The 144,179-nt window shown below is 44.0% G+C and overlaps 2 protein-coding genes and 1 long non-coding RNA gene across 4 annotated transcripts; 2 read left to right on the plus strand and 1 right to left on the minus strand.

The window, feature by feature from the left end:
* Positions 1-2,978: 2,978 nt before the first annotated feature.
* Positions 2,979-4,952, minus strand: LOC141083738 (uncharacterized). The gene is made up of 3 exons (XR_012230814.1): positions 4,511-4,952; positions 4,094-4,250; positions 2,979-3,980 (listed from the first exon to the last, which is right to left on the minus strand). It is a non-coding gene; the product is annotated as an uncharacterized lncRNA (long non-coding RNA).
* Positions 4,953-23,724: 18,772 nt separating this feature from the next.
* On the plus strand, positions 23,725-120,996 carry TDRD15 (tudor domain containing 15). 2 transcript variants are annotated; one of them, XR_012230837.1, is made up of 5 exons: positions 23,725-24,268; positions 49,539-49,595; positions 109,557-115,226; positions 119,271-119,364; positions 120,147-120,996. XR_012230837.1 is itself a non-coding variant. In XM_073568301.1 (4 exons), the coding sequence occupies exon 3, from the start codon at positions 109,562-109,564 to the stop codon at positions 115,193-115,195; it is 5,634 nt and encodes a 1,877-aa protein (XP_073424402.1). In that variant the 5' UTR covers positions 23,727-24,268; positions 49,539-49,595; positions 109,557-109,561; the 3' UTR covers positions 115,196-115,226; positions 120,147-120,996. The 2 variants fall into 2 exon arrangements, 1 of the variants encoding a protein (XP_073424402.1); XM_073568301.1 differs by lacking the exon at positions 119,271-119,364 and having other exon boundaries at positions 23,727-24,268.
* On the plus strand, positions 38,484-42,137 carry LOC141083841 (uncharacterized). The gene is made up of 2 exons (XM_073568300.1): positions 38,484-39,948; positions 40,043-42,137. The coding sequence occupies exons 1-2, from the start codon at positions 39,246-39,248 to the stop codon at positions 41,044-41,046; spliced, it is 1,707 nt and encodes a 568-aa protein (XP_073424401.1). The 5' UTR covers positions 38,484-39,245; the 3' UTR covers positions 41,047-42,137.
* Positions 120,997-144,179: the final 23,183 nt, after the last annotated feature.

Here is a 144,179-nt window from a genome sequence, read left to right on the forward strand (position 1 = left end):
CCACCATATCTGGAATTGTGAAGCACACATGCCGTGCATTGTGGGACTCTTTAGTTGACGAATTTATACCACAGCCCACAACGGAGAGTTGGCTTGAAATTGCTGACAAGTTCCAAAAAATATGTCAGTTTTCTAATTGCTTGGGTGCCGTGGACGGGAAACATATCCGCATCGCCAAACCTGCTGGATCTGGCTCAGAATATTTTAATTACAAGAAATATTTTTCCATTGTCCTCATGGCCATCGTTGACGCCGAATACAAATTTATAGCGGTTGATATTGGGGCCTATGGCCGGTCCAATGATTCCCATGTATTCAAATTGTCAGCAATGGGGCGTGATCTATATGGAAACACCTTCCAATTCCCACCCCCTAGACCGCTGCCTGAAACATCAGGCCCACCAATGCCTTTTGTTTGTGTAGGGGATGAAGCCTTCCAGCTCTCAGAACACTTTTGAAACTGTACTCCAGCAGTGCATAGACACCTACAAAAAGAATTTTTAATTACTGCCTCACACGAGCACGAAGAATGGTGGAGTGCGCTTTTTGTATTCTGACAGTCAAATGGCGTGTTCTATTGACCGCGATCAACCTCAAGACTGAAACTGTGGACGAGGTGATCAAAGCTTGTGTGGTCCTGCACAATTTTGTTATCTGCAAGGAACAGATTTCCATTGAGGACCAAGAAACCACCTTGCATGATTACCAGAACATTACCTATAGAAGTTCTGTGGCAGTTTCCAGAATGAGGGACAAATTTGCAGAATACTTTAATTCACCTGAAGGAAGAATAGACTGGCAGGATGACAGTTTGAAAAATTGCTCTGTTACCTTTTTAACCAAAAGTTATGTACCTTCTGTAACCACAGTATTTTACCCCTTTAAAACCAAAGTTGTGTACCTTGCTGTTACCTACAGGATTTTACCTTTTAACCAAAAGTGGGTACATGGCTGTGTATTTTTCCCCAATATTTTTACCTTTTGGCCAAAGTTGTGTACCTGGTTGTGTATTACCCAAAGTATTTCACCTTTTTACCACAGTTGTGCACTTTGTTGTGGATTACCTAAATACTGTAGGTAATACACAACAATGTACACAACTTTGGGTAAAAGGTGAAATACTTTTGGTAATACACAACCAGGCACACAACTTTGGCCAAAAGGTAAACTTTTTTTACCTTTTACCTAAAGTTATGTACAGTTGTGGCCAAAAGTATTGACACCCCTGCAATTCTGTCAGATAATACTCAGTTTCTTCCTGAAAATGATTGCAAACACAAATTCTTTGGTATTATTATCTTCATTTAATTTATCTTAAATGAAAAAAAACACAAAAAGAATTGTCCTAAAGCCAAATTGGATATAATTCCACACCAAACATAAAAAAGAGGGTGGACAAAAGTATTGGCACTGTTCGAAAAATCATGTGATGCTTCTCTAATTTGTGTAATTAACAGCACCTGTAACTTACCTGTGGCACCTAACAGGTGTTGGCAATAACTAAATCACACTTGCAGCCAGTTGACATGGATTAAAGTTGACTCAACCTCTGTCCTGTGTCCTTGTGTGTACCACATTGAGCATGGAGAAAAGAAGACCAAAGAACTGTCTGAGGACTTGAGAAACCAAATTGTGAGGAAGCATGAGCAATCTCAAGGCTACAAATCCATCTCCAAAGACCTGAATGTTCCTGTGTCTACCGTGCGCAGTGTCGTCAAGAAGTTTAAAGCCCATGGCACTGTGGCTAACCTCCCTAGATGTGGACGGAAAAGAAAAATTGACAAGAGATTTCAACGCAAGATTGTACGGATGTTGGATAAAGAACCTCGACTAACATCCAAACAAGTTCAAGCTGCCCTGCAGTCCGAGGGTACAACAGTGTCAACCTGTACTATCCGTCGGCGTCTGAATGAAAAGGGACTGTATGGTAGGAGACCCAGGAAGACCCCACTTCTTACCCCGAGACATAAAAAAGCCAGGCTGGAGTTTGCCAAAACTTACCTGAAAAACCCTGAAATGTTTTGGAAGAATGTTCTCTGGTCAGATGAGACAAAAGTAGAGCTTTTTGGGCAAAGGCATCAACATAGAGTTTACAGGCGAAAAAAAGTGGCATTCAAAGAAAAGAACACGGTCCCTACAGTCAAACATGGCGGAGGTTCCCTGATGTTTTGGGGTTGCTTTGCTGCCTCTGGCACTGGACTGCTTGACCGTGTGCATGGCATTATGAAGTCAGAAGACTACCAACAAATTCTGCAGCATAATGTAGGGCCCAGTGTGAGAAAGCTGGGTCTCCCTCAGAGGTCATGGGTCTTCCAGCAGGACAATGACCAAAAACACACTTCAAAAAGCACTAGAAAATGGTTTGAGAGAAAGCACTGGAGACTTCTAAGGTGGCCAGCAATGAGTCCAGACCTGAATCCCATAGAACACCTGTGTAGAGATCTAAAAATGGCAGTTTGGAGAAGGCACCCTTCAAATATCAGGGACCTGGAGCAGTTTGCCAAAGAAGAATGGTCTAAAATTCCAGCAGAGCATCGTAAGAAACTCATTGATGGTTACCGGAAGCGGTTGGTCGCAGTTATTTTGGCTAAAGGTTGTGCAACCAAGTATTAGGCTAAGGGTGCCAATACTTTTGTCTGGCCCATTTTTTGTGTTTTGTGTGAAATGATCAATGCTTTGCTTTTTGCTTCATTCTCTTTTGTGGTTTTTCATTTAAGACAAATTAAATGAAGATAATAATACCAAAGAATTTGTGTTTGCAATCATTTTCAGGAAGAAACTGAGTATTATCTGACAGAATTGCAGGGGTGTCAATACTTTTGGCCACAACTGTACCTGTTTGTGGATACCCAATAAATTTTACCCTATTGAACCAAAGTATTTTACCGTTGTGTTAAACATATTTAAACTTATAAATAAATGACAGACAGCTTTTTTAACCAACAAATTGTGTTTTTACTTTCTGAATATTAATAATGTCTTTTTTGATAAAGATTTTTATTAATCAAAACTATGTTTTGCATTTTTAATGCAAAAAAATTATAAATTTACATAGTGTTGGGTGGAGATAATGTTGGCGGGGCTGCCAGTTTGGGACACTTCGACATTGGGAGTGTGGATAGAGGACTGGGATGGTGGTGGGGAAGGATCAGTAGGTAAAAGAGGTGAAGGGGTTGAAAATGAATAAGAACGGGTGTACATGTGGGAGGCAGAAGAGGTGGTGGAGAGAAGGGTTGGGCAGGGACTGGAGGCGCAGAAGATGTTGTTGGGAACTGGGAATGATGTTGATAGGTGGCAGGTTGATGGTACGGGGCAGTTTGCTGGTACTGGGGATGTTGCTGGTACTGGGAGGTTGCTGGTATTGAATAGGAGGGGGAGGAGGGACAGTGGCTGGAGGGAGGGCAGGCGTGGTTGGAGGAGATTGGGAGGTAACCTGCGCTAGAGCAGCGTGGCACGAATACATTACATGCATCTGCTGGTCAGGAGATAGTGTATCTATGCGCTCGACTACAGACCGGAAAAAAATGTGGTTTGGAGTTCTACTTGTATCTGAATGCATGCTTTGCAGAAGTGTTTTGACCTCCAGAATGCTGGTGTTGAGCATATTAAATCCTGCGGCAATTTGCTCAGACAACACTTTAAGACAGTTTTGGAAAGATGCATTCAGATGCAAGAACTTGGGCGCATAGCTCTTTTCCTGACCCCTATGCCACTGCCGCCCAGTACCCACAGGTGTACTAGAGGTGGCAGCGGCAAAAGGGTGGGGTAAAGGGAAAGCTATATCCTCACCAGCAGATTCATGCAATGGAATCGACCACGATACTCCAGCGCTAGTGGATGGGACAGAGGGATCAGATGTGAGGGAAGGCTGGGAATTTGCAGATGGGCCAGGGCAGTCGAAGTGTCCCTAGGTGGCGGACTCCTGAGGGATTGCCCCAGAAGGGTCCAACTGTGGAGGCTCCCGAGTGCTGCTCACGGTGCTGTGGAATAAAGAGAAAAAACTACAATTAATACATTGATATTGCACGGCCCTGGTTAAAACACAAAAATTTGTTAGACGTTAACATTTTTTAATGGGGTGTGTAATATTTACCTTCTGGTTACCATTGTTGCCTAGAGGAACGACAGGGCGTGCGCATACTTGTACTTGCTCCTGCGTCCTCCAGATCCACACGGGTCTCGCATTTCTTTGTTGAACTCCTTCTTGAAGCGATCCCTGATAGGGGAGAGAATTGTGAACCGGTGGCAGTCTGAAAAGAGAAAGCACAAATTGGTTAGTATACAACATCAGAGTTTCCCAAACCCCAGTCCTCAAGTCCCCCACGGGTCATGTTTACAGGATTTCTATAGTGTTGCACTGGTGAGAGAATCACTGATGCCTTGATGATACTTCCACCATCTGCGCAATGCAAAGGAAATCCTGAAAACATGACCCGTGGGGGCCACGAGGACTGAAGTTTGTGAAACACTGCTTTACATCCAGCAACATAACTGACCTGTGTATACTTACGCGTTTGAATCTTGGCTCGAGCATCAAGGTACTCCCAGTGGTACACAAGTTGTGCACAGATTTCCTCCCAGAGCTTACGGGTCACTATTAGATCGGCATGGCGGCGGTCCCCCATGTTCCACAGCGGCTCCCTTTCTCGGATCAGATCGATGAGGAGGTCAATGTCCAGCCCCCCCTCCTCACCGTCTGAGTCAGAAGCACGCTGTGAAGCCTGTTAAAGAAAAAAAAAAGAAAAAAACATTAGACGCAAAACAAGCCAAAAAAATTAAATAAAACAAAAACATTATAAGAAAAATACAAAAGAAAAAAAAAAATGTTTACAAACAAAAATGTTTTTAAAAGAAAAAAAATAGAAAAAAAAGGAGAAGACAAAACAAAACTAAAAAGGTACTTACACGATGGAGACCGCCGTGTTGCTCATGCCGACTACCCTGTGAAGCGCTTCGAGGACCTCTTGAACGAGCACCCGATTCAGAAGGCTATAATAAATAAAAAAATAAAATAAATAAAATTTGTGATTGGATGTAGGCATATGTGCTGTGTGCAGTGTGATATCTGCAATGATCTCTTGTTATGTGTTGTCTGCAGTGTGATGTCTCTACTAAATTGTTTTCAATGTGTTGTGTGTACTGTGATGTTGTATTTCTGCGATGGATGGCCGACTTCCATTGTTGAAAAAAGCCGGCGTTTCTGGCTTTTTCGCCGGAGACAAAAAACGTTACTGTTGCCGTTGTTTCCAGACGCCGGAATGCAAAGTTTAGCCGGATCCGGCAAGAAACGGACGAAATGCAAGGCCATGCGGCGCGATCCGGTGCTAATACAAGTCAATGGTAAAAAAAACGGATCCGGCGTTACATTTCACCAGTTCCGGTTTTTTATAAAATAGCCGGATCGCGCCTGACGGCAAAAACCTGATGTGTGAAAGTAGCCTTCACAGAACACTGTTTGGATACACTGATGACTGATTCAGCTCAGCCAACTTTCCTCATGTAAGCCAGGCCAGCTTTATAAGGCTATGATACCATCCATGTACACATACTCTGGAAAGAGGGCTTAATCTTTAGGCTATGTGCACATGTTGCGGATTTTTAGCGGTTTTGCCACTTTTTTTGCCGCGAAAAGGCAGTGTAAACGCTAAAAATGTGCAACCCATTGAATTCAATAGCATTCCGTACATGCTGTGCTAATGCTGCATATGTTTCCGCAGCGGAATTGCATTGCGGAAAAATATGCAGCATGGTTATTCTTTTTGCGGAATCGCGGTGATTACGCACACATAGGAATCCATTGTTTCGCTTACTTTCCGCATGTCGCTATGCCCACGCATGCGCAAAGTAAGCGGAAAATGTGCGGATGGTACCCAGGGTCTGGAGAAGAGGAGACTCTCCTCCAGGTCCTGTGTACCATATCCCTGTTAAAAAAAGAATTAAAAAAAAAAATTATGATATTCTCACCTTCCGGCGTCCCCTGCAGCCTTCCCGCCTTTCAGCCACGCACCCGGCAACTTCCGGTCACAGTGATGCATTGCGACAATGACCTGTGATGACGTAGAGGTCTCGTGTGATGCTGCGTCATCTGGGGTCATTGTCGCAAGGCATCACTGGGAACGGGACTTAACGGGAGCATAGCTGAAGCCTGGGGACGCAGCGAGGGATGCCGGAAGGTGAGAATATCACAATTTTTTTTAATTATTATTTTTAACATTATATCTTTTCCTACTGATGCTGCATAGGCAGCCTCAATAGTAAAAAGTTGGTCACACTTGTCAAACACTATGTTTGATGAGTGTGACCAACCTGCCAGTTTTCCAAGCGATGCTACAGATAGTTTGGAAAACGCTAGCATTCTGCAAGCTAATTATGCTTGCAAAACGCTATTTTTTTGCGGGAATTCCACATGTGGAATTCCCGCGGCAGGGAATTGTGGAATTGCCGCGGAAAAGTCAGCGAAAAATCCGCACATGTGCATATAGCCTCAGTGTTAGGCTAGGGCTACATGGTGACTTTGGCCATAACACAAGTCACATGGCCAAAGGTAGCTACATCAACGTACTGTGACCGTGATAAGCAGGCTGTAAAGTTGTGACCTGTTGGATTTTTAGCCGCTTGTCGCTCCACCTTGTGGGTTACAATGGAACCACATTTTCCTGCATTACGGTGCAACGCAGCACCGGCATGGAGAAATTATTGACTGTGTTGAAGCCAAAGCCATCTGTGGCCCTAGTCTTAAAAGTTTGGAAAGTGTATTACTAGAGTTGAGGAAAAAAAAAAAAAGAACTGTAGGACCCTTGTCCAGGTAACACAATTAGGCCTTATTCAGACATCCATGAGAAAAATATATGTTCTGTGTTTCTTAAGGATAGAACATGTACCCATTATAGTATATGGGATTGTTCACATCCGTGTTTTTTTTGCAGACAGTGTATACCCAAAATGATCACAAAGATACGTCAATTTTTCATCCTAGCCACAAATCAAAATTACCAATGCAAGTCTATGATGAGGTCCTTCCAGCCCAGCTAATCCAAAGAAGAGACGGGAGATATGAAGATACAAAGACCACCTCCCATACAGCGGTCACAGATTACCGACCTGAACAATGGGCTGGAGTCTTGCAAACTTATCCTCCCATTTCTAAACATAAAAGAGAGAGGCTCTGAAATGTATTTTTTTCATATATAAAAATCTCTGATGAAATTCAGATCCAAAACTGACGAACTACTGAAGTAAGAATGAAGCCTTAGCCCATGGTTGCCAGACCAGAGACTCATGGACTTCTCCCTCTCTGTTATCATTCTCTACTATCTGATTAGTAGACCCTATGACCCTAATATGCCAGAAGGTAGAAGAAGGCTCACAGGGTTCTGGTCTGTTGGTCCAGGACCACCGACAGTGGCCTGACCAGAGTCCTGTATATTTTTTTGTTCAACTTTAATTCTTATTTATTTATTTTACGCATTTATATAGGGCCATTAATTACACAGCACTTTACAGACATTATTGGCACTGTTCCTGATGGGGCTCACAATCTAGAATCCCTAGAATCAGCATGTCTTTGGAATGCGGGAGAAAACCGGAGAACACCCACGTAAAGACGGGGAGAACACACAAACTCATTGCAGCTGTTGTCCTTGGGGGGGGGGATTTGAACCCAGGACCCCAGCGCTGCAAGGCTGAAGTGCTAAGCACTGAGCCACTGTGCTAGGTGTTAACGTATTAAATATGTTTATCACATATCCACAGGATAAGTGATAGTACTGTATATGATTGAGAAAAATTCCGACTTATGTGACCCCCCAGAGATCCTAAAAATGGGTAGCCAAAGGTAATTTGTGTGCATGCTCCATTTCCATTAATTTCTATAAGACTGATGGCGTGGCTATCTTTGTAACTCTCTTAGAAAGGCCAGAGTCATACTACCGTATAATATGGATGAGTGCTAGGCGATTAAAAAAAAAAAAAAAAAAAATCTCATAGCACTTGTCTCAATGTTAATCTATGGGGCAGCTCCCATCATCCGTTTTTTTCTTGCACGTTTTATACATGCGAGAGAAATCGCAGCATGCTGCGATGTTCGCGTATCTCGGCTGAGAATCGCCAATGCAAGTCTATGGGAGCAAGAAAACTATGGATTACACATGGACCAGACGTGTGACTTGTGAGAAATACGCACCAGTGTCCTTTAACAAAAGCCGGCAATCATTTTGCGATACAGTAAAATTACACTGACATGTTTAATAAATATAGATATATACACACACACACACACATTATATATATATATACACACACACACATATATATTATATTATATATATATTTATATTTCCTAGAGTTCTACATAGCAGAATAGCCACTAAATCAATTGCCGGCTTCTGTAAAATCATTACAAAACCCGACATGAAATGACACATGGTTTATATACAGTAAACCATTTCATTTCATTTAGTTTTTTATGTGTCTTTGACTAATAATTAGATTAGGTTGTGTGTAAAAGTTTGGACATGTAGGTGTTAAATTAACGGGTAAATTAGTTGAAAAAAATTGCCTGGGCTCACGCGGTAATTTCTCCACCAAAGAGGAAAGCCAGTGAATGAGCGCACATATTAATAGCCTAGAGAGGGACCATTGTTTTTGGGCCCTCCCGGCTAAAAAAAAATATGCCCCCCCAGCCACCCCAGAAAAGACGCATCTTTAAGATGCGCCTTTTCTGGCACTTAGCCACTTTATTCCCATTGCCTTTAGCGGTGGCTCATGGGTTAATAATAATGGGTTAATGTTACCTTGCTATTGAAAGGTGAAATTAAGCCGGGTTAATAAAGGAGAGGTGTCAATAAGACACCTATTCATTATTAATCCTATAGTAGTAAAGGGTTAAAAAAGACACATTAATTAAAAATTCTTTTAATTAAATAATCACACAAAGTTTTTGACCAAATTTATTATTCTGCTAATCCAACAGAATCCCTTGTTGTCCTGTAAAAAAAACAACATCTATACCGCTCCGCAGTTCAGTAAGGTCCCCCGCTGCAATCCATCACAATGGGTTAACTGGTTTACAACTAATGCTACCAGCCCCGCTGTAAACCACTGCAGAATGAATGAAATCCTGTCTGCGCAGGCGCCCCTGCTGACCGGAGATGAACTAATAAGCATGGGAAAGTTTCTGAACTTTTTCCCATGCTCCTGCGTTCACCTCAGGTCAGCCGGGGACTCCGCGCAGCCTCACTGACTACCGCTGATGTCACTGAAGCTGCCGGAGTCCCAGGCTGACTGGAGGTGAACTGACAGTGGTTTACAGTGGGGCCGGTAGCATTAGCAGAGAGGTATGGAATTGTTGTTTTTTTATTTTTTTATTCTTTTTACAAGACAACATGGGATTCTGTTGGATTAGTAGAAAAATAACATATTTTTTTAGCCGGGGGGGGACAATGGTCCCTCTCTAGGCTATTAATATCTGCCCTCACTCACTAGCCTTTCCTCTCTGGTGGTGAAAATACCGCGGGCGCCCACAAAGTCTTTTTCAACAAATTTACCCGTTAATTTAACACCTACTTGTCCAAAATTTCACACACATACCCTAATGTAATTATTCGTCAAAGACATAAAAAACTAAATGATATGAAATGGTTTACTGTATGTAAACCATGTGTCATTTCATGTAATGATTTTACAGAAGCCAGCAATTGATTTAGCGGCTATTATGCCATGTAGAACTCTATGAAATATAAATATATATTGTAGGGATTTGCTCTGGTAGGCAATGGCAGGGCTGCAGTAATGAGGCAACACACAGGGTTAGAATCCAACTTCAGAGGTTTAATGTCATTTTAAAACAGCAGGTTAACAGAAAGTAATGAAAAAACACAAATATACTCCAGCTTGGAAAACCACTGGTCCCAGACTCACCCTTGCATGGGACGGGCTTAACTAAGCAGCTGCCAGGTCAGCGGCGTCCGCCAGGTGCCATTCCCCGGGTTGTTTGGAGTCTTGCTGCTATAGCTCTGCAGCACGGGCACTCCAGCAAACAAATTCAGGCTCACTTCAGCCAAGTTCCTGTATCTTCCACACATTCACCATGTGCCAAATACCAACCTCCATTACATAGCCCATAATCCCTCCCACAGGCGAGGTAGACATCACATGGGCTGATCACGTGACCATGACATCATCGCAGGTCCTTGTCTGTAGGGAAAATCCCGGCCAAACTTTAACCTGCTGGGAGAAATGTATCTCCCATCCAGCAAAACACCCTTTGCTGTAACACAATATATATATATATATACATATATATGTGTGTGTGTGTCAATGACATGTGTATGTATATACTGTATATATACAGTGGGGAAAAAAAGTATTTAGTCAGTCAGCACTAGTGCAAGTTCCACCACTTAAAAAGATGAGAGGCGTCTGTAATTTACATCATAGGTAGACCTCAACTATGGGAGACAAACTGAGAAAAAAAAATCCAGAAAATCACATTGTCTGTTTTTTTTTCATTTTATTTGCATATTATGGTGGAAAATAAGTATTTGGTCAGAAACAAGCAATCAAGATTTCTGGCTCTCACAGACCTGTAACTTCTTCTTTAAGAGTCTCCTCTTTCCTCCACTCATTACCTGTAGTAATGGCACCTGTTTAAACTTGTTATCAGTATAAAAAGACACCTGTGCACACCCTCAAACAGTCTGACTCCAAACTCCACTATGGTGAAGACCAAAGAGCTGTCAAAGGACACCAGAAACAAAATTGTAGCCCTGCACCAGGCTGGGAAGACTGAATCTGCAATAGCCAACCAGCTTGGAGTGAAGAAATCAACTGTGGGAGCAATAATTAGAAAATGGAAGACATACAAGACCACTGATAATCTCCCTCGATCTGGTGCTCCACGCAAAATCCCACCCCGTGGGGTCAGAATGATCACAAGAACTGTGAGCAAAAATCCCAGAACCACGCGGGGGGACCTAGTGAATGAACTGCAGAGAGCTGGGACCAATGTAACAAGGCCTACCATAAGTAACACACTACGCCACCATGGATTCAGATCCTGCAGTGCCAGACGTGTCCCACTGCTTAAGCCTGTACATGTCCGGGCCCGTCTGAAGTTTGCTAGAGAGCATTTGGATGATCCAGAGGAGTTTTGGGAGAATGTCCTATGGTCTGATGAAACCAAACTGGAACTGTTTGGTAGAAACACAACTTGTCGTGTTTGGAGGAAAAAGTATACTGAGTTGCATCCATCAAACACCATACCTACTGTAAAGCATGGTGGTGGAAACATCATGCTTTGGGGCTGTTTCTCTGCAAAGGGGCCAGGACGACTGATCCGGGTACATGAAAGAATGAATGGGGCCATGTATTGTGAGATTTTGAGTGCAAACCTCCTTCCATCAGCAAGGGCATTGAAGATGAAACGTGGCTGGGTCTTTCAACATGACAATGATCCAAAGCACACCGCCAGGGCAACGAAGGAGTGGCTTCGTAAGAAGCATTTCAAGGTCCTGGAGTGGCCTAGCCAGTCTCCAGATCTCAACCCTATAGAAAACCTTTGGAGGGAGTTGAAAGTCCGTGTTGCCAAGCGAAAAGCCAAAAACATCACTGCTCTAGAGGAGATCTGCATGGAGGAATGGGCCAACATACCAACAACAGTGTGTGGCAACCTTGTGAAGACTTATAGAAAACGTTTGACCTCTGTCATTGCCAACAAAGGATATATCACAAAGTATTGAGATGAAATTTTGTTTCTGACCAAATACTTATTTTCCACCATAATATGCAAATAAAATGAAAAAAAACCAGACAATGTGATTTTCTGGATTTTTTTTTCTCAGTTTGTCTCCCATAGTTGAGGTCTACCTATGATGTAAATTACAGACGCCTCTCATCTTTTTAAGTGGTGGAACTTGCACTATTGCTGACTAAATACTTTTTTTCCCCACTGTATGTATTCTATGTGTCTGTATCTATTCTTTCGTTTGTGTTTGACCCTGTCATTGGGATCCATTATATATGTCCATTTTGCAAGTCGGCGAGGGAATCTCGCCATACAGATGTCACACGGATGCTTAGATGCGAGAAAATCGCATCACCATCACCGCATTTAAAACAGATTACATACGGATCAACATACGGAAAACAGATGTTCGATTATCGCATTACAAAATCGGACCAATTTTTTACACATTGCGTCTGACTCCAGCCAAAAGAACAGAGCAGCAGTTGAGCATGTCAACCGCCACTCCATTCCCAAAGGAGACAATGGGGCCCCTAATTGGGACTGTTGGAGGTCTCAGCAATTGAATCCAGAGTTTGCACATTTTGGTCCAGTTAATACAGTTACATTTTACAGCCCGTAATTCCTGTCCTGATCTGAACCTACGGCCTAATATGCATAACTGGCTAGAAGGTTGGGTCTGGGGGACCATGGTCCATATACAGACTGCAAAATATGTCAATGTGACCTTGGCCTTCCTCTAGGACATCACTTCTGCACACACTCCCTTCTATGACATCACTGCTCCACATATCCCCCATATGTGACATCACTGCTCTGTACACATCCCCCATCTGTGACATCACTGTTCCGCACATATCCCCCATCTGTGACATCACTGCTCCACATATCCCCCATCTGTGGCATCACTGCTCTTTACACATCCCCCATATGTGACATCACTGCTCCGCACACAGCAGCCATCTGTGACATCACTGCTCCGTACACATCCCCCATTTGTGACATCACTGCTCCGCACACATCCCCCATGACATCACTGCTCCACATATAACCATCCGTGACATTACTGCTTCGCACACATCCCCCATCTGTGATATCACTGCTCAGCACACATCCTCCATCTGTGACATCATTGCTCCCCACACATCCCCCATCTGTGACATCACTGCTCAGCACACATCCTCGTCTGTGACATCACTGCTCAGCACACATCCCCATCTGTGAAATCACTGCTCTGCACACATCCCCCATCTGTTACACCACTGCTCCGTACACATCCCCCATGTGACATCACTGCTCCGCATACATCCCCGTGACATCCATGCGCCGCACACAGCACCCATCTGTGACATCACTGCTCTGTAGACATCTCCCATATGTGACATCACTGCTCTGCACACAGCACCCATCTGTGAAATCACTGCTCCGAACACATCCCCCATCTGTGACATCACCGCTCCGCACATATCCCCATATGTGACGTCACCACTCCGCACACATCCCCCATCTGTGTCATCACCGCTCCGCACACATCCCCCATCTGTGTCATCACCGCTCCGCATACATCCCCATCTGTCATCACAGCTCCGCACACATCCCCATCTGTGACATCACCGCTCCGCACACATCCCCATCTGTCATCACAGCTCCGCACACATCCCCATCTGTGACATCACCGCTCCGCACACATCCCCATCTGTGTCATCACCGCTCCGCACACATCCCCATCTCTGACATCACTGTTCCGCACACATCCCCATCTGTGACATCACTGCTCCACACACATTCATCTCCTGTGACATCACCGCTCCGCACACATCCCCATCTGTGACATCACTGCTCCGCACACATCCCCCATCTGTAACATCACTGCTCCGCACACATCCCCATCTGTGTCATCACTGCTCCACACACATCCCCATCTCTGACATCACTGCTCCGCACACATCCCCATCTGTGACATCACTGCTCCGCACACATCCCCCATCTGTAACATCACTGCTCCGCACACTTCCCCATCTGTGTCATCACCGCTCCACACACATCCATCTGTGACATCACCGCTCCGCACACATCCCCATCTGTGACATCAACGCTCCGCACACGGCCATCTGTGACATCACCGCTCCGCACACATCCCCCATCTGTGTCATCACCGCTCCTCACATATCCCCCATCTGTGACATCACTGCTCTGCACACATCCCCATCTGTGACATCACTGCTCCGCACACATCCCCTATCTCTGACATCACTGCTCCGCACACATCCCCATCTGTGACATCACTGCTCCGCACACATTCCCATCTGTGACATCACTGCTCTGCACACATCCTCCATCTCTGACATCACTGCTCCGCACACATCCCCATCTGTGACATCACTGCTCCGCACACATCCCCATCTGTGACATCACTTCTCTGCACACATCCACCTCCTGTGACATCACCGCTCCGCACACATCCCCCATCTCTGACATCACCGCTCCGCACACATCCATCTGTGACATCACTGCTCCGCACACATCCCCATCTGTGATATCACTGCTCCGCACACATCCCCATCTGTGCCATCACTGCTCCGCACACATCCCCCATCTCTGACATCACTGCTCCGCACACATCCCCATCTGTGCCATCACCACTCCGCACACATCCCCCATCTCTGACATCACCGCTCCGCACACATCCCCCATCTGTGTCATCACTGCTCCGCACACATCCCCCATCTGTGTCATCACCGCTCCGCACACATCCCCCCATCTGTGTCATCACTGCTCCGCACACATCCCCCATCTGTGTCATCACCGCTCCGCACACATCCCCCCATCTGTGTCACCGCTCTGCACACATCCCTATCTGTCATCACTGCTCCGCACACACATCCCCCATCTCTGACATCACCGCTCCGCACACACATCCCCCATCTCTGACATCACCGCTCCGCACACATCTCCCATCTGTGACATCTCCGCTCTGCACACATCCCCATCTGTGACATCACTTCTCCGCACACATCCCCATCTGTGACATCACCCCTCCGCACACATCCCCATCTCTGACATCACCGCTCCGCACACATACCCCATCTGTGTCATCACCGCTCCTCACATCCCCATCTGTGACATCACCGCTCCGCACACATACCCATCTGTGACATCACCGCTCCGCACACATCCCCATCTGTGACATCACCGCTCCGCACACATCCCCATCTGTGACATCACCGCTCCGCACACATCCCCATCTGTGTCATCACCGCTCCGTGCACACATCCCCTATCTGTGACGTCACTTCTCCGCACACATCCCCATCTGTGACGTCACTGCTCCGCACACATCCCCATCTGTGACCATCCCGATCTGTGACATCACCGCTCCGCACACATCCCATCTGTGACATCACCGCTCCGCACACATCCCCATCGGTGACATCACCGCTCCGCACACATCCCCATCTGTGACATCACCGCTCCGCACACATCCCCGTCTGTGTCATCACCGCTGCGCACACATCCCCTATCTGTGACATCACTGCTCCGCACACATCCCCCATCTGTGACATCACTGCTCTGCACACATCCCCATCTGTGTCATCACTGCTGCGCACACATCCCCATCTGTGTCATCACCGCTGCGCACACATCCCCTGTGACATCACTGCTCCGCACACATCCCCCATCTGTGACATCACTGCTCCGCACACATCCCCCATCTGTAACATCACTGCTCCGCACACATCCCCATCTGTGTCATCACTGCTCCGCACACATCCCCATCTGTGACATCACCGCTCCGCACACATCCCCATCTCTGCTCCGCACACATCCCCATCTGTGACATCACTGCTCCGCACACATCCCCATCTGTGACATCACCGCTCCGCACACATCCCCATCTCTGCTCCGCACTCATCCCCCATCTGTAACATCACCGCTCCGCACACATCCCCATCTGTGTCATCACCGCTCCGCGCACACATCCCCTATCTGTGACGTCACTTCTCCGCACACATCCCCATCTGTGACGTCACTGCTCCGCACACATCCCCATCTGTGACCATCCCCATCTGTGACATCACCGCTCCGCACACATCCCATCTGTGACATCACCGCTCCGCACACATCCCCATCTGTGACATCACCGCTCCGCACACATCATCTGTGACATCACCGCTCCGCACACATCCCCGTCTGTGACATCACTGCTCCGCACACATCCCCCATCTGTAACATCACTGCTCCGCACACATCCCCATCTGTGTCATCACTGCTCCGCACACATCCCCATCTGTGACATCACCGCTCCGCACACATCCCCATCTCTGCTCCGCACACATCCCCATCTGTGACATCACTGCTCCGCACACATCCCCATCTGTGACATCACTGCTCCGCACACATCCCCATCTGTGACATCACCGCTCCGCACACATCCCCATCTCTGCTCCGCACTCATCCCCCATCTGTAACATCACCGCTCCGCACACATCCCCATCTGTGTCATCACCGCTCCGCGCACACATCCCCTATCTGTGACGTCACTTCTCCGCACACATCCCCATCTGTGACGTCACTGCTCCGCACACATCCCCATCTGTGACCATCCCCATCTGTGACATCACCGCTCCGCACACATCCCATCTGTGACATCACCGCTCCGCACACATCCCCATCTGTGACATCACCGCTCCGCACACATCATCTGTGACATCACCGCTCCGCACACATCCCCGTCTGTGTCATCACCGCTGCGCACACATCCCCTATCTGTGACATCACTGCTCCGCACACATCCCCCATCTGTGACATCACTGCTCTGCACACATCCCCATCTGTGTCATCACCGCTGCGCACACATCCCCATCTGTGTCATCACCGCTGCGCACACATCCCCTGTGACATCACTGCTCCGCACACATCCCCCATCTGTGACATTACTGCTCTGCACACATCCCCATCTGTGACATCACTGCTCCGCACACATCCCCATCTGTGACATCACTGCTCCGCACACATCCCCATCTCTGCTCCGCACACATCCCCATCTGTGACATCACTGCTCCGCACACATCCCCATCTCTGCTCCGCACACATCCCCATCTGTGACATCACTGCTCCGCACACATCCCCATCTCTGCTCCGCACACATCCCCATCTGTGACATCACTGCTCCGCACACATCCCCATCTGTGACATCACTGCTGTCGGGATCCCTCAGATATCTCTTTCATCTGAAGGACCGATGTTCTTGGGTGTAAGGCACCATATGTCTCTAATTGATTGCTCCGTCGAGAAGAATAACACAGACGCAAGCTGTATAATACAACTCGGGATGCCTGCCAAGACGCCTCTGGCTTATCAGTTAGGCTTCCATCTTTTATAGCAAAGAATTTAGACATTTACAGTCATGCGCAGTATAAAATGATTTCACAACTTGTTTTCTACAAAGAAAGTCATATAGGCTAAAAAAACAGGAGTATTTGACCTTGGTTCACAAGGGAGATGTCTGAGACATCTCCTCGAAGAAAAGATAAAGTTCAGCAGAATTCATTTAACTCATTCAGTTCTTATCATTCCCCCCTTTGACATCTTCATTTTCCACAATCTGGAACACTGGATCCTGCAACAACAGCGGATAGTGGCTCGTTCACCAGGTACTATCCCAGGCCGACGGGTTGCCCAAGGGAGACAGGTCTTCTACCTTCTCCATCCCCCAGATACTGAAGCCACGTCCATCATTGCAAGAGTACGCTCCTTCATGCCAGAAATGAGATGTCAATCTAGGACTCAAAGGAATAATAGTTAAATTCTTGTTGTTTACAGTCAAACTTCCTTATCTATTTCTGCATCTTTTCTTGCATACAGAGATACACCAAAAAACAAGTTTCAGTAGCACATATATTATAAGGAGACAAACGGCAATACGTAATAAACTTAGTATAATCCCAGCTATCCAGGATCCAATACCCTTAAACCAATTAGCTGGATTAAGAAAGGAGAAAGTGTCTGACCACCAACCATCTTTAGTAAGATCATTGTCTTTATCATACTGATCTCTAAGTCTCAGGACTTCAGAAGGAGACAAGCCTGTGTTTCTATTTGGAGTGTGTCTGACTGAAAAGAGTGCAAGAGGCAAGCACTCCACCCAGCTCTTTCCTGTGTCTGCCATGGCCTTTTGAATTTTCAGTTTGTGTCCCATTTAGTCTTTCCACTTTCCCACTACCTTGTGGCCTATATGGTGTATGAAATGTTTGCTGTACACCCGGGGCCTGCATGACTTCCCTCTTTATTTCTCCCGTGAAGTGTGCACCCCTATCTGTTTCTGTGGTTTCTGGGACACCATACCTGCAGATCAGTTCTTTCATCAGTTTGTCTGTAGTCATTTTATCATTTGCACGTTTTACCGGATAGGCTTCCGGCCAACCAGAGAAGAGATCTACACATACTAGTATATTTGCATACACTCCTACCTTGGTAGCTGTATGTCGTCAATCTGCCGTCTCTGAAACGGGTAGAGAGGCCTAGGTGTCGCTTTCTTAGGGACTTTTACTGTTTTACCTGGGTTGTGCTGTGCACAGATGAGGCATGATTGTACAAGTTTCGCGGCTGCGTAACTGAAGCCAGGAGCGATCCAGAAGGCATCTACCATGGCACACATGTGACTTTTTGAGGTGTGATTGGGGCCATGTGCTGCTTGCGCCATGATTGGGAACAGGGACTTTGGTGGGCACATTTTATCCTTATTCTCCCATACTCCATTTGAGTTCAGCTCAGCTCCCAGTCTCCCCCGGTGTACCTTCTCTGTTTGGGCAGCTTTATGCTGGAGGGATTTCAGGACATCTAGACCCAATGTGGCTGGAATACGCTGACTCCCCGCCACCGTCCACTGCTCTCTCTAGGCCGCCTTGTGCTATTTTAGCAGCCTCGTTCGCCCTTCTATTGCCCTCTACCTCCACGGAGTCACCTTTGTGTGTGCTTTTACCTTGACAATGCCAACCTGGACTGGTAACATCAATGCCTCCATCAATTGTTTCACCAGTTCTGCATTTTTAATGGGCTTCGAATCTGTGAAAATATTAGCGACTTTACCTGCAGCGGCTCTACACGCCTCAGTGAGTGCCTTCAACTCTGCCTCCTGCGCCGACATGTGAGGAGAGAGTGGTTCCGCTCGGATTACCTCATGTGGATACTACTGCATATCCAGTGTAGAATCGTCCATCCTGGTGGTATCTGGGGCCATCTACAAAAAAGAAACTCAAAGTCTGCATTAGGAACAGGTTTTTCATGAATGTGTGCAAACCCAACTGTCTCCTGACTCATCAGTTCTATGCAGACATGTTTATGCGTCATGTCAAAGTATCCTTCCTCACTCACTAATATGGTCACCAATTCCCGCTTTTCTGAATCCACAGGCAGGAGGGTGGCTGGATTCAAAACGTTACATCTTTTGAGGAGTGACATACTCAGGAATTAGTAGAGCACACTCAAGTCGGAGCTGTCTGGCCATAGACAGATGTTTTGGTTGAACTTGTAGGAGTATGGCAGGATGTCATGTGGGGAATAGATTGTCAAAAGAAACGTCAGTGTGATCTCACATGCCTTCCCTATTACGTCTCCACTTTTTTCCTTGTGCTCCAGCATACATGACAGGTCGTTTTATTGTCCTTGTTTGCTCAATTTCTTTAGCTACCTTAAGGAGGTCTTTCGGATCTACATATCTCCATTCAGGTCTGACTGTCTGTACTGCGTCTCGTAAGTCTTTGTTCATACCGTCAATGAATGCATTCACCAGTATTCTAACATCAAGTGGGTTTATGCAAATGTACCCCATGTCTGCCCATTTCAGCTGTAACCGTCCAAAGTACATCTCTACACTCTCTCCTTTTTGCTGTGTCACATTAGTCAGGAGTACAGACTGCTCTGATTGTTCCACTGCAGCCCATTGTCTTAGTGACTCACAGTACGTCTCCCCAGATCATGCAGATTTATCATCCATGCCCCAAGCCTGATCCTTTGTCACATCTGTGTGTCTTAATTATATGATCTAGTGCGTCACCTGCCTTTAAACTCACCAACCTCTCTAGGTCTGCCCAGGTACACTTATATGTCTGCTGTACTTCCTTTATGTGTCTGTAAAACGGGAATGGTTGGTCTTCAGGGTCAGGCAGCTGCTTCAGCAAAGCTAGCTGGTCAGAGGGGCTCCAGGGATAATACACCTGTATCTTTCTTATTCTAGTCACACTTCTAGGTCCTGATGGGGTTGGTCGTCTGATGTCTACTGTCAGCTTACTCCTCAAGGGCCAATGTCCCCACTACCCACACTATTATGTCAGCTTCTTATGATCTTGTCTGGATAGGATTTAGTGCAATTCTCTTAGGTCAGTAGCACAGGTCACACAAGTAGCTATTCAGTCTGGGTTTGTCTGAGTCTGACCACAGTGTTTACAAGTCCATCTGTTTTGTCTGGGTCTCTGGTTACACTTTGTCAATCAAACATTCATAATACACCTTCCATACTGCTGCACATTCTCAAGCATCATTTATTCACTTGCTATTTTCTTCCCTTGTCTGTGCCTTTTTGTACATCCAAACATTCACACTCTGGTATTTTTGCCTTTTTCAATATTTGTCCCACTTGTTTTACTGCTTCCTTCCTTCTCTGTCTTTTGTAATTTGACACAATTTGCTATACAAATCAATCACACAACTAGAAGCAGGTTCAAACACATTAATGACCAAGCAATCTCTTACAATGACCAAACAATCACTTACAATTCCCTTCTAAATTAGGCACCATATCTTACTTTTAACTTCCAATCTTCAATTAAGTACTGTTGCTTTAAAATGCACAAATCTTTCAGCGCGTACCTTACGGATAGAATTACAGAGAATTTTGAGCACAGCTCACACTCAGCAGAGATAAGAGCGAAGGGAGAAGAAAAACTGCGCAGCGCCATCCTTCCTCCCTCCCGTCAGAATGCAGCATCGTCCTTCACAGAATTCTGTAGTTCTTTAGACTTATCAAAATCAATTTCTACAAAGAAACTCAAAATCACGGGATTTCACTGTGAGGGCAGATAACTGTATAATGAGATTAACCATGCCTTGCCCTTTTTCTGGCCAAATGCATTCAGGAAACTTTACAATGTAATGCCACATATAACACGAACTATATCATTACTCAATTCATTCAGTCTCAGATGTAGATTTGAAATATCTATAACGCATCTGTCCGGGATTCCACCACAACTAGAAAGGTCACAAATCTCTTGACACAAAAATGATGTGTGATGATTCATTCATACGTGCTCATTCACTGATTTTTTTTTTTTTTTTACTCAATTACTCATCTCTCATCTTATTCAGAGGTTCTCATAGACATATATACAAGGATTCACACAGCCTGACTATCTTGCACTTTGGATTTGATTAATACTTTTTCCAGGTTCTTTGCTGCACTACTTCCATATCTATCCTCAATTATATCACATAACCGGTCTCCTTCTTCGAGTGTCTTTCCCTGATTGTTCCCCATTTTATCTTTTATTCTTATCCTGTTTTTCTTGTTTCTTTCCTGTTAATCCTCTCTTCCTTAGGTGGTGTATTGGGTAAGCTCAAGACTAGGCTCTACTATACCTCGTTACCTTCTTCCTAAGGTGCCAACAGGTTAAACGGGGTGTCTGTTCCTCCTTGTACTACGTGTCTCGTGTACTTATATGCTAGGTAGCATCCGAACAGTAACACTCCCACAACACACAGGATTATAAACAAAGTATCCATTTATCGGGGTTCTTCAGTCATATCCTGTCACAGGCTCATTTCGTGGTCCTGTGCTCATTCGGTCACACTCTTATCTGTCACAAGGTTTATTCGTAAAGGGTGTTGATTTAAGCTTAGGCGGTGACCTCCCCGAAAGGACGCTGTCACATAAACCAGTTAGGCAATATCACCACTCTTTGAACGAATACCTACTGTGCAGCTTATTTTTCTACTTTCCACAACCTTTCAAATCAAAGTAGCCATTCAACAACCTCCCTGATTCCTAACACGGAATCTTCTATTGTGGAGAACTTGTCCGTCGGGGCTTTGCAGCATGAACTGTTCACCCAGCCTTATATTCCGTAATGTCAGACCTCTCCCATTTCGATTTGCATCAGCTCTTTTTCTAAAAATAGCTGTGCACAGACAGAACCTACAGTAACCTCTCATTCGAGCAGAAATTACATATACGTGTCACACCCGATTTCCTCAGAGTTCTTATATGGACCTGATCTTACGGCCCCCTCCTCTACTAGATTCCCCTTTATACGGACCTTAGTTATAATGATAGATTATGAAGAGCAGAGAAGACAAAAATTGATCTCTTACCTGGCCAGGTGTTTAGGTCTGCTGTTCACAATTTCATCAGTAACTGGAGTGGTCTGTAGATCGGGTAGTCTTGGAGAGGTGCCTATATCAGGTCCCTGTTTCGGGTGCCAGGAAACTGTCGGGATCCCTCAGATATCTCTTTCATCTGAAGGACCGATGTTCTTGGGTGTAAGGCACCATATGTCTCTAATTGATTGCTTCGTCGAGAAGAATAACACAGACGCAAGCTGTATAATACAACTCGGGATGCCTGCCAAGACGCCTCTGGCTTATCAGTTAGGCTTCCATCTTTTATAGCAAAGAATTTAGACATTTACAGTCATGCGCAGTATAAAATGATTTCACAACTTGTTTTCTACAAAGAAAGTCATATAGGCTAAAAAAACAGGAGTATTTGACCTTGGTTCACAAGGGAGATGTCTGAGACATCTCCTTGAAGAAAAGATAAAGTTCAGCAGAATTCATTTAACTCATTCAGTTCTTATCACTGCTCCGCACACATCCCCATCTGTGACATCACCGCTCCGCACACATCCCCATCTCTGCTCCGCACACATCCCCCATCTGTAACATCACCGCTCCGCACACATCCCCATCTGTGAAATCACTGCTCCGCACACATCCCCATCTGTGACATCACCGCTCCGCACACATCCCCATCTCTGCTCCGCACACATCCCCCATCTGTAACATCACCGCTCCGCACACATCCCCCATCTGTAACATCACCGCTCCGCACACATCCCCCATCTGTGACATCACCGCTCCGCACACATCCCCATCTCTGCTCCGCACACATCCCCCATCTGTAACATCACCGCTCCGCACACATCCCCATCTGTGAAATCACTGCTCCACACACATCCCCATCTGTGACATCACCGCTCAGCACACATCCCCATCTCTGCTCCGCACACATCCCCCATCTGTAACATCACCGCTCCGCACACATCCCCATCTGTGACATCACTGCTCCGCACACATCCCCATCTGTGACATCACCGCTCCGCACACATCCCCATCTCTGCTCCGCACACATCCCCCATCTGTAACATCACCGCTCCGCACACATCCCCCATCTGTAACATCACCGCTCCGCACACATCCCCCATCTGTGACATCACTGCTCCGCACACATCCCCATCTCTGCTCCGCACACATCCCCCATCTGTAACATCACCGCTCCGCACACATCCCCCATCTGTAACATCACCGCTCCGCACACATCCCCCATCTGTGACATCACCGCTCCGCACACATCCCCCATCTGTAACATCACCGCTCCGCACACATCCCCATCTGTGAAATCACTGCTCCGCACACATCCCCATCTGTGACATCACCGCTCCGCACACATCCCCATCTCTGCTCCGCACACATCCCCCATCTGTAACATCACCGCTCCGCACACATCCCCATCTGTGACATCACTGCTCCGCACACATCCCCATCTGTGACATCACCGCTCCGCACACATCCCCATCTCTGCTCCGCACACATCCCCCATCTGTAACATCACCGCTCCGCACACATCCCCCATCTGTAACATCACCGCTCCGCACACATCCCCCATCTGTGACATCACTGCTCCGCACACATCCCCCATCTGTGACATCACTGCTCCGCACACATCCCCATCTGTGACATCACTGCTCCGCACACATCCCTATCTGTGACATCACTGCTCAGCACACATTCCTGATAGAATTCTGTGTCATTAGCGCCCCCCAGTGGGCAGTGACCTCACGTGTTGTCTCATCACTGGGGATCTCTGACCTCCTAAAATCCTGTTTTGTTGTGGTTCAAATTTAAAGCAAATTTCTCTAATGACAATAAAGACTTTATATTAATAACAGCAAATATTTCCCCCTTATGGAGCTGAACTCCCCCAATAACTCCGCTTCGTCACTCCCGCCGCCTGTTCCTGCACACATGAGAGAAGAGAAACTGGCGCCATTTTACCTCAGACAACATCACGTCACCCATAGGCCTGCGCCGGTGAACCTTACGCTGATTGGCTGCACGTGCACCACGTGGCCGCACGTCTCGTCAGGTGACTCGGCTCCTGCGTTCAGCCCGCTGGGGCTTGTTGTGACGTCATATTTGGCGCGCAGACCGGCGGTGTCTGAGGGTGAAGAGCTTCCTGTTAGGAGAGGCGGTGAGTTCTTCGGGTTCTGGCCGCTATTCTCGGTCCTGTGTCTGCGGCTCCTCTCCATCATAGTGGTCACTTTGTTGCACGTTATAAGGAAGCATCGCTCAGCTCTGGCCTCTAGTCTTATGCGAGACCTCGTTGTTGCTTTTGCGTCCAATCACAATGCAGTTTTCATTTCTTCTAGTAGTCTTTCAGAATGAAAGGTGCGCTCTGATTGGTTGCAAGCTGAACAGCGATTTTTAGTGCTTGTTATTCATACTAATAACTGCAGGATGCGGCATCAGCTTTGGACGCCATGTTTGTTTCCATAACAGCGGGGACTTTAAAGGGGTGGTCCAAAGAAAAATTAATTTTCCTCCTAAAAGTCTGGATGACTTCATCAGGAAATACTGCATTAATCAAACGCGTTGAATAAACCGCCCTCCTTTCTGTGAAACGCTTTGGACCTTCGATTATTGGGCAGCGCGGACTATATCCACATTATCCCTTTCGTCTGTCTCAGCGTTGGGGCAGTCTGTCTCCACTGAATGCAGTTTTTACCTGTGATTTGTACATTTTGGTGATCAATGATCGCTCCTGAAAGAGAGAGAAGCCGATTTCTCCGATCAGATATATGACAAGGTTTCTTACTTTCACGATTGATTTATAAAAGCTGAAGGCGACGGTTGCTGTGTATCCCCTCGCCGACATCCGCCGTACTAGTCTGTAGCAGGTGTAAGGCGTGGGCTTACAGGGTGATGTAATGGCCGTGTGTCGCTCGCAACCATGAACCTGTTAAATGCCACTGACAGCTGCGATAACCGCACACCACCAGCATGACAGCAATGTTTTAATGGCTTTAAAATGGGGCCGGCTGGTCACTTCTGATAGCCACCCCATCTGCGACATCTTATAGGAAATTTTTTTTTTTTTTGGTCACCACACTACCCTAAAAAAAAATATAATACTCCATCACGATGTCTTATGTAAGGCCTCTTTCACACTTCAGTTTTTTGCATCAGTCAAAATCCGCCAAAAGGACGGATGCTGGATCCGTTTTAGAACTGATGACAACGGATGCCACCCATCCGTTTTTTTTGACGGATCCGCAAAATGAAGAATTTTAAAGGAATCGCAGCCTGGAAAAGGAGAGAGAGAGAGAGAAAAAGAGAGAGAAAGAGAGAAAGAAAATGAGAATTTTTTTTGGTCCGGCACCCAGAAAGAATTTCGGGTTAAATGAGTGTCTGGAGGATCCGCCAGAGAAAAAAACGTTGCAAGCTCAGTTTTGAATTCTTTGAGGATGGTGACGGACAGCAACTTTTGGCGGATCCTCAAAAAAAAACGGATGCTACGGACAGCAATCCGTCACAATCCGCCAATAATGGAAGTCAATGGGGGAAAAAAACGGATCCTCAAAAAAAAATTGAGGATCCGTTTTTTTCAAAACCTGGCGGATTGTGACTGATTGTAAAAAACTGAAGTGTGAAAGAGGCCTAACCCAAAATGAAAACTAAAGTACAGTGTGCAATAAAAATAGGGAAAATGTTGCAACAATTTTAATAACTGTAAGCTGGAAAGCCGCAGATACATGGCAGCACACGGACGTTTTCTAGCATTTCCTAGACGTTTCGATTAAGCTGCACGCAGACGATGGTAAATACCGAGATCCTGTATGACAGGACTCTCAGGCTCTGTGCCCACATTGCAGAAATGCTGCAGAAATGTCCACAGCATTTCCGCAACTCCCCGCCGCGGGTAAAAACGCATGCGGTTTCCCGCAAAACATGCTTTTTGCAAGCGTTTTTAGCTTGCAGAATGCTTGCGCTTTTCCAAGCATCGCTTGGAATGTGATTGACAGGTTGGTCACACATGTCAAGCATCGTGTTTGACAAGTGTGACCAACTTACTATTGATGCTGCCTATGCAGCATCAATAGTAAAAGATAAAATGTTGAAAATAATTTAAAAAAAAATAGGGATATACTCACCTTTTGTCGGCCCCCGAAGTCCTCCCAGTCGTCATTGTTGCTGGCGGCAAGTTCCATTCCCAGGGATACCTTGCGACAATGACCTCTCATCCCTGGGAACAGAAGATGCTGGCAGCGTGGCTGAGAGGCGGGAGGATTCCGGGGGGCCGACAGAAGGTAAGTATATCCCTATTTTTTACAGGGATAATGTACCCAGGGCCTGGAGGAAAGTCTCTTCTCCTCCAGACCCTGGTTACCATCCACACATGAAGCACTCACTTTACGCATGGTGGGCATTGCTACATGCATAAAGTGAGCGTTTCAATGCAATCCTATTGCAGCGGAATCGCCACAATTCCGCAGAAATAATGGACATGCTGCGGATTTTACCGCTATGCGATTCCGCAGTGGGAAAATCCGTAGCATTGACACAGCAACTGCGGAATCCCATAGGATTGCATGGGGATGCGGTTTTTAAGCGTTTCCACTTTCCACGGCCACAAAAACGCGGTGGAAACACTAAAAAAAAACCAACGTGGGCACACAGCCTTACTGTCTACTGTGAATGTGATAAATACCAGCTGTTAAATGTACAGTATCTGAAGAAAGCCTGAGCAGCCATATTTGTATCTTTGCTATTGTGGTTTGAGGTCGCTTCTTAGATTTATATACATTTTTATCCAGGTCACTAATGTACAGCGGCGCAGCCTAAGGATATATGCCTGAACCTTTACATTGTGACATGGCAATTACTCATGGACTATTTTAACCAAAGCAGGTGCTGCCTCGCTCGTGATTCATTGAGATTTACCAATAAATAGAAATGTTGTTGTGCTGCTTTTTTGTTGTTGTTTTTTTTTTTTTTTTTCCCAGAGTAATTCTCCTGAATGTCAAGCCCTTCTCCGAGTGCAGTAAATTATAAACGCTCTCTTAGAGACATTAAGTGCTTTTGAAACAATGAGATGTTTTTTGTTTTTTTTTGCTAATGACTCTTGGTATACTTGCATCGAATCTGCTTCTTCAGATCAAGAATAATGGATTGTATTCTGCAAACCCAAAATACAAAAGTTTTTCAAAACCAATTCTGGCCTAAGTTAACATGTAGTTTTTATTGTTTTTTTTTTTTTTTTTTGGTTGTGCAACTGATCCTCTGTTAGCCCCTATCTACCCCGTGCCATATGTATCTGTTGCAGACAAGTAGGCCTTAAAGGGAACCGGTCACCACTTTTTCACAATGTAAACAAAAGCCACCACTTTTAATCCCTTAGGCCTGTTTCACACATCAGTTTTTTTTTTGTCAGTTAAAATCCGCTAAATGGCGGACAATGGATCCGTTCCTGTACTGACCACAATGTTTGGAACCGGATCGTTGTTTTAACCCCTTTCTGCCATTAGACGTACTATCCCGTCCATGTGCCTTGGGACTTAATTCCCAAGGATGGGATAGTACGTCTAATGCGATCAGCGGCGCCCATGTGGTGAGCGCCGCTGATCGCGGCCGGGTGTCAGCGGCCGGGTGTCAGCTGATTATCACAACTGACACCCAGCACAATGTGTCAGCCCGACACGTTAACCCCTTGTACACCACGATCAAACACGATCGCGGTGTACCGGGGGTTAAAGGGAAGCATCGGCAGGGAGGGGGCTCCCTCCGTGCTTCCCTGAGCCCCCCACGGCAGCGCAGTGTGCAGCGCTGCTGCGGGGGACTCCTTCCCTATAGGCCTCCGCATCCAAGATGGCGACGGTGGCCTGTAGGGAGCTGACCTCCTCACTGTCTGCAAAGCGCAGGCATGAGGAAGTCTGCCTGTGACAGATTGCTGATCTGTCACAGTGATCTGTAATGTGACAGATCAGCGATCTGTCACAGGACAGTGATGTCCCACCTGGGACTATGTAATAAAGTTAAAAAAAAAAAAAAAAGTGTAAAAATAATTTTAAAAAAATCTGTAAATAAATTAGTAAAAAAAAAAATATTTATATTCCCCAATTCATTTTTTTGAAAATAATAATAAAAAAAAAACAATAAAAGTACACATATTTGGTATCGCCACGTCCGTAACGACCCGCCCTATAAAACTTTCCCATTAATTAACCCCTTTAGCGAACCCCTTAAAAAATAAAAAAATAAGCAAAAAATAATGATTTATTATCATACCACCGAACAAAAAGTGCAATAACGCGCGATCAAAAAGACGCATATAAATATCCATGGTACCGCTGAAAACGTCATCTTGTCCCGCAAAAAACGAGCCGCCATACAGCATCATCAGCGAAAAAATAAGTTATAGCTCGCAGAATAAAGCGATGCAAAAATAATTATTTTTTATATAAAATTGTTTTCATTGCAAAAAACCGACAAAACATAAACAAACGACCTAAATGAGGTATCGCTGTAACCATACTGACCCAAAGAATAAAACCGCTTTATCAATTTTACCGCACGCGGAATGGTGTAAACGCACCCCGCCCAAAAGAAATTCATGAAACGCTGGTTTTTGTTAATTCTGCGTCCCAAAAATCGGAATAAAAATCGATCAAAAAATGTCACGTGCCCGAACATGATACCAATAAAAACGTCAACTCGTCCCGCAAAGAATAAGACCTCACATGACTCGGTGGGTCAAAATACGGAAAAATTATAGCTCTCAGTATGTGGTGATGCAAAAACTATTTTTACAATAAAAAGCGTCTTTTAGCGTGCGACAGCCGCCAAACATAAAAACCGCCATAAATAGTAAATCAACCCCCCGTTATCACCCCCTTAGTTAGGGAAAAATAATAAAATATAAAAAAAAAAGTATTTTTTACCCTTCGCCACGACAGCACCCACTGGAGGTTTCGGATCCATTTGGAACAGGAAATCCTACAGGAAAGATAAAAGGGGCGGTCCGCCTTTCCTCCTCAGTTTTGGTTTCCTGTTCCAAACGGAGCCACGATATCCTTCAGGAAGAATACCTGGGCCATGCATGCCGCCTGTGCAGTCTCCATGGGAACGGCAGGGGCTGCGGTCCGGAGGTAGCGTCGGGGGAGATTCTGTTAGACGGCTCCCCCCTCGTCTGGTGAATGGAGGGTGATGACGGGGTCCGGGGCGGGCCGCCCCGTCTCACCCAGGAGCGCGCCGGTAGGCACCAGGATGCACCGCTGCGGTAAGAGTGCCTGTGGCGCAGAAGAAGGCGGTGGCGGTGCATGGAGAGCGGGGGCCGCACATAAAAGCGGCGCAGTAGCCGGCCGGCGCAGAGTCTCCTGACCCCCCGGAAGTAATGGTTGAACTTCCGGGGCGGGATGGCTGAGAGCTCGTCAGCGCATGCGCGCGGTGATCCCAGGGAGGAGGAGCGACTTCGGGTGGGGCGGCAGAAAAAAAAAAGGGAAACTATTTAAACAGCGCTGCAGCTGAGCGGCGATGCAGCAATGTCGTCCCCAACGGAAGCGCAAGCTCCAGCTGGGGATTCTGCAGGAGGTAGCTCCACCAGGGACCGCAACACCAGAATGGACACCGGCCGCAGGAATGAAGCAGGAGAATCAAGGCCTAGGACGGGATCTCAGCCATCTGATCCGGTAATATAAGGCTTCACTGGGTGAGTGTGCAAAGTATATACTCTGCCTACTAAGCTGACCTCTCCTCCCCCCCCCCCCCCCCCCTGCCTTGGTGTCCCCTTCTAGACAAAGAAAAAGGATAAATCTAAGCATAAAGAATGTGCGTTATGCTCTGGACCTCTCCCTGACTCCTACCCTAAGAAGCTCTGTAAGCAGTGCACCAGAGAGACAAAGCAGGGGGCCGCATTGTCGACAAAAGACATTAGAGCTATAATCAGGGAGGAGATACCGGCTATTAACCGCGCCAAAACTCCCTCAGAGACTGGCAGCAAAAAACAGATAACCCTCAGCTCAGAGTCAGAGGAAGAAGGGGGGTTAATCTCTGACTCCTCACTCACATCCTCGTCGTCATCAGACATGGAGGGACGGTCATGTTTCACCCTGGATAGTGTGGACAACCTAGTTAAATCGGTGAGAAGCACTATGGGGTGTGAGGAACCAAGGGGTGCCCAAACCGCACAAGAGATAATGTTTGCGGAATTGGCGGAAAAGAAGAGAGCGTTCCCGGTAATACCGGCAATTAAGGCCCTAATAAAAAGGGAATGGGAAAAACACGACCAAAGAAGTTTTCTCCCATCAGCCTCAAAAAGAAAGTATCCATTTAGCGATGAGGAGCTATTAAAATGGACCAAAGTGCCAAAAGTGGATGCCGTTATATCCTCTACCTCGAAACAATCTGCTATTCCAGTAGAGGACGCAGGCTTGTTGGCAGACCCGTTAGACTGCAAAGCAGAATCATCATTGAAGAGGTCTTGGGAATCTACCACAGATATTTTTAAGCCAGCGGTAGCCAGCACATGCACCACTAGATCTATGCTCGTGTGGTTGGACCAGCTGGATCAACAAATCGAGCAAAAGGTGTCCAGAGAAAAATTACGGGCCGCTATCCCATTAATCAGAGGGGCAGCTGCCTTTATGGCTGATGCTTCGGCGGACACTCTGCGGCTGGCAGCAAGATCAGCAGCTCTTGTGAACAACGCCAGACGCGTGTTGTGGATGAAGAGCTGGAAGGGGGACGCGCAATCAAAGGCTAAGATTTGTGCAACCCCATGCGAGGGTGAGTTTCTCTTCGGGAAAGAGTTAGCATACTCGCCAAAGCAAAGGAGAGGAAGTCGGCCCTCCCTGACCCTTCTATCCCTTTCTATAGGAGAACCTTTAAGAGGCGACCGTTTGGAAGGAGGAGGCAAACGGAAAGATCAAATAGATGGGCCGCAAAAGAAGAGAAACAAAAGGGTACCATGTTCAGGGGTCCAACATTCCGAAGTGAAAATAGAAATTAAGAAATCAGACCCACCTGTAGGGGGTAGATTACGTTTCTTTTATTCAAAATGGGAACAAATATCCTCAAACCCATGGATCTTGGGTATTATTAAAGAAGGAATGAAAATAGAATTCCTTCAAGACCCTTATGATTTCTTTATCCTAACCCGCCTTAACTCTATAGCCCAACAAAGGGCCCTCGAGGAAGAAATTCGGAGCCTACTATGCAAGGGGGTTTTAGTGGAGGTCCCAGAGGGACAGGAAGGTAGAGGCTTCTACTCTCCTTTATTTTTAATTTCCAAACCAGATGGTACGTTTAGAACAATTATTAATTTAAGGAAGCTTAATACGTTTATAAAAAATTATAAGTTTAAGATGGAATCAATCAGATCCGCCATAAAGCTTCTCTTTCCAAACTGTGTGATGGCGGGGATTGGCTTAAAAGATGCTTACTATCATCTTCCTATCCATAATAGATACCAAAAATATCTAAGGGTCGCAGTGGTGTTCGAAGGCAAGGTCCGTCATTTTCAATACACAGCCATGCCTTTCGGCCTCTACAGCGCCAAGAATCTTGACCAAGGTGATGGCAGAGGTGATGGCCTATCTTCGTCAAAAAGATACTTTAATCGTACCTTACTTAGACGACTTCCTAATAATCGGGAACTCGGATACCCAATGTACCGAACGAGTGGCTGATGCAATCTCATCTTTGCAGGACCTAGGCTGGATCATCAATATACAGAAGTCCAGGCTCATTCCGCAATCCCTCCAGATGTTTTTAGGGTTCCAATTGAACTCCATAACCCATAAATGTCTACTTCCTCAGGTAAAGATTGCACTAACAAAAGAGAAAGTAGAGGCAGCCATAGATAGACCACGCATGTCTCTGAGAGGGGCAATGTCGCTATTGGGGTCGCTAGATTCCTGTGCCCCTGCAGTCCGGTGGGCCCATTATCATGTCCGCACACTTCAGCATCAGATCCTCCAGGAGGAGAGGCGACATGGTGGTCACCTCGAGAGCAAGATAACCCTAACTCAGGAGGTCTTGACTTCTCTAGAATGGTGGTTAGATGATGACCATCTATCCTCAGGAGTCCCATGGGTTATAGTACCATCTTGTATCCTAACCACCGACGCTAGCCCCCAAGGCTGGGGAGCCCATATGGGGAATAGCTTTTGTCAAGGAAGATGGAATAGAGAGGAAAGAGAATACTCGTCTAATTTAAAAGAACTGACAGCAGTATACTATGCTCTACATAATTTCCTTCCACAGCTCCAACAGAAACATGTCAGGATCCTGTTGGACAACACCACCACAGTGGCCTACATAAACAGACAAGGAGGTACTCGATCAGAGACTCTGATGTCTTCTGCGGCAAGAATCTTAAGCTTAGCCCAAAGCTATATGTTGTCCCTCTCGGCTCTTCATATCAGAGGAGAGAACAACCAAGAAGCAGATTTCTTAAGCCGACACACACTTCGGCAAGGGGAGTGGTGCCTCAGTCGCCAAATCTTCCAGGACATAGTAGCTCTATGGGGGCATCCTCAAGTGGACCTCTTTGCCACAAGGGAGAACAGACAGACAAAGACCTTTGCTTCCCTGTCTCCAGCAGATCACCCAGACATACTGGATGCCCTCCAGGCCTCATGGAAGTTCAAGCTGGCATACGCCTTCCCTCCATTGATTCTCCTACCACAAGTGATTCGGAGAATCAGAGATGACAAGGCGAGAGTAATCCTGATAGCACCATTCTGGCCCAAGAGACCGTGGTTCTCGTGGCTACGAATTATGTCAGTGACAGATCCTTGGGTTCTCCCCTCAAATCCCAACCTACTCTCCCAAGGCCCTTTCTTCCACCCTCAAGTGGACAACTTACACTTGACGGCGTGGAACTTGAAAGGCACCTATTAAGATCAAGAGGCTTTTCGGAATCATTAATTACTACGCTCCTACAGAGCAGGAAGCAGTCCACGACCCAAATTTATAAAAGAATATGGAAGAAATTCCTACAGTTTCATACAGCATCTCATACAGCAGAAGTCCCAATAGTTCCTATCTTGGAATTCCTACAAAAAGGGAAGGAGTTGGGCTTGGCAGTAAACACACTGAAAGTACAGGTGTCTGCGTTGGGGGCGCTGTATGGCCATAATATAGCAGGCAATAAGTGGATATCACAATTCATTACAGTGTGTGAAACAATAACTCCGGTTCACATACCTACAATCCCTACATGGGACTTAAACCTGTTGTTAGACGCCCTGACAGAAGAACCTTTTGAGCCGATAGATATGATTTTCCTTAAATATTTATCATTTAAGACGGCCCTCTTGGTAGCACTGACATCCGCTAGGAGAGTGGGTGATATCCAGGCCCTGTCCATAGATCCACCCTTTTTACAGGTATACCAAGATAGATTAATATTAAAGCCAGACCCCTCATACCTGCCTAAGGTATCAACAAAGTACCATAGGTCTCAGGAGATACTCCTCCCAACCTTCTTTGAAGATCCCTCCACTCCGGAAGAGCAGAAATTCCACACTTTGGACGTCAGAAGAACTGTCCTAAAGTATATTGAAAGGTCCGAGAGCTGGAGGCAGTGTAGGGCTCTGTTCATTTCTTTTCAGGACTGTAAAAAAGGGTATGGAGTCACAAAGAGCACCATTTCCCGATGGATCAGGGATGCCATTCGTTTAGCCTACTCTACAAAAAATGAAGATCCTCCGGAAGGCATCAGAGCACATTCCACCAGAGCAATGGCGGCCTCCTGGGCGGAGAGGGGAGACGTTCCAATTGAAACCATATGTAAGGCGGCAATTTGATCATCCCCTTCTACCTTCTATAGACACTATAGACTTGACCTTTCGTCTACTTCTGACCTAAGCTTTGGCGGGACTGTCCTTAGCACGGTGGTCCCACCCAGGTGATGGTCTCTGGAATCTCTCCAGTGGGTGCTGTCGTGGCGAAGGGTAAAAAGCCGGATTACTTACCGGTAATGCTCTTTTAATGAGTCCACGACAGCACCCGCTCACTTCCCTCCCTGCTAGAAATATCAATATTAAAAGTATATCGGCTAAAGTTGGATAAGTAAAGTTACAAATACAAGACATTGCCTAATCCTTGGCGGTCCTCCTGGTACTCTGAAATGCAAAACTGAGGAGGAAAGGCGGACCGCCCCTATTATCTTTCCTGTAGGGTTTCCTGTTCCAAATGGGGCGGATCCGATACCTCCAGTGGGTCCTGTCGTGGACTCATTAAAAGAGCATTACCGGTAAGTAATCCGGCTTATTTCCATTTTCCCGTTAGGGTTAGGGCTAGGGTTAGGGGTGTGTTGGGGTTAGGGTTGGAGTTAGAATTGGGGGTTTCCACTGTTTGGGCACATCAGGGGCTCTCCAAATGCAACATGGCGTCTGATCTCAATTCCAGCCAATTCTGCGTTGAAAAAGTCAAATGGTGCTCCTTCCCTTCCAAGCTCTGCCATGCGCCCAAACAGTGTTTTACCTCCACATATAGGATGTCAGCCTACTCAGGACAAATTGCAAAACAACTTTTGGGGTCCAATTTCTCCTGTTACCCTTAGGAAAATAAAAAATTGGGGCAAAAATATCATTTTTGTGGAAAAAAATGATTTATTTTTTTTTTTTATTTTCATGCCCAGGCGTTATAAACTTCTGTGAAGCACTTGGGGGTTCAAAGTGCTCACCACACATCTAGATAAGTTCCGTGGGGGGTCTAGTTTCCAAAATAGGGTCACTTGTGGGGAGTTTCAATAGTTTAGGTACATCAGGGGCTCTCCAGACGCACATGACACCCGCAGACCAATCCATCAAAGTCTGCATTCCAAAACGTCACTACTTCCCTTCCGAGCCCCGACGTGTGCCCATATAGTTCTTTTCTCCCACATATGAGGTATCAGCGTACTCAGGACAAATTGGACAACAACTTTTGGGGTCCAATTTTGCCTGTTACCCTTGGGAAAATAAAAAAATTGGAGACTAATTGATCATGTTTGGGGAAAAAAATGATTTTTTTATTTTCACGCCCGGGCGTTATAAACTTCTGTGAAGCACTGGGGGGTTCAAAGTGCTCACCACACATCTAGATAAGTTCCTTAGGTGGTCTAGTTTCCAAAATGGTGTCATTTGTGGGGGGTTTCTACTGTTTTGGTACATCAGGGGCTTTCCAAACGCGACATGGTGTCCTATCTCAATTCCAGCCAAAAACGTCAAATGGCGCTGCTTCCCTTCCGAGCTCTGCCATGCGCCCAAATAGTGGTTTACCCCCACATGTGGGGTATCGGCGCACTCAGGACAAATTGCACAATATCTTTTAGGGTCCTGTTACCCTTGGAAAAAGAAGAATTGAGGGTGAAAAGATCATTTTTGTGAAAAAAATATGATTTTTTAATTGTATGGCTGTATGTTATAAACTTCTGTGAAGCCCTTGGGGGTTCAAAGTTCTCACCACACATCTAGATAAGTTCCTTGGGGGATCTAGTTTCCAAAATAGGGTCACTTGGGGGGGTTTCCACGGTTTAGGTACATCAGGGGCTCTACAAACGCAACATGGCGTCCGATCTGAATTCCAGCCAATTTTACATTGAAAAAGTCAAACGGCGCTCCTTCCCTGCTGAAGTCTGCCATGCGCCGAAACAGTGGTCCCCCCCCACATATCAGGTATCGCCGTACTCAGGACAAATTGCACAATAACTTTTGCAGTCCAATTTCTCCTGTTACCCTTGGTAAATTAAAAAAAAATTGAACCTGAAGTATTTTTTTAGTGAAAAAAAGTTAAATGTTCATTTTTTTTTTTTTAAATATTCAAAAAATTCCTGTGACGCACCTAAAGGGTTAATAAACTTCTTGAATGTGGTTTTGAGCACCTTAAGGGGTGCAGTTTTTAGAATGGTGTCACTTTTGGGTATTTTCTATCATATAGACCCCTCAAAGTGGCTTCAAATGTGATGTGGTCCTAAAAATAAAATGGTGTTGTAAAAATGAGAAATCGCTGGTCAACTTTTAACCCTTATAACTTCCTAACAAAAAAAAATTTTGGTTCCAAAATTGTGCTGATGTAAAGTAAACATGTGGGAAATGTTACTTATTCAGTTTTTTGTGTGCTATATCTCTGTGATTTAAGGGCATAAAAATTCAAAGTTGGAAAATTGCGACATTTTCGCCAAATTTCCGTTTTTTTCACAAATAAACGCAAGTTATTTGAATGAAATTTTACCACTAACATGAAGTACAATATGTCACGAGAAAACAATGTCAGAATCACCGGGATCCATGGAAGCGTTCCAGTTATTACCTCATAAAGGGACAGTGGTCAGAATTGTAAAAATTGGCCTGGTCATTAACGTGCAAACCACCCTTGGGGCTTAAGGGGTTAATGACATATTTTACTTCATGTTAGTGGTAAAAGTGATATATGACTAGTTGTTTATTTATGAAAAATCGTTATGGCGAAAATTTTGCAATTTTCAAAATTTAAATTTTTATGCCCTTAAATCAGAGATGTGTCACACAAATTTCTTAATAAATAACATTTCCCACATATCTACATCAGAACAATTTTGGAAACAACTTTTTTTTTTTTGTTAGGAAGTTATAAGCGGTAAAAGTTGACCAGCGATTTCTCATTTACAACAAAATTTACAAAACCATTTTTTAGGGACCACATCATATATAGTCATTTTGAGGGGTGTACATGATAGAAAATACCAAAAAGTGGACCCCTCAAGGTGCTCAAAACCACCTTCAAGAAGTTTATTAACACTTTATGTGCTTCACAGGATCTGAAGCAATGTGGAAGGAAAAAATTAACATTTACCTTTTTTTTTTTTGCAAAAAAATTAACTTCAGAACCAATTTTTTTTTCACAAGTGTTAAAAGAGAAAATGAACCACCGAATGTGTTGTACAATTTCTCCTGAATACGCCGATACCCCATATTTGTTGGTGAATCACTTTTTGGGCACACGGCAGAGCTCGCAAGGGAAGGAGCGCGGTTTGTCTTTTTCAATGCAGAATTGGCTGGAATTGAGATCGGAGACATGTTGCGTTTGGAGAGCCCCTGATGTACCTAAACAGTGGAAACCCCCCACAAGTGACCCCATTTTGGAAACTAGACCCCTTAAGGAACTTATCTAAATGTGTGGTGAGCACTTTGAACCCCCAAGTGCTTCACAGAAGTTTATAACGCAGAGCAGTGAAAATTAAAAAAATTGTTTTTTTCGTCAAAAATGATTTTTTAGCCTGCTAATTATTTATTTTCACAAGGTTTACATGAGAAATTGATCCACAAAAGTTGTTGTGCAATTTGTCCTGAGTACACAGATACCACATACCACTGTTTGAGCGCATGGGAGAGCTCGGAAGGGAAGGAGCGCCATTTTGGAATGTAGACTTTGATGGAATGTCCTGCGGGCGTCATGTTGAGTTTGCAGAGCCCCTGATGTGCCTAAACAGTAGAAACCCCCCACAAGTGACCCCATTTTGGAAACTAGGCCCCCCAGGGAGCTTATTTAGATGTGTGGTGAGCACTTTGAACCCCCAAGTGCTTCACAGAAGTTTATAACGTAGAGCCATGAAAATAAAAAATCATTTTTTTTCCACAAAAATGATCTTTTCGCCCCCAAATTTTTATTTTTACAAGGGTAACAGGAGAAATTAGTTAAGTTGGTGTGCAATTTGGCCTGAGTAGGCTGATGCCCCATATGTTGGGGTAAACCACTGTTTGGGCACATGTCCGGGCTCAGAAGGGAGGGAGCACCATTTGACTTTTTGAACGCAACATTGGCTGGAATCAATGGTGGCACCATATCACATTTGGAGACCCCCTGATGTGCCTAAATAGTGGAAACCCCTCAATTCTAGCTCCAACCGTAATCCCAACCCTAATCCTAACCCTAATTCCAACCTTAACCCTAATGGAAAAAAGAAAATAAATATATTTTCTTTTTTACCCTTCGCCACGACAGCACCCACTGTATCGGATCCGCCCCATTTGGAACAGGAAACCCTACAGGAAAGATAAAAGGGGCGGTCCGCCTTTCCTCCTCAGTTTTGGTTTCCTGTTCCAAACGGAGCCACGATATCCTTCAGGAAAAGATTACCTGGGCCAGGCATGCCGCCTGTGCAGTCTCCTTGGGAACGGCAGGGGCTGCGGTCCAGAGGCAGCGTCGGGGGAGATTCCGTTAGACGGCTCCCCCCTCGTCTGGTGAGCGAAGGGTGATGACGGGGTCCGGGGATGGCCGCCCCGTCTCACCCAGGAGAGCGCCGGCAGGCACCGGGACGCACCGCTGCTGGGAGCGATAAGAGCGCCAGTGGCGCAGGAGAAAAAAAAAAAAAAAGGGGAGTATGGAGGTCTCCTTTTGAATGGAGGCGCCAGCGGCGGTGGCGGTGCATGGAGAAGGGGACCGCGTGGAGAGCGGGGGCCGCGCGGTAAAGCGGCGCGGTAGCCGGCCGGCGCACAGTCTCCTGACCCCCCCCGGAAGTAATGGTTGAACTTCCGGGGCGGGATGGCTGAGAGAGCGTCGGGCACGCGCGCGGTGATCCCTGGGAGGAGGAGCCACTTCCGGGGGGACGGCAGAAGAAAAAAAAAAAAAAAAAGAGGAGCAGGTTATTTAAACAGCGGCGCAGCTGAGCGGCGATGCAGCAATGTCGTCCCCAACGGAAGCACACGCTCCAGCGGGGGATTCTGCAGGAGGTAGCTCCACCAGGGACCGCAACACCGGCCGCAGGAATGAAGCAGGAGAATCAAGGCCTAGGACGCCTCAGCCATCTGATCCGGTAATATAAGGCTTCACTGGGTGAGTGTGCAAAGTATATACTCTGCCTACTAAGCTGACCTCTCCTACCCCCCCCCCCCCGCCTTGGTGTCCCCTTCTAGACCAAGAAAAAGGATAAATCCAAGCATAAAGAATGTGCGCTATGCTCGGAACCTCTCCCTGACTCCTACCCTAAGAAGCTCTGTAAACAGTGCACCAAAGAGACAAAGCAAGGGACCGCATTGTCGACAAAGGACATTAGAGCTATAATCAGGGAGGAGATACAGGCTATTAACCGCGCCAAAACTCCCTCAGAGACTGGCAGCAAGAAGCAGTTAACCCTCAGCTCAGAGTCAGAAGAAGAAGGGGGGTTAATCTCTGACTCCTCACTAACATCCTCGTCATCATCAGACATGGAGGGACAGTCATGTTTCCCCCTAGATAGTGTGGACAACCTAGTCAAGTCGGTGAGAAGCACTATGGGGTGTGAGGAACCAAGGGGTGCCCAAACCGCACAGGACATAATGTTTGCGGGATTGGCTGAAAAGAAAAGGAGAGCGTTCCCGGTAATACCGGCAATTAAGGCCCTAATAAAGAGGGAATGGGAAAAAAATGACCAAAGAAGTTTTCTCCCATCAGCCTCAAAAAGAAAGTATCCTTTCAGCGATGAGGAGCTATTAAAATGGACCAAAGTGCCAAAAGTGGATGCCGTTATATCCTCTACTTCGAGACAATCGACTATTCCAGTAGAGGACGCAGGCTTGTTGGCAGACCCGTTAGACCGCAAGGCGGAATCATCATTGAAGAGGTCTTGGGAGTCTACCACGGGTATATTTAAGCCAGCGGTAGCCACCACATGCACCACTAGATCCATGCTCGTGTGGTTGGACCAGCTGGATCAACAAATTGAGCAAAAGGTGTCCAGAGAAAAATTAAGGGCCGCTATCCCATTGATAAGGGGGGCAGCTGCCTTTATGGCTGATGCGTCGGCAGACACTCTACGGCTGGCAGCAAGATCAGCAGCTCTAGTGAACAACGCCAGAAGGGCGTTGTGGATGAAGAGCTGGAAGGGGGACACGCAATCAAAGGCTAAGATCTGTGCAACCCCGTGTGAGGGTGAGTTTCTCTTCGGGAAAGCCCTAGACGAGATACTCGCCAAAGCAAAGGAAAGGAAGAAGGCGTTCCTTGACTCTTCTATCCCTTTCTATAGGAGAACCTTTAAGAGGCGACCGTTTGGAAGAAGGAGGCAAACGGAAAGACCAAATAGATGGGCCACAAAAGAAGAGAAACAAAAGGGTACCATGTTCAGGGGTCCAACGTTCCGAAGGGAAAATAGAAATTAAAAAATCATTCCCACCTGTAGGGGGTAGATTACGGTTCTTTTATCCAAAATGGGAACAAATATCCTCAAACCCATGGATCTTGAGTATTATTAAAGAAGGAATGAAAATAGAATTCCTTCAAAATCCTTATGATTTCTTTGTCCTAACCCGCCTTAACTCTATGACCCAACAAAAGGCCCTCGAAGAAGAGATTCGGAGCCTACTATGCAAAGGGGTTTTAGTAGAGGTCCCAGAGGGACAGGAAGGTAGAGGCTTCTACTCTCCCTTATTTTTAATTTCCAAACCAGATGGTACATTTAGAACAATTATTAATTTAAGGAAGCTTAATACGTTTATTAAAAATTATAAGTTTAAGATGGAATCAATCAGATCCACCATAAAGCTTCTCTTTCCAAATTGTGTGATGGCGGGGATTGACTTAAAAGATGCTTATTATCATCTTCCTATCCATAATAGATACCAAAAATATCTAAGGGTCGCAGTGGTATTCGATGGCAAGGTCCGTCATTTTCAATACACAGCCATGCCTTTCGGCCTCTCAACAGCACCAAGAATCTTCACCAAGGTGATGGCAGAGGTGATGGCCTATGTTCGTCAAAAAGATACTTTAATCGTACCTTACTTAGACGACTTCCTAATAATCGGGAACTCAGATACCCAATGTACCGAAAGAGTGGCTGATGCAATCTCGTCTTTACAGGACCTAGGCTGGATCATCAATATACAGAAGTCCAGGCTCGTTCCGCAATCCCTCCAGATGTTTTTGGGGTTCCAATTGAACTCCATAACCCAGAAATGTCTACTTCCGCAGGTAAAGATTGCACTAACAAAAGAAAAAGTAGAGGCAGCCATAGACCACGCATGTCTCTGAGAGGGGCAATGTCGCTATTGGGGTCGCTAGATTCCTGTGCCCCTGCAGTCTGGTGGGCCCATTATCATGTCCGCACACTCCAGCATCAGATCCTCCAGGAGGAGAGGCGACATGGTGGTCACCTCGAGAGCAAGATAACTCTAACGCAGGAGGTCTTGACTTCTCTGGAATGGTGGTTAGAGGATGACCATCTATCCTCGGGAGTCCCATGGGTCATAGTACCATCTAGTATACTAACCACCGACGCTAGCCCCCAAGGCTGGGGAGCCCATATGGGGAATAGCTTTTGTCAAGGAAGATGGAATAGAGAGGAAAGAGAATACTCGTCTAATTTAAAAGAACTGACAGCAGTATACTATGCTCTACATTATTTCCTTCCACAGCTCCAACAGAAACATGTCAGGATCCTGTCGGACAACACCACCACAGTGGCCTACATAAACAGACAAGGAGGTACTCGATCAGAGACTCTGATGTCTTCTGCGGCAAGAATCTTAGACTTAGCCGAAAGCAATTTGTTGTCCCTCTCAGCTCTTCATATCAGAGGAGAGGACAATCAAGAAGCAGATTTCTTAAGCCGACACACACTTCGGCAAGGAGAGTGGTGCCTCAATCACCAGATCTTCCAGAACATAGTGGCTCTATGGGGGCATCCTCAAGTGGACCTCTTTGCCACAAGGGAAAACAGACCAACAAAGACCTTTGCTTCCCTGTCTCCAGCAGATCACCCAGACATACTGGATGCCCTCCACGCCCCATGGAGATTCAAGCTGGCATACGCCTTCCCTCCATTGATTCTCCTGCCACAAGTGATTCAGAAAATCAGAGAGGAAAAGGCGAGAGTAATCCTGATAGCACCATTCTGGCCCAAGAAACCGTGGTTCTCGTGGCTACGAATTATGTCAGTGACAGATCCTTGGGTTCTCCCCTCAAACCCCAACCTAATCTCCCAAGGCCCTTTTTTCCACCCTCAAGTGGACAACCTACACTTGACGGCGTGGAACTTGAAAGGCACCTATTAAGATCAAGAGGGTTTTCGCAATCATTAATTACTACGCTCCTGCAGAGCAGGAAGCAGTCCACAACCCAAATTTATAAAAGAATATGGAAGAAATTCCTAGAGTTTCATACAGCATCTCATGCAGCAGAAGTCCCGATAGTCCCTATCTTAGAGTTCCTACAAAAGGGAAAGGAAATCGGGCTTGTCAGTAAACACACAAAGTACAGGTGTCTGCGTTGGGGGCGCTGTATGGCCATAATATAGCAGGGAATAAGTGGGTATCACGATTCATTACGGCATGTGAAAGAATAACTCCGGTTCACATACCCACAATCCCTACATGGGACTTAAACTTGGTGTTAGACGCCCTTACAGAAGAACCTTTTGAACCGATAGATACGATATCCCTTAAATATTTATCATTTAAGACGGCCCTCTTGGTAGCACTGACATCAGCTAGGAGAGTGGGTGATATCCAGGCCCTGTCCATAGATCCACCCTTTTTGCAGGTATATTGGGATAGATTAATATTAAAGCCAGACCCCTCATACCTGCCTAAGGTATCAACAAGGTACCATAGGTCTCAGGAGATACTCCTCCCAACCTTCTTTGAAGATCCCTCCACTCCAGAAGAACAGAAATTCCACACTTTGGACGTCAGAAGAACTGTCCTAAAGTATATTGAAAGGTCCGAGAGCTGGAGGCAGTGTAGGGCTCTCTTCATTTCTTTTCAGGGCCGGAAAAAAGGGTATGGAGTCACAAAGAGCACCATTTCCCGATGGATCAGGGATGCCATTCGTTTAGCCTACTCTGCAAAAAATGAAGAACCTCCGGGAAACATCAGAGCACATTCCACCAGAGCAATGGCGGCTTCCTGGGCGGAGAGGGGAGACGTTCCAATTGAAACCATATGTAAGGCGGCAATTTGGTCATCCCCTTCTACCTTCTATAGACACTATAGACTTGAACTTTCGTCTACCTCTGACCTAAGCTTTGGCAGGACTGTCCTTGGCACGGTGGTCCCACCCAGGTGATGGTCTCTGGAATCTCTCCAGTGGGTGCTGTCGTGGCGAAGGGTAAAAAGCCGGATTACTTACCGGTAATGCTCTTTTAATGAGTCCACGACAGCACCCGCTCACTTCCCTCCCTGCTACAAATATCAATGTTAAAAGTATATCTGCTAAAGTTGGATAAGTAAAGATATAAGTACAAGACATTGCCTAATCCTTGGCGGTCCTCCTGGTACTCTTGAAATGCAAAACTGAGGAGGAAAGGCGGACCGCCCCTATTATCTTTCCTGTAGGGTTTCCTGTTCCAAATGGGGCGGATCCGATACCTCCAGTGGGTGCTGTCGTGGACTCATTAAAGGAGCATTACCGGTAAGTAATCCGGCTTATTTCATTATTTCCCTAAATAAGGGGGTGATAGTGGGGGGGTTATTTACTATTTTTTTAATTTTGATCACTGTGATAGGGTTTATCATGGTGATCAAAAGGTACCTGTAATGAACGAATGGAATCTGCCGGCCAGGAGATTCGGGGGCGCACTGCGCATGCGCCCATCATTTTCTTCCTGGACCAAGATGGAGGCAGGAGGGTCCGAGGACCACCGGGAGGTACTGGGGGGGGGGGGGGGGATCGAGGACCCTATTTCTCTCTCCTCTGATATGCGATCACATCAGAGGAAAGAGAAAGTGAGAGCATAATCGCAGCTTTTTTTTTTTTTTTTTTTTTGTGGTCGCCCTTATACGGTTGATAAAGGCGATCGCAAAAGCGGGGGTCGGTAAAAACCGACCCGAATCATGTTCTCTGGGGTCTCGGCTACCCCTGGCAGCCGAGACCCCGGAGGAAATTTGACTCTGGGGGGGCACTATATACTTTTTTCCACAGTGCCGTTAATTAATGGCGTTATGGTTTAAGTACCCTTAACTACCGTCGTTAACCCCTTCATGACCAAGCCTATTTTGACCTTAATGACCAAGCCTATTTTGACCTTAATGACCAGGCCATTTTTTGCAATTCTGACCAGTGTCCCTTTATGAGGTAATAACTCAGGAACGCTTCAACGGATCCTAGCGATTCTGAGATTGTTTTTTTGTGACATATTGGGCTTCATGTTAGTGGTAAATTTAGGTCGATAATTTTTGCGTTTATTTGTGAAAAAATCAGAAATTTGGCGAAAATTTCGCAATTTTCAAATTTTGAATTTTTATTCCGTTAAACCAGAAAGTTATGTGACACAAAATAGTTGCTAAATAACATTTCCCACATGTCTACTTTACATCATCAGCACAATTTTGGAAACAAAATATTTTTTTGTTAGGAAGTTATAAGGGTTAAAAGTTGACCAGCGATTTCTCATTTTTACAAGAAAATTTACAAAACCTTTTTTTTTTAGGGACCACCTCACATTTGAAGTCACTTTGATGGGTCTATATGGCAGAAAATACCCAAATGTGACACCATTCTAAAAACTGCACCCCTCAAGCTACTCAAAACTACATTCAAGAAGATTATTAACCCTTCAGGTGTTTCACAGGAGCTAAAGCAACGTGGAAAGAAAAAATGGACATTTTAGTTTTTCCAACAAAAATTTTCTTTTAGCATCAATTTTTTCATTTTCACATGGGCAACAGGATAAAATGGATCCTAAAATTTGTTGAGCAATTTCTCCTGAGTACACCGATACCTCATATGTGGTCATAAACCTCTGTTTGGGCGTACGGCAGGGTCCGGAAGGGAAGGAGCACCAATTGACTTTTTGAATGGAAAATTAGCTCCAATCGTTATCGGACACCATGTCGCGTTTGGAGAGCCCCTGTGCACCTAAACATTGGAGCTCCTCCACAAGTGACCCCATTTTGGAAACTAGACTCTTTATGGAACTTATCTAGATGTGTGGTGAGCACTTTGAACCCCCAAGTGCTTCACAAAAGTTTATAACACAGCAGTGAAAAAAAAATTTTTTTTTTTTCTCAAAAATGATTTTTTAGCATGCTATTTTTAATTTTCACAAGGCTAACAGGAGAAATTGTACCACAAAAGTTGTTGTCCAGTTTGTCCTGAGTACGCTGGTACCCCATATGTGGGGGGGAACCACTGTTTGGGCGCAGGGCAGGGCTCAGAAGGGAAGGAGCGCCATTTGACTTTTTGAAATGCAAATTACTTCTAATCGTTATCGGACACCATGTCATGTTTGGAGAGCCCCTGTGTACCTAAACATTGGAGGTCCCCCACAAATGACCCCATTTTGGAATCTGGACCCCCTAAGGAACTTATCTAGATGCATAGTGAGCACTTTGAACCCCCAAGTGCTTCACAGAAGTTTATAACGCAGAGCCGTGAAAATAAATAATTTTTTTAAAATGATTTTAGCCAGCAATTTTTTTTTTTTCACAAGGGTACCAAGATAAATTGGACCCCAAAAGTTGTTGTCCAGTTTGTCCTGAGTACGCTGGTACCCCATATATCGGGGGGAACCATTGTTTGGGCACACGTAAGGGCTCGGAATGGAAGTAGTGACGTTTTGAAATGCAGACTTTGATGTAATGGTCTGCAGTTGTCGTTACGTTTGCAGAGCCCCTGATGTGCCTAAACAGTACAAAACCCCCACAAGTGACCCCATTTTGGAAACTAGATCCCCCTAGGAACTTATCTAGATGCCTGGTGAGCACTTTGAACCCCCACGTGCTTCACAGAAGTTTATAACGCAGAGATGTGAAAATAAAAAAAAATAAAAAAAAAAATTTCCACAAAAATAATTTTTTTAGCCCCCAATTTTTTATTTTCCCAAGGGTACCAGAAGAAATTAGACCCCCAAAGTTGTTGTGCAATTTTTCCTGAGTACGCTGATACCCCATATGTTGGGGTAAACCACTTTTGGGCACACGTCGGGGCTTGGAAGGAAGGGAGCACCGTTTGACTTTTTGAATGCAAAATTGGCTGGAATCAATGGTCGCACCATGTCGCGTTTGGAGACCCGGTGATGTGCCTAAACAGTGGAAACCACTCAATTCTAATCTCAACCCTAACCACAGCCCTCACCCCAACACATCCCTAACGCTAATCCCAACCCTCACCATAACCCTCTTTCCAACCCTAACCCTCTTTCCAACCCTAACCCTAATATAAAAATAATTTCTTTATTTTATTAGTTGTTCCTGCCTATGGGGGTGATAAACGGGGGGTTTATTTACTTTTCATTCTATTTTGATCACTGTGAGAGTTTCACAGGATCAAAATGAATGAAAGGAAATTGCAGCCAGCGGGGCACTGCGCATGCGCCTGCCATTTTCCAATATGGCGACGCCCATGGTCCGGGACCGCAGGACACCGGGAGCCATAGCGGCACTCGGTGAGTACCGGAGGGGGGGCGGGGGGAGCGGAGGGAAGGCGGGGGGCAGATGACAGCGGCGGCGCATTGCCGCTGTCATTCAGTGGCGGGGGGCAGATCGCCCCCGTTAACCGGTGGGGGGGGGGGTGTCGGATCGGTGTCACCAGCCATGTCCGATCCTACAGCAGCGTCTGACATGGCTGGATTGTAATATTTAATCAATTTTCATTGATGAAATATTACTATCGCTCTGATTGGCTGTTTCACTTTTAACAGCCAATCAGAGCGATCGTAGCCACGTGGGGGCGAAGCCACGTGGTGAAGTACAAAGCTCCCTGTATCAGCGGGTCGGGTGACCTTTCAGGGACCTAGATCAGCCGACCCGCATGGGGGGCTTTAAAGTCTTGACGCCACATAAGCATCACTGGTCAGATTGGTATCAGTTTTCATGACGCCTATGTGGCATCATTGGTCGTGAAGGGGTTAAAAGGTGTATCTGCGATCGTTAAGGGGTTAAAGGAGTCTTTGGGACTTTAACATTGATGACCTAACCTTTGGGATAGGTCATCAATATCTGATCAGTTGGAGTGTGACACAGCCAATCAGCTGCTTTTGGTTTCGGGCAGAATTGCTCGGTTAAAGAGCTGCACAATTCCGTTGACAAAATAGTGGCCACTCCTGGGTGCTACACAACTGTTCCCTATTAAATTCAATAGGTGTTGGATGTGCAGTGTCCAGGCGTGGCCACTATTCTGACAATGGAGCTGTGTGGCTCTTTAACTGAGCAGTTCCTGCTGACACCGGGAACAGCTGATCGACAGGGTGTCCAGGGCTTTGATGTCAGTCTCCATTTTGATGAAGTTGGAGTCGGTATAAAATGGACCGACTCCTAAAATATATTATAAATAGGGTTCAGTAATTCTGTGCAGGATGTGCTGTAAAAAGTTTTCATAATAATTTTCCAGTGTTATAAAATGTCCTATAAATGTCTGTTCTGTTTCTGATCTAAGGATCTCAGCATTTAGTTGAGTTGAATCCGCACTTTATGTACATGCTCAGTAGTGACCAGTGATGTGGAGTCAGGTTTAGGTAATTGAGGAGTCGGTGGCTTGGCTCACCGACTCCACATCCATGAGAGTGTGTCACGCAAACTGATCAGACATTGATGACTTATCCTTCAGACACTTATTCCCCCTGCATATCCTAATAAACAGTTTATAAATCGCCCTCGCTAAAGGCTATTCAGTCTTGCCTGATGGGAATAGCTGTTCTGTGCCTCGTCTACTGGCAGAATCGCAGACCTTCTGCCTTTATTGATATGGATGATACGTCTTGCTTCACGTACGGTAATATGCGCTGGGGCATTACAGGGCTCTGCTCTGTCCTTAGGAAAGTGTTCTGTGCTCTTACTTCACAGGCACAAGATCTGAAACAAACTACAGTTGACTTGGGATACGTCATGCAATCACTCTAGGCAATAGCATTTTTAATCTCTATTTTACATTTTTATGCTGAAAATGTCAAAACAAAATTTTTTTTTTTCTCTGAAAAAATTTCTTCATACAGCCTAATCATCAGAATTGTTCCCTCGTTGCCGGGATGTGTATGTGAAATCGTAAGGCAGTTTTGGCATCAGCTGGGTATTGGGTGCGTACTGGCGTCACCACCTTCTGTAGACTGCATATGTGCTGGTTGGAGCCAAACCTGCCTTGTGATGACGTTTCCCGGACAGAGTGGCCAGACAGTGTGAATCAATCTAAAATGGCCACAACATAAAGCAAATACATGACTTAATTTTCCCCTAAAATGTGACCATGTGTAGTCAGAGCACCGATCCTGTAAAGTACTACCCCCTAATCTGTGTCCTGTTCCTGCAGACGTGCTATTATGCAGGGCTATGGAGTCAGTAAGCCAAACCTCCGACTGCAACTCCTCAATTTCCATGACACCGACTCTGACTCCACCAAAATTGGCTCTGACCCCGTCTCCACAGCCCTGCTATTATGGCCCCACACTGCCTGTAATTGGGACGACAGGCAGGCAAGGAATTCTTGTACACTTAGGGTACGTGCACACGCTGTGGATTGGGGTGCAGATTTGGCCGCGCGGATTTTGTAAAATCCGCAGGTCAAAAGACCTGCAGTTTTACCTGTGGATTGCTCTGCGGTTTTGTCCTGCGGTTTTTCATCTCCACAATGGAGGAGATGGCAAACCGCAGCAGAATCCGCAGAAAGAATTGACATGTCAATTCTTTCTGCGGTTTAGAAACCGCATGAAAACCGCGCGGAAAAATCCGCACAGTCTGCACTGCGGTTTTTAATATCCATATGATATTATGGTACTGTACATCGCAGCAAAAACTTTATAAAAACTTTTTTATAAAAAAAGTTTATAGTTTGTTTTACAATCAGAAAAGTACAGTAATTGCAGTGCTGCCTCTGATGATTTCCTGTTCCAAGGGGGGGCGATGGACACTGCAGGGAGTGAGTGCACCCCCAGCCTCCTGTGCCGTCCTATGTGAAACTCCTCCCAAACATAATGTCAAAGTATGAGTAGCAAAAACACATTTAGGGATCAGCTGGGGGGGAGAAGTATGGTGTTTTGTGTAATAAACAAATGCCCAACAAATCCTTTAACATGTTTCACCCATGAAAACTACATCTTTTACTTAAATGGAACCTGTCACCTGTTTTGGCCGCTATAAGATGCGGCCACTGCCTTTCAGCGCTTATCTACAGCATTCTATAACACTATAGATAAGCCCCCGATCTGATCTGAAAGATGAGAAAAATAAGTTTTATTATACTCACCCGGGGGGGCGGTCCGGTCCGATGAGTGTCGCAGGTCTGGGTCCGGCGCCTCCCATCTACTTGCGACGCCGCCCTCCTGCTTGCTTCATCGCTCCCTAGCATCGTGCTCCTGCGCAGGCGTACTTCTGTGCCCTGCGACACCCATCAGACAGACCGGACCGCCCACCCGGTTGAGTATAATAAAACTTATTTTTCTTATCTTTCGGGTCGGACCAGGGTTTATCCTACAGCATTATAGAATACTATAGATAGGCCTTGAAAGGCGGTGGCCACATCTTATAGCAGCCAAAAGAGGTGAAAGTAATCATATGTGTGCTGTATTAATGGTTTTTCACTATTTGTCTTTCCAGATTACTCTTCGGACTGAGAGACATTGCTGAGAACATAAATGAAGTGAATAAAGAAAGGTAACGACAGAGTATTATACAGATCGTTCCTGTACAGCGCTGTGATGAATCGAGGCAGTTCTCCAGCTCCGCTCTGCCTATTCTTACGTATTTGCTGCCGATTTATGTGTGAAAAATCCACAGCATGATACAGGAAAGATATATATCTTTGTACCGTGTTAGCCAATAGATAGAAAATGATAGATAATGGTAGATACAGCATGATACAGTAACTCCTAAGTAGATGAGATCTCAATAAATCTCACGCTGGAAATCCGCAGGATGTCAGTTATTTGTACCAAATTCATTTTGCATTTCATCCTTTGCAAACGGTTCAGTCTTGCCACAAATTTACAAGCAACTTTTGCTGTAGATTAAGTACTTTGTTTTTATGCTGTCATTTGTTGGGAGCCATAACTTATTTTCTCGTTCGCCTTATTGGGGGACACAGAGACCATGGGTGTATGCTGCTGCCACTAGGAGGCTGACACTATACACAAAAAAAGGTTAGCTCCTCCTCCGCAGTGTACACCCCACCGACCGGCAGGGAATTCCTCAGTTTAGCTTAGTGTCAGTAGGAGGTGGACACGGGTCTTTAATTAGACCCATATCTACCTCGATGTGCGTCGTTCCTTTTCAGGTTTTCCCGGAGGGATACAGTGTGAATGGACACATCTGTACTCCCACAAGGAGTCTGTGAGTACGGCGTGTACTGCCACCCCGTATCCTCCCAGTTCTCCGTAGCAGGACCACCAGCCTTCCAGGCGGACGCCAACACGAAGATGTGTCAGCGATCCAGAGGGTCCTCGTCGCCAGTCTCCCACCCACTCGCCTACCAGAGCCTGTCAGTTGGTTGAGACGCAGACCCTTCATGTACAGGTACTTTCCTCGGGACGGGTAAGTATGGGGACCCTTTGGCCTGCAGCATTCCTCCCCGAGGGCACGTTTGCAGCGTCTTCCCTGGAGCAGGGATGCGGTGGCGCTGCAAACTCCTGCGCCCATCCTGCTCCTACAGCCAGCCCCTTCACCGCCCTCTTCTACCCCGACTCTCCGATCGGGTATTTCAGGGTCCTCTCACTACTAATTTAGGCCCCGGCTTCTGTCGGGCCTACCTTAACGTCGCGGCCACGCCCCCCGCCCCTTTCTTCTAAGCGGGCTTCTCTCCCGCTCGTTCCAGGCCCTCCCACCGCCCTTCTCAGCCTGTTCCTGGCCAGGGGCGGTGCCGGATTCAGCAGGCGCTTGGCTCCGCCCTCCTTCCCCTGGGAGCACGTTTTTCCCGGTTTCATCTCAGGCGGTCGCCATCTTTGCAGCTGCACAGCCGGATATCGCTCCCTGGGCCTGCCAGCCGGATATCACGCTGTCCTGCATCTGCAGAGAGGTGGATACCTTCGTCTCTGGGGTCACCGGACCGTGAGTAGCTCTGCATGTGCAGGCTGACACCCTTCTCTGCACCCTGTCCCCCAACCTTCCGGCACTACCTCAGGTTTCACTATGTCTAACTCCAAATCTGACCGTAACCGCCCTGCGGCTCCCCCCTGCACTCTAGTCAAGTTCTTTGCATGCTCTTCTTGCAATCACAAACTTCCCTCAGGTCAGTCCACTTCCCTCTGCCTGGATTGTAGCAATCCTATTCAACCTGACGCCGCCCAGGAGCCATCTAGGGCCCCAGGCGAGAGTGAACCCCCCCATGCCCGGCTGGGCCTCGTCTCTATCACAGTCAGTGGCAGACCTCACCAGGGTGTCTCAGTCCCTAGTAGCCGTTCTGGATAAGTTACCCCTGGACACCTCTACAGGGTCCAGCAGGCCTCAAGAGGTTCCATCTGAGTCGGCCAGCGTTGGTCGCAAAAGACCCAGGCAGGATCTCCAGCCGGAATCCTCTCCTCGCCCCATGTCACCACATAGTCCTACTCGGCAGCCTCCCTCCTGGGCCTCCTCTCCCGAGTCAGGTGAAGCGCTCTCGGACAGGTCATCTGAGGGGATCTTAGAGCTGGATTCGGACCAGGATGCGAACATGAGGGTTACTGTACAGAACCTCATTGCAGCAATCCATCAGACCTTCGACATTGCTGACCCCCCTGCGAAATCCTCAGATCAGGAAGTTTCATTCAGACGGGAGGAAACACCCTCCAGGGTATTCCCTTTACATTCCGAGTTTGGAAAGATTTTTACCAGGGAAAGAGGAGATCTCGGCGTTCTGTACCCGTTTGCTAAAGAGCTCACGGACAACTGGTCTGCCTCCCCCCTCGGTCGACCCGCCCGTGTCCAGGCTTTCTACTAACACGGTTCTCCCGCTTTCAGGCGTGGCGTCTCTAAAGGATTCTAATGATAGGATTATAGAATCCCTAGCGAAGTCTGCCTTCGAAGTGGCTTCAACGGCGGTATGCCCAATTTTTGCTTCATCTTGGGCAGCAAAGGCCATAGCTACTTGGGCAGAGGATCTTCGTCAGGGCATCCTAGAGAAAGCACAACCAGATCGATTGGCCGATCTCGCCAATCAGATTTCCCATGCGGGGGATTATCTGCTTTCTGCTTCTTTGGATGCCGCATCCTGCGCAGTCCAGGCGTCAAGTAACGTTGTGGCAATCCGACGTACAATTTGGCTCAAGGCCTGGCAGGCAGACCTGTCTTTTAAAAAGTCTCTTACCAATCTGCCTTTTCAGGGAGGGCGCCTCTTTGGATCCCAACTGGACCAGATTATTAAGGACGCCACCGGTGGCACGAGTTCTCTCCTGCCTCAGTCCAAGCCTCGCAGACCTCCACTAAGGCGTCAGTTTCGACCCTTTCGGGCTTTCCGCCGTTTCAATACGGCGGAGAACCCATCCAACCAACAGAGACCGCAGGCGTGCCAAAACAGAAAGTTTCCTTCAGGCTCACTCCTTCCTGACGATCCCACTCTGCCCAGGGCAGACCATCCAGATCCAGATCTGGACGGTCTACATCAGCATGACTATCGTTGGACTCCCGAGGGTCCCTTCCAATTGGGAGGTCGACTTCTCTTCTTCAGGGACGTCTTGCTGGCCTCAGTAGAGGACGCTTGGGTCAGGGAGGTTGTATCGTCAGGATACAAGATAGAGTTCGTCTCTCTTCCACGGGATAGTTTCTTCGAATCCCGTCCTCCAAAAGATCCAGCTTTGGTCCCGGGGTTCTTTACGGCCATCGACTCTCTCCTCAGTTCCGGGGTGATTGTGCCCGAATCGGAGCGGTTTACAAGGTTTTATTCAAACCTATTTGTCGTGCCGAAAAAAGACGGGGCGGTCCGACCCATCTTGGATCTCAAGCTGCTCAACAAGAGAGTCCGTCTTCGCCACTTCCGGATGGAGTCGGTTCGTTCGCTAATCACTTCCATGGAGGAGCAGGAATTCGTGTTCAATAGACATCCAAGATGCCTATCTACATGTTCCCATATTCTCCGGACATCAGAAGTTCCTGCGTTTTGCGGTTCGCCAGGAACATTACCAGTTCGTCGCGCTGCCCTTCGGTCTCGCCACTGCTCCCAGAGTCTTCACGAAGATCATGGCTGCGTTGATGGCCTTGTTGAGGATCAGAGGTCTCGTTCTTTTTCCGTACCTCGACGATATTCTGATCCCTCTTTCCAACAGGCACGCCGAAGTTTGACGATCGTCCTAGACACTCTTTCCAGTTTCGGGTGGATCGTCAACAGGAAAAGTCCTGTCTGGTTCCTACTCAACGTCTTGTGTTTCTGGGCCTCCTGTTCGACACTCGTCGGTCAAGGGTCTTTCTCCCACAAGAGAAGATTCTCTCCCTGCGGCAGGATGTACAATCGCTGCAGGCGACACGATTTCCGTCCCTCCGAACAACCATGAGGGTCCTGGGAAAGATGGTGGCGGCGATAGAGGCAGTTCCCTTTGCCCAATTTCACGCCAGACCTCTCCAACACGCCATTTTGTCGAGTTGGAACAGATCGGCTCTGTCCCTGGATCACCCGGTTCGTCTTTCATGCCGGATCAAGCGGTCACTCAACTGGTGGTTGACGTCACCTCTGATCCTCTTGGGGTGGTCTTTTCTTCCCGTTCACTGGCAGATTGTAACAACGGATGCCAGCCTCCTCGGCTGGAGTGCAGTGTTCCGCCATCACACTGTTCAGGGTCGTTGGTCAACTCAGGAATCTGCTCTGCCGATCAACGTCCTAGAGATACGAGCGATCCATCTGGCTCTCGTCCACTGGGAGAGGCTCCTCAGGGGCCTGCCTGTCCGGATTCAGACAGACAATGCCACAGCGGTGGCATATGTCAACCGCCAAGGAGGGACACGGAGTTTCTCAGCCCTGGCAGAAGTGTCCAAGATCCTTCAGTGGGCAGAGATTTCGGTACCGACAATCTCCGCGGTACACATTCCCGGCGTAGACAACTGGGCCGCCGATTTTCTCAGCCGCGAGGGTCTTGCGGCAGGAGAGTGGTCCCTACATCCGGAGGTATTTCTTCAGCTCTGCAGCCGTTGGGGAACTCCGGACGTCGATCTGCTAGCTTCTCGCCTCAACAGGAAAGTCCCACAGTTTGTATCCAGGGCTCGAGATCTTCTCGCAGTGGGCGCCGACGCTCTGGCCATTCCTTGGTCGCAGTTCGAGCTCCCCTACCTGTTTCCTCCCCTGCCTCTTCTTCCCAAGCTGTTGAAGAAGATCAAAGCAGAAGGAATTCCAGTCATTCTCATCACCCCGAATTGGCCCAGAAGGTCTTGGTTCGCGGACATTGTCACCCTTCTCACGGACGCCCCCTGGAAGCTTCCAGACAGGACAGATCTGCTGTCTCAAGGCCCGATTTGCCACCCCAATTCTCGGCCGCTCAATTTGACGGCGTGGCGGTTGAGACCGAGGTTTTGAAACGAGCAGGATTCTCCGGTCGGGTAATTCATACCATGATTCGAGTCAGGAAGCCATCATCTTCCAAAATTTACTACCGTACTTGGAAGGCCTAATTCACTTGGTGTGAGGCCAATAACATCGCACGCATGTGCTTTTCGCTCCCTTCCGTTCTGGCGTTTCTTCAGGCAGGGCTGGATGCGGGGCTTGCTCTCAGTTCCTTGAAGGGTCAAGTTTCGGCGCTGTCCATTTTGTTTCAGAAGACGTTGGCCTCCCGCCCTCAGGTCAAAACCTTTCTTCAGGGCGTGGCTCACACGGCTCCTCTGTATCGAGCGCCCGTGGATCCATGGGATCTTAATCTGGTTCTTGAGGTTCTGCAAGGTTCTCCTTTTGAACCTCTCAGGGATATTTCCCTTTCTCTCCTTTCTTGGAAGGTAGCCTTTCTGGTGGCCATCACTTCCTTCCGGCGCGTGTCAGAATTGGCGGCTCTTTCTTGCCGCTCTCCTTTCTTGGTACTTCACCAGGACAAGGTGGTTTTGCGGCCTCCGCCCTCTTTTCTTCCGAAGGTGGTGTCCTCCTTTCACCTCAATGAGGATATTGTTCTGCCGTCCTTCTGTCCGAGTCCAACTCACCCTTGGGAGCGGTCCCTGAACAAGCTGGATCTGGTCAGGGCGATGAGAGTCTATCTGTCTAGGACGTCTTCCTTGCGAAAGACAGACTCTCTTTTCATCATTCCAGATGGGGCGCGCATAAAGGTCACCCGGCTTCCAAAGCTACTATTGCTCGCTGGATCAGATCGGCAATTTTGAAGGCCTACCGGGTTAAGCATCGAGTGGCCCCTCCGGGGATCAGAGCGCACTCTACCCGGGCAGTGGGTGCTTCCTGGGCGGTACGCCACAGAGCCTCCACACTGCAGCTTTGCAAAGCTGCAACCTGGTCTTCGGTTCACACGTTTGTGAAATTCTACAAGGTCCACACCTACGCTTCGGCGGACGCCAGCCTAGGTAGAAGGATCCTGCAGGCAGCGGTGGTGGGAAGTTTGTTTCCCACCCCAGGGACTTCTTTGGGACGTCCCATGGTCTCTGTGTGCCCCAATAAGGAGAACGAGAAAACAGGATTTTTGGGTTGCTTACCGTAAAATCTGTTTCTCGGAGCCTTCATTGGGGGACACAGCACCCTCCCATGTTCTACAACTCCTGTTCTTACTTTGGTTGATTGTTTACAGTTGAGTTGTTTGTTCTGTTTTCAATCTATTCTGTTACTTCTCCTACTGCTTTCTCACTAACTGAGGAATTCCCTGCCGGTCGGTGGGGTGTACACTGCGGAGGAGGAGCTAACCTTTTTTTGTGCATAGTGTCAGCCTCCTAGTGGCAGCAGCATACACCCATGGTCTCTGTGTCCCCCAATGAAGGCTCCGAGAAACAGATTTTACGGTAAGCAACCCAAAAATCCTGTTTTTTCAGTCGACATCCATATGAGAGCTTGTATTCTGTGGGGAAAGTTGTAGTAGTGTGAGCGACTAAGGTACAGAAAACTTGGTCAAAGCTGAAGGAAAGATGAATGCAGCATGTTATCAGCAAAAACTGCTGTGCATGGGATGTTTCAACATGACAATAATCCAAAACACAAGCCAAGTCAACCTGTCATTGGCTACAGCAGAACAAAGTGAAGGTTCTGGAGTGGCCATCTCAGTCTCCTGACCTCAATATCATTGTGCCAGTCTGGGTAGATCTCAAGCGTGCAGTTCATGCTCGACAGCCCAGGAATTTACAGGAACTGGAGGCTTTTTGCCAAGGAGAATGGGCAGCTTTACCATCTGAGAAAATAAAGAACCTCATCCACAACAACCACAAAGGACTTTAAGCTGTCATTGATATTAGAGGGGGCAATACACGGTATTAAGAAATGGGGTGTGTAAGCTTTTGATTAGGGTCATTTGGATGTTTTTTGGTTGTCAATATAATTTAACCCCTTCCTGACATATGACGCACTATTCCATCCATCTGCCCTGGGCCTTAATGGACTATGTGCCGGGAGCCAGCTTATTGAACCCCCGGCACACTGCGAGCAAACATTGCAGTGTTCCGGGGGCATAGGGAAGCATCATGCAGGGAGGGGGCTCCCTGCGTACTTCCCTGAGACCCTCGGAACAACGCGATGTGCCCGCTTTGTTCCGAGGGCCTCCTCCCTGCAGGCCCCCGGATCCAAGATGGCCGCGGGGGCCTTCCGGGTCCTCCAGTGCCTGTCAGATCGCTGATCTGACACAGTGCTCTGCAAAGTGTCAGATCAGCGATCTGACACTATACAGTGATGTCCCACACTGGGACAAAGTAATAAAAAAAAAAAAAAAATCATCTGTAAAAATAATTTTTTAAAAATTCATAAATAAAATTCCCTAATTCTATCTTTTTGTAAATAAAAAAAAGTACCCATATTTAGTATTGCCGCGTCTGTAACGACCCGCCCTATAAAACTGTTCCACTAGTTAACCCCTTTAGTGAACCCCTTATAAAAAGGCAAAAAAAATTGCTTTTATCATACCGCCGAACAAAAAGTGCAATAACGCGAAAAATAAAGTTCACAGAATAAAGCGATGCAAAAATGATTATTTTTTATAGAAAATTGTTTTTATTGTATAAAAGAGCCAAACCATAAAAAAGATATCAGTGAGGTATCGCTGTAATCATACTGACCCGAAGACTAAAACTGCCTTATCAATTTTACCACACGCGGAACGGTATAAACGCGCCCCCCCTCGCAAAAAGAAATTCATGAAATGCTGGTTCTTGTTCATTCTGCGTCCCAAAAATCGGAATAAAAAACAATCAAAAAATGTCATGTATGGTATGTATGTATGGTATCAATAAAAACGTCAACTCACCCAGCAAAAAATAAGACCTCACATGACTCTGGGTCAAAATACGGAAAAATTATAATTATAGCTCTCAAAACGTGATGCAAAAACTGTTAGCGTGTGACAGCTGCCAAATTTAAAAACCACAAATAGTAAATCAAACCCCCCTTTATCACCCCCTTAGTTAGGGAAAAATAATAAAATTAAAAAAAATTTTGATTTATTTCCATTTTCCCGCTAGGTTTAGAGTTGGGGTTAGAATTGGGGGGTTTCCACTGTTCAGTCACATCAGGGGTTCTCCAAACGCGACATGGCGTCTGATGTCAATCCCAGCCTATTCTGCATTGAAAAAGTCAAACGGTGCTCCTTCCCTTCCAAGCTCTGCCATGCGACCAAACAGTGGTTTACCCCCACATATGGGGTATCAGCCTACTCAGGACAAATTGCACAACAACGTTTGGGTTCCAATTTCTCCTGTTACCCTTGGGAAAACAATTTTGCTCCCAATTTTTTTATCATTTTTGTGGAAAATTTTTTTTTTTTAATTTTTATGGCTCTACGGTATAAACTTCTGTGAAGCACTTGGGGGTTCAAAGTGCTCACTACACATCTAGATAAGTTTCTTTGGGGGTCAGTTTCCAAAATGGGTCACTTGTGGGGGGGTTTCCACTGTTTAGGCACATCAGGGGCTCTCCAAACGCGACATGACACCCGCAGACCATTTCATCAAAGTCTGCATTCCAAAGCGTCACTACTTCCCTTCCGAGCCCCGGCATGTGCCCATACAGTAGTTTACTCCCACATATGGGGTATCAGCGTACTCAGGACAAATTCGACAACAACTTTTGGGGTTCAATTTCTCCTGTTACCCTTGGGGAAAATACAAAAAAATTGGGGACTAAAAGATGATTTTTGTGTAAAAAAAAAAAAAAAAAAAAAAAAAAAAAAAAATTTTTAACTTTTGCTGCTGTACGTTATAAACTTCTGTGAAGCTCTTGGGGGTTCAACGTTCTCACCACACATTTAGATAAGTTCCTTAGGAGGTCTAGTTTCCAAAATGGGGTCACTTGTGGGGGTTTTTCCCTGTTTAGGCACATCAGGGGCCAACTTTGCTTTGGAAAAAAAAATCAAACGGCTCTCCTTCCCTTCCGAGCTCTGCCATGCTTCAAAACAGTGGTTTCCACCCACATATCAGGTATCAGCATCCTCAGGACAAATTGCACAATAACTTTTGCTGTCCAGTTTCTCCTGTTACCCTTGAGGAAAAAAAAATAACCTTTAAGCAGCAGCATATAGGGCATATTATTCTATGGAGCATCTTATGGGGCCGTTATTAACCTTTGTGCTGCATTATATGGGGTGTATTTTGCATGGAGCATCTTATGGGGCCCATCATGAACTGTATGGAGCATTATATGGGTCATATTTTTGTCTGGAGCATCTTATGGGGCCATCATGAACTATATGGAGCATTATATGGGGCTCCTCATTCCATATGGATATTCAAAAACATTTAACCTACTGATGTCTCAATTAATTTTACTTTTATTGGTATCCATTTTTACTTTTGAAATTTACCAGTAGCTGCTGCATTTTCCACCCTAGGCTTATACACAAGTTAATAAGTTTTCCCAGTTTTTTGTGGCAAAATTGGGGGGGGTGTTATACTCGGGTCGGCTTATACACGAGTATATACGGTATTTATTATATTGACTGCCCACCTCTAGATGTTAAATTAAGACCCAGTTTACATACCTTTTTTGCTTCTCCATCCCCTTTTATTGAATTTCTTGATGTCTTTTGTGATATATTAATTTGTATTTGATGTGCCTTTTTCATATAATAAAAAATTCGCTTTTACACGGGTTTTTGGACTTATACGCTGCATTTTTGTGTATACCATGCTATAGTGAGTGTCCACTTGGGTATTTCCCTGTTTTTTTTTTTGATAGGCAGAGGACCTGATTTTGACATGTATTGAAAATGTATTCTGTTCTTGTCTGTGTATGCTATCATCCACATGAAGCAGGGAGGGAGAACGGCGATCTTAAGAATAGAGGAGGTGCCGAATCAAGATTAGCAAACCCCACTGGACAGAACAGTGGCATAGGTGAGTATAATAAAAGGTCTTTTCCAGGATGTCCCTCCTGACAATACTATCAAGAGATCATACTTCATATCCTTAATAGAGATATGAACACACAAGAGGTTAAATACCCCTGCCTCCACCACCCACCAGGGTTTTTCCTGTCCCTATCAGGGATGCATTGGAGGTGTGCTAGCAGAAGCAGAGGAATTTACCTGTTAGTTGAGCAGGAGCTCCTGACTGCTGGGCGCAGAAGGGTGTGGGGGTCCTCGCATCTGTCCTTCCTCCTGCTGCAAAACCTGGAGGCCTACACTCTGCTGAAAAAGGGGTCCTTCAGCCTGGCCAGTAGAGATGTGGATCTCCTGGATCGCTTCCCTCTCAGGGGGGCTCACACTGTTCATTCCTGCACGCGGCTGGAGTATGTGCTGGAGACACTGGCATCCAGTCTCTAGCCTCTAGTACCTGGCATGCGCCTGGAGCCCCACACCCTCCATTCGGTGCCCGCTGCCTCCTCTCGGTAAGCCTGATAACTTGCTCCATCGCACATTGAGCTTACGACTTATCTGATATGACCAAACGCTCGGTGCGCCCAGCACTATTTCTGCTGCTACTTTCTCTGATTTAACACCTACTGTTCTGGCTTACTTTATTCCTAACAACCATGTGTCATGTCTCTAATTTATTTAAAAAGCAATGGGGCATTTGGGGCTAGCCTCCTTTCTCTGCATTTTCACTGGTATTTGTGTATGGTTACTTAAATATAAACTATGACTTTTAACTATTAATAAATTCTGACTTTTATCTTAAGACGCTATTGGCTCTCTTTTTTTTTTTCTCCTAGGTCAGTAATCAGTCTACCCTATTCGCCCTGAATTTATTCTCCAGATGGTGCTGTCAGGAGGGACATCCTGGAAAGTAGGAATTGGTCCAACCGGTAATTGGTTTTCAAGGACTCCATCTTGACAGCACCCATTACATCCCCTACCTTTAATTTCCTGTCTGCTATGTGAAGGTAATGTATGTAGAAGGAAACTCAATAAAATAGAGTTGTGTAAATTCTGTAGTGGTACTTGGAAAATCACTGTTGGGTGTTGGAGAGAGGGGCCTTTTAACGGCTTTTGTGTTTGTGTCCTTATCAAAGATATGAAGGACGACCTCCTTATGCTGCTGACATGATGCACTCCTGGGAAACTAATTACTGGTAGGACTAATTGCTACTTTATTTGTGTAATGCAGAACACATTGAGGACTTATATACAGCATTCTAGAATGCTGTATATAAGGGAGTACAGGTGCTGGCCCTATTTTAAATGGGAAACTCACTAGGTTTTTCCCATAAAATGTCCCAATAAAAAGTGGTAGTCTGAAGTTGTCGATTTATCTAGATCCAGAAACTGCCCTGACTAAAGTCACCAATGACCTACTAACTGCCAAAGCCCAGCGACACCACTCCTCCTCCTGGACCTGTCCCCTGCCTTTGACACAGTGGAGCATTCCCTGTTACTACAGACTTGGCCCGATCTTGAATCTCATCATGCCTAACAGACCGGACATTCAGCATCTCCCACTCACACACCACCTCCGTGCCCCTTATCAGTTGGTGTCCCACAAGGTTCAGTCCTAGGACCACTGCTCTTCTCCATTTACACCTTCGACCTTGGACAACTTATAGAATCTCACGGCTTGCAGTATCACCTCTATGCTGATGACACACAGATCTACCTCTCTGGACCAGATATCACCTCCCTACTAATCAGAATCCCACAATGTCTGTCTGCTATTTCATCCTTCTTCTCCACTATGCTTCTAAAACTTATATGGACAAAACAGAATTCATCATCTTTTCTCCTTCGCCTCATTGGAGGACACAGACCATGGGTGTTATTCTGCTGCCACTAGGAGGCTGACACTAAGTAGATACAAAAAAGTTAGCTCCTCCTCTGCAGTATACACCCTCCTGCTGGCTCCCAGAGAACCATTTCTTGCTTAGTGTCCGTAGGAAGCACACTAGTCTGGTCTTCAGACCATTTTTTATTTTGATTCTATTTTGTATTTATTTTTACAATTTTTTTTTCCCATGAATTACAGGGGCGATGGATCCTTTCAAGGGTCCAATCTCCCCAAACCAACAGGCGGGAATGTGGAGTGTCGCCTCCACGTACCCCCTCCTGCAACGCGCAAGCCATGCCTGAGCTTTTTTAGGGGCGACAGGTCCCTTCAGGGCACCTGTTATGATTCGGTCACCGAGGAGGATTACGGGAAATTAGCTAAGCAATCAGGAAACCAGAAAGGTTGGCAACTTAGCGGATTGCAGACCCCTAAACCTAACAACACAACTAGCATTAGCCGTGGGACGTGCCTACGATGCCCTAGACGCCTCGGCACAGCCAAAGAGTTAACTAAGCCTAAAGCAAGAAAGGGGAAAGCTAAACTGCCCTGGAGTAGAACCCCCAAAGAAATAGCCCCCAAACATATATTGTCGGTGAGACAAGATGAGGCACAAACGCAGGCAGAAGATAGAGTGAGCAAATGATGGGGCCCAAACTGTCTCGACAGGACAGAATAGATACTGTCTGCAATCATGCAAAAACCCTAAAAAATCCAACACGTCTGATATACAAAAACACTGAGGCCACACGACCTCTCCCCCGCTAGATCAGCATTCTGGTGTGAACTGGAAGCAAAGCAAAATATATTAATATAACAGGGGATTAGCAATACTGAACAGTATGACATAAGCTGTGACATATGAGCGGGGTCCAGCACAAATCCCAGCAGGGAGTAATGCTGAACCCACACAGCAAAGCAGAAAGCATAGAAACGCAAAAACTAGATCAAATGCAAAATATTCCAGCAAACAAATAACTTATCTGAATGATGCAAGACCAAGGAGGGGAAAAAGCAGACTTCACAATGCACAGGAAAACAAACAAATCACCAGCAGCAACTGAAGGAAGCTTGCTCACTTAAATCCTCCCAGTCAGTAACCCCTGAGTTCCAATCATCGTCTTCAGGTGATAGACTTCTGTCAATATGACCAGCTCCACTACCCGCGGCAACCACCAGAGTGAGCCCCGACTCAAGTCAGATCAAGAGAGTTCACAACTGGCATCTTTCTCCCCGCAGCAAACAGGAACACTGAGTGTCGCCTCCATGTACCCCCTTCTGAAGCCAGGTTTACAGCCGGACAATAGCCCTGTCCCATCCTAGGAGATTGAACCCCTTGGATGTACAGAGGCCCTCATGGCGTCCGTGCGGCCCCCACTGAATCGCCACTGACTGAACAGCGACTAAAGGAGGGCGGACGTTCCCTCTCCACCTCCCGGTCAAATGGATGATGGATTGAGCGTTCCCTGCACCGTCCATAATCCAGATGACCTGATGGCGGGAGTTCTCAGTCCAGGTCCTGCGGTGGTCTCCAGACCAGGACGCACACCACAGGTAAGTGTGGCCCCGAAACGCGGTATGGCAGCTGCAGCGGCTCTGGCGGTGGGGTCCAGCACCAGTGGAGGAAGCGCTTTGGCCACGGACCCCCGGGTGCTCTTTGGCCAGCAAAAAAATTTAGGCCCCGGCTTGGGCCTACTTTAACCTTCGTCCGGCTGAGTAGGTACAGTTGTACCTATTCCGTTTTAAAATTGCAATAACTTTTTTTCGAAAAGCCGTAGAGGGCTGAAATTTCGTGACATCTCTGCAGTTTTGGTCCAGAATATATTGGCCAAATTTCAGTAAAATATCTCCACCCCCTTCCGAGATAAGGGGTCGAGATATTTTTGCATCCATAACAAGCTGCATAGGTACAAATGTACCCTCATATATTTTGAATGAAGATAATGCAAGGAAAAAAGAATAATATTTTTTGTTAATGATAATGCTATTTTATTATTAGAAACAAGTAAAAAAACTGTTCATTTACATTATAAAAGAAAATGTAAGAAACTTTTTTTTATTGATTTTCTTCGCAAATAATGCATGTTGTCTTTGCTACAGAGTGTTCATCGCAAATGGGTTTCACACAAACCACACAACACTTTCTAGTCTTACGTTGTTTTCGCCTCAGGTCTCGGCAGACATAGCAACTACCAACAACAGGGGGGGGGTCCACGACTACCATGAGGTATTTGAGGGCCAGCTGCTGCTTGCGATGCTACCAGAATGCATCGTCCAAGCACCATTTCTACTGCACCTCGAAAAAAATGGTTTCTCATCATCATTCGGTTTGTACTACGATCTTCAATTGCAGGCATACACAGCTGATTTGCGAGATCTTTCAGGAACTTTCTTCGTTGATCCTTTGTCCTGAAGCTTGGATTGTGTTCTCTGTAGATGATGTAGGATGCAAACCCAGTGACATCAATCATATTGTAGAAAAATGCCAGAGGCCAACGTAATGTTCGTCGTTTCACAGTGTACTCTCCCAACATTTTATCCATAACATCAACTCCGCCTTTTGTTTTGTTGTAGTATTTTATTATCTCTGGCTTGGCTGCTAGTGTCTCTTCAACTTCTCCCGTCATGTGCATAGATGATAGAAGCACGACTTATTTGTTCTTCTTTGGTACATATGAACAGACTGTTGCATCATGATTGTAGGCAAAATTTGTCGAGTTTACAGGCCTTTCTTTGGCAGGCTGCATGTTGCTAGGTAGGAACCTTTTGTTTTTTCTCACTGTACCAACTAGTGTCATGTTCCAGGAGTTCAATACCTTAGCTAGTTCCATGGTTGTAAAGAAGTTATCGGTGGTGACATTTCTTCCAGAGCCTTTATACGAGCTCACTAGGTCCAATACTGTTCTTTCACCAATGTTTACTTGTCGAGGACCATCAGTTGGTTTCCCAGTGTAGAGCTGACCTTGTAATGGGTAGGCGTTTGACGAGTCACAAGCCCAGAAAATATTTATGCCATATTTAGCTGGTTTTGAAGGTATATACTGGGTAAATTTAGTATGGCCTCTAAATGGAAATAATTGCTCGTCGACGGTGATACAATTATATGGCTTGTAGGCTCTCTTCAGATTTCTGTTCAGCATTGTCCAGATGTCCCGTATTGGTGCAGCTTTATCTGTTTGCACACGTTCTGCACGTGTATTTTCGTTGTCAAATCTGATAAATCTGAGTATCATCTTGAAGCGGTCACGAGACATGGCTGCACGTATGAGGCAGAGCATCAACATTCCACATTTCCTCCATATTCTCTTTGTTGTCTTTGTGCACACCAGCAGCAATCAGTATGCCCAAAAATGCATGGAGTTCAGTTTCAGTAAATTGCTTGAATATTTTTTGTGGTGGCCGTTCAGAAGAATCAGGAAAACGTTGTACCAGTTCGTTGTTGTAAGCATCACAAACTCTCTTGGCCTTTCGATTCGTTTCTCGTAATATGATGTCACACATCTCGGGAGTCATGATTTACTTGAATATCTCTTTTGCTGTATACAGGTTGCTGATTGCTGCAGGGCCACCTCTTTGTCATAGGACATTACGAGATTTTGTTTGTGCATTTGGCAGTGGATCACTACACCATTGAGTTTTATCCTTAGCAGTCCAGATGTCGCCTGCACTTTGAGGCACAGACTCATCCTCAACACTTTCGTCTGAGTCGTATTCTTTTTCCTGCTCTGACCATTTCTTGTTCAAAGTCTGAATCTTCTTCAGTAACATCCACTTGTGGTACATAGTTTTCATCATCAGATGCAACATATGGTTCTTCCTCATGCTCAGAATCAGATTCTTCTAGCATTCGCATTATTTCTATTTCGTCAGACGTAAATCTGTAAATATGAAAAAATGAAAAAAAAAAAAAAAAAATTTCCAAAATACTACACAATACTACATTATTGGCTTTTCACAAAATGATACTAACCTGCAAACACGTTTTCTTGGATTATGGCGGAAACTAGATCCAGCATCACTATCACTCATGACTTGGTAGATGAATTTTGGCTTCGTAATTTAGTTCAGTAACACGTGGCAAGTAGAATGAAACTCTATTCTAAAGTGCTGATAAAGTAAATTATTTCTAGTGATTATTTATAAATGTCATTTATATATTATGTAAACCGTATACGGTTTGAGAATTTTCATTCCATCTTCGACTGTTTTTTCGACCAATAGGAAAATTGTAACAGAGCCACCATCTTTATTTTGTGCTGAATATAAGTAAAACATCGTAAAACACTATGTAGATACTAATTATAATCCATTTTTCGGATAAAAATCATACCTATAGTGATAAGTTTCATACAAAATATATGTAAGCCAAGTCCAGGCTCAAAGACCATTTCTGACTGTTCTGTCCCCACATAAGGCGAATGAAGGTATAACTGGCTGTTAGATGCTGTGAGACTTTCCTACCTTCGTATCCAAGAGCTTGAAGACTTCACAAGCCTAGAAATGTGTATGCTCACAGCAATGAGATGAACAGCAAAATGGCTACTGAGAGGAGGGAGGCAGGAAGAGAAGTAGAAGCCACTCCCAGTTTGAATCAACTTAATTGACAGCAACATAAGTGAGCAGTAACAACACTGGCCAATAGATATCAGCATAACATTTGTAGCTGAATGAACTTTAGTTTCTGAAACCAAGTAAAGGAGAAAGTCTTCCCACAGTGGAGGTATATATGAAGGTACAATTGTACCTCTGCAGCCTGTTAACGTTGTAAAATGATGCAGCCTGACGAAGGTTAAAGAAACTCCGCCCCCTCCGTCCCCTGTTTATGGCGCCGCAAAGGTGCTCCGCCCATCTTTCCGAAGTTTGTGGCGCCAACCCCACTCTTCTGCGCGCGTCTCATTCACTGCGAGACTTCCTCCTTCAACTCTCGGCGGCCATCTTTCTTCGCCAGCCGCATCCAGGGGGAAATAGCGCTGTCTCTGCCTAACAAGTCTCCCACACGGCGAGACTTCCTGAACAACGGTCCCATGGGGCTGAAGCGCAGTCATGCACGGCGACTCCTTGCCAGGACGCGCAGCGGCGGTGAGTGAATCCGGGTAACGTTCCGGCCGGATGCAAATGTAGGCCTATTCACGGAGGCTCAGAGGTTTCACCCACTGGATGATATCACGCCTGGAGCTCCGCCCCCGAAGGAGGGTTTATTCTCACTGCGAGACTTCCGGCCTCTGCAATCCCGGGGGTCATCTTTGTCCACCCGGAGGTTTATCTCTCAAGCTGAAACGCTGAGCAGATCCTGGCGGCGCTTAAAGGGGCACATCGATGAGTGTGGAATCAACTGGTACTTTGCAGCATTAGGTCCTGGGATCAAAATCCCACCATGGATGACTTAGGAACTGCAGCACCCACGGGCATCAGTCCTGGGTAAGTACTCTGACCATGCGCCAGACTCGTCATATAGCCTGATGCAGCTGATATCTCGCAGATGAATGGGCTAAATGATGTGCCGGTCCCCCCTCTCACTCCATGTTGAGGATGACATCAGCCCCATTGGCCTTCCCTACAGAGGATGTGCAATTAACAAGTCAGGGGGCATTCTGTAGTACATTATAGTATCTCCTCTTGCAGGGACTGGGATCCAGACTGCACTCAGCAACCCCAAATGTTCATAGCCTCCCTGAGTGGGCTTCGTGTCGCAGTCCTTGGTGTCATTGACCAAGGTCAGAAACCTCTTGAAGCGAGATATTCCTTTCCTCAGATCCGTGTAATGAGTGGGGGAATCTTCTCCAGTTGACCCCCCCGGTATCTCGTTTGGCGTCAAGTTAGAGAATCCTGCCGTTCGGGGCTGGAAGACCCGACTTCGGCATCCTCGCCCTCTTTGCAATGTGCCGATAGCCAAAACTGTGCTCTCTTGGATAGATACCCTTGGCAGAGAGAGAGAGACCAGTGGGCTCCCCCGGAGACAGTGGAGCTGACAAATCGGGATTACCTTGGCCAGAAATTACTTGGGGCACGCTTCTTTTCATGCAGCCTCTAACGCGATCTCTATCAAGCGATCTCTGTGGCTTGGGCAATGGCGAGCGGACTCTGTGGCCAAAAAGTTCTAGCTTCTCTGCTTTATCAGAGCGGCTGACTATTCTAAGAGAAGCCAACGTCACAGGGGACAAAAAATCTTTCCCCAGCATATAGTCAAATAAGACAACCAGCCGGGGAGAAGCCGGCCAAAATAATCCACAACTAAGGGATCTAGGTCTCATTGATTTTCATTTTAATGACTTGTAGCATTATGCGGTTGACACCAGCAAGGTGGGCGATCACCTACCTTTCTTTCCTCTTGTCTGTTTTTTTTCGTTGTGTACGATAAATGGGTACTGGACCTGGTGCCTCGTGGATATAAAAAACACTTTCCTTCTTGGTCATGAAAGCGAAAGGTAATACTTGAGGCAGAACTCGGCTCTCCAGGACGGAGTCATTCCGTACTGTCTTAACCTCTATGGACAAGGGGAAGTTACTAGCATCCTCGAGGTCTGGGATGCTTATCTTCATACCTCCATCTTTTCCCCTTACTTGAAGCTCCTGTGCTTCGCTGTTAGTGAGGGACACTTCCACCTTAAAGCATATTTAGATGACTTTCCATCTAAGGGTCTGTCCTTCCAAACCTGCACTGAGCGCGTGCGTATCCCTTTGGATGCCCTTTCACGCAGGGGCTGGTTTATATAAAAAAAACAACTTCCCCCATCTCAACTGATATCTTTTTAGAGATGATCCTGGGCGCCTCCCATGGGTCAGTGATTTTCCCTCGAGACAAGATCTGGGCCCTTCAACAAGGAGCTTGGGCACTTTGTTGTCCATCCCCTCATTGCACATGATTCTTCAAGGGGGCTCTGGGGAAGACTGCAACAGCGATGGAAGCGGTTCCTTTTCCCCTCCTACACCACAGTCCTCTGCAGCATGAGTTTCTGGCAGCCTCGGACAGGAGTCAGTTCCCTCTTGACTGGCTATGCCGCTTGCCCTGGCGAGTCAAGCAGGCGCTCAGGTGGTGCACATTGGAGTCTTTCCTCATCCAGGAGAAAACCTTTCCCCGGTCCATTTGCTAGTGCTCACTGCTGATGCCAGCCTTCTCGGTTGGTAGCTATCTTCCATCACCGCTCTGTCCAATGGCGTTGGTTGCCTCGGGACTCTCGTATTTCGATCAGCGTCCTGGAGATCCATGCATTTTGGTTATCCCTATGGCGGTTCCACCATCTCTTGGCAGGTTGCCCATTTAAATCCAATCGGACAAGCCACGGCTAGCGCATATATCAACCTTCAAGATCGTGCCCGCAGCAGAGCGGCCATGCGCGAGGTAGTCCATATTCTCCGAAGAGCAGGTAGGAACCTCTCGGTATTTTCTGCAATCCATATCTCAGGCGTGAAAGATTGGCAGTTTTATTTTCTAGCCGTCAAAGTCTTGCTTTGAGACAGCGACAACTTCATCTGGAGGCCTTTCCACAGATATGTATTTGTTTAAGGACTCCAGTCGAGGTTCTGCTGGCTTCAAGATTGAACGCTAATGTGCACAGGTCTCTCCCTGTCATCAGTTTCGTTTTCCGCCGCCTTTTCTTCCGATGGTCATCATGTTTGGCCACGCTGGGCATGGTGTGCAAATTTGGTGCAGATAGTTGCCGATGTCCCGTGGCGACTACCAAATCATCCAGATCTGCTCTGCCAACCTCCGTTTTATCATGAGAACTCAGGGGCCCTGTGTTTATCGTCCTGGGTGGTGAACCCTGGAAGCCATCTCAAGCTGGGTTCTCTTATCAAGGGTTCCCCACTATGGTTAACGTTGGAACGACTGCATCATCTAGCATCTATCACCACACCTGATAACCTTTTTTTGCATGGTGCAGGTACCACGTATGTCCTCATGTCTTCTCTGTTCCCTTCATTTTGGGAATTTTCTCCAGACTGGTCTGGAATCAGATTTGACTCTCTCTCTCTCTCTCTCTCTCTCTCAAAGGCTAGATCTCGACCTTATCTGCTTTATTCCAGCGCATGATTGCTTCCATTATCTAAGTGGGAGTCTCCCATATGGTTTTCCCTTGTAGAATGCCGTTAGAGGCCTGGGACCTATTAATGGTCCTGGGGGCTTTTCAATAGACGCTTTCCGGGCCGTTGCAGAATGTCTTGTTGCCATTTCTGGCTCGGAAGGTCGTCTTTTCTTGTTGCAGTGATGTCACAAGTCTCAGTGATACCTACTCTGTCCTGTCGAGTTCCTTTCCGGTCTTTCCACCAGGACAAGGTGGTCATCGAATCGCCTCCGTTCTTTGTTGATTCAAGGTGGTGTCGTTTTTTCACCTTAGCGAGGACATTGTCCTTCCCTCTCTTTGTCCAGCATCGGTTCATCAGGTGGAATGAGCTCTTCACATCCTGAATGTCGTGAGGGCTCTCAGAAGTTTAGTCTCGAGGACGGTGCCTTTCAGTAGGTTGGGCACCCTATCCTGGCGTTCTGAGGGTCTCAGGCAGGGTTTAGCCACTTTAGGGCCACCCAAATGTTTTCGCTTGGCCTTTCAGAAGTCCTACCACATCTGAGACAAGCCTATCCCAGCGGGATTAAGGCACACATTACTCGGTCTTTGGGCGCTTGTTTGAGTCATTCGGCATAGGGCGTCCTCAGAACAGGTCTGCAAGGTTGCGACTAGGTACAGCCTACATCCTCAGACTTCGGCACATGCGGCCCTTCGCAGACGTATTCTGCAAGTGGCGGTAGCGCAGCTTTACTCAGTTGGAGATATGGGGGTCAATCTGTTATGTGATTCCCCACCCAGTGACTGCTTTGGGACGTCCCATGGTCTATGTCCCCCAATGAGGCGAAGGAGAATTGGGGAATTTTGTGAGTACTCACAGTAAAATCCTTTTCTCCGAGCCACTCATTGGAGGACACAGCACCCACCCTATTAATCTTTTGGCTTGTGCTTGTTTTTCTGTAATTTGAAGTGTTGTACTCTAATGTGATGTTAATCATCTACTGCTTTTGCACTGAACTGGTTCTCTGGGAGCCAGCAGGAGGATGTATACGGTAGAGGAGGAGCTAACTTTTTTGTATCTACTTAGTGTCAGCCTCCTAGTGGCAGCAGGATAACACTCATGGTCTGTGTCCCCCAATGAGTGGCTTGGAGAAAATGATTTTACTGTGAGTACTCACAAAAATCCCCATTTCACCATCTCATTCGACCACCTCAACGGACTTTTCCATTAATATAAATGGCTGCTCACTCTCCCCAGTCCAACAAGTTCGCTGCCTTGGGGTAATCCTTGACTCTGATCTCTCCTTCAAACCACATCCAAGCCCTTTTCACTTCCTGCCAACTCCAACTCAAAAATATTTCCCGGATCCGCACATTCCTCAACCAAGAATCTGCAAAACCCCTAATCCATGCCCTCATCTCCCACCTTGACTACTGCAACCTCCTGTTTTGTGGCCGCTCTTCTAACACTCTTGCACTCCTCTTATCTATTCTAAACTCTGCTGCCCAACTAATCCACTTATCCCCCCGCTTTTCCCTGACCTCTCCCCCCTTTCAGTCCCTTCAATGTGTCCCCATTACCCAGAGACTCCAGTTCAAAACCCTAACCATGACATACAAAGCAGTCCACAACCTGTGTCCTCCATACATCTGTGACCTAGTCTCCCGGTACTTTTCAGCACACAACCTCCAATCCTCACAAGATCTCCTCTACTCCCCTTTTATCTCCTCTTCCCACAATCACATACAAGCTATCTCCCGTGCATCCTCCCTACTCTGAAACTTTCTACCCCAAAATATCAGACTCTTTCCTACCATGGAAACATTTAAAAGGAAACTGAAGACAAGACCTACCTCTTCCGACAAGCCTACAACCTGCCATAACCACCGATCCACTAAACCGCTGCACAATCAGCTTGACCCTCACCTATTGTATCCTCACCCATCCCTTGTAGATTGTGAGCCCTCCTGGGCAGGGTCCTCGATTCTCCTTTGCCAGTCATGACTTTTATTGTTTAAGATTACTGTACTCATTTTTATTATGACTACCCCTTTTCACATGTAAAGCGCCATGGAAAAAATGGCGCTATAATAATCTACACAATCTGCTATATTCTCATTTTTGCATATAACTAAAGGGAATCTATCACCAGTTTTTGCAAAAAAAGCCTGCATACATTATTACATAGATCTTGGAAATTATGAGGCTGGTATATTTACTTTCAAAATCCATGTCAAAATGGCTGTATAATTCTGATATTAGGATGAGCTATTTTATGAGACCAGCTAAAGAGTCCAATTGAATTCAGTTTCTTCTCACCCGGCCTGACAGCTTCAGCTTCCACTGAGCAGTGTGAGCTCTCGGCAATGAGGAGGAACATAGAGGATCTGTCAAGTAGGCTAGAAGATGCCAAACACAACCTTTATTTTTTCTTATATAGCGCTAACCTATTTCACAGCACTTTACAGTTTGCGCACATTATCATCACTGTTCCCGTCGATAGGGAATTTAGATTATGAGCCACATCAATGTGTTTGGAATGTGGGAGGAAACCGGAGTAGGAGGAGGAAACCTACGCAAAACGGGGAGAACATACAAACTCCTTGCAGATATTGCCCTTGGTGGGATCCGAGCCCAGGACTCCAGCGCTGCAAGGCTGCAGTGCTATCCACTGAGCCACCGTGCTGCCCATAATCTTGATTGGTTTCATTGTCCAAAGTTCATCTAAACAATGGCAGCTGAAATCTTAAGGGTTTCTATATAGTTCACTTCACTGTTTTGTGCTTGTTCTTTATTTCCATACATGAAGAAATTTATTTATCTCTTGTATTTGGCTAGTTATACCTAGAAGAAAAAACTTGCTTGAGTTTGATTGGAATGGGACTGAATTCTACTTGCTTTACCCCATCGCAGACAGACATTTGTGGCAGTTATAGGAATGCTGCACATCCACGGTTCAGTGGTTATTCTTGGTTAATAAGTGATCACTTTGTGAGTTTGTAATAAACATTTCCAGGTACAAACAGAAGTGGATACAGAATGAAACAGATCCATGGGGACGACATTTCAACCCTGACCGTTTTGTCAGCCGCTGGCACTGTACCAGTTTCAGACTGGGGCGATGAACTGGGTGTTATCATTTTTGTTTTTTCTGTGTCTGTTGTGTGGTTAGTTTTGGGGACTGACTAATCATCGTGGGTATTTCTAGGTCACTTTCTTTGTTTATAAACAGAACCTTGATGTTAAAGATTTACTTGGGAAGGATTACCCATTAATTCAGTTTATTCTTTACCGGCCAAAATAATGTCAGAAAAAGACCATCTGCTAATGTGAACAGGAGAAAATCTCTCAACGGATATGTGTCAAAAACCGGAAATGTAAACTCTGCCTGCTGTTTCTTTTTACTTGGGTTATGTTCACACGTCTCTGCTGGTTTTTTTTTGTTTTTTTTCTTAAATAGCACACATCTGTTTTATATACAGATCTGGGGGTCTCCGTCTGTAAGAATTCGAGTGTATTATTTTCATCTGTTTTGCTGCTCAGAATCGACCATTGGATTCTTATGAGGATCCGTAGAAAAGGAATGAAACTCCCCTAACACTTTGGCCACCCCGCTGTGCTCGTCGACCGTTTTTCTTCTTTCCGCAGTCGCGTGTCACATCTCCAAGACTTCAGGCTACGTCAAGGGCCCCACAGGTCCCTGCGTGTCATCAGGTCGTGATCTTATGGACTCTGACCTCTGAGTTATGGGTGCAGTCAGTAGTGCTAGTCTATATTGAAGGAGATGCAGCATGACAGTGGAAAAAATTGGACCGGGTGGTGAGCAGCGAGGCGGTCAGCGATGAGGTGAGTTTTTTTTTTTTCTAATCTTATCAAACTTATTCGGGTTACGAACAAAGCTACAGAACGCATCTAGTTCATAACCTGGGGTCTGCCTGTATGGGACAGATGTGCGATCTTCTGCAACATTCAGCTAAAATAGAGAACTGATCCATCTGCCAGACATTATTGGTTTACAAACACGTGAGAACAAATGTTGCTTCATGTGGTGATTTTTCATCATTATGTGCAAATAATTGCAAAGTACTCGTTGGCAAACATTTTGTGCTATTTTATTTCTTTTGTATTTAGCAAATTGAGGGAATTGTAGAGAAATGAATGTGGAAAATATCCTAAAGATCGACTGGCTCCAGATGCAATTCATGGTCCAGATGAGGTTTTGAGATGGCAGGTTTTTGTTCACATCAGAGCAGTGTTCTGCGGGTTTTGGTGATACAGACGTAAAATTTTATACCACAGTTAGCAGGGCTGTGTAGTCGGAGTCGTGGAGTCGGAGTTAGTTTTGGTCGGAGTCGGTAGAAATGTTCCGACTCCAACTTTAAAAAAAAATGTATTAATATTTCATAATTGAACTTTCATATGAATTTTATAAATGTTACTCAAATATATATGTTCTATCAAACTATGAACAACAGTGATAAGCAGTTCTGCTGGCGATAGAGACATTTCTTACTTCTTGTGTGTCACTGTTCTCCACTGCCCTTATCTAATCTTATACTTGGTTAACCTCATGCTGCCCCAACCCCCCTACTTACAATGTATGAAACTGAAAGTGAAAATGTGTTGCAAATTCTTAGTAGTAAAGCTCCTCCTCTAGACTAGATCATACTAGGTGTGCGTCTTCCAAGCATCTCACAGCTGCCTGCTACTCAGAAGAGGAAGACTGTAAGAAGTATTATCCTTTCAACAAACTTTGCATCAGTTAACTGTGAGTACATGAGGAATAATAACAGTATTACTGACCACTATATCAGTTGTACGACCTGGCAATAATTTTGTACAATTGTTTTTAGGAAAAACAATTGTCATTTGGATTGTGAATGCAGAAATAAAAACCTGAGAATGTCAAAGAAGCATCACATTAAATCAGCTGTATTTGAACATTGCACCATCACTCAAGATAGAAAACATTATGTCTGTCAGTGTATGACAAATGATCCAGACGAAAACAAATGCTGTGAAGCCAAGATGAGTGCATATTCAGGCAAAGATAAAAATGCTCCTACCAGAGCTTCTAATCTAAAGAGACATTTACAGCGCTTTCATCCAGAAGTACTGAAAGCAGTGGATATGAGAGACTGCATCCAAACCAATGAACCAGTGCCCAGCTCTTCCAGCCAAAGGAGCAGAGAACTTTGCAGCCATCAGTTGCAAGATATTTTGTCAGTGACAAAGTTACTGTGACAATGACAGTAGATACATTAAAAAAACAGATCATAGAGCTTGTTGTAAAGGATAGTGTGCCTATTTCATTATTTTCACGACCAGCTTATATGTGTCTGAATGGGGGAAATGGCCCGCAAGCTTGGTGTTTCTCTGGAGAGAGAGTATTAGAAAATTAGTAATCGAAGAAGCTTTTAAACAAAAGGAAGAACTTAAAAAAAAAAACAAAAAAAAACTCAAGGGACGCTTTCTGTTTCTTAAAATGGATGCCTGCACACGTCAGAGTGAACTATTTTGCCATCAATGTCCGATTTGTTTGTGACAAAAATGAAATAGTTACCAAGACATTGGCAGTAAAAGACTCCAAAGCTCATCACACCAGTGAGTTTCTCCAGGTCTTGGTGGAAAAGGTTCTGCAAGACTATGAACTTAAAAAAGAGCAAGTTCTTTCTGTCGTAACTGACAATGCTTCAAATATGATAAGTACTATTAAGCTAATGAATGAGAGTAATGATGGTGACCAGCAGCTAGAAGAACATTCTGGGTCCACAGACACAGAAATGTTTGAAATAGAGGAACACAGTATTGTAACTGAGGAGCAAACTGAAGTTGCTTCAGATGAACAGCAACATGATAGTTTAGATCTTGTTGAAACTGTGTCAATATGTTCTTTCATTCATCACATGCGCTGTGTTGTGCATACGCTACAGCTGGCTATAAGAGACAGTCTGCAAGAAGGACATGCTGCAGCACTGATTGGCAAGGTGAGAAAATTGGCTACTGTTGCCAGAACCCCTAAAGTTGACTCAATTTTGAAGAGACGTTCTGGAAAAGGGGCAATTATTGATCAAGCCACATGATGGGGCAGTACTTACTTAATGATTCAGCGCTTGGTTGAACTGAAAACCTTTCTTGTAGACATGGCTAACCCTCAACTGACGCTAAATGAAAGTCAGTGGAATCAGGTGACTGAGCTGGAAAAATTGCTAGAGCACCCATTTACAGTGACTAAAAAATTACAAGCAGAGGACTTAACTCCAGGTATTTTCTTAAAGGAGTGTAAGAACCTGATGTTTCGCCTGTCCCAAAAAGGAGGGTTAATTGCAAGTGGCATTGCTACATCAATGAAACGGAGAGAGGAGCTACTATTACAAAATAACATTCTTTTGGCAGCTGTTTATGTAGACCCAATGCATCGGATTCTTCTAGACGATCAACAGCTAAGTAAAGGAAAACAAGCTCTGTTTGAAATAGCAGTAAGGATGAAAGGGTTGCAGAACAGTCAGGAGGAACAAGAAGAATTTGGTCGTCCTGCCACATCTTCACCCTCCTCATCAACTGATGAAGAATTTAATTTAGAAAAATATTTGGATCACAAGGACCGTGCAAAGCGTTCCCGCATAGAAGAGTCATCCCCATCAAGGAACACAGCCAGTACATTTCAGCAGAATTTTTCATGTGCACTAAATGAAATTGAGAAATTTGACCGTTCATCAAAAATAACAGTGCAACAAGCGATTCCTCTGTATCCTGACATTGTCAGAGATGTTGCCCGAGTGGTTACTGCTTTGCCACCAACACAAGTTAGTGTAGAGAGGTTGTTCTCTGCTCTCAAAATAATTAGATCAGATTTGAGGGCATCCATGAAGGAGGATCTGACAGAGGCAATACTTTTTCTGAGGACAAATTTATAGATTTCTTATTAACTGCATAAAAGTGTTTATTGCATATTTACTTAGTTTAGAAAAGTTATTTGCTATATTCTAATTGTATTCTAATAAATGTAGTTTTTGCTCTAAGTGGTCTGATTACTTATATGATGGTGAGAAACTGAATAAGCACGATGTTTAATATTTTACAACAGTAAATTTGTTATGAATTGGCCATTTATGAAGGAGCCGGAGCCTGATAAAATCCAGGAGTCGGAGTCGCAACTGTGGCTTACCGACTCCACAGCCCTGACAGTTAGACTATGTGCACACGCTAGCGTTTTTAAACGCTCAGGAAAAGGATCCCCTTCCCAGAAATCGCGCGTCTTTTTCCGCGCGATTTTTGACGCGTTTTTGACGCGTTTTTTGACACGCGATTTCTGGGATCATTGGGGATGGCTAAAAACGCTCAGCAATGCGGAAATTAATGAGCATGCTGCGTTTTTAGCCGCTAAGCGATTCCTGAGCGGTTAAAAACGCATGCTAATTAATTTGATGCATCTTTTAAGCGTTTCTGCAGCGTCTGAGCCGGCTCAAACGCTGCGGAAACGCTTAAAAAAACGCATCGTGTGCACACAGCCTAAGAGGTGTATCCGAAAGTAGAGCAGAATAAAATGACAGATGCTTAGACATAGAATAGAGGATTTCTGTAAATTATTTTTTATACTTGCATCCGCCTGTGCTCTGAGAAAATAAACTCAGTCATTACTTGTCATCCTCTGCTACAGGACTGCATCTGCTCCGCTACTTCTGGTATTGACACAGGGCTGTGGAGTCGGTAAGCCAAACCTGCGACTCCGACTCCTCAATTTCCCTTAGTCCGACTGCCACATATATTGCTTATATTTAAGTGAAAAATGTATTGTAGTACAATGTGAAGATCAGACATTTAATCATTTTTATGATACAATAATCAATATATTTAGATAGAACATAATATATATTTATTGGAATACAACTTTAGAACACAAAAAACTGTAATAAATTGTAAATATGTAATACGCTATGCAATATCGATTACATATATATTGTGTGTGTATGTATATATAAAATGTGTGTGTGTGTGTATGTGTATATATATATATATATATATATATATATACTATGTAAGTGGCAAAAAACGGCTTTCAACAAATACATACTAAATAACATTTGTGCAGTCTATGAATTTGTTCTAAGAAATAGAATTGCCTCCATCAGATCCTCCTTCATAGATGACCTCAAATCTGACCTAATAATTTTAAGGCTAGAGAACAACCTCTCTACACTAACTTGGGTTGGAGGCAAAGCCGTAACCAGACGGCCAACATCTCTAACAATTTCTCCTTCGCCTCATTGGGGGACACAGGTACTGTGGGTGTATGCTACTGCCGCCTGGAGGCTGACATTAAGTGAAAAAAAGAGGTTAGCTCCTCCGCCGTATACACCCTCGCCCCGAATGCGGGCGGAAACCAGTTTTTTTGCTTAGAGGCACACGTCGGTCTGTCTCAAGACTGATTCTTTTTTTATTTTTCTGTTTTTCCCCTTGAAGATAAGACAGGGACGATGGACCCTATTGAAAGGGTCCGATCTCCCCAAACCAACAGCGGGTGAGCACGTGCGAGTGTCCCTCCACGTATCCTCTAGCAACGGGGATTTTTTTCCGGATGTTCCTTTTTTTCACATGAAGATGAGATAGGGGCGACGGATCCTATTTGAAAGGGTCCGATCTCCCCAAACCAGCAACGGGCAAGCACGTGCGAGTGTCCCTCCACGTATCTCCCGCAACGTGGGATATTGTCAGACCACGGAGGTGAGATACGAGCGACGGACCCTATTGAAGGGGTCCGATCTCCCCAAACCAACAACGGGCGAGCACGTGCGAGTGTCCCTCCACGTATCCTCTCCCGCACCGTGGGACATGATGCAGGACTTGGCCCTGTCCACCTTAGGGTATTGAAACTCTAGGATGCACAGAGGCACAAGCGTAGTCCGTGCGGCCCCCACTGCCCCACCAATGCTAAGACTGCGGTGGGGCAAGGTGGCGGACGATTCCTCTCCTCACCCCTTGAAGGGGTTAGATGGAGCTAGGGTGCCCGCACCGTCCTTGTTTCATGGAGGTGGATGGCCAGGGAGGGCTTCTGCAGCGGCGCAGGGCTGGAGCCCTTAGCTTCTCTCGGGCGTCCGGCAGCGGCAGATCCGATTCCGGAGTCCGGAACGCGCTCAGGAGCCCTCCCCTGCGATCGAGCCCAGTGTACCAAGTCCCCTGGAATGGGCGTTATCACTGTCGCAATCTGTGGCGTCACTTAAGGGCCTGTCACACTAAGCGATATCGCTAGCAATATCGCTATAACGTCACTGGTTTTAGTGACGTAGCAGCGATATTGCTAGTGGTATCGCTATGTCTGATAGTTACCTCGGACCGACTCCCCCGCTGATTATCGCTGATTGCGCGAGAACGTCCTGGGCTGTTTCTCGTCATCAGCTTCCTGTGGCGCCGACAAGCGACGCGGGCGGGAGGATGTCAGGATCGCCTCGTCTGACAGGTAAGTAGCGACCCCCGACCGCTGCTATGTCGCTGGTGAGATCTGCCTCTGTGGCAGCTCACTAGCGACCACTTAGCGATGCACCATCGATCCTGACCGCGTCATATCGCTGGTCGGGATCGCTGGTGCATCGCTAAGTGTGACAGTACCTTTATGAGAGCAATCGAGTCCCTTCGGGCCCCAGATAGGGGCAGGGACAGTGGCTCACCTGTCTTGGAGGGGTCCTCTACCTCACAGGAGCCTCCGGCCTGAAGGGGCCGCTCTCACTCCAGGCAGATCCGGGGGAAACGAACGCACACGGTGTCTCCCGGTCCATCTGGTGCCTCAGCATCCGTGAGCTCAGCTTCTCGCTCCCCGTCACCAGCAGTCGATAGCGAGCAAGGCTTGGACTACGACTCAGACGTAACCCTTGACCTGGACACGCCAGGTGGTCAGGAGATGGTTGATCGTCTCATAGAAGCCGTCAACCAGACTCTGGGGATTGAGGATGATTCCACTTTGGCTTTGGGCCATAAGGTGTCATTTAAGCGAGTCAAGCGTCCCCATAGAGAGTTTTGTACTCACCCTGAATTTGAGGACATAGTGCAATGACACAGAGAACGGCCGGACTGGCGGTTCTCGGGCCAGAAGGCACTCAAGGCAAAGTATCCTTTTTCCCCGGATCTCCATAACAAGTGGACGGAATCTCCAACGGTGGATCCCTGTGTCGTGCTTGGCTACAAAAACTCTACTATATGTACCTAGTGGTTCTTCTATTAAGGATCCCACTGATCGTCTCATAGAGAACTTGGCTCGCTCAGTGTTTGAGGCATCAGGATCAGCACTCTCTCCCTCGTTTGCAGCAACGTGAGTAGCCAAGGCCATGGAGTCTTGGTCAGAATCATTGAATAGAGCCTTGCAAGATATAGACCTACCAGCTGAAGTATCACAAATCAGATAGCCATGTCGGGGGACTACTTGATCAATGCATTTTTAGATGCGGCCAACTGTGCAGCAATTGCGTATTTGCGGCCACAATCTCCATTAGGAGAGCTCTATGGTTAAGGACATGGTGGGCCGATTCAGCCTCAAAAAAGTCCTTGACAGCGCTACCATACCAGTGTGGCCGCCTGTTCGGAGACAAGTTAGATCAGCTCATCTACGACTACACAGGAGGCAAGAGCGGTTTCCTTCATCAACAAAAGACCAAACCGTCATTTCTTCACCAGTTTCAGGCACGTTTTCGGGCCTTTCGCAACCCCGGGTGGACTACGGCGGCTAATTCCGCCGCGTCAGGGCGCCCCAACCAGAATAGAGACCGACAGGTCTCATATAGCGCCAACCCATTGGGGAGCATGTGTACTAACCAGTCCAGGTCGAGGGGATCCAGGTCCCAAAGATCTTCAGCCAAATGACTCGGGGCATTTGTCAGGCGGCACCAGCAAGGTAGGCGGCCGCCTACTCTAGTTTCACCACCCCTGGCTCAATGTCGCACACGACACATGTGTGAGAGAGCTGGTGTCCACAGGGTACAAGATAGAATTTATCAGGTACCCCCAAGACGATTTTTTTTTTCTTTCCCGTCTTCCCAAAGTGGATACCCGGGCAAAGGCTCTTCTAGGAGCCATCAATTCGCTCAGCCACAACGGAGTCATCATTCCGGTACCGGAAAACGAGAAGACTTAGGGCTTCTATTCCAATCTGTTTGCAGTCCCCAAAAAGGACGGGGCTGTCGGGCCCGTTTTGGATCTAAAAGCTCCTGAACAAATTTATCATGATCAGACATTTACGGATGGAGTCTCTCCGTTCAGTCATATCGACAATGGGGCAGGGAGACTACTTGGTCTACATTTTCAGTTTGCAGCGCTGCCCTTCGGGCTAGCCACTGCCCCCAGAATGTTCACAAAGGTCATGGCAGTCCCCATGGCTATCCTGCACTCCCGGGGCTTAGTCGTATTCCCCTACTTTGACAACCTCTTGGTCAAGGGCCCTTCAAGGCGGGCATGCGAGGAAAGTGTCAGCTTCACGCTAGATACTCTTGCCCGCTTAGGGTAATTGGTCAATGTGAATAAGTCATCCCTTGTTCCAGCTCAGAGAATTTCCTTTTTAGGGATGACCTTTGACACTTGCCGAGGGCTGGTAATTCTCCCTCGAGACAAGGCCCTAGCCCTTCGGCAGGGATTGTGGGTACTGCGCCTACCAGTCCCTCACACCATCCGTTTATGCATGAGAATTCTAGGAAAAATGGTGGCGGCGATGGAAGCGATCCCCTTAGCGCAGTTCCATCTTAGCCCCCTGCAGCACGCCCTCTTGTCATCCTGGGACAAGAACCCATTCACGCTGGATCATCGGTGCCGGTTGTCCTCTCAGGTCAGACAGTCACTAGAGTGGTGGACGATCATAGAATTGTAGAGTTGGAAGGGACCTCCTGGGCCATCTGGTCCAACCCCCTGCTCAAAGCAGGATTCCCTAAATCATCCCAGTCAGATGTCTGTCCAGCCTCTGTTTGAAGACTTCCATTGAAGGAGAACTCACCACTTCTCGTGGCAGCCTGTTCCACTCATTGATCACTCTAACTGTCAAAAAGTTTTTTATAATATCTAATCTGTGTCCCCTCCCATTCAGTTTCATCCCATTGCTTCTAGTCTTTCCTTGTGCAAATGAGAATAAAGTTGATCCTTCTACAATGTGACAGCCCTTTTAGATATTTGTAGACCGCTATTAAGTTTCCTCTCAGTCTTCTCTTTTGCAAACTAAACATTCCCAAATCCTGCAACCTTTCCTCACAAGACAGGGTTTGCAGACCGGTCACCATTCTGGTCGCTCTTTTCTGAACTTGCTCCAGTTTGTTGATGTCTTTTTTAAAATGTGGTGCCCAAAACTGGACACAATATTCCAGATGAGGTCTGACCAAAGAGGAGTAGAGGGAAATAATGACTTCACGTGATCTAGACTGTATGCTTCTGTTAATACATCCTAGAATTGCATTTGCCTTTTCTGCTGCTGCATCACACTGTTGACTCATATTCAGTCTGTGATCTATTAGTATACCCAAGTCTTTTTCACATGTGCTGCCACTTAGCCCTATTCCTCCCATTCTGTATATGCTTTTTTCATTTTTATTGCCCAGATGTAGTACTTTGCATTTCTCCCTGTTAAAAACCATTCTGTTAGTTGCTGCCCACTTCTCCAGTTTATTTAAATCTTTTTGAATCCTCTCTCTCTCTTCTCTAGTATTAGCTATCCCTCCTAGCTTTGTGTCGTCAGCAAATTTAATCAGTTTACCCTCAATTCCTTCATCTAAATCGTTGATAAAGATGTTGAACAATACAGGGCCCAGGACAGAGCCCTGTGGTACCCCACTTGAAACATTCTTCCAACTGGATGTGCAGCCATTTACGACCACTCTTTGGGTCCGATCACTAAGCCAGTTATGAATCCACCTAACAGTTGCCTTGTCCATTCCATACTTAGTCATTTTTTCAATAAGGATTGTATGAGAGACTTTGTCAAATGCTTTGCTGAAGTCAAGATACACTATATCTACAGCATTTCCTTGATCCACCCAATCAGTGATACCGTGATAGAAGGAAATTAAGTTAGTCTGACATGACTTATTAGTTACAAACCCATGCTGACTCTGTTTAATCACTTCATTCTTATCCAGGTATTGACATACATGTTGTTTAATAATTTGTTCAAAGAGCTTTCCTGGTATAGAAGTCAGACTCACCGGCCTATAGTTGCCTGGGTCCACCTTCTTCCCCTTTTTTGAAGATAGGAACAACATTTGCTCTTCTCCAGTCTTCTGGCACTTCTCCTGTTCTCCAAGAATTTTCAAAGATTATGGAGAGGGGTTCAAAAATATCTTCTGCTATCTCCTTCAGTACTCTGGGGTGTAATTCATCTGGACCTGGAGACTTGAATTCATTTAGGTTAGCTAAGTGTTTCCTCACTATCTTTCTGTTTATAGATATCCTGGATTCTTCTATTCCCTTAATAGGACAGTGAAGAACAGTTGATGTTACATTTCCTTTCTGAGAGAAAACAGATGCAAAATAGGAATTTAAAAGTTCAGCCTTCTCAACATCCTGTCTTACCATTTCATCATTTTCATCCTGTAAAAATCCTATAGCATCTTTGACTTTTCTTTTACTTTTGACATATCCCCAAAATCCTTTATTATTGCTTTTGACATCTCTTGCAAGCCTCAATTCATTTTCAGCTTTAGTTAATCTGATTTGTGCCCTGCAGGTTCTGCAGACAGCATTATATTCTTTAGATATGCCTCCCTCTTTCCATTTTATAAACATTTTTTTCTTCCTTTTTTGCATGTGCTTAAGTTCTGTGTTCATCCATCCTGGTTTCCTTAAATGCTTCCTATTCTTTCCTCTTTTCGGAATTGTTAACAACTGTGCTTTGAGAATTTCATTTTTCAAGATTTCCCATCCTTCCTGGACATTTTTGTCTTTAAGGATATCCAGCCATTGGATCCCTCCAATTCTCTTTCTGAATCCCTGAAAATCTGCCTTTCTGAAATCTAACCTTGACGTCTGAGTCTTCACAGGTCTTCCGCCTCTAGTTATCCAAAATTCTAAAATAGCATGGTCGCTACCTCCTAGGGTCCCAGCCACTTTTACCTCCTCAACCATTTCCTCCCTATTTATAAGGATTAGATCCAAGGTAGCAGTTCCCCTTGTTTTCTCCCCTACCTTTTGGAAGATAAAGTTGTCAGCAAGAGAGGATAAGAATTTCCTTGACCTGTTAGTTTTGCTTGAGAGAGATTCCCAACAAATGTCTGGATAGTTGAAATCTCCCATGACAACTATGTCATATTTTTTGGAGAACTTGGCCATTTGATGCATAAAGAGTTCATCCATATCTTCAGCTTGCACAGGCGGCCTGTAGTAAATGCCTACAATGGTGTCCTTTCCATTGTTCTGTCCTTGTATTCTTACCCAAACAGTTTCCACAGAACTCCCAGTCTCTGAAGCTTCAATCTCTGTGCAGATATACGCGTTTCTAACATACAATGCGACACCTCCTCGTTTATCAAGTCTGTTTCTTGCAAATAAGTTGTATCCTTCTAGTCTTGTATTCCAATCATGTGTATTGTCCCACCAAGTTTCAGTGATTCCAATGACATCATATTTCTTTTCCTGTGTTAGTAGTTCCAATTCTCCTTGTTTGTTGCCCATGCTTTGTGCATTAGTATAGAAACATTTTAGTTTGTGATTTGTTTCTCTTTCTCCAATATTTTTATTAATTAGATTCTTTTGTCTTTGTTCTTCCTTTCCACTTGTAATAGCAGAGTTCTCAATAGCATTTGTCAGGTGTATGGCTTTTTCTGGTCTTTTGCTTCCCTTCCCATGTTGTTCTAGTTTAAAGCTCTCCTTACAAGTGTAGCGAGGCGACTTCCAAATACATGCTTTCCAGTCTTCGTAAGGTGCACCCCATCTCTAGCAAGTAGTCCATCGTATAAGTAATTCACTCCGTGATCCAGAAATCCAAATCGTTGCTGACGGCACCATCGATGTAGCCAGTTGTTCACCTGCAGAATCTTATTCCACCTCCTTGTTCCATGGCCATCCACTGGGAGGATGGAAGAGAAGACCAGCTGCGCTCCCAGTTCTTTCACTTTCTTGCCTAAGTCTTCAAAGTCTCTGCAGATGGTTTCCAGGTCATTTCTTGCGGTGTCATTTGTCCCCACATGTAGTAGCAGGAATGTGTAGTCATCTGTAGGTCTGAAGAGTCCTATCCTGTCAGACACATTTTTAATTTTTGCACCTGGAAGACCGCACATTTCTCGAAGTTATATCCGGTCTGCAGATAGCGGCCTCTGTTCCTCTCAACAGGGAATCCCCCATGGCCACCACTCTCCGTTTCTTCTTCACAACATTTTTCTTTCTTTCTCCATCCAGGAGGACTCTGAAGGCGTACAAGGTTGCTGTTTGTTGGCAAAGTCTTATCCTGATTTTTTTCTTCATCGTTTTCCTGCGTGAGAGCCTGGTACTGGTTTCTGAGCAGTATGGGTGCTGACTGCCTCCTGATCCTCCTGCTTCTCTGGGTCACATGTCTCCATTCCTCTGTTTCTTCAGGTGCACTTCGAATTTCTTCTCTTTCTGTAACATGAAGAGATAATTCTGCTCTGTCCAAGAACTCTTCACCTTCCTTAATGATCTTCAACGTAGCCAACCTCTCTTCGAGATTTTGCAACTTTTCCTCCAACAGGGACACAAGCTTGCATTTGTGGCATGTGAAGTTTGGCTTTTCCACTGGTAAGTCTGTGAACATGTAGCAAGAAATGCAGCTCACCAAATGGCTCCTGGCCTCTTCCATCTTGAGATTCCTTAAAAACGATGAAAGATGAGCCAAAATCAGCGAGCGGTTTTCCGATTTCCTCTTTTCAGCTGCAACGGCCAAAAGCCAGTGGTCGTTGAGCTTGCGGAGACTCTTCACTTATCCCAGAAGGCACTGGGAATATGCAAATGATCTCCTCAAGACTCTTCCCCTGGTTTTCCGATTTCCTCTTTTCAGCTGCAACGGCCAAAACCCAGTGATCGTTGAGCTTGCGGAGACTCTTCACTTATCCCAGAAGGCACTGGGAATATGCAAATGATCTCCTCAAGACTCTTCCTCCCTTTCCCCCAGATCAGTGGCTGGTGGTCACAGCAGACGCCAGCCTCGGCTGGGGAGCAGTTTTTCGCTACCACGTGACCCAGGGACGGTGGTTACCACAGGAGGCACATCTCCCGATGAACTTGTTGGAGATACGGGTGATCCGGCTGACTCTGCAACAGTTTCATCACCTTCTAGCTGGCTGCCCCGTCCGGATTCAGTCGGACAACGCCACGGCGGTAGCTTACATACATCACCAAGGGGGCACCCGCAGCAGGGCAACCATGCGCAAGGTAGGGCACGTGCTTCCCTGGGCTGAGAGGAACTGCTTGGTGATACTGGTGGTCCACATCCCGAGGATTGAGAACTGGGCGGCAGACTTCCTCAGCCGGCAGGGGCTTACGTCCGGGGAATGGTCACTACACCCAGAGGTCTTTCAGCAGTTTTGCCAACGGTGGGGAACACTGGATGTGGATCTGATGGCCTCCAGGGTGAACGCCAAGGTATCCGTATTTGTCGCTCGGTCCCGGGACCCGCAGGCAATCGTCGTGGATGTGCTGGTTCTGCCATGGAATCAGTTTCACCTCCCATACCCATTTCCCCTGCTGCCACTACTTCCGAGGGTCATCAAGAAGATCAAGGCAGAAGGGGTGCCAGTGATTCTGCTGGCCCCAGACTGGCCTCGTAAGGCGTGGTACGCAGATCTAGTGCAGCTGCTCCTCGACGTGCCATGGTGACTGCCAGAGCGCCCAGATCTACTTTCTCAGGGGCCGATCTGCCACCCGAACTCGGGTGCACTGTTTGACGACTTGTCCGTTGAATCTTGGATTCTGACACAGGCGGGGTTTGGGCGCAAAGTGGTTGCTACGATGGTTAGCGCCTGTAAGCCTGCCTCAGCACGAATTTACCACCACACCTGGAAGGTTTTCTTTGCATGATGTCGAGGCAACGGTTTTTCTCCACTGAGATTCTCCATCCCTAATATCTTGGCTTTTTCTCCAGTCTGGCCTAGGCTCAGGCTTGGCCCCCAGTTCTCTCTTGAGACAGATATCCGCTTTATCTGTCCTTTTTCAGTGCAGGATTGCTACCAACTTGCAGGTATAGACTTTCATCCAGGGGTCTCCCACTTGGTACCTCCTTTTAAGGCAACTATGGACGCCTGGGACCTTAACCTGGTCCTAAGTGTTCTGCAGGAAGCTCCATTTGAGCCGCCACAGGATGTCTTTATCATACCTTTCCTGGAAGGTGGTGTTCCTGGTAGCTATAACCTTAATCAGGCGGGTCTCTGAGCTGGTAGCGTTATCTTGCCGAGCCCCGTTTCTGGCTTTTCACAAAGACAAGATGATTCTTAGACCAGCTCCTCCTTTTTTGCCAAAAGTCGTTTCCTCGTTTCACGTTAATGAGGATATTGTCTTGCCCTCTTTATGTCCAGCACCGGTACACCGTGTGGAAAAGGCCCTGCATATGTTAGACCTGGTGAGAGCACTCAGGAGGTACGTGTCACGGACGGCACCCTTTCGTCAGTCAAACGCGCTGTTCGTGCTCCCTGAAGGTCGCAGGAAGGGACTCGCTGCGTCGACATCGACCATAGCCAGATGGATTCGTTTGGGTATTCGGGAGTCCTACCGCATCAGAGGCGTGCCGATTCCAGCAGGGATCAGAGCACACTCTACTCGAGCAGTGGGCGCCTCTTGGGCACCAGGCTTCGACAGAACAGGTTTGCAAGGCAGCAACCTGGTCCAGCCTGCACACGTTTACTAAACGTGTAAGACAGGATGTTGAGAAGGCTGAACTTTTAAATTCCTACTTTGCATCTGTTTCTGTTTCTGTTCTCAGAAAGGAAATGTAACATCAACTGTTCTTCACTGTCCTATTAAGGGAATAAAAGAATCCTGGATATCTATAAACAGAAAGATAGTGAGGAAACACTTAGCTAACCTAAATGAATTCAAGTCTCCAGGTCCAGATGAATTACACCCCAGAGTACTGAAGGAGATAGCAGAAGAAATTTTTGAACACCTCTCCATAATCTTTGAAAATTCTTGGAGAACAGGAGAAGTGCCAGAAGACTGGAGAAGAGCAAATGTTGTTCCTATCTTCAAAAAGGGGAAGAAGGTGGACCCAGGCAACTATAGGCCAGTGAGTCTGACTTCTATACCAGGAAAGCTCTTGAACAAATTATTAAACAACATGTATGTCAATACCTGGATAAGAATGAAGTGATTAAACAGAGTCAGCATGGGTTTGTAACTAATAAGTCATGTCAGACTAACTTAATTTCCTTCTATGATGGAATCACTGATTGGGTGGATCAAGGAAATGCTGTAGATATAGTATATCTTGACTTCAGCAAAGCATTTGACAAAGTATCTCATACAATCCTTATTGAAAAAATGACTAAGTATGGAATGGACAAGGCAACTGTTAGGTGGATTCATAACTGGCTTAGTGATCGGACCCAAAGAGTGGTCGTAAATGGCTGCACATCCAGTTGGAAGAATGTTTCAAGTGGGGTACCACAGGGCTCTGTCCTGGGCCCTGTATTGTTCAACATCTTTATCAACGATTTAGATGAAGGAATTGAGGGTAAACTGATTAAATTTGCTGACGACACAAAGCTAGGAGGGATAGCTAATACTAGAGAAGAGAGAGAGGATTCAAAAAGATATAAATAAACTGGAGAAGTGGGCAGCAACTAACAGAATGGTTTTTAACAGGGAAAAATGCAAAGTACTACATCTGGGCAATAAAAATGAAAAAAGCATATACAGAATGGGAGGAATAGGGCTAAGTGACAGCACATGTGAAAAAGACTTGGGTATACTAATAGATCACAGACAGAATATGAGTCAACAGTGCGATGCAGCAGCAAAAAAGGCAAATGCAATTCTAGGATGTATTAACAGAAGCATACAGTCTAGATCACATGAAGTCATTATTTCCCTCTACTCCTCTTTGGTCAGACCTCATCTGGAATATTGTGTCCAGTTTTGGGCACCACATTTAAAAAAAGACATCAACAAACTGGAGCAAGTTCAGAAAAGCGCGACCAGAATGGTGACCGGTCTGCAAACCCTGTCTTATGAGGAAAGGTTGCAGGATTTGGGAATGTTTAGTTTGCAAAAGAGAAGACTGAGAGGAGACTTAATAGCTGTCTACAAATATCTAAAGGGCTGTCACATTGTAGAAGGATCAGCTTTATTCTCATTTGCACAAGGAAAGACTAGAAGCAATGGGATGAAACTGAATGGGAGGAGACACAGATTAGATATTAGAAAAAACTTTTTGACAGTTAGAGTGATCAATGAGTGGAACAGGCTGCCACGAGAAGTGGTGAGTTCTCCTTCAATGGATGTCTTCAAACAGAGGCTGGACAGACATCTGACTGGGATGATTTAGCGAATCCTGCTTTGAGCAGGGGGTTGGACCAGATGGCCCAGGAGGTCCCTTCCAACTCTACGATTCTATGATTCTCTATGATTCTATGACGCATGTCGTGTTTGGAGAGCCCCTGATGTGACTGATCAGTGGAAACCCCCAAATTCTAACTCCAACCCTAACCCCAACACACCCCTTACCCTAATGGGAAAATGGAAATAAATACATTTTTAGTTTTATTATTTTTCCCTAACTAAAGGGGGGTATGATTTACTATTTATAGCGGGTTTCTATGTTTGGCAGCTGTCACGCTAAAAGACTCTTTTATTGCAAAAAATAGTTTTTGCATCACATTTTGAGAGCTATAATTTTTCCATATCTTTGGCCCACATGTGAGGTCTTTTTTTTTTGCGGGATAAGTTGACATTTTTGTTGGTACCATTTTCGGGCATGTGACATTTTTGAACGCTTTTTACTACAATTTTTGGGAGGCAGAATTAACAGAAAAACAGCATTTCATGAATTTCTTTTCGGGGGGCATTTATACTGTTCCGCGTGTGGTAAAATTGGTAAAGCAGTTTTATTCTTCGGGTCAGTACGATTACAGCGGTACCTCATTTATATTATATTTTGGCGCTTTATACAATAAAAACAATTTTATATCGAAAATAATTATTTTTGCATCGCTTTATTCTGTGAGCTGTAACTAATTTTTTCGCGGATGATGCTGTATGGCAGCTCATTTTTTTGTTGGACAAGATGACGTTTTCAGCGGTACCATGTTTATTTATATCCGTCTTTTTGATCGCGTGTTATTGCACTTTTTGTTCGGCGGTATGATGATAAAGCATTGTTTTTTGCCTTTTTTTTTTTTTTTTAAGGGGTTCACTAAAGGGGAACTAGTGGGACAGTTTTATAGGGCAAGTCGTTATGGACGTGGCAATACTAAATATGTGTGCTTTTGTTGTTGTTTTTAACAAAGCAATGTATGTATTGGGAAATATTATTTATTAAGGAATTTTTTTTTTCTTTAGGATTTTTACAAAAAAAAATTTTACTATTTTTTTTTTTTTATATTTTTTACTTTGTCCCAGGGTGGGACATTACTGTATATTGTCAGATCGCTGATCTGACAGTTTGCACAGCACTCTGTCAGGTCAGCGACCTGACAGGCAGTGTAGTAGGCTTCTCAGCGCCTGCTCTCAGCAGGCACTGAGAACCCACCACCCTGCAGGACCCGGAAGGACCCCGCCGCCATCTTGGATCCGGGGTCCTGCAGGAAGGAGGCCCTCGGAACAACGCAATCACATCCCGCTGCTCTATTAAAACATTCGCTGCAGAATCTCAAAGAGGAATGCTGAGCAAGTAGATATGGTACAAGATTTTACAGTGTATGATAACACACAGCCCAGCCTCACACAATATTCTCAAACTACATTGGGTTATGGTGAGGAACAGGAGGAGGAGGATGAGGCAGAGCAAAAGTTTTTGGTCTGCGCTACTGAGGGGACTCCCAATCCAAGCTTCATGTCTGTCCAGTATGGATGGCCTGAAGAGGAGCGTCGGGAGGAGGAGAGGATGGTTAATGTTCTTCCTGGTGAGGACACTGAACATTTTACTCCCATGTAATGTGTCACAAATGACAGAGTTAATGTCCAGATGCCTTTCCCAAGACCCTTGCGTGAAACACCTTTTGTCCAACATGAAATACTGGTTGTGCACCTTTCTTGACCCATGGTACAAGGAGAAATTTGCTTCTCTCATGTCGGAGGCAGACGAGACATTTTCAGTGCATGTATGCCAGAGGGCCGTTGTGATAGACTTGCTAAAACGATTACCCTATGTGGCATGACGACTAGTCATGTGATTGATGGGCGGTATCTATCGCAGAGGTGGGTGGCCCTGTGATGGAAGCCTGGGCGTGTTTTGCTCAGCAGATCTACTGCTGAGGGTTTTGCTATAGATTGGGAGGCTTCCAGGTGACTTGGAGAGATGGGTGGGTCCAGTCACCTACATACCCACCCAATGGTGTGTGTCTGAATTACTAATGAAGCCTGTGAGGATGTGTATGTTTAAGGACCTGCGGTGATGTCATGATCACGTGACCAATGCATGTGATGTTGCCTCACCTGTGGGTGTGGTTAGAGGCTACCTAATGGAGCCTGTGTGTGGGGCACATGTTGCAGTGCTGGCTAGTCTGAGCCAGAGGAAGGAGGCCTGTGAGACACCTCCGAAGTGGACGGTCTGTTAACCGTGACTGATACGGATCGGGGTCAGTGAGATATCTTGTGGAATACATCTGAAGAAAAGAGGCATCGGGCAACCTGTGTGGCTGACACCAACAGGTAACGGACAGGGATCCGTGGTATGCTGACCGGGGTCAGAAAGACTGTGTTTAGGCTATAGAGCCTGCGTGCTGGACATGGCACAGCCTGTGTGCCCACAGGTCTAAGAGAATAAAGCCCTGTTTATGGTCACTGTTATTTTGTTTTGTCAGATCTAAAGGCTATTTTACTTTGTGTTTGTGCTGCTGGGGCTACGGAGCAATAAACCCAGGTGAACTTTTAAGAAAAATAGTCCTCCTGCATGGTCAACCCGCTAGTGACCACTACGTCACACCTTAGACAACGCTGCTGGCAAAGCTACCAGGTCTTTTTACCCACAAGAATTACAGGGGGGCCACGAACACTAGGTGCAGCTCAGGTGGGGGGAAATGTCCACTAACGGACACATTTTCATGAGACGTCACACCAGCAAGGGCTATCTGTAGGTGTTACTGTGACGAGGAGGGAAAAGTTGACCAAGATGGTGAAGGACTCCTTAAGTGACCATACCAACGTCCTTCCTTATTCTTCAGTGCCCTTTAACTATTGGTTGTCCAAGCTTCACATTTGGCCCAACCTCTCCTGCACCTTGGAGGTGTGGCCATGCCCTGCTGCAAGTGTGTTGTCTGAGCGGGTATTTAGTTTGGCTGGTGCAATCATAATGGATAGGCGCACACGCCTGTCAACCTGAAAATGCAGACAGGCTGATTCTTCTAAAATTGAACAAGGGCTGGATTTCTGGCGACTTTGTAAGCCCTAGGGATGACAGCAACATAGTGTAAAAGCAGGTCAAATGTTTAGATGTCTTAACATCCATCCCTTTACATCCAAACCCATTTTGTTCATGAACTCACCTCCGCTTCCTCCTGCTTCTGCAACAAGTACTTATGGTCATGTATGTATACCCTACATGGCTAGTGTTTTGTACTTTGTGGAAACTTGGCACGTTGTGTAATGGTGAGACTTGTACTCCCTATCAATTCTTTTGCTTACACATTCCAAATGCGGAGTAATGATTATTGCCTCTGCTAAATAGTCTCGTAAGATGATCTGTACCTGGATTGTGCCAGTCGCATAACTGCTAGATAAAGATACGCTCTCTTATAAACCAATACAAAATTATGATTTTTTTTTTTGTCGTCTTGCTGACACACTCCAAATATGGAGTAACGAAGATTATTGCCCCTTCTACATTGTGATATAGGATTATCTCTACCCAGATTGTGCCAGTCGCACAACTGCTAGACAAATATTAGGTATTTTAAGTGGAAAATTGAGAGCTGCAGCTTGTACTTGCAATGATAACACCCAGCTGCCTGCCTTTTACCCTCCCTCCTATTAAATCTCACCCTACTTAAAGGGAACCTGTCAGCAGAATTGTGCATAGTAACCTACAGACAGTGTCAGGTTGGCACCGTTATACTGAATAAAATGATACCTTGGATGATGAAATCCATCTTGTTTCTTAATTTTTATTTTCAGTTTTGTGTTAATGATATGCTAGTGTCCTAAGGCGTGGTTGGTGTATGTGGTGCTCTGATTATACATAATGCAGACTGCTGACAGGTCACTGATCCCTCAATGACCTGCCCCCTAGTTTGCATAATAATTATACTAATGTGTGTATTTGAAAAAAAGCATGTCACTTAGTCAAAATGGTGGCTCCTGCGCCCTTTCTCTTATCGGTTAGTGCTTATTCCTGTGTTTCAAAGAAAAAACATTACAATCAATAGGCGACGTCGGGTCCTCCTGCGCATTAGCATCTATCGCATTCTGATAGATGCTACTGTGCAAGTGCCACCGCCGTCTCCTTGTTGCTGCAGCCAAGAAAATGTACACTACAACAAAAAGGCCATCGGCGCTTGCGCAGTAGCATCTCTCGGTATGAGATAGATGATACTGCTCAAGCACCTCCACTAGCTCCTTGTTGCTGTAGTAAAAATAAATAAATTGCAACAAAATGGCGCCAGAGGTGGCGCATGCGCAAGCAGCGGCGCCATTTTGTTGTCGTGTAGTTTTTTTTCTGCAGCAGCGAGGAGGGCGGCGCTTTCGCAGTACCATCTATTGGAACATGATAGATGCTAAAGCACAGGCGCACCAGTCGGCGACATATTGATGATTTTTTTTTTCTTTGAAACACAGGAAGATAATGGGCACTAACCGATAAGAGAGAGTGCACAGATGCTATTTTGATTAAGTCACATGCTTTTTTTCCAAACATATACATTAGTATATTCATTATGCAAACTAGGTGGCAGGTCAGTGAGAGATCAGTGACTTGTCTGCATTATGAATATCTAATCAGAGCACCACATACTTGAACCCCGCCTTAGGACACGAGCATATCATTAACACAAAATTGAAAATAAAGATTAAGAAACAACAAGATGGATTTCATCAACCAAAGGTATCATTTTATTCAGTATAATGGCGCCGACCTGACTCTGGGTAGGTTACTATGCACAATCCTGCTGACAGGTTCTCTTTAAATCCCCACCTAACAAACAAGTAATCTCGTGACAATCTTCAGCTGTTAAGAGCTTTTTGGAAGAAATAACGCTCGCTATATCCTCCTATCACTCTCCTTAAGCTGTTTCTGGCTGCAATGTTCGCAAGATGGCGCCAGCAGCCTTTAAATAGTCCCTATGACGCTGGCAGGCCATCCAGTCACAGTAATGCCACACCAAAGATGGTGCCAGCATTGCTGTGATTGGCAAGCCAGCCCAGCATGTTCATTGGCTGCAAATAAAGCACCAAACATGCTGGGCAGGTGAGGCGAATACCTAATTACTCGCCGAGTAATGAATAGCCCGATTACTACATTATTCATGCGAGTAATGAATAGTGCCGAATGTATTCTCTCATCACTAGTTTATTTTTTTTTTTTTACCATCAGTGTTTCATCTGTTCCCAAGCTGATCAAACACGGCTACATGTGAAAAACCAATAGCACATGACTTTTGGATATGGGACGGATCCCCACTCCATCTTAAAACAACCATAACTGCAGTAAACCTAGGCACAAGAATAAATACACAAAACACACTATTTTTGGTTGTCAAACTGGCCACAGCTTTATTTAAATCGCAAGATTAAAACAACCACAGTAGGAGTCAGGTGAAGTGCTAGTACATTGGGATTCACAAGTACTGTGATATCCCCAGCTGTCTGACATATAGCACCAGGACAGACAGCCATAAAAGGGGCGGCACGCCCTGGCTTGCCATTCAAGCATAGCCAGTAAACTTTCAGGGCACCAATGACCATATAATCCTCACTCCTGTGCTTAACCACTGTGCCTGCCCCTGTTTGACGTTACCATTACAATGTCCTTGAGGCTGGCCACCAAAGCCGAGCCTGTTCACCACCATGAGGTTTTTACCTCCTCTATTAATTAAAATGAATCCACCTTAACTTGTCCGCAACTTCCACCTGACTCCTAAACCGCCACCAAGAGGCCATTTGACACCGTAAATGGAGTCGACTGCCATCGACCATGCCTAATAAAGTCATCAACCATTTCTACATGATGAGAGAACTGCCTAAAGGTGAAACACGGAGAACCGTGAAAAGCTGCAAAAACCAATACAGAGAAAAGTCCACCAAAAAATTCATTTCAAAGCAATTTATCTTTATTGACAATGTCACAAGTTAAAAAAAGGGAGATTCACATACCAGGAAAAACAGTGCAAACATTGAGCAGGAGAGTAAGTTCAGCCCAAAATGCAAAATGGAAAAAAAAATTTTCTTTATAGTGCGTAGAAACATGCACATCAATTGAATTTTTAAGGAGTATAAAAAAAAGGGCTAGAACAGATCCCAAAGGACAATGGTTAGAGTGTTAAATATACACAAGCTCACAAACCAATATAGGCCTAATTTATGGAAGGACATAATTCATCATATATGATATAATAACAAATTAAATGAGAATTTCTTTATATACCATGGCCAGTCATTGTGTTAGATAGCAGGAGTAAACACAATTGAAAGGAGCTAAACATGAACATATTTACCCAAAGTCCGAGCTGCTGCAATGTACCCCTTGACGCGCGTTTCGGTATCTTCCTCAGAAGGGGTGTGCACATCTGTCATGCCTCAAAAACTATTATGCTGCATGTATTGTAACCAGCTCTAATCACCAATTCACAGGTTTTTGTTTTAGAAACAATCACTATATACAGTAGCTGTGCAGTAATAATTTCTTAAACCCACTTACTACTACTACTGGAAAAGTGAGTATATATAAAGAGAAAGATACTATATATAAGAAGAATATTTAGAATTGAGAGTCCTCGGTGGTTGATACCTTTTAATGGCTAACTGAAAAGATAATAACACATTGCAAGCTTTCGAGACTACTCAGGTCTCTTCATCAGGCTTGACTAATACAGCATCTGAAGAATCACATATTTATACACAAAACAGCACAGAAATAACGCAATAGATAAGACAAGTGATGTGAAGCAGAATTGTCATTATGGTAGAGGGATAAACATAAATGTTGGAACAGTTCATAGATAAGGAGTGTGAAAGTTTGATTGCCCTCTGAATTGGGTCTGGTTCTGTGTACATTACAGAGCTAAAGATGAATATAACCGGGTGCCTCTAGTGGTCACCTACAATCCAAATCTGGAGGTGCTAAGGGGAACTGCACGGAAATTACAACCTTTACTACAAAAAGATGCCCAATTACAATCCATATTTACAGACCCCCCACTGCTATGTTTTAGGCAGCCCCCAAATTTAAGAAGCATCTTTGTCAGAAGCTCCCTGTCCTCCCCAACAGCTGCAGGAACCTTTCCTTGCGACCATAAACAGTGTAAAACCTGTCCATTTATAATGACCACGGACAAGATAAGGATCCCCAACTCGCATCAGGACTACAAGATCCCAGGTACTTTCAGCTGCATCACATCTAATGTGGTGTACCTTATCATTTCAGCTAAATGACACTCAGATCTACCCCTCTGGCCCAGATGTCACGTTTCTGCTGTCCATAATCCCGGAGTGTCTATCAGCCATATCCTCCTTTTTCACCTCTCGCTTCCTAAAACTTAATGTAGACAAAACTGAACTCATTATCTTTTCCCCCATCTCACGTATCTTCCCTACCTGATCTACAGTATCTATTATGGTTACGGCATCACGCTCTCTCCCGAACCTGAAATCCGCTGCCTCGGAGTAACTCTCGACTCTGCCCTGTCCTTCAAACCACACGTCCAAACTCTTGCCACCTCCTGTTGCCTCCAACTCAAAAATATTTCCAGAATCAGTCCCTTCCTCAGCCCTCAATCTACTAAAACTTGTACATGCCCTCATCATCTCCCGCCTTGACTACTGCAACACTCTCCTCTGTGGCCACCCTGCTAACTCTCTTGCACCGCTCCAGTCTGTCCTCAACTCTGCTGCCCGACTAATCCACCTCTCTCCTCGCTACTCCCCGGTCTCTCCCCTCTGCAAATCCCTCCACTTACTCCCAATTCTCCAACGAATCTAGTTCAAACTACTAACACTGACCTACAAAGCCATCCACAACTTATCCCCTCCCTATATCTCTGAACTAATCTCCCAAAATCTTCCCTCACGTAATCTTAGATCCTCCCAAGACCTCCTACTCTCCCCCACAATTATTCGTTCCTCACACAACCGCCTCCAAGATTTCTCCTGAATATCCCCTATCCTCTTGAATTCCATACCTCAACTCGTCCGATTATCCACCACCCTCGGATCCTTCAAACGGAACCTGAAAACCCATATTTTCAGGAAAGCTTACAGCCTGCAATAACCATTCTGCCGCCTCCCCATCGCCCAAGCTGCCGCCTCAAAACCACCAGAGCTGCTGCACCCCCAACCTTCTATCTCTTCCCCACTATCCCATAGAATGCAAGTCCGCAAGGACAGGGTCCTCTCCCCTGTACCAGCCTGTCATTGTAAATTTGTTTACTGTTAACGATATCTTTAACTTTTTTTGTAACCCCCCTTCTCATGTACAGCAACATGGAATTAATGGCGCTATATAAATAAATAATACTGGGAGTCTGTATGTGGAGGAGACTGGGCAAAAACTGAGAACAAGGATGAATTCTCATTGTCACACAATAAGAGAAAAAAGAATGGATCTACCTGGGGCAAAAATGTTTTGTATCCCCGGTCATAGCATGATGGACATTAAATTACTTGTATTAAAAGTAAACTTCCAGTCTCAGAGAGACCGAGGAGTCTGGGAGTATAAATTTGACAACCTTTGACACACTCAGTGCAGGAATGAATGTGTTGCATGGATTTATGTCTTTTTACATCAATTAAGGAATTTGCTCTTCAGACTTTTTGGGGTCATCACACGACACAGAACCAGACCCCATTCAGAGGGCAATAAAACTTTCACACTCCTTATCTATGAACTGTTACAACATTTATGTTTATCCCTCTCCTATAACGACAGTTCTGCTTCACATCACTTGTCTTATCTATTGCGTTATTTCTGTGCTGTTTTGTGTATAAATATGTGATTCTTCAGATGTTGTATTAGTCAAGCCTGATGAAGAGACCTGAGTGGTCTCGAAAGCTTGCAATGTGTTACCATCTTTTCAGTTAGCCATTAAAAGGTATCAACCACTGAGGACTCTCAATTCTAAATATTCTTCTATCTACTGGCTAACACGGTACAAAGATATATCTTTCCTGTATAAATAAGGAGTAAATAAAAGTTATACACAATATAACATCAACATAAAACCGACCCTAAAATAATTTTCATAATATTTGGACATAGTAATTGAAATAAACCTATATCAGAAAAAAAAAATGTGCAAATGCATTATGAATAACTTTGCCACGCCATTGTTGATTGTTTTAATGCACTTGATGACATTCTCTCTTTACTGCTCTAAGGCTGGTTTCACATTTGCGTTTTTTAGCGCTGGAAAAAAACGCATACGTGCGCATGCGTTTTTTCCCCTATATTTAACATGGGTGCGCATACCTGCGCGCTGGCATGCGCACGTATGCGATTTTCATGCGCTGCGTTTTTTTGGGGTGTACGTTGGTATTTTCCAGACGCAGCATGTTGCATTTTTTGGCCCTGCAAAAAAGCGCATGCGCACGTATGCGCACGTTTTGCGCTAAAAATGGCCATTATAGCCTATGGGTGCGCATATGTGCGTATTGGCATGCTTATGTATGCGTTTTTTTGCACATGCGTTTTTTTTGTTAACCATGGAATTTAGGGGTTTGGGTTAGAGTTAGGGTTAGTTAAAGGGGTTTAGGGTTAGGGTCAGGGTTAGGGTTGGGGTCAGGGTTAGGGTTAAGTATGGTTTGGTTAAGGGTTAGGGTCAGGGTTAGGGTTAGAATTAGGGTCAGGGTTAGGTTTAAGTATGGTTTGGTTAAGGGTCAGGGTTAGGGTCAGGGTTAGGGTTAAGTATGGTTTGGTTAAGGGTCAGGGTTAGGGTCAGGGTTAGGGTTAAGTATGGTTTGGTTAAGGGTTAGGGTCAGGGTTAGGGTTAGCGTTAGGGTCAGGGTTAGGGTTAGTTAGGGTTTAGGGTTTGGGTTAGGGTTAAGTATGGTTTGGTTAAGGGTTAGGGTTAGGGTTTAGGGTTTGGGTTAGGGTTAAGTATGGTTTGGTTAAGGGTCAGGGTTAGGGTCAGGGTTAGGGTTAGTTAGGGTTTGGGTTAGGGTTAAGTATGGTTTGGTTAAGGGTTAGGGTCAGGGTTAGGGTTAGTAAAGTCATGGTTTGGGTTAGTGTGAGGGGCCACCTAATGTTGGAAAAAACGCAAACGCGGTAAAAATGCACTAAAAACGCATACAAACGCATAAAAACGCTGCGTTTTTTTCATGCATGCTCATAAAAATGCTTGAAAAAAACGCAGCAGTTGTATGCTTTTGTATGCGTTTTTTCAATGCGTTTTTTTGCGGGAAAAACGCGCTGCAAAAAAAAGCAAGTGTGAAACTAGCCTAACTGGGTCAAAATCATCGGGGAAAACATCTTGCTTGATTACTTCACCCTTATGGCCCCGTCACACTCAGCGACCCTACAGCGATCCCGACAACAAAACGACCTGGTAGGGATCGTTTCTGCGTCGCTATGTGGTCGCTGGTGAGATGCCAAACAGTCAGATCTTCCCAACGACGCAGCAACGACACGGTGACCTTTGTAACTATGTCGGCGGTCGTTGGGACCCTGTAACATAGCTACTCTGACGATTCAGACCTCGATGAGGGATGTACCGTGTGACGCTGTAGTCACACAGGCGTGGATTTGTGGTGCCTTTTCCGCGCCACCTCAGCTCCGTTTGGTGGTCGCTACTGCATCCTGATTGGCGGCCTTGCCTTAAAAGAATGCAATGTAGTAGCGCTTACGTTCTTTGTTCCTGATCGCATGTGGTAGGTGTCCTATGAATTAAGTAAAAATGGAAACGCATTTGAGACCCCAAACGATACCTACTGTCCTATGATCTGCAAACCAGCACGCGGTCAGGAGCAAAGAACGGAAGCGATACTATGTTGCCTTTTAAGGCAAGGCCGCCAATCAGGACGCAGTAGCGACCACCAATCGGAGCTGAGGGGATGCGGAAAAGGCAACGCAAATCCACGGCCGGTTCTGAGTCGCTAACGAGGTCGTTGGTAAGGTGTCAAACATACCGATGCATGCTACCCAGCGGGACCTCAACGATCAAAAAAAGGTCCAGGACATTCCGACACGACCAGCGATCTCACAGCTGGGGCTTGGTCACTGCTACCTGTCAAACGTAGCGAGATCGCTGCTGAGGTCGCTGTTGCGTCCCAAAACTTGTGACTCAGCAGTGATCTTGCTTAGTGTGACGGGAGCTTTAGTCACTCCCCACTGACTCAAGGGCACACAGATTAGGTATACTGTTCAGTTTAATGCACTGCTTTATCCAGAAGACAACCTTAAAACAAACAAGAGTTGGACAATATAATCAGTCAAAATTCGTTCCTCTGCATTCTCAAGTCACATGATCAAAAGAGAGTGTCCTTGAAGCGACAGATTGTATTGAACGACATGCTTTTTTTTTTCCAATTGCAATTTATTTATTTTTTAAGCATGCAAAATATGATTGCCATGACCCCAGGGACTTTACCCTAACAGGGTCCTATAGGCTATAAATGCTTCTGGAGACCAGGGGGCCATACCATAATTGTCACCCTGGATAAATAGGTCACAGCAGCCCTGTTTATTAACATATTTACATTACAAAATGAACATATCAGTATAACACTTACAAATATGGAAGCAAACCAGCTTTTTTGCGCCAACAGCCGCACCTTAGGCCCTCAACCACACCACACTGGTTTGAGGACCCGCCTGCTTATCCCCTCAACCATACTACACCAGTTTGAGGACCCTACTGAATGGAGCTACCAATTAAATTGTCCCGCTGAGACCTCAGCCCAGTAGTGACCCCTTTTATTTCAATTATACTCTGACCACCAAATGAAGCAAAAAGAGGGGAGGGGTAGGTAACTGCCCCACCAAACGGGCCCCCTACTCCTCCCTTCTGCTACCATCACCTGGCACTCCATAGACCCGTTCCCCACCCAAGATGGTTGCCCCTCCACAGAACAACATTAGCTTAACTGATAAAGGAGGAGGGAAATTGAAGGTTCAACCATTTTGAAACTGCAACAAACAGCTCCACCATGCCACTCCCAGCCACACTGCAACTGGCTCAGGGGTACCCAGCAAACTGTTGCCCATACCAACAATTGTCACATTGAGACCTCTCTCAGTACGGACTCGATTTCAGTTTTAAGAACAAACAGCTCCACTGCCACCCCCAGTTCCCAAAAACAAATTGCTTTTAATTCAGTTCCTGAAATGTATATACTGTAAGTGAGGATGAAACACCATGTAAGCCCATATAAGTAATGGTTTACAGCCAAGGAATACAACAGGTTGATACTGGAAGATCTCCCATTATAAAGTCAGATATAGTCCGTGATGGGCAATGTTATGTTACATGCTGCAACAATAAATGAGGAGCCGCCTGCTCCTCTACTAAATCACCAGCTGCACAAAAATAATAAGAAATATAATATGTAGGTCTAGTATAAACTGCCTGCAGCCATAGGTGTATGTGTAGCAGACTGCAAGTTCTGTATCCCAATCAGTCACGCAACGTACATACAATAGACCAGAGACAGGGCTGAAAATTGGGCCCATGATATGTCCTCCAAAGCAAGGTGCAGCATCACACTAGGAGTGCCCACTCAGTGCCCTGTCATGTGCTGAGTAATTGGTGCCCACTCACCGCCGCGCCCTGTGCGGCGTTATAAGTGCCCCTCACCGCCCTGTGCTGAGTTACTCCCCAAATATTTATTTTACATATGATGAAACATTAAAGCTCCAGCTAATTCACTCAGGCATGTGCTATCCACCATCTTAGGTAATCTAAAATAAAAACTTGGTGGGTATACACTGATGCTGTAAAATATGAGGGGGACAATATGCAGAAGCAGGATGGATATATCAGGCAGGACAGCGTGCCATATAAGAGGACTAAAACCTACCATAACTACAGAAAGAAAACTAAGCTGGAAGTCTGGTCCAGATTATATGTATAGGGGAATGTGCTCCTATCATCTGTAATGTGAAGTGATGACCCCAGTATTACTCTCCCTGACAACTGCAGCCATGAGGGAACATGGTGGCTACATGAATTTCTGAGGTAATATTAATCCCATACATGATGTAGGAGCCAGCTCTAATGTGAAGTGATAAACCCCCAGTATTATACTGCAGTGATGTCTGATGTCTTTTCTATTTCATCTGGTGAAAGAAAGAGGTAGACAAATTTACTTCCTCTATATAAACCCCCACCCCCCCTCAGAGAGAGACCAGCCCCCACCATCCTCACAAAAAAAGACAGAGATACCTCACCTAAATAAGTCCCACCCTTCTCACAGTGGCATCCCAGGCTCAAACTCTTGCTTAAAATCTACACCGCTATACACACACACAACTGCAGGAGTTAAAAGATCCGCCCATCCCAAAGTCATGCTCCTCCACCTATTGCTCCGGTGGTTTCTTGAATGCAACATTGACGAATACTTCAAAGTTGTCTGTGCCTTTTTATGTACCTATTCACATGATTTGGGCGGCTTTGATTTGCAATAACTTGGATGTGTCTCTATTTTATTTTGCCTGACCAGCTGTACACAAAACACTTGAATGCACATGTGAATCTCGGATCTATAAATTGGACTTAATCCCATGTGTAGTAAGTATCCAAACTATAGTGTCGGGTCTATGATTTTTTAACAGTTCTCAATCTCTAATTATGTGTTTTTCCCAAGCTCCACACCGGAAGGGCTAGGTATTAGCTGCTGTAGTGTTTCCCCCCACCCTGTCTGCATATCCATCCTCCCTTTGCAGTGTCAGCAGGGGATTTAGAGCGTAGTTTTACTCTGGGAGGATAGGTAGTGCTTTTCAAAGTCAAACTGTTTTATAAGATATATAATACTTAAAGGGAATCTCACCAGGATTTAGCTACATCATCTGAGAGCAATGTGATCTGGGGGCAGAGACCCTGAGTCCAGCACTGGGTCTCTTACTGGGCTGTTTTCAGCAGTTTTGATAAAAAAACACTGCGGATCTAGCAATTTTTAGCGTTTTTGCCGCATTTTTTCGCAGCGAAAACACTGCGTAAACGCTAAAAATCTACAACCCATTGAATTCAATAGCATTCCACACATGCTGTGCTAATGCTGCGTATTTTTCCGTGGCCTAATCGCATCGTGGAAAAATACGCAGCATGCTCCTTCTTTTTGCCGAGTCGCAGGGATTCCGCACACATAGGAATGCATTGATCTGCTTACTTTCCGCGTGTGGCTATTCCCACCATGCTCAAAGAAAGCAGAAAATGTGCAGATGGTACCCAGGGTCTGGAGGAGAGGAGACTCTCCTCCAGGCCATGGGTACCATATCCCTGTTAAAAAAAAAAAAAAAAAAAAAAGAATTAAAATAAAAAATCGTGATATTCTCACCTTCCAGCGTCCCGCGCAGCCTTCCCGCCCGTCAGCCATGCTGCCGGCATCTTACGGTCCCAGTGATGCCTTGCGACAATGACCTGTGATGACATAGCGGTCTCGCGAGACCGCTACGTCATCTGGGGTCATTGTCGCAACGCTTCACTGGGAACGGGACTTGCCGGGAGCATCGCTGAGGACTGGGAACGCTGAAGGGGATGCCGGAAGGGGATGCATAAGCAGCCTCAATAGTAAAAAGTTGGTCACACTTTGTCAAACACTATGTTTGATAAGTGTGACCAACCTGTCAATCAGTTTTCCAAGCGATGCTACAGATCGTTTGGAAAATGCTAGCATTCTGCAAGCTAACTACGCTTGCAAAACGCTTTTTTTTTTGCGAGAATTCCGCATGCGTATTTCCCGCGGCAGGGAGTTGTGGAATTGCCTCGGAAATTTCCGCTGCAATTCCGCACGTGTGCACATAGCCTGAATGTTGAGCTCCATAAAATCCCACCCACACCGATGATTTACAACTTTCTGCTTACACTGTACATAGGTAGAAATCTATGAATCAGTGTTGGAGATGGGGTTGAACTACATGACAGCAGGTTTGCCAGTCTTCTAGGGATAATCTCTGTCTGATAAAACTGTGGAACTATTGCAAGCAGCCCAGCAAGTAGTCCATCTAACCCTGGAATCATGTAGAGGCCTTTATCAGGAAGCGATCATCAGAATTTGACCTATTGGATTAAATCCAGGTTTTGGAATGAAATGGACTCTTTGATTAATGACTCTGGCTTGAAAGAGCCAGAGAAGGGTAGAGATGGAAGGAAAACGAGCAGTTGGGAAGGTGTAGCTTATTTTTTGGCCATGCCAGGGGGGCACCTAACTTAATTTGAACAGTCATTCAGTGATGATAGAATCTCTTTAAATGTGTCTTTTTAACTATTTTTAGCAAAATTTGTGATATGTAAAATTATATTTTTTGCAACAATTATCTCACTGGTTTTACCCATCATGAGATGTTACTTGTGTGGCACCTTGGTAATATGACAGCGTTTTGATTTGTCACTAAGTGACAGGATTGCTTTCTAATTACTGATAGATGTCAGATGGTGTCATGACTTTCCATGCCTTTTTGCACCTTTTTTTCATATGTTCAATGCTTTCCCCTCTGAGATTTCTCATTTTCACACATAAATCAAACCACAAATGCCCATAAATTATTTGCCTAATCTCCGTTCTCCTGAGCAACAAGTGACGTGAGACACAGGTCCCCTTCAACTGACGTCAGTTCCAGTTGCCCAGCATTTATTTTGGCTTTCCTGTGGGGTTTTGGTGGGGTTAAAACAATGAATCGATGGGAGGACGATATCAATGGCCTTCTGAGAGTCCTCCTTCAGTGATTACAACCTGGAGGATTCTTCAGGATGGAGAGGAGTCTTACCCAGGGGATGCCCACCATGCTGGATCACAGTCACTTCTCTATACGTGACCCTGACAAGAAGAAACCCTAAGGGAAGAGTGTTCCCTTATTTCTATGCACGGTGCATCTACTCTTTGCTGTTCATCTGCTGAGCCCAGCTCAAACCCTGGCCCAGTAAATAATCCTGGGGTGTGTGTGCTCCTCATTTTGGGAGTAGGATGTAGTTAGTACTGCAGTCTTTTTCTTTCAGGAGAACAAGGTTCTCACACCAAAAACAGGAGCTAAATCTATGGGTTGTAAATGTGCCATTGGTAATAAGCTCCCATCCTTACATAAAAAACCATTATGTCAGGAGTGTAGAGAAAAGGTTGTGAGTGATGGAAAACACTCTCTAATAGAGTAGTTAAGGAGGATGGTATGTCAGGAAATTCAGACTTCCCTAGCCATCTTCTCCCATTGGGCTTATCTCACACCTCGTGTGAGAAGATTAGTTTAAAGGAGGGTTCAGGCGCAAAAGAAACCCATGCATCATCCTTGAAGATTGGCTGGAGGAAGATAAATTTAAGCCCCTAGACAAAGATTTGATGAAGGGATCAAAAATATTATTTTTCTTCTGAGGATATGGAGGAACTCCTAATAGCAGTAAGGCTAGGTCCACATTGCATTAGGGGCATCCGTTTCACGGATGCATTAACGCAGATGTCATTTTTGACATCTTTTGTGCCCTAGTGCTAACGGTATGCGTTAGCCATACAGGTCTATGCACAGCGAATGCGTCCGTTCGCTGTGTTCTAGACCCGACACATGAAAACGCTGCAGCCTGCGTTCTCGGGTGTGTCACAAAGTAACGCATCATCGCTAACGCATGCCGATATTGGCATGCGCTAGGATGCGTTACTATCATTGCGGACAATGGGCGCGTTAACGCAGCGCCATAACGCAATGTGAACCACCCCTAAGAAATACAATGGAAGTTGAGGAAGAAGAGACGACCCGAACAGTGCAAGATGAAATGTTTGCAAATCCAAATGCCCCCTCCTTCTGAGCCACTGTAAGCGGCCACATGTTTAGCATTATTGTAGTGGATAGAGAGCTCATAACAATTTACAGGCTGCGTGTCGCCAGAATCCCAAGCAAGGAACAATGTATGGGGGGGCTACAATGTATGGGCACTAAACTGTCATTTGCAATTCTCCAAAAGAAAAAGCCTGGCATGGATATTTCAAGAATCATGGCAGCAGTAGGTGAATTCATTGAGAGGTGCAATTTTGACAATGGGGTCACTTTTGGGGTTTTTTCTGCTGTTCTGGCACCTTTGGGCTCTAAAAATGTGTCTTGCAAACTATTCTAGCAAAATCTGTGCTCCAAACAGTGCTCCTTCCTTCTCAGTCCTGATGTGTGGCCGCACAGTAATTTCTGGCATGTGGGGCATCACCACCGCATTCAAGAGAAATTGCGTAATAAAGTATGGGACCCAGTTTCACCTATTAACCATTGGGTACTTGAAAAATTTGCAGCAAACACAATTACATTTTTACCACTAAAATGTCACATTTCCACTCTCAATGTTATAAAATTCTGTGAGTCACCCATGGGTTTAAAATACTCCCTAGTCCTCTAGATAAATTCCTTAGGGTCTGTGCACATGCTGCGGATTCTGCTGCGGTTCCGCAGCGGATTTGGTCGCTGCGGTGTACAGTACCATTATTCCCTATGGGAATAAAAACCCGCATTGCAGATGGTCCGGATTTTTCCGCGCGGTTTTGAAACCGCAGAAAGAATTGACATGTCAATTCTTTCTGCGGATTCCACTGTGGTTTGCCATCTCCTCCATTGTGGAGATGAAAAACCGCAGGGCAAAACCGCAGAGCAATCCGCAGGTAAAACCGCAGGTCTTTTGACCTGCAGATTTACCTGTGGATTTTACAAAATCCGCGCGGCCAAATCCACACCCCATTCCGCAGCGTGTGCACGTAGCCTTAGGCAGTGAAACTTCCAGTATGGGGTCACCTGGGGGGTTTCTGCGATACTGGCACCTAAAGCACTCAGCTAATGGAGCCCATAATCTATTGAAACAAAATCTGTGTTCTAAAAACCAAGTAACGCTCCCTCCTATCTGATACAGTAATTTACAACCACATATGGTGAACAGCCACATTCGGGAGAAATTGCATAACAAATTGTGGGGTCCCCGTTGTGTAAATTTTATAATTTTGCTGCTAAAACAGTATTTTAGTGGAAAATTTTTTTTTTTTTGGTTCTCACATCTAAATGTTAGTTTTGCGAATCACTTGTAGGTTAAAAATGCTCAGTACACACCTAGATAAATTCCTTGAGGAGTCTAGTTTCCAAAATGGGGTCACTTGTGGAGAGGCTCTGCTGTTTTCGCATATCATGGGATCTCCAAATGCGACATGGCATTCACAATCTATTCCAGGCAATTAACACTTTCCTAGCCCTGCCATGTGCCCAAACAGAATTTTTTCCCCACATTTGGGGTAACATTGCAATCGGGAGAAATTGCATATCAGGTTATTGGGTCCGTTTTCTCCTATTAGCCATTGTTAAAATTACAAATTTGGGACTAAAACATTTTGTGAAAAAAAAAAAAATATATTTTCAATATGATAACCTACTGTTATCAAATTCTGTGTAATATTTGTGGGTTCAAAATGCTCACTATACCCCTAGATAAAATCCTTGATGGGGTGTAGTTTCCAAAATGGGGTCACTGGTGTTTTTTTTTTTTTTTTCAATGTTTAGGCATATCAGGTGCTCTCCAAATGCGACATGATGCCCGCAGACCATTCCATCAAAGTCTGCGTTTCAAAACATCACTCCTATCCCTTCTGAGCCCTGCCGTGCACTCAAACCATAGTTTTCCCCCCCATATATGGGGTATCTGTGTACTGAAGAGAAATCACACAACAAATTTTAGGGTCCATTTTCTCCTGTTACCATTGGGCAAAAATTAAAATTTGGGGCTAAAGTAAAATTTTTATAAAACAAAGTTAATTTTTTTTCCTTCCACATTGATAGAGTTCCTGTGAAGCACCTGAAGGGTTAATAAACTTCTTGAATGGTTTTGAGGATGTTCAGGGTTGCAGGTTTTAGAAGGGTGTCACTTTTGGGTATTTTTTTCATATAGGCCCTCCAAAGTCAATTCAAATGTGATGCAGTCCCTAAAAAAAGGCTTTATATGTATTTTTTTTTTTTTTTTCAAAAATGGTGTTGCTGTAAAGTTGACATGTGGGAAATGTTGTTTATTAACTACTTTGCGTGATATAAATCTGTTATCAGGACATAAGAATTAAATGTTTAAAAATTGCGTAATTTTTGACTTTTTCTCAACTTCCAATATTTTACAAGTAAACGCAAGTCATATCGAACAAATTTTACCACAATTATGAAGTACACTATTTCATGAAAAAACAGTTTCAGAATCCCTGGGATACGTTGAAGCGTTCCAGAGCTATTGCCTCATAAAGTGACACTGGTCAGATTTAAAAAAATTTGCTGGGTCATTAAGGTCAAAAGTGGCTCGGTCCTTAAGGAGTTAAACCACTCTAGTGCTGCTTTAGCAGTATGCTTTAGGTCATCATTTGTTGGAAGGTGAACCTCCGTTCCTGTCTCAAATCACTGACACACTGAATCAGGTTTTGCTGAAGAATATCTCTGTATTTCACATTATCCATCTTCCTCTTGACTCGGACCATTATCCGTCTCTGCTGCCCAAAAACATCGCCCACAACGTAATGCTGCCAACTCCATGTTTCACCCTGGGGATGGTGTTTTTGGGGTGATGTGCTGTTAGTTTGGCTCCAAACATGGCATTTACCTTGGTGGCCAAAAAGTTCAATTTCGGTTTCTTCTGTCCACAGCACCTTCCTACATTCATTTGGGGAGTCTCCTACATGTCTTTTGGCAAACTCAAAATGAGCCTTAAAATTTTTGTGTAAGTAGAGGTTTTTTTTCTGCCTACTCTTCCATGAAGGCCAACTCTATGGTGTGTATGGCTATGTGTGGTCATATGGACAGATATTGCAGTCTCTGCTTGTGATCCCTGCAGCTCCTTCAGGGTTACCTTGCACTGACTGCTCTCTGTGCTGCCTCTCTGATTAATACCCTTCTTGCCAGGGCTAAGAGTTTTGGTGGGCGTCCCTCTCTTGACAGGTTTGTTGTGGTACCATGCTCTCTCCATTTGATGATAATGGATTTGATGGTACTTTGAGGGATCATCATGGATTGGGATATTTTTCATAACACAACCCTGAGTTGTACTTCTCAACAACTTTGTCCCTGACTTGTTTGGAGATCTCCTTGGTCTTCATGGTGTTATTTGGTTAGTGGTGCCTCTTGTTAATAGTATTACAGCCTCTGTGGCCTTTTAGAAAAGGTAAAGTGTGTATATACTGACAGATATATGACACTTAGATTGCACACAGGTGGATTTCCTTCCTAAATATTTATACATAGGTTGCAATGTGACAAAATAGGTAAAAAGTCAAGGAGTGAATACTTTTGCAACCCACTGTAGGTCCATGCTGTAGTTTTATAAGTCACCAATATAATGCATATTTTCCAGGTAACATAACCCAAAAAAAGACAGTGCATGCAAATAAATTATACCCTATAAGCTTTGTTTCAAAAGCTTTCTGCAGTACGATGGATGGACTTGCTAATATCCTTCTAGTTTTTTGACAGGTTATTTCACACTACATTTTGCTGTGTTCATTGAAGCTATGCATTGAATGTATTTCCTGAATTTTTTTTTTCGGTCTGAATTTGAGTACTGCAGCGTTTTTGAAAATCTGCAGCATGGCAGTTCTTTTAGCATTTTTGCAGCATGTTTTTCCCCTTGAAAGTAAAGAGAAACTGAAAAAAATAGTTTTAAAAAAAAACAAAACAAAACCATGCATAACATTTGGGCAATGTGAAGTTTTAGGCTGCAAAATATAACGCCTAAACATTGCCACCCTAAATCCGATAGGTGGCAGTGTTTAGGCATTCATTGTATTTAGGCTCCTATTGTGAAAAAAAGTATGCAAATTACATTTTAGTTTATGAAACTGCAAAATGCGGTGAAAAACCATAGTTAAATGTAAAAACAAAAACTATCCTACATTTTTATTAACCATATTTTTTTTTTTTTTTTTTTTACTTTTCAGATGTAATGGACTGTATGTCTTTAACCGAAAGTTGTAACTTGGAAATGGACTTGAAGATCTTAAACATCAGTTTACAGTCTGGAGATGTTCTGATAAAATTACAAGGAACCTATCTATCGGATTCAGAGTTTGACTACCATATCCTACAGAACGAAATACAGCTCGTCACAAAAAATATAGAGGACGTTGATATCTGGCAGTTCTGCTTGGTACAAGATAAACCTTTGGGAACATGGCACAGGGGAAAAATTTTAGATAAAGTCAATCAGAAATCTGAAGTTGCACTAATAGATCAAGGCAATGTCATCAAAGTTCCCTCTTCACAAATTGCTTCTGCTACCGGCGAATTGTTTATTCTCCCCCCTAAAGTGGTCAATGGAATCATTTCTAATTTACTTCCACTTACAGAGAAGTGGCCCCCAAGAGCCGTAAATTATTTTTCATCCTTGATTGGGCAACAGCTTCACGGAAATGTAAAAACCTTCTTGCGCCATCAAGTTATTCTTTTAGAAATTCCAAAAGTCATAAGCCATGCCATCGAACTCCGTTTAGCAAAATATGTTGATTCTGAGACGTTTTGCCTTCTTGTTGAGCTCCAACACAAGTTCCCTGCAAACTCTCACTGCAAACAAATGCCAGACTTACTCCAACAGAAGGAAATCTGTCCTGATGTCACTCCAGACAGCCTGCCCCGTTTCCAAAAGCTACTAGATCATCTAAGACCGAAGTTGTGTACTAATATCATGGAAAAAATAAAAATTTCTGCTGCCATAAGCCCAGATCATTTTTTCTGTCACGTTTTGTCATGGGAGACGGAGTTGAGTACATTGACTACTTCTATGTGCAGTCATTATGCATCTGCTGTAACAGGAACAAGTTCCTCGCTTGATAGTTTTGGGATACTTTGTGCTGCCAAGAGGATAGATGGTTCATGGTATAGAGGAGTTATCCAGAAACTAATCTCGTGTAATGATGTGAAGATTTGGTTTATTGATATTGGTAGTAGTGAAATCATATCAATCACCAATGTGCAGAAGTTGGAATCTGAATTCTTGTCTTTACCCATGATGACGATCCCATGTGCTTTATCTCGGGACAAAGACCATATAGAGAGTGTTAAAAATGTGCAGCTAGCTCTGTTTAAAGAGGCCTTGTTGGGACACGTTGTTATTGGTCACATAAAGGACTACTCTAGTGAAGAGCGTCTATATTACTTATCATTGTACAATGCTGACTTTGAGTTCACCGCAGACTGTCATTTAACAGCTAAGCAAGTTCCATCATTCTTTTTGAACCCTTACACAGCCATTGAAGATCCAGTCATTGAGGAGTGTCAAATCATCTCTGAGCCTGAGACGTCTACATTTATAGAGATGGAATACAACGAAAGTGTTTCTTACAAATCGGTCAAAATGGACGTTGAATCTGTGTACGTAGCATATGTTGAATATGTGATAAACCCCTCAAATTTTTGGATAAGAATTGATGAGAGCCAAAAAAACTTTACTGAGATGATGGCTGGGATTGCTGAAAAGTACAATAAATGTGAACTCATGGAGATGGTATTACAAGATCCTAAACCCGGTCAACTTTGCTGTGCACTTTATGCATTGGATGGACATTATTATCGAGCTGTTGTCACTGAAGTGTACAGTCCACAAATTTCGGTTTATTTTATTGACTTTGGGAATACGGAGACCATTCCTTTCTATGATGTAAAAGAGTTGTTGCCACAGTTCAGCGTTTTGCCTGCATTAGCAATGTGCTGCTCTTTAGCATATGCATATCCATTTGATGATGTGTGGGTAAAGCCTGCAAATGACTTCTTTAAACAAACCGTGAATGGGAAAGCTCTTCTTTGCCATGTTCTTGCAAAACAAAAGTGCAAATATGTAGTGGAAATGCGACTTTCAGAGAGTTCCAACTCTTCAGATATTGTCACCCTTTTGGTGAATTCTGGATTTGCCGAATTCTGGAAAGTGGATTTAAATTCAAACTCAATAAATCTGCACAGTCAGTTCTCAGACGACAACACTCAGCATCAGAAACCTTTAAGAATATTCCTTGGCAAAGGAAAAAGAACTACAAATACTAGAAAACACATCTTCATGGAAGCAGTTGTGTCATTGGATTCTTTGCACTTGCAAATCAAACCAGCGGAGCAAAGGTCTTCATTTTGTAAACCAGCCAATGATTTAGTAACACCTGGGATTTTCAGAATTTGTTTTAAAGAGCCTATATTCAAACCTGGGGCTGTAATGGATGTAAAAGTTTCTCATGTGGACTCGCCAGCTAGTTTCTGGTGTCAAGTGTCGGGCAACGCTTCCAAACTCTCAACCTTAATGGAAGATATGCAAAAAGTCTATAGCTGTTGTGACAGCCTATACCAACATGGACAAGCTGCTTGTATTGCAAAATCCCCCAAAAATGGCAAATATTATCGAGCAGTCATTGTGAAATATGTTTCAGGTCACGAATGTGTGGTTATTTTCATTGACTATGGGAGTACTGAAAAGTTGTTGATTTCTGAGCTTCGTGAGATTAAACCACAGTTTCTTGAAATGGAAGGCCAGGCTTTTCGATGCTCTTTGAGTGACGTGTTTTCACCTCAGTCTGTTCCCCTCGAATGGTCTGCTAATGCGTGTGAAGATTTTAAAAGCCTTGTTCAGTCTTCTGTCGTGATGAAATGCACTATTGTTGCTTTGTTCAGTAGTGGTTCGGAGGATCTGCGTAACGTAGTAAGTTTGGAAACCTCTTTTGGCAATGCAAGCAAAATATTGAACGACAAGGGTCATCTGGTTCTAAGAAAAAACGTTCCGAGTCTCCATTTGCATACATATTTCTACTCCAGTTTTGACCTTGAAGTAGGAAGTAGAGAAGATGTATATGTGAGTTTTATTTATAATACTGGAAGATTTTTCTGCCATCTTTTAAAAAATGAGAAGATCTTAGACTCGTTGATGAAGACCGTAGAAAAGCTAGGTAACAAGCTAAAGCCTGCAACAAAACCTAATGAGCTCTGCATTGTTAAGCATGCCGAAGATCACCAGTTTTATAGGGTATTGTCGTGCCCTGTGAAATCTTCATCTCTGTTCTTGGCTTTTTTTGTCGATTTTGGAGATAGCCATATGGTGAAAAGTAATGAACTGCTTCCTATCCCTGAAGACGCTGTTGATATTTTATTTCAACCAATGCAAGCTATTCCCTGCTATCTGGCTGGCATGAAAGAATCTCATCTCACGATAGAGGCCAAAGCCTGGTTTGAAGAGCAATATTTTGATCAACTTTTAAATGCAGTTGTAGTAGCTAAAAACAATGAAGGACAACTGGAGCTAGAATTATATAGTAAAAATATCTCAATAAACCAAGAAATTAAAAAATTTGGAATTAAATCTGTTGCAAGTAAGGAAAAACTGACTGTTTGTGAAGACTCTAACACTATGAAAAATCAGCATGCATCAGATAGTCATGATCCTTTGCCTATGAGTACACCTCATAAAAAGTCAGATTCGATGCATGTTGCAAAGTCCTTAGACCTACTCAATGACAAGAGTGTTTCTTGCATCCCTAAGCTTGTAAAGTCTGTTGACCTTCCCCTAATATTTATTGCGGCAGATACTACCTGTCTTGTTTATGTTTCCCATGTAGAAAATCCTGCTAGTTTTTTCGTGCAACTTGCCAAACAGGAGGTTGAGATTTTTCAGCTTGTGGAAGAGCTGAATAAAATGTCATTCCAAGTCCTTAATCAAAAAGATCTTCAGAAGGGTCTTGTAGTCGTTGCTCAATATCCAGATGATGAGGCATACTATCGAGCAGAAATTAAAGATATTTTTGAAGACCGGTTCTGTGTTGAGTTTATTGATTATGGTAACCAAGCAATTGTGGATTCTTCCTGTATTTTTACTCTCCCTGAAAAATTCTTAACTATACCCAGGTTAAGCATCCCTGCTTTTCTCACTGGCATTCAAAAGCTTCAGGGCCATACTGAGTGGAGTAACAATGTTACAGAAATGTTTTATGAGAAAGTTAAGCGTGAACCATTCTCTTGCAAGTTTATGTGCAAACATGACCCTCAGTGGGAGGTCAATATAATTTTAGAAGGTCAGTCCCTTTCAGAAACACTCATTCAAGGCTTTCAATGTTCTTCCAACCCACCTGCTATTACCAAGGACTGTCTTCTGAAATCTGATCTCGATTATTTTAATATGTCAAATAAAAGTGTTATAGAGGAAGCCATTGCTGATGAAAGCATTACAATACCTATAACCAAAACATTGAAGCCTGGTTCGGTAGAAAAAGTTAAAAACCTTTTTCTTTCAGAATCTGGAACACTTTTTGTCACCTTGGTAAATTTTCCCGAGGAGTCCAAATTAAGTTCACAAATTGCTGAGACCATCAAGCAGTATGGCAACAGACTTTCCATTAAGGAGATAAAGGAAGGAATGGTTTGTTTGGCAAAATCTGAAAAGATGCAAGTTTGGCTCCGTGCCTCTATTGAAAAACTCATGCCAACTGCAATGAGGATGGTAGTGTCCTTTGTTGACCAAGGTGCAAGTGAAATTCTAAGTGTGCACAATGCCAAAAAACTCACTTTGGAAGCACTTTCAATTCCTAAGCAAGCAATTGTTTGTAAATGGATCGGGACTGAACAAATTGGTCAAAATGTGTTCGCTGCACATTTAGAGTCCATTTTGCAAAAGGAAATTAAGATAATATTTCTTGAATTTTTGGAGTGTACTAATGCATGGAAAGTGGAGATATTAGTTGATGGCCTTCTGTTATTGCAATATCTTCAAGGCGTTCAAAACTTGCCTGTTATAAATCTTGATAAAACAAACTCTCACTCACAGGCCAGTATTTCTTCATCGCAGATTCCAAGGAATCGTCTAAAATCATTAGACGTTTGTCCAGGGTTCATTACTTCATTTAATACCCCCTCTAGTTTTTTTGTACAGCTGATGGACTCTGTTAATATGATGGATACTTTGTCGCAGTTGATGCAAATACAAGATGAGCTTACCCCAATATCTGGGGATTCATTAAAACCAGGATCTTCATGTCTTGTACTGTCATTTGACGAAGAAGAATGGTGTAGGGCAGAAATAATGAGCATTAACATGGATTTTATTTTATTGTATCTACTTGACTATGGAGTTGATAAAATCATTCCATACTCCGACTACAAAGAACTGAAAATCATTCCAACAAAACTTTCTTCCTTCCCAGCACTAACCTACCATTGCTCTTTACATGGCGTGATGCCAGATGCCGGAAACAGTTGGTCCAAAGATGCAATTAACTATTGTATTAGTTTTGTTGAAAACCATGATTTGGTGATTTTGCCTGTTAAAAATCTTGGGAAGAACATTGAGGAAGTATGCTTGTATGGTCAAGGAAGTCTGGCCATAAATTTAATTAATAAAGGTCTTGCTAAAGAGGTTGAGGTCATAGGCAAATCAGAAATTACCGGTATATATAATTTCCCTACGCTTTCCTTACATAATCAGAAGCTAGAAAACATTGGTTACAGAGGTGATTCTCCATGCATCAATACATTGCATTCTTCCAGACTGAATGTACATGAAGAGGATTGTAAGGCTGGATATGCACGTCTTCAAAACTGTGTTCAGGAGCAGTAAGGTGCTGGTCACCTTTCCCCAAATAGTATTTGTAAGTAAAGCAAAAAAAAAAAAGCCTATATTCTATAGTACGCTATTAATTGATTTATTTTTTTCTTAATTTTAAAGCATTTTATTGTTTAAAAGCAGTGTCTTTAAAAAGGGGTGATTATCAGAATAAGCGCCCCCTTCATTTCGCACAGTCACTCATCTAAGCAGTAGATCGTATCTGGTGCAGCAGTAATGTTAATTTCAGTTCTTAATTTTTTTTTTGTCCTGTTGCAATTTATATGGTACTAATTAAGGGATTGTTCAAATCACAATCTTGACAGCCAAAGGTATGCTTGAAGACATTTTTTTTTTTTTTTAAACCTTCCTTCTTATACTTCTACAAAGTAAGAACATGCTCTCTAGCTATTATATCTCTTGTATCCTTCATGACGGAGCCCTTTTTACATTTCTGCGTTTGTTTTTTGCTCCCCTTCTTCCCTGAGCCATAACTTTTTTATTTTTCCGTCAATATGGTTATGTGAGGGCTTGTTTTTTGCGTAACGAGTTGTACTTTTGAACGACATCATTGGTTATTAATATATTTTGTACTGGAAAACAGGAAAAAATAAATCCAAGTGTGGTGAAATTAAAAAAAAAAAAGTGCAATCCCACACTTGATTCTTGTTTTGGCTTTTTTACTACGTTCACTAAATGCTAAAACTGACCCACCATTATGATTCTCCAGGTCATTACGAGTTCGTCGACGCCAAACATGTCTAGGTTCTTTTTTTTTTTTATCGAAGTGGTGAAAGAAAAAATCAAGTAATTTCCTCAGCACAGATCTCAATTTAAACATTGCTTGACTATTTGTTTAAACAGCTCTAATACAAACCTGTGTATCTCTGGTAACAAGCCAGTCCTGATTCTGCCTTCATTTTCTTCATTCAGTCCTCGTTTTCTTGGTAACCTGATTTTTATAACCAAAAAACACAACCCCTAAAATATAACTTTTATTAGTTAATGGTAAAATTACCCATATATCAGGATCAAGGAGCAATAGTAAACCAAACAATCTTAGCCTTAATAGTAAAGATTCTCTAGAGGGGTTGGGATATGGCCTCTCCCTACATTACCCTGCCTTGCCGCAAAGGTTGGCAGTGGCACCCTAGATTCGACACTGTGCCCTCACTCAACATCGGCTCGCCCTTATGACGTTGAAGAGACAAACTTAACAGAAAACAAATAACCAGAAAGGGCTATAGTGCAATTCAGTGGCCTATATATGTTAGAGAGACCATATAGAAATAAATTGGACAATGGTTCTCACTATGGTATACCTTCTATGGCATCCGTCAATTATAAAAACCATATAAGCATATGCTAGACATTGATCGTAGATAAATCTTAATGCTTATATGATCGGGACACACCAATAATAGACCAAGCAAGGAGAACAGACCCATATAGTAGTAGGGTCATCAGCAGTTTAAAACCTTTTTAGCATATAAGGTAATCAGCACAATGCCTTAACAATAGCCATGGGATAATATTGAAGAGAAATAGAGCAATAGTGCATTATCCAGTGTAAGTATACATGTATCAATTAAAAATAATACACTCACCAGATGGAGCTTGTCATAAGCATGGAGGATTCGCTGCTGCAGAAACCACAGATCCACGAGGGACTGGCGTAGAAGATGCAGGATAGGAAAAAAAGTCAGACACCTGGTGGTTTTTTCCTGAGGAAGTTCTGTGATACTTAGAAACATGTCGAATAAAGACCACTGTAATAATAATTGTTCATAGTGATTTGCGGCGCGGATTGTCTGACCACTTTTTTGTCCTTTCCTGCATCTTAATAATAGCCATGGCATATAGAGACATAAATTATAAGGCATAGCATGTAATAATAATCTTAATAATAATCTTTATTTTTATATAGCGCTAACATATTCCACAGCGCTTTACAGTTTGCACACATTATCATGTAAATAAACCATGAAAAAAAACCCTTTGGAATTCAAATTGATAAAGGCAATGCAAAAAATTGATCCATTGGAATCATAATAGTGATAAAAAAATGGCAGTAAATGATAGAATATGTACTCATCCAATGCAGCGATACAAGCCCAACCCGACGTGTTTCTCCCAGGAAGATAGACCAGGGTTCATTAGGGGACAAAAAATGCTGTGGAAAGTTACAACAATAAGGAAAATCCCATAATGACCGCTTAGAGTAAAATGCTGTATCATTTCTGGATCAGGCTACACAGTTGGTTTGTTGTCTCTTGCTCTAGAGATGCATAGGTTTTTCATAGAGCTGTATACCCACATTTTAAATTTAGAACTATTTTGCAAATTGACTTATTTTTTAATTTGGGTCCATTGGTACAATTAAAGACTAAATCGTTTGGAAGGTGTAGATAGCATTTAAAAGGGTTTTCCGGACATTGCGGGAAATCCTAAGTGTCTAATATACACATTCTTACGATTCATTCTGCTGATTGTTCAAGCGGTTGTCATGTGTTTGAGTGGTCACGTGACAACCCCTTGAACTGTCCAAGTTGGAATCCTGACAGTTTTTCTATTACAAACTTTTAAGATTTCCAATATTACCCCAAGCTTTTTGCCGTGCCCAGGAAGTGCCATTTAGAAAGTATCCTGACATACAACATGTACAGTATGTTCACACAGATTATTTGTATTGCAGATTTTGATGTTGACTCTGTGCTAAAATCCGTGTAAAAAAAACCTGCACAGTGTTAAACATTTTAATTAGAAATCCTTGCTGCTGTTTTATGATGTTCAAGTACATTTTTTTTCCGCTAAGGGATAGGTTTAAATGTGAAAAGATGCATACTATAAATATATATATTAGACTTTCATTTGCTGTTGGCATCACTTTATCCCAGTAACTACAAGTTACTTTTTCCTTCCCACTTATGGTTCCTATGTCTGGTTTCACGATTTATCAGAGAATGTAAAAGCAACTCCTGCTATCATTTATATGCACATATATTTTTAGTAGTGGATCTTCAAAAAGTACAATTGAATATTTGTGCCTTAACACGTTTATGGATCTACATAGTCAAAAGTACATGAGAAGCTAATAGTATAGCAGCCATCATAAAGTGGCCACTCAGCTTTTCAGACAAGATAATGCTTACTGAGTTTTGGAAGTCTTGAGACACTCCCCTCTGTTCTTACATTAGCCAGCACTACTTGGGGTATGTGCACATGTTGAGGATTCTGCTGCGGTGTACAGTACCATTAAAGTATGTAAAATGAAAAACGCTGTGCATATGCTGCGGATTTTTCCGTGTAGATTTGCTACAGATTTGAATCCGCAGCATGTCAATTCTATGTGCGGAATCCGCAGCGTTTTTACACCTCCTCCATTATAGAAATCTGCAGGTGTAAAGACGCAGGCGAAATCCGCAGTAAATCACTAAATCCGCAGGTAAAATGCAGGTCACTTTATCTGCAGATTTAGCAAAATCTGTGCGGAAAAATCTGCAGGGTAATCCGCAACGTGTGCACATACCCTTACTCAGGTCGCAGTGTCAAATCAGAAAGCAGGGGAGTGTCTTAGACTTTTTTTAAGCACAAATCTTCATCTTGTTTGGCGAATACAAGATTAACAAATATTATGCATTAAATATTTCTGTTGCTGCAATACTTTCTTAGATAACAGTTTAGGACTTTTAGATCATCAAAAAAAAGGTAAATATAAAGTGAGCTCGCTCCGAAAACCTACTGCGGAGCAATCAAACTTTGGTTGAAATTTTTTACAAATTGATACTTTTCCTTTTACCACCTCATTTCAATCAGATACCTTCAGGCATACAAATAGCTGATTAATACACTGCTTACCTACCTAAGCATAGAGTCTTATGGAAATTACATCTACAGAATGAGAGGAATAGAACTAAACAACAGCATGTATTAAAAAGACTTGGGTATACTAATAGGTTGCAGACTGCACATGAGTCTACAGTGTGATGCAGCAGCAAAAAAAGGCAAACACAGTTCTAGGATGTATAAATAGAAGCATACAGTCTAGATCACATGAAGTCATTATCCCCCTCTACTCCTCTTTGGTCAGGCATCATCTGGAATATTGTGTCCAGTTCTCGGCACCACATTGTAAAAAAGACAATGAAAAACTGGAGCAAGTTCAGAGAAAAGCTACCAGGATGGTGAGCGGACTGTAAAGTATGTTTTATGAGGAACGGTTAAAGGATCTGGGGATGTTTAGTTTCCAAAAAAGACTAAGAGGAAACTTAATAGCAATCTACAAATATCTGAAGGGCTGTCACCGTGTAGAGGGATCACCCTAATTCTCATTAACATGAGAAGCAATAAAATGAAACTGAAAGGGAAAAGATACAGATTAGATGATTAAAAAAAACGTTGACAGTGTGGATGATCAAGGAGTAGAACAGGCTGCCACAAGAGGTGGCGAGTTCTCTTTTAATGGAAGTCTTCAAACAGAGGCTGGACGCACATCTGTCTAAGATGGTTTAGTGAATCCTGCATTGCTTCCAGCTCTTAACTTTCTATGATTCTACCTATCACTGATGGCATCGTTTGGCACACCATCCCTATTTCTCTGCTACCAAAACCATACTGCAGCCATGTAAATAGCATTCTTAAATCTTTCTTAATAATTCCAGAAGATAGTTTGCAAATCTGAGATTCACTTTTTTTCCACTGAATGACATGACACTGATCATGTCACCACCAATCTTGAAAGTGACAAAGGAAAAAAAATAGTTTGCTCTTATTTAGTGAACATACTGTATACATTCATTGTAATGTGTTGAATTGCAATACTATGCCATTAGAAAATAAAATGCTGCTGGGTGTGCCCAAAAATTGTACGTAGAATGTCTTTTCTGTTTTATAAATTTGTTTTCATATGTTCTTATTATAATATATATAATTTTTGTCTGAAAGATTTTTATTGCTTATTTTACAGGGACATCAGGAGCCTGTGTATGAAGCCATCATGCAGTATTAATTTTCTGTTAAGTCTGCTGTGAAGGATGGAGTTAAATATGTGAAAGGATGATCACAAAATGTGTAAAGTTCACACTTATGGTTTCGGTTCCACTTTGTTATTGTATAAAACAGTAGAAAGTTGTTTTACTGTTGAGGAAATGTAGCATTATTTCAACTTACTAATGTACTCATGCAAATTTTTTCTGGGTCCTCCATTCCATTAATTTTCTATTTTCCCACCCAATTTCCCTCTTAAGCAATTTCCATGTTTGTTCTGATGGATGTTCTGTTCATGCTGAGTGTGAAGGAGCTTGGATGTTTGGTTTAGTTTAATAGATAAGCCAAGACCCTCTGTCTTTGAGTCAGCTGTGACTTAAGATGAGACTGACTCAACTGGTAAAGGAGTCTTCCAGGATCAAAAATTAGAAAAAAAAATATATTTCCTAGTTGTGAAATATTTTAATTTGCTCGCATACTTCACATTAACTTAGGCAGTTTTATTTAAGAGCTTTGGATAGGTTATCAATGTTTGATCAGTCGGGGTCCAGCACCCTCGCTGATCAGCTGTTATCAGTGTCGGGTGCCGCCAGACGGAACTACTCGCGGAGTTGGCTGTCTTTTGATAATGACCACCGCAGAGTACTACTCATCAGCCTCCTATTGGTTTGAATAGGAATCACGATAACAGCCGATCAGCTGGGGTGCAATTAAGAGTATTTTTGCTGTGCTGTCTGATTACTAGCATTGTAGGCTTTGCAAGTATATTGAAAATGCAATTGTTCGGTGTTAAATTACTTGTAATAAAACTGATTTTTGTCCCACATAAATGACTTCTCTGATTAATGTGCCATTTTTAGTTTTACTTACTAGAGAATAAGTCTCTGGCCTTAAATAAGTCTAATGCTGCATGCTCACTGTTAAGCCATGTGTTTGGCGTTATATGTATGGCATTTACTCTTAAGGGAGAAAACTTCTGTATGAACCTGATCCGATGGCACATTTTTTTTTATTTTGCACTCCGATTCCTGTAGTCTAAAACCCTACCCATGGAATAATATGTGCATGTCATTTTGACGTTGCTGTGCATTTTGTTCATTTTATTATTTTATTGGTCACTGTTTCCGGCAGTATGTGCCTGAAAAGATCCCCGAGTCTGAGACTTGGTGCAGTGAAGACTCAATGACATGAATACATTGTGCCTGCTTGTGTGGTGCCTTCATCTTCATACCGCACAGACCTGAGCTGCATGCCGGAGGAACGTGATTAGTGTTTTACTTTTAAATGTCAGAACTTGGGGGACCATCATCATACAGAGTGGGGGGAATCATACTGTGCGTAGGGGGAACTATGGAAGCCTACCATGGGGGGTACTTTAGGGGCATTATACAATATGGGTGTCATTTTTCTGGAGGTACTGTGGAGTCATATTGTATACTAGCTGAAGAGCCCGGCGTTGCCCGGGCATAGTAACCAACTGTGGTTAATGATAACAAATAATTATTATATTGCACTTAAAAACTGTGCATCTAATCCTATCCTGTGTGATGCTGACTGCTGAGCTGTGTATCTAATCCTATCCTGTGTGATACTGACCTCTGAGCCGTGTATCTAATCCTATTCTGTGTGATACTGACTGCTCAGCCGTGTATCTAATCCTATCCTGTGTGATACTGTCTGCTGAGCCGTGTATCTAATCCTCTCCTGTGTGATGCTGACTGCTGAGCTGTGTATCTAATCCTATCCTGTGTGATACTGCCTGCTGAGCCATGTCTAATCCTCTCCTGTGTGATACTGTCTGGTGAGCTGTGTATCTAATCCCATCCTGTGTGATACTGACTGCTCAGCCGTGTATCTAATCCTATCCTGTGTGATACTGACTGCTGAGCTGTGTATCTAATCCTATCCTGTGTGATACTGCCTGCTGAGCCATGTCTAATCCTCTCCTGTGTGATACTGACTGCTGAACTGTGTATCTAATCCTATCCTGTGTGATATTGACTGCTGAGCCGTGTATCTAATCCTATCCTGTGTGATACTGGGCTCCCCCTGAAGTCTGTGTCAGAGGGTGGTCTGTGTTGGCACGGTAATAAATTGTGTTATTTCCAGCTTTACAGAAGGACGATAGCACCATAGAAATGATAAGAATAATAGACCTCAGGTACCACAACTGTCTACAAAGAAAACTGTTGCTGATAGCAACCAATCACAGCTCATTTTTCATTTTTTAAACAGCTCTGGGACAGCGTGGCGAGTTTTGAGTGGCGACTTTTGTGTGGTGACTTTTGTGTTTCGACTTTTATGTGGTGAGGTTGGTGTATGTGTGGTGAAATGTGTGCTGAGGGTGGTGTATGTGGTGAAGCACGTGGTAGTGTGTGGCGCATTTTGTGTCTGTTCATATCCCCGTGTGTGGTGAGTATCCCATGTCAGGGCCCCACCTTAGCAACTGTATGGTATATACTGTTTGGCGCCATCGCTCTCATTCTTTAAGTCCCCCTTCTTCACATCTGGCAGCTGTCAATTTGCCTCCAACACTTTTGCTTTCACTTTTTCCCCATTATGTAGATAGGGGCAAAATTGTTTGGTGAATTGGAGCGCGCAGGGTTATAATTTCGCCTCACAACATAGCCTATGACCCTCTCGGAGTCCAGACATGTGACTGCAAAATTTTGTGGCTGTAGCTACGACGGTGCGGATGCCAATCCCGGACATACATACATACATACATACATACATACATACATACATAAATACACACCCAAATTGAGCTTTATATATTAGATGTCGAAGGGGGGGGAATATGTGGTTAAATTCGGGGGCATTTATTGTGGAATATCATACATTGTGTGGGTGGGAGCTTTTTTCGGGAGCATTATCCTTTAATGGCCGTAAGAGGGGTATTGTTATTAAACACTACGGGGCTTCACAATAGGGGGTATAATTGTGTACATTCCACAATACTTGTCCCACTACATGTTTATAAAGGTTGGGTGATATGACCCCTCCTACTCCGATTTTTTTTTTTGGTGGGGGGTGTAAGAGGTTGGGTCAAATTAGAGCTTTTGCTAAGGAAGTCAGTGATTTCTATGTATGCGCCTGCATACTGTAATAATAATACAGCTTATCTAAGAAATATGTTTGCTTCTCTTCCCCCTCCCTGCCTCATGAACTTCACTTAGAAAAACTGAATAAAATCCTCTTGATAAAATCAAGACACTGCAATACCAAAGTTCAGTTTCCCATTGAAGTCCATAGGGGGAGGAGCAGATTAAGAGAAAAATCAAAGGGAGATCCACAGAGATGGTGTTCCAGTATTCTTAACCAAGAGCGAGTCACAGCTACACTGCTCAGTAGTCATATAGTAGCCATAAATTGTGGATTCCTCATGCGCAGGTTTTTTCTGAAGTGCTATAGATCCACTTATGCTTTATGGTAGCTTTACGCTTTCGAAGGCTGAACTCCTTAAAATATCAAAATCGTCTTTTCTCACTCTCTGCTTCTCCCTCCAGTCATGGTTGATTTAACTGCAGGGGTAACTTCACAATTGCATCACATGACTGCTGCCGCTAATTGCTGGATGCTTCGATCATGCTGTAGATGTGACTGTTAACATGATCGCTCCAATGTAAAGAGTAATTGGCAATAGAGGGTGCTGGAGCAGCAGAGAGTAATGTTTCTATTTTTGGGGGTAATAGGCTGGGTGCACACGATTCGGAAGTAGCAGCGGATTCTTCTTGAAAGCTGACGTGGGGTGCGTCTTTCCAGACCACTGGATAGAATGTATTGAACGCAGTGAATCTGCACGGTTCGGTGAACACATGTTGACGGCAGCGCTTTGGATGCAGTGAACATGCGCTATATCCTAAGTGCTGCTACTTCCGGATCATGTGCACCCAGCCTTAAAGTTTAAAGGTGAATAATCCTTTCATGGCTGCACGTGCACTGAGATCTTTGACTAAGAACATTCATTATTGATCAATAGAGAAGGTCAGGTCTTCGGGAAAGACAGATCTCATGGCAGGCCCATTTGCCATGAGAAGGGAGGCTGCTAACTTTGTATTTTGTGACATTATAGGGTAAAAGCAGACAGATTCTTTGTTGTTGTAAGCCCCTCTGTGTCTGCATATTTTGCTAAAATATTTTAGCTGCTTTGACATTTTGCTAACAACGTATGACCACATGGTGGCAGTAAAATTCTGCATCGGAGAATCTTGAACTGCTTCTGGCAAATAAATTAAGAAAAAAGTGAAAAAAAAATATTTATAGAAACTAAATATGCTTTTATCTAATAGAATATTTACACATTAAGCATGAACTACTTCTAAGAAAATCATTGTTTTGTGTCTTCAGATGTGATGGGAATACGAATCGAGCATGTTGCATTGCATTTACACATGTTCACATTTTTTTGTTTTGTTGCATAGACTTTCTATTTTATCTGCACGCTTACACTGGAACTTATATGTTTCCTCTCTACTGAACTGCATACTTCTCGGGGTTTTTGAGTGTTCAATACGGTTCTCAGGACCTGGACTTCTCCACATGTGTGCTTGCAATTTTAAAAGGATAAAAAAAAGTTTATAAAGGGTTTAGTTACTCTTGGTTACAGTTAGGAAATTTGCATAGAAATGTTGGGGTCCCGGCATAGTTTTTGAAGCCTAAAAAAAGGACCATTGCCTTTTCTTAATTGCTCAATGACTTTTAAAGCCTGAAGCGGGGAAAAAAAGCTGAAAAAGAAAGAACATATGCACGGCAAATTGTTTTGCTGTGCATATGTTTATTGTTTTTACAGTTTATTGAGCGTTTTGTTGCTGGCAGAATCCGCCTGAAAAAGACACCATGTGCACATGCCCAAACGAAGCATCGGATGTGCATGCTCACAAAAGCTTCATTCAGTTGAGACTGTTAGCCCCATGTTCTCCAGAGTATTGGTGTTCTCATCAGCTGGAACCCCCACAATCTATTGTGGGCTGGTGATAAATATTTTTGAGATAAGCAACGTAAAGCTATACAGAAATCATTTGGAGATGCACCAGTTTTTCCACTGGGTAATTGCAGCCTGGATTATAATATGGAATACCTTTTTGAGCCTGGTGTAAAGGAAAGTTTCTACATCATACTATAGTATTAATACAAAAATATCCAGACTCATATCATGTACATTGTAGCGGAAAATATCACCTACTCACTACATAAAACTCCATATCTAATGATACACAAAACTAGAGAAACATAGGAGTTTAGAAAAATTACAAAAACATTTTATTGTCACCACAAAAATAGGTAAAAAAGACAAACCTGATAAAAAGATGTGGTATGATAGACACCAAGGTTTTGGATTCCCTTATCACCAGTCTATCCATATCATAAAGGCTGCTTTTGCGAATAAAGAAGTTTCAGGGTGCTTCCTTCAGAGGATCTTTGACCCACTTTGGAGCAAGAAGGTTATAAAGCCAAATAACTGAGTATCTCTGATGTTAAATCAAAGGATATTTTATTGGCTAAGTAAAATGCAACATTTTTTAAAAAACAATGAAAACATTTTTTCTAAAAAAAAAAAAAAAAACCGCGTTTCGGCCGTGTAGGCCTTCATCAGGTGAATAAAAAATGATTTTGTTGTAAGCTATTTATACCCCATTTTCCTTGCTACTGGGTGTGGTTATAATAACTGAGGAACCAATCACTAATTATCAAACTCTTTAGCAGTTAAAATACATATATTTTAACTTCATCCCCAATAAAAGAATGTTGTGCACACACATTAAATAACATCATCCCTCCTTCAGGGTTAAAACAGTATATCTGTAAATTTTAGGCTATCAGACATGTCATTCTACATGTTCCACAAAAAAAAACTTCATATGCCTGATTAAACACCTCACTTCTTTTGGTGCAAGCAGTCAGGCAGTAAACTAGAAGCACTGCAGGTACTAAAGATCATGCAGAACTCGGGGACGCAGGCTGGAATCGTTCAGACTAGCTGCTGTGTCACAACGCACCAGCGATCCTTACTAGGTCGTATCGTCGGGATCGCTGGTGCGTCGTTGAAGAGATCTGCCTGTTTGACATATTACTAGTGATCATTTAGCAACGCACCAGCGATCCCTACCAGGTCGTATTGTTGCTGGGATCGCTGGTGCGTCGCTATGTGAAATGGGACCCTTAGATGGAGTCACAGGAATTTCTCTAATGGTACGTAGAGATAACACATAGGGAAGTGAAAGTAAAGAAGTGAGTACCACACTTTAGCCCTTAAAGATGGGTGTAGACTGTAGTAACTTTAACTAATGAGGTCTATATATAGAGATTAGCTGAGTCTATTATATCATTACAATGTATGTCCAGTTAATGCCTGTATAAAGAGTGACCAGTGATGTAATAAACAGTTCTGTTCTTGTGTTAGTGTGGTACCTCTTTCTCCTTTACGTACTTTGGATTTTGCAATTCAATTTGCAACATTACATGCGGACGATACCTGCATTAGGCAAAACCGTGTATTAAGCAGATTTTAAGTGCTATATAAAGAAATGTATTCAGTGATTGATGACCATCACTCATGCAAATGTGCATAAACGTAAGGAAAAAGTAAAAAAAACCTAAGGAATTCTAAATAAGCTGCGTTTTCTTCTATTCCAAGAAAGCGTCCTCTTGTTATTGCTTAACATATAAATGACATAATTGATAAGCTTTTAATTGGAAAATAGCTTCCCATTAATAAAAGTATAACAATAACTACCATAAACAGTGCGATTTAACATTATATGTGATGACGATTTAAGAAGTTTCACAGAAGGATAACTTAAGTGTTGGGTCGGCATTCAAGGGCAAAGCTTCTATTAAAGCGACATCTTTATTCCAATTTGTTTTCATGCTTCGGTAGTGCCCTAATAAATGATAATGTTTAACGCCTCCGATCTTTTATTCTGCCACAACGCTTGACGCACAAATTACATATTACATACAAATAGAATTAACGTCACACCATGGCAAGGAGGAAATAGATGCATGACACTGCCTTTCATCATTTCCATGCTCCCGGTAATAAACAAGCATAAAAAGAAACGAGTGTTTCCATAAAACAATGTTACTGTTATGTTCCAAATTATTTTTCATTCTTTTCAGTTGGCCTTGATAGATTTCATCTGCTCACGCTCACAATTTCTGTGATGAAATGTCAGAAATAACTGTACATTTTCCATTCTAAATGGTCCACTGTTACAAATTGGTCCCTTGCATTTGATTGGCATCGCTCACTTCGGTAGTTTTAAGTAAAATTCATAAATATAGTCTCCCCCCCCCCCCCCCCCCTTCAATTTCACGTTTTGTTTTTTTGGAATGTGAAATGTTATTTCTATCAAGAATGAGGCACATCAGCACTGGCACCTTGCTTGATGAGTGGCATTGAATGGTTTTTCAAGAATTTTGCTTAGAAAAATGGAAATAACACCCATCTTGAATGAAGTTTTGTATAATGATCTTGGAGATACTTGAGAATAAATAAAATTCTAAACTCTTCCCACAATGACATTAGTGTACATCGTGGAGAATAAAGGAAGTATAACTGGTTAAAAAAATTAAATGTATTATGAGGATAAGAAAATTAATTTTAAAAAGTTGAAAATGGCACATTTTTAAAAAATGACTCATTTTTAGATATTTTGGCACTATGTTTTGTAAACAATGTCTGATTTGGCTAGGAGAGATACCTCTGATACAGTGGCTTGCGAAAGTATTCACTCTGAAATATCACTTATTTTGTTACATTACAACATGTTTAAAGGGAATCTGTCACCTCATTTTTGGCCTATAAGATGCGGCCACTGCCATCAGGGGCTTATCTACAGCATTCTGTAATGCTGTAGATAAGCCCCCAAGTAACCTGAAAGATAAGAAAAACGAGTTAGATTATACTCACCCAGGGGTCCGGTCCGATTGGTGTCGCTGTCCGTCCGGCACCTCCTATCTTCTAGCAATGATGACCTCCTTCTGTCGCTGCTCCTGCGCAGGCGTACTTTATCTGCCTTATTGAGGGCAGAGCAGAGTACTGCGGTGCGCAGGTGTCGGGAAGGTCAGAGAGGTCCGCTGCCTGCGCACTGCGGTACTCTGCTCTGCCCTCAACAGGGCAGATAAAGTACGCCTGCGCAGTAGCCACGGCAGTAGTAAGAAGTTTTTTTTGTCCTATTTGTTGTTTGCTTCGCAATAAAAAGAAAATCAAATGTTCACAGTTGTAGGCATGGTCTTTACCTGAACTGATACATACCCTAAAAAAAAATATTCTAGGTTGTGAGGTAGCATAAGACGAAGAATGCTAAAGGGGAGAATAGTTTTGCAAGCCATTGTAGAGGTCTCGGGAAATATTTCTCCATGTGGAAAGTGTCAAGTTGGCGTAAGAAGGCTTACTGGACATGCATTGCTCTTCTCGGACTTTAAAGGTGCAAACAGTCTCTTTAGAGAGAAGGATTTGAACTCAAGTGCTACCAATTAGGGGTAGAAATTTTAAAAGCTAGTATTGACTCTTTAATGAGCTTTGCCAAATGACTTAGGATAAGAAGCTTAACTAAACACTCCTATTTTAGGCTCATGTTTCAGAATGTTTGCCCATCATCAGCGCAAAGCAGCAGATCTGAGAATTGTTCTCCCTTAGCCAAATCAGATCTCCTGCTTTGCATTGATGAGAGACAAATACCCTGTCTGGTTTGGCTTCTTATCCTAAGTCGTGGCAAGGTTCATTAAAGGGTCAATATTGAATCTTAGGATTGCTATCCCCATTTGGTGGTGATCAAATCCTCTTCCTCTGTGAATAAAATACTTGGGTGGTTAAATTCTCAGAAAATTGCTTGTCCTCTTAAGCTCCCGTTACACAATATCGCTATAACGTCACAGATTTTGTGACGTAGCAGCGATATTGCTAACGATATCGCTATGTCTGTTACCTCCAACCGGCTCCCCCGCTGGTTATTGCTGATTGCGCGAGAAGATCCTGGACCATTTCTCGTCATCCGCTTCCTGCTGGGCTTCCTGTGGCGCTGACGAGCGACGCGTGGACACGGGCGGGAGGACGTCAGAATCGCCGCGTCTGACAGGTAAGTAGCGACCCCCAACCCCTGTGATGTCACTGGTGAGATCTGCCTGTGTGGCAGCTCATTAACGACCAGTTAGCGATGCACCAGCGATCCATATCGTCGGGATCGCTGGTGCATCGCTAAGTGTAACGGTACCCTAAGTCTTAAGTTGACTTTGCACTCTTCAAAAGGAAAAAATGTTACTGCTTTAGCTCCTATCTCAGATGGTGGCACAGTAGAACAGTGTAACTGAAACTGTCAACAACAGTGAAGTCTTTCATAAGAGTTGGATTTCTAGGACAATTTATCAGCAAACTAGAACAATAAGTGGTGTGATCTGTTACTATGCCTGTGCAGGCTAACTTTGGTTGTGAAGTCTAAGGTATCACTTGTTCTTCACTCTTAACCCTAGAGATTTTTGGACTTTTGTCAGTAAAATACCCAGAATGTGGCCCCTATAGTCTGCCAGACGGGGTATTTGTGGCCATAGACGTTTGGATCAGTAACTGTCAGGGTAAGTCGGGTACAAAGAACAAAATCACAGACAGAAAATGCAGTAAATTGACATGTCATTAACCCCTTCACAACATTAAATACAGTAAAAGGTAAAGTTAACCCCCTCACTACATGTTCGGTGCATGTGGGGAATACCTGCACTGAGCCCACATCTTTTCCAGTATATCTCAGGTGATTTCAACAGCTGACATGTGCCTCTAACAGCCGCAGGTGGAATCGTGATCCACCTGTGGCTGCTAACATGTTAAATTACGCTGTCAATCTCTGACAGCGTTATTTAACATGATCGCCTCAAAAACGCATCATTAACCCCGCCCATCGGCGCGCATGTTACATGACCGTGGGTCGCCGATGAGTTGGCATGACACCTCAGGGTCTGCAGGAGAACCCCTGTGGCTGTCATAGGCGGATAGCTATGAGCGCCGCTCAGTGGGCGGTACGCATAGTAAGTGAGCATTTCTGCTACACAGAGCAGAGCTGAAGCCCTGCTGTGTGTAGCACAGGTGATCGGATGATAGTTTAAATCACCCCCCATTCGCCCCGTTCAAAATTAAAGAAAAAAATGCTCATTTTTGGTATCACCGCTGTGTTCAGAATCGCCCGATCTATGAATATATAAAAAGAATCCGACCGGTAAATGGCGTAATGAGAAAAAAGTCAAAACGGCAGAATTACATTTTTTTGGGTCACCGCAGTATTCCATTAAAGTGCTATAATGGGCGATCAAAAGATCGTATCTACACCAAAATTGTATAAATAAAAATGTCTTCTCATCGCACAAAAACTAAGCCCTGCCCCAGAACACAAAAAATGGAGACGCTACAGGTCTCGGAAAATGATGCTATTGTTTTTTTTAACTTTGGATTTTTTTTCACATAAATAAAAAATAACCTTTACATGTTTGGTATCTTCGAACTTGTAATGACCTGGAGAATCCTAATGGCAGGTCAGTTTTAGCATTTGGTAAACAAGGTAAAAGACAACTACAAAAAACTATTGTGGAATTGCACTTTTCTTGCAATTTCACTGCACTTTGATTTTTTTCCAGTATACTATATGACAGGGTTTCCCAACTCCAGTCCTCAAGGCACACCAACAGATCATGTTTTCAGGATTTCCTTAGTATTGCTCAGGTGATAATTGCTTCACCTGTGCAATACAAAGGAAATCCTGAAAACATGATCTGTTGGTGTGCCTTGAGGACTGGAGTTGGGAAACCCTGCTATATGGTATAACCAATGGTGACATTCAAAAGTACAATTCGTCCTGCAAATAACGCCCTCACATGGCCATATTGATGGAAAAATAAAAAAACTGAGAAGGAGCAAAAAACGGAAAAGGGCCCAAGGGTAAAAAAAATCTGGAAAAAAATAAACACAAAGTCAAATCACTTCCCTTTTTACCCATTAAAAATGAAACAAAAAATAAATACACATTTGATATTGCTGCATTTGTAAAAGTCAGATCCATCAATCTATCAAAATGTAAAGTAAACTAATTGGATCGTAATGGTGTAACGAGGAAAAAAATCAAAACAACAAAATTGTTTTTTTTGGCCAATGCAAAATTGCAAAAAAATAAGCGATGAAAACATGGGTATCTACACCAAAATGGTATCAGTAAAAACGTCAGCACAGGGCTCTAACACAGCCCCATCTACCAGAAAATGAAAATGCTAGGGTATTAGAAAATGGCAACAAAAGCAAATTATTTTTTTTGCAAATTACCCCCAAAATTTCACCACTTAAATAAAGACATAACAAACTATACATATTTAGTATCTGCATATTCGTAGTGACCTGGAGAATCAAAATGCCAGGTCAGTTTGACCTTATAGGGACCATGGTAAAGAAGGCTAGGTTCACATTGCGTTTAACCAGCCCGTTCAGCGCATAGCATTGACAGGCTGCTTAAACGGTATAGCATAACGCGATCGCGTTATGCTTTACCCGCTAGCACAGATGATTCATCTGAGTTAGCGGTGACGGAGCCTCAGACGCTGCAGCCTGCGTCCGACGCTCCATCACTGACGGCACGTCATGAACGCATGCCGCTTTACGGAATGCGTCGCGATATGCCCGACAATGGAGGTCTATGGCAGCGTTAACGGACTGCGTTACACCGTGTTATGCCGCGGTGTAACGCAGTCCGTCTAACGGACTGCCAAAACTTAGTGTGACCCCCAACCTTAAAAAACAAAAGCAATTGTGGAATTGCACTTTTCAGTTTCAATGCACTTGGATTTTTTTTGTTTTTCCATTTTCCAGTACATGATGTGTTGGAATGAATGGTGTCATTCAAAAATAGAAGACCTCCTCCAAAAAAACAAGCCTTAATGAACATGTTATGTCTCTTGGAAGAAGGGGAGGAAAAAACGGAAAATCGCCATATCAAGACGGGGTAAGTGGAGTCAAGAAAAAGATCAAGCACATTAAACAATAAAAAAATAAAAAAAAAGCCAGGAACCATTCTAGCAAGGTGAATTACCTACACCTATATGTGGCAATTAGCAGTGGGGTAGCCACAACTGGTGGCCATTAACAGTGGTACAACTAACATTTTTACAGAAAAGGTGAAAATTGAGGCTCAGCGATGGCTTGTCATGGATAACTGACAAACAAGGAGCCAGAAATGTCAAAGACTTGTAAGTAGAGTTGAGCGAATTTTTTAATATTCAGTTCGGATTACGATTATCGGCGAAGATTATTTTAGCAATATTCACCAAACATAGTCGAACGCCATTAGGGTCAATGGGGGTAGAGATGAGCAAATATTTTCCGAAACCAATCATCAAACGTCAGTTTGTCAAGAATAGGGTACCAATATGGCATAGATATGGCAAAATCAGATTCGGCGATCATCTCCGAACATATTTGCTCAACTCGTTATCACAGTTGGTGATTGAGTGACAGATATGAGCTCCATGTGGATGACAAGATAGAACTTTTTTTTCTTATGATACAACCTAACAATAGGAGATGTGCTGAGCTGATGTGAAAATACTTAAAAGAAAATAAATAAAGTTTGAACTGTTATAAATAATTTTAAGGCACTTTATTAAACTAGTAAAATAGCACTCAGAGAGGATGCACATGTGGCAATTGCATATGTGGTGTTACTTTTTATGGAGGAATTTTATGTTGTGTTTTTATTTCCAAATGTGAAGTTATATTACAACCCATAAAGTGAAGAGTAACTAATTTATAAATCACTGCAAGTGCCAAAGTGAATATAAATCAAATCAAATATCTTACAATCTAAGACCACAAAAAGCCCAAAGGAAAAAAAAATATGATATTAGGATAAATGTCATGTTTGTAACCAAAAGTCATTTGTTTATAATTTATATACAAATGCAAAAAAGATAAATGAGGAAAATATCCTATAGTCTTAAAATATGCTTTCTAAGGCATTATCGGAATTTATTAAAATAACATCCGGAAAGGTCAGATTCTTAACGAAATGGCTGGGGATCTAAGGAGAAACAAAGGAAAGAAGAAAATAAATAAGAAAACAATTCATTCTAAGTTAAATTTGAATAGGAATTATAAATCCACCAACAGCAGCTCTTTGGTCGTTTCAGGTAGCAATGAAGATTGCTTTCAACTTGTAAAAAGCCATTTTTTTTACTTATCCGCTGTAGCTGTATACCTTGATTTTCAAAGGTGTATTTTTTTAATGGCACAATATAACATTTATTATTAAAGGGGTTGTTCACTACTAATGTCATGTGAACCCTGCAGCCAGTCAGCGGCAGCTTCACTCACTTCTGGAAGACGTGACAGCTGCTGCTGATCTTTGACTTCCTCCTGACATCGTAGTCCCTCAGTAATATATATGTTGTACAGTGCATGTGTTAAAAAACATACAATCGTCATCATCTTCTGTTTCCAGCATCACTCCGGTCATCTTCACATCATGACCGCTATTCAGACTAGCCAGCTCACCAAGTGTTTTTGTGGATCAGTTGCTACTTCCCCGATAGAAGTCTGAGACTCATATTGACCCATCGAGGACCGTCAAGCCTCCGAGAACATTATACTTCTCATTTTGGAAACCTGTAATAGAATAATCTTTCAAAATACGCATTTCAGAAGCAATTGTAATATGATGAATGATTTTAAAGATTGTCTTCCCTTTCCCAATCCTGTTAATTATGCATTATGTTATTGACTTTTAGGATTGCTACTTCCAATAGGTGGCACTAGAGTCCTCCTCCTCTTCCTCTCTGAAGAGACAGTTTGCATAATTAACATATTTCCCAGAGGAGCATTGCGGCATTAAGTCTCCTCATCTCGACATGCTTAGCATGTCATTCTCCGCAAGGAGAAATGATACTTCTTGGGTATCTTTCCCAAACCTAAAACTTTTGGACATTTACTACCCATGAGAACATGATAGTGCTATTTGACAGGGAGTTTTTCTGTAGGAACCCTCCTAAGCTATCTACATGGTCATGTAGGTCATAGAAATATTAATATAATGCTTCCCTGATACCTGTGATCCGATGTATTAGTCCTGAGAAATCCATGTTTTTTTTTAAATACGTAAATGAGCTGTTGAGATCTGTAGGCCGGTCATAGATGTCCTAGAGAATCTACCTCCGGAACTTATTTTAAATGAAATAGAGCATTACCAATGTGAGACATGTAATGACTGAGTCTGCTTTCCTGATCTACATGTCTCACATTGGTAACGCCCCTTTAATTTAAATTAAGCTCTGAAGACAGATTCTCGGATATCTATGTCCAGCCCATTGATCTTAAGAGCGCTTTTACATATTAAGAAACACATGGCTTCCCTGAGAATAAGATGCATCGTAGATATCAGGGTACCATTTTATTGAACATTTTATGACTCAAATGCCCCATATAGACTGCTTAGGAGAGTTGATTCTACGAACCCTTTACATATCCAGCAATCTCACAATGAGGTTAATCAATGGATAAGACCTTGTATGCGACAAGTTTCCCATATCTTACAACATATTCATGTCTCTGTGGGATTTAAAAAAAGGGTAAAAGAAGTTATAAGAAATGGTCAAAAATTAAAAAGTCCAATGCTAAAAGTTCAACTGGCTCCTCTTTTGTTATAAAAAAAATATAAACAATTTAGAAGAAAACAGAATCCGTATTGAAATGAAAATCACTGGCCGAATTAATTTTAAAAAGTTATTTACGGTGCATAATACTTTAACATTGTCCAGAATTTAAGGTTATTTTTTGTCAATTTGCCTTAGAAAAAAAGAATTAATTGCATGCTGACAGTTGTTATTCCATTGTACAAAATAATCCAATATATATGGGAAGACACATATGGATAAATATGACCTATCGCATACTAAGGCACAAAAAACGTGAGCAAAGCTCCAGAACAAAGCGATGAAAGGTCCACACTTAATATCATAAAATGTAAGTTTATTAATGTTAATAATTACATATATCGAAGAACAGTGGACAGGTAGGGGTACAGGGACAATACAGTGTCATAACCAAAACAAATGGGCACAGCAGCAAAGGGGGCTGGAAATGGAAAGCCGGTCTGATGTGATAATTTAATAATATATACACAAATCCACTATGTCCTCAAATAAAGATGTCTTGCAAATATAGCGCTCACTCACACAATTGTGCAGATTGACCATAGGTGGTGCCACAATAATGGTATAAAGACCAAATATGATATACCTGAGGACAACACCCAGCGGCTTCCAGCATCCAAGCACCCACCCCGACGCGCGTTTCGGAGGGTTAGTCCTTCATCAGGGAGCATCATTTGTTTTGGTTATGACACTGTATTGTCCCTGTACCCCTACCTGTCCACTGTTCTTCGATATATGTAATTATTAACATTAATAAACTTACATTTTATGATATTAAGTGTGGACCTTTCATCGCTTTGTTCTGGAGCTTTGCTCACGTTTTTTGTGCCTTAGGAAAAAAGAGAATAAAAAGCTGTTTATAACCTAAGAGTGCTAATAAAAAGTAAAGCTTGTCCTACAAAAAATCTCTCAGAATTATATTATTCCCCCCAAAAAAAGTATTCTGGCTCTCCGAATATGGCAGTAAACAATACATTTTAGAAGATTACTTTTTTTTTAATTAAAGATGTAAAACAGCAAAAACAATGAATTTTGTATTGTCACAACTACTGTACTGGAGAATATAGCTACTATGTAATTTATACTTTAGAATGAGCTAAATAAAGAAAAACAATCCCCCAAATTAACCCCTTAATGACCAGAGGTATTTCATAGAATCATAGAATCGTAGAGTTGGAAGGGACCTCCTGGGCCATCTGGTCCAACCCCCTGCTCAAAGCAGGATTCGCTAAATCATCCCAGTCAGATGTCTGTCCAGCCTCTGTTTGAAGACTTCCATTGAAGGAGAACTCACCACTTCTCGTGGCAGCCTGTTCCACTCATTGATCACTCTAACTGTCAAAAAGTTTTTTCTAATATCTAATCTGTGTCTCTTCCCATTCAGTTTCATCCCATTGCTTCTAGTCTTTCCTTGTGCAAATGAGAATAAAGTTGATCCTTCTACAATGTGACAGCCCTTTAGATATTTGTAGACAGCTATTAAGTCTCCTCTCAGTCTTCTCATTTGCAAACTAAACATTCCCAAATCCTGCAACCTTTCCTCATAAGACAGGGTTTGCAGACCGGTCACCATTCTGGTCGCTCTTTTCTGAACTTGCTCCAGTTTGTTGATGTCTTTTTTAAAATGTGGTGCCCAAAACTGGACACAATATTCCAGATGAGGTCTGACCAAAGAGGAGTAGAGGGAAATAATGACTTCACGTGATCTAGACTGTATGCTTCTGTTAATACATCCTAGAATTGCATTTGCCTTTTTTGCTGCTGCATCACACTGTTGACTCATATTCAGTCTGTGATCTATTAGTATACCCAAGTCTTTTTCACATGTGCTGTCACTTAGCCCTATTCCTCCCATTCTATATATGCTTTTTTCATTTTTATTGCCCAGATGGAGTACTTTGCATTTCTCCCTGTTAAAAACCATTCTGTTAGTTGCTGCCCACTTCTCCAGTTTATTTAAATCTTTTTGAATCCTCTCTCTCTCTTCTCTAGTATTAGCTATCCCTCCTAGCTTTGTGTCATCAGCAAATTTAATCAGTTTACCCTCAATTCCTTCATCTAAATCGTTGATAAAGATGTTGAACAATACAGGGCCCAGGACAGAGCCCTGTGGTACCCCACTTGAGACATTCTTCCAACTGGATGTGCAGCCATTTACGACCACTCTTTGGGTCCGATCACTAAGCCAGTTATGAATCCACCTAACAGTTGCCTTGTCCATTCCATACTTAGTCATTTTTTCAATAAGGATTGTATGAGAGACTTTGTCAAATGCTTTGCTGAAGTCAAGATATACTATATCTACAGCATTTCCTTGATCCACCCAATCAGTGATACCGTCATAGAAGGAAATTAAGTTAGTCTGACATGACTTATTAGTTAGAATCCCATGCTGACTCTGTTTAATCACTTCATTCTTATCCAGGTATTGACATACATGTTGTTTAATAATTTGTTCAAAGATCTTTCCTGGTATAGAAGTCAGACTCACCGGCCTATAGTTGCCTGGGTCCACCTTCTTCCCCTTTTTTTTGTTTTTACATTCAAATTTTTTGCTCCCCTTCTTCCCAGGGCCATAATTTTATTTTTCGGTCAATATGGTCATGTGAGAACTTATTTTTTTGCCAGATGCGTTGTACTTTTGAATGACACCATTGGTTTTAACAGATCGTGTACTGGAAAGCAGGAAAAAAAAAATCCAAGTGTAATGAAATTGCAAAAAGTGCAATCTGACAGGGTTTTTTTTTGCAATGTTTACTAAATGCTAAAGCTGACTTGTCATTAAGATTCTCCAAGACATTACAAGTTCATAGACACCAAACATGTCTAGGTTCTTTTTTATGTAAGTGGTGAAAAAAAATTCCAAAGTTTGTTAAAAAAAAATTGCACCATTTCCCGATACCCATAGCGTCACCATTTTTCGTGATCTCAGGTTGGGTGATGGTTTATTTTTTGCGTGCCAAGCTGATGTTTTTAATGATAGCATTTTGGTGCAGATATGATCTTTCGATCACCAGTTATTGCATTTTAATGCAATGTTGCGGCGACCAAAAAAACATAATTCAGGCTGTTTAGCGATCGGGTTCATTCTTTTTTTATATTGATAGATTGGTCAATTCTTAACGCGGTGATACCAAATACGTGTATGTTTGATTTTTTTTTTTATTGTTTTACTTTGAATCCAATCGGCTCTGCTACATACAGGCGATGATCAGATCGCCTCTATGTAGCAGAATTGCTCACTTGCTATGAGTGCCAGCCAACAGGGCGGCGCTCAAAGCAATCAGGCAGTTACAACCATAGAGGTCTGCTGGAGACCTCTGGTTGTCATGCCAACCCATCGGTGACCCGCAATCACGTGATGGGGTCACCGATGGGACGGATTTCTGGCACTCTTGCTGGAAGCACGCATTATATGCCACTGTCAGAGATTGACAGAGGCATTTAACAAATTAACAACCCCGGGAGGATCGCAATTCCACCCGCGGCTGTTAAGAGGCACATGTCAGCTGTTCAAAACAGCTGACGTGCCGGAAAAGATGTGGGCTCAGTGCTGGAGCTCACATCAAAGGGAGGGAGTCTGACATTGGCATACTATTACGCCCGATGTCAGAAAGGGGTAAAAGAATTGCTTTCTTTCCCATTTCACGCCACATAAAAAGACTAAAAAATTTTTTTTATAAATTCTATGGTAAATTAATAAATTCAACGTGTACTTATATGTTGATGGAAAATAAAACATTTATGGCTCTTGGAAGTGAAGAATGGATAAGAAATTTAAAAAAAAATGGAAAATTGTTTAGTTAGGAAGTGGTTAATAAAGATTATTACGCTGAAATTAAAATAATGGTTCCTACATATATATAAAAAAGATTGCAATACCTGTGATTTGTAAACACATCCAAACTACTTAGAAATCCAATGCATACAGCTCAAAGCATCATTAGAAAAATCGGCTCGTACAATTAAGCAGCGGGAATTACGTTTTACAAGGTTACATAATAGCAGGGTTCTAATAATACTATTTTTAAGAGCGCGGTTTCCATGCGACTGACTTCTAGTTAAAAGATGTGCCACGTAATTACAGGGAATAAATAGAACTGCAAAAACAGACGTCCCAAACAATATATCCAGAAAATAGTCATGTAAATTTCTATGCAGAAGCATCTCCGCTGCAGCATCGATATAACACACTCAGGAATACCAACCAATAAGAAGCTGTTAATTTCATGGCTAAGATCAGACCGAGTTCTATACATTATATTAAATTTTAATCAAAATCATCGAAAGGATTGAGTACAATAAGTGATGAGGTAATTTCATGATATTGTTATATTCTAGGTACCAAAATGTATAGCTAAAGTAGGGTTGGATTTTTTAAATTGTGTTTGTTTAATCCCTTTACCCCCAAGGGTGGTTTGCACGTTAATAGGATAACAATAGAAATATGCCAGAAGTGAACAGAAGGTGCGACTAACCATTGTGTTTAAATTTACTAAATTTCTTTCTCTTTTCGCCACACTTACTCACACCATGCTGACATATGTGCTTATGATTTTGGCTCTATTACGCCTCACTCTCCTTCACTTTCCACAAACCCCAGCGCCCTCTAACCAAGTAATAATCTCTCCTTCCCCTTGCCTCCTCACCTGACCTCCTCCACTCACCTGATCCTCAACCTCAGATCTCTCCTAATAACACACAAAACAAATCGCCCACTCTTTCTCCCACCTGCTCTGCCTCTCTGCTTCTCACTGCTGGCGACATATCTCCCAACCCTGGACCCCTCAGCTCATACCTACCATTACTACCCCCTTTTATCGCTCGCAACCCAATATAAACACCCAAAATCTTTCCAACCTCAAATCCGTGCCCTTCACCCCCACCATTCTGCTCCCTCTCTCTGGATCATTCTGGAATGCCCGCTCCGTCTGCAATAAGCTCCATGTGATTCACGACCTCTTTACCTCTCGCAATTTGTCCTTCTTTGGCCTCAATGAAACATGGCTGACACCCTCCGACACCGCCTCCCCTGCTGCGCTATGCTACGGTGGCCTCCACTTCACCCACACTCCTCGCCCTGGCATCACACAAGGTGGACGAGTGGGCCTTCTTCCAATTGTACCTTCAACCCAATCCCACTTCTTCCCTCCCTTATCCTCCCCTCTTCTGAAGTCCACTCTGTCTGCACCTACTCTCCTTATGACATCCAAGTGGCTGTCATACTGACCTCCAGGCCTGACCACTGCGTTCATTGACCAATTCTCTACATGGCTCTTTCACTTTCTGCTGACATACCCACCATCATCATGGGTGACTTCAACATCCCCATCGACACCCACCAGTCGGCAGCTTCCAAACTCCTATCCCTTCATCCTTTGGACTTACCCAGTGGACCTCCTCAGCCACCCACACAGATGGACACACATTAGACCTGGTCTTCACCCGTCTCTGCTCCCTATCTAACTTCACAACCTCCCCTCCCCCTCTATCTGACCACCATCTACTCACTCTCATCCCTGTCCTCACCTGTCAACCAAGTCCAGCAACATGCACACCCCCCCTGCAGAAACCTCACACATCTAGACACTCACACACTCTTAATCTATCCAACCTATGAGAATAAAAGTGTTAAACTGCACCTCTTAAATGTCAAAATCTTATAGACAAAGTTCCTGAGGTGCACGTCAAATACCAGGGAGTCCAATCTGGAAAAATTCCATGACAATAAAAAAAGAAGACAGCGCCCCTGACCGTGGTGAAGAAATAAGTCTTACATTTATTCTGCCTCCTGTGGCGACGTTTCGGTCAGGAGACCTTTTTCAAGCACTTTTTTTTTTTTTTTTTTTTTCTATCCTACCTCTGTCCTCCATATCGTCACTCCACGACACAGACACTGCTACTAGTTTCTACAATGCCATTTTTACATCAGTCACTAAAAAGCTTCGGCAAGCATCCAGAATTGCTGAACGGCGCTGGAAGAAAATGCACTCACAAGACGACTTCACTTCACTCAAACAAGCAACACTTGCATTCAAATCAGGTCTCACCTCTACTAAACAGGCCTTCGTTACATCCCTTGTTTCTTCCTTATCCCACAACCCTAAACAGTTGTTCAAAACTACTCCCTCCTCTGCCCACCACTGCCCCCTTCAACCTCCCTAATGTCTGCTGAGGACTTTGCCATGCACTTCAAAAACAAGATAGACCAAACACGGCAAGTCTTTATTATTCAACCACCACAACCACTTTGTATATCAGACCAATGCCCAAACCCCATAACCTCCTTATCCAACATCACTGAAGGGGAGCTTGCTCATCTCTCCAAATCACACCTCACCACTTTTGCACTTGACCCCATCCCACCTCCTCCCCAACCTCGGTACTATCCTTAACCCACCTCTTCAACCTATCACTAACTTCAGTTACCTTCCCTTCTGCTTTCAAAAATGCCACAATCACGCCTATCCTCAAAAAGCCAACACTCGACCAAACCATTATGTCCAGCTATCGCCCAATATCGCTGCTCACATTCGCTTTCAAACTCCTGGAGCAACGCGTCTACACTGAACTGTCCTCTCATCTCATCTCTTTGACAACCTACAATCTGGTTTCTGCCCCCATCACTTCACTGAGACAGCCCTGACCAAAATTACTAATGACCTGCTTGCAGCCAAAGCAAATGGTCAATACTCTATACTCCTGCTTCTAGACCTGTCCTCTGCTTTTGACACAGTTGACCACTGCCTCCTACTATAGATCCTCTCTTCCTTTGGCATCAAAGACCTCACCCTATCCTGGATCTCATACCTCTCCAACCGCACATTCAGTGTCTCACACTCCCACTCTACCTCCTCATCCCACCCTCTCTCTGTTGGAGTCCCCCAAGGCTCTGTTCTAGGACCCCTACTCTTCTCAATCTATACACTTGGCCTAGGGCAGCTCATAAAGTCCCACAGATTCCAGTACTACCTTTATGCCGATGATACTCAGATGTACCTCTCTGGCCCTGACGTCACCTCTGTGCTCTTCAGAATCCCGGAGAGTCTATCAGCCATATCCTCCTTCTCCTCCCGCTTCCTCAAACTGAATGTGGACAAATCTGAACTGATCATCTTTCCCCATCTCACAGATCTTCCTTACTTGACTTATCTGTAACAATTGATGACATCACGCTTTCCCCCGTATCGGAGGTCCGCTGCCTCGGAGTAACCCTTAACTCTGCCCTCTCCTTCAAACCACACATCCAAGCTCTCACCACCTCCTGCCGCCTCCGGCTCAAAAATATTTCCAGAATCTGTCCTTTCCTCAACTCTCACTCTACTAAAATGCTTGTGCATGCCCTCATCATCTCCCGTCTCAACTACTGCAACATCCTTTTCTGTGGCCTCCCTGCTAACACCCTCGCACCTCTCCAGTCCATCCTTAACTCTGCTACCCGACTAATTCATCTCTCTCCTCGCTACTCCTCCGCTTCTCCCCTCTGCAAAACTATTCACTGGCTCCCACTCCCTCAGCGTATCCAATTCAAATTGCTAATACTGACCTACAAGGCCATCTATAACCTGTCTTCTCCATATATCTCTGCACTAATCTCCCGATATCTTCCCTCACGTAATCTCCGATCCTCCCAAGACCTCCTTCTCTCCTCCACACTTATTCGCTCCTCATCCAACTGCCTCCAAGACTTCTCCTGAATAGCCCCCCTCCTCTGGTATTCCCTGCCCCAACACGTCCAGCTATCAACCACACTCGGATCCTTCAGATGGAACCTGCAACCCCATCTCTTCAGGAAAGCCTACAGCCTGCAATGATCCCCGCTGCCTCCTCACCACTACTGGATCTACCGCCTCACCAACACTGGAGCTGCTGCAACCCTCCAACCTACTGCCTCCTTCCCCACCATCCTGTAGGAATGTAAGCCCAAAAGGGCAGGGTCCTCTCTCCCCTCTATATCAGTCTGTGATTGTTAGTTTGTTTACTGTAAGTGATATCTGTAATCTGTATGTAACCCCTTCTCATGTACAGCACCATGGAATCGATGCTATATAAATAATAATAATGACCGGGCCAATTTTTACAATTCTGACCACTGTCTCTTTATGAGGTAATAACTCTGGAACGCTTCAGCGGATCTTGACTATTCTGAAATAGTTTTTTCGTGACATATTGTACTTCATGTGTGGTAAAATTTCTTTGATATAACTTGCGTTTATTTGTGTAAAAAATGAAAATTTGGCGAAAATTCAGAAGATTTTGCAATTTTTAAACTTTTAACTTTTATGCCCTTAAAACAGAGAAATCTGTCACACAAAATAATTAATTAATAATATTTCCCACATGTCTACTTTACATCAGCACAATTTTTGGAACCAAAATTTTTTTGTTAGGAATTTATAAGGGTTGACCAGCGATTTTTACAACAAAATTTACAAAACCATTTTTTTAGGGACCACCTCACATTTGAAGTCACTTTGAGGGGTCTATATGGCAGAAAATACCCAAAAGTAACACCATTCAAAAAACTGAACCCTTCAAGCTGATCAAAACCATATTCAAGAAGTTTATTAACCCTTCAGGTGTTTCACAGGAGCAGAAGCAACTTTGAAGGAAAAAATGAACATTTAACTTTATAGTCACACGGTCACAAAAATTATCTTTTAGTAACAATTTTTTTATTGTCACAAGGGTAAAATGAGAAAATGAACAATTAAAGTTGTGCAATTTCTCCTGAGTATGCCGATACCCCATATGTGGGAGGAAAACCACTGTTTGGGCGCAGGGTAGGTCTCTGAAGGGAAGGAGCGCCGTTTGACTTTTTCAAACTAGAATTGGCTGGAATTGAGATCAGACGCCATGTCACGTTTGGCGAGCCCCTGAGATGCCTAAACAGTGGAAACCCCCCACAAGTGACCCCATTTTGGAAACTAGACCCTCTAAGGAACTTATCTAATTGTGTGGTGAGCACTTTGAACCCCCAACTGTTTCACTAAAGTTTATACCGCCCGGACGTGAAAATAAAAAATCCTATTTTTTGCCCACAAAAAATGATCCTTTAGGCCCCAATTTTTTTTTTCCCAAGGGTAACAGGAGAAATTGAACCCCAAAAGTTGTTGTCCAATTTATCCTGAGTATGCTGGTACCCCATATGTGGGATAAAACTACTGTTTGGGCACAGGTCGGGGCTCAAAAGAGAAGTAGTGATGTTTTAGAATGCAAACTTTGATGGAATGGTCTGCAGGCATCATGTTCCATTTGCAGAGCCCCTGATGTGCCTAAACAGTAAAAAAAAAAAAAAACACAAGTGACCCCATTTTGGAAACTAGACCTCCAA

Source organism: Dendrobates tinctorius, unplaced genomic scaffold, assembly GCF_039654945.1.
Source record: "Dendrobates tinctorius isolate UK_male_01 unplaced genomic scaffold, ASM3965494v1 ptg000021l, whole genome shotgun sequence".
Taxonomy (NCBI): domain Eukaryota; kingdom Metazoa; phylum Chordata; class Amphibia; order Anura; family Dendrobatidae; genus Dendrobates; species Dendrobates tinctorius.

Bases quoted from the DNA above. Each gene is read 5' to 3' on its own strand.
- LOC141083841 (XM_073568300.1), top strand. From the start codon at position 39,246: ATGGAGGGACAGTCATGTTTCCCCCTAGATAGTGTGGACAACCTAGTC. The intron at 39,949-40,042 runs GTGAGTTTCTCT...CCCTTTCTATAG, and splicing joins CTGTGCAACCCCGTGTGAGG to GAGAACCTTTAAGAGGCGAC.
- TDRD15 (XM_073568301.1), top strand. From the start codon at position 109,562: ATGGACTGTATGTCTTTAACCGAAAGTTGTAACTTGGAAATGGACTTG.